This window comes from Coenobita brevimanus, chromosome 92 (assembly GCF_032717465.1).
Source record: "Coenobita brevimanus isolate Jiangsu-jjx chromosome 92, ASM3271746v2, whole genome shotgun sequence".
Lineage (NCBI taxonomy): Eukaryota > Metazoa > Arthropoda > Malacostraca > Decapoda > Coenobitidae > Coenobita > Coenobita brevimanus.
Window position 1 is genome coordinate 23821017 of NC_137045.1, and position 144179 is coordinate 23965195.

The window sequence follows — 144179 nt, forward strand, 5'->3', positions numbered from 1 at the left end:
AGGACAGCCTAATTTTTTTTTTTATTATGGCAGAAACTGTAGACTAAGGCAGCTTAAGGGCTTTTGCAATTTTGTTTGCCCCATGGCCATCCTTATGATGCTCAACCCGCCCCGTCCCGACCACTTTTTGACCACTGGTACTCCCGAATCCCGACCATTTTTCGACCATTTTTTTTTTTGCTAAAACTTTCGCTTTTGGTGAGAAACATCGAAAATTCATAGAGAAATTGCTCACCTGAGGTTTAAAATACTCATTACAGGTAGGAGAGCCTCCTTACCTTACTGGGTTTTCTATCAGGCTGGCACCAAAGAAAACGAGTTCTATGGGAGGATAACTATTTCACACCACTCATAAACGGTATTTATTTATTTACTGTTACGAATTTATATGTAGTACAAGAGTATATTGGTTTTCAAGCAGTAATATAGGCATTATAAGCATTGTTTCACTCACTAATACCTGACCTTTTTTGCCACATTACCTGATCATCATTTCTAACTGTTTCTTCCTCTAATGCTATGTAAAGTTTGTCCTCCACATTGTCATTGATTGGGGAATCACTCTGGCCCTGAATTTCGTACCGTGGCATGACATGGCTATACTGGCCAGGTCACTGATAACAGGTGAATTGCTGAGAAAAGGGCATGCAGGGGGGGGGAGGAGGTCATGCTGGGTAAGGCATTGTCTCTGCCTGGCATCTTGTTGAGGAAGGTGTCCCGTGTATACGTACCAAAAATGACTCGCGAAAATTGAAAATTGTGGAAATTATGAACCTTGCAATTGCAGGACGTTGAAGTACGTCCTTGGGATTAGCTGTGACAAAACGTGAGGATGTGGAAGTACGTCCTCGGGACGGCGCGGGTTAACAGTGTCCAGTTTAGCAGCAGGGAAAGGCCATGCCTTACCTTTTTTGGCATGCCCTTGGCACCCTCAGTAGCACCATTCTTACTGCTGGTGTTAGCACCCTTACTTGACATGTTTTCCAAGTTACTAGTTTCATTATTTCACACAAAGTCATATCCCCCTATTTTACTTTTTGTTTGTTTAAGGGATGCAGCCAAGACTGTGGCCCAGTGCCTTTCTGATGCAGATTGAATAGGGCCTGAAGTTACATGCAGGAGAGCTGCCTAGATTTTCAGATAAAGTCAGATGTGTAACACATGACTGATTGTCGTAACCAAGGGTTCCTATTGCCTCCTTCCCAGAGGATGTGGAGAGACAAGTTGAAAACTTCCAGAGATGCCAGATGATCTCTCAAAAGTGTGTGAAGGGAGTGAAATCTAGGGTACCATAACAGGAAATGTTCTATGATCTTTTCAACCCAAGGACACCATTGGCACCAAGGGTGCTCTGTAATGCCCAAATGGTATGGGTGACTTACGAGGCCTGTGTGGCCCAACTGTAACCTGGTGATGGTTACGCCAGCGTCCCAACAGGAATGGCAAGCCCAAGGGTGTGCAGAGGAGTTGGAGCAAAAACGCACCAGGTGGGAAATAGGGAGATTAGTCGCAAGGTCTGCATTCTAGCACGACATGCAGGCATTGTGTGCAAGGTTAGGGGATGCGGCAGTATCTGGTGCCACATATACCGGGTGCCAGTGTATTGGAGGTCAGCACCCGCTTTGCTGCTGTGTCTGCGATTTCATTGCCTCAGATGCCTCCATGTGAAGGAATCCATTGAAGGCAGAAGTGCCATAGAGGAGTAGGAAGGAGAAAGGGATGCTTCATAATAGCATGGCCAATCCTGACAAGAGTTACAGGATGAACTGAGAGAAGGAGGGTGAGTGAGGACTGCGAGTTGGTATATAAAACCACCAGTTGGGGATGGAGGAAGGTCCACACATACTCAAGGTCTGGAGGATGGCTAGAGCTCCATCATCAGAACATCATACCGTCCACTGAATGATCAAGTTTGGTACGTGGAAAGGTCCTCAAAGTAGGCCGCTGAGGTAAAGGAAGATGGAGGGGAGTGGGACCTACCTGTGTTTATTCTAAAAGAGTCCTTATGAAGAGAGGAGTCCATGTTGAGGAAGATCTGCCATTCCATGACTGCATCTGCCGACATAAGGAAAGGCACTAGAAGATAGGGATCTATCTATCTATCTGTCTATTGCCAGACGCCTCAATCCCATTTGGGGTGGCCACAAACAAATCGCCTCCACGTCGTCCTGTCCCCCGCCATTTCACTTCCCTGCTCCCGACTCACACCCCCCTCTCTCATATACCTCTCCACCGCATCCCTCCATCTCATCCTTGGCCTCCCCCTCCCTCTTCCTCCCTCCACCTCACTCACATACACTCTCTTCATCAATCTTTCACCCTCCATCCTCTCCACATGACCAAACCACCTCAGTGTGTTCCTCATAACACTTCCTATCACATCCACATCCACACCACAATGCTCCTTTATATCCTCATTCGTCAGCCTGTCTCTCCATGTGACTCCACAGGCTCCTCTTAAATAACTCATTTCCACTCTCTTGACTTGTGTCCTTCCAACAACATCCAAGCTTCACTTCCATATGTTAGAGTTTGTATCACAAAACTGTCATGTAGTAACTTTTTCACTTCCATGCTCACTTCCCTGTTTCTTAACACTGCTTTCAAAGAACCAGCAATCTTTCTTCCCTGCTGTACCATTTCAAGCACTTCACCCTCCAAACCTCCATCCTTACTCATCATACTACCCAAGTACTTAAACATACTCACATTTTCCAATTCTTCACCATCCAACCTTGCTGTACATTCACTGACTTCACCTCTCTCAAAGACCATCACTTTACTCTTCCCTACATTCACCTTTAAATTCCGTTTCTTACACACTCTCCCAAACTCATCCACCGAGCCTTGCAGCTCCCCTTCGTCTTCCCTCAACAACACAGTATCATCTGCAAACAACAGTACAGGGAGTTTCCAAACACTATCCTCTCTCACCAGGGCCACTCCAACATCCACTACCCTACCTTGCACCTCTTTTATTACCCCATCCATGAACAGATTGAACAACCACGGAGACATGACACATCCCTGTTTCAACCCAACTTTCAAAGAGAAAAATTCACTTAGTTCACTATCCACATGCACTGCAGCCTTAGCACCATCATACATACTCTTCACAGCATTCAACAACTTTCCATCTACTCCATATATTCTTAATACTTTCCACAATCCTTGTCTATCCACCCTGTCATATGCTTTCTCCAAATCCATGAAAGCCGCATACAACTTCTTTCCCTTCTCTAGAAACTTTTCCACTAAAGATCTAAGAATGAATATCTGATCCACACAACCTCTTCCCTTCCTAAAGCCTCCCTATTCTTCTCCAACTATTTCCTCTGTCCTTTCTCTGACTCTGTCAATAAGTATCCTACCATACACTTTTCCTATTATACTAAGAAAACAAATGCCCCTATGATACCACACACTTCTTTTTCCCCTTTTCCTTTGTACAAGGGAATAATTATACCTGACTTCCAATCCTCCGGGACTCTACCTTCCTCCCAGGCCAATCTGCACATCTTCCACATCCATTCTACTACTATCTCTCCCCCATGCTTCAGCATTTCACCACACACTCCATCAATTCCTGGGGCTTTCCCCAATTTAAGTTTCTTCATTGCTTCCACAACTTCTATCCTACTGATTTCTTCCTGTCTTCTCACCTCCCTCCTTCTCCCAGCCATTCCCCAGCCACTTATACTCACATTACTTCCATCCTGTATGTTCAACAATTCCTTAAAGTGTTCTCTCCATCTGCTCACTGTTTCTCCCTTCTCCACTAGTAATCTACCGTTTTTATCTTTCACTCCCCTGCTAACTTCACTTCCACCCTGTCTTACTCTTTTCACCACTTTTCCGAACATTTTCTTACAGTCCCTCCACTTTACACTCAAATTCCTTCCAAATTCCTCATCCACTCTCTCCTTACTGTCTCTTACTAATCTTTTCACCTCTCTCTTTCTTTCTACATATAACTCTCTCTTCCGCCTTTCAACTTCTTCCACGAACCTATTTCTCATCCATTCATTGTATGCATTCTTCTTTTGTGCCACAGCCTGTCTCACCTCATCAGTCCACCACGCTGTTCCTTGCACCACCCTCCATCTTCTCTTCCTCCTACACACCACATCACATGCTGCACATATTTCTTCTGTAAGTATCCTGCACACACCTTCCACGTCCCCCATCTGCTCCAATTCATATTTCCCCAATCGTTCCTCCACTTCTCTCTTATACTCTGCCTTTTTCTCATCCTCTTGCAATCATTCCACTCTCCTTGCAACTACTCCTTCCTCTCGTCTTTCCCTTCTTCTATTCCTCCATCTTACTTGTATCCTAATTCTGGCCACCACCAAGTAGTGGTCAGAAAGTCCACTCCCCCAACCTCTATAAGCTCTTGCATCCATTACACATCTTCGCATCCTTTCATCCATACACACATAATCAATCATTGCCTTCCTTTCATTCAGTTCACCACCCACCCTTCTCATCACTCGCCATGTATACCTGTGGATCATTTTATGCCTGAAGAAGGTATTGGCTATCACCAACCCCCTCCCAGCCCCTGTAATATTACACAATGCACTGTTTGTTGCACACTCTTATTGTTATTTTGTGATAGTAGTGGTGTTTTGATGGCTTTGGACATGCAAGAATATTATGTAACTTGGGGACACAAGGAACAAGATCATAGCAGCAAGACACGTGAGCAAATGGGCAGGTGACATGGGGACATCAAAGGGATGGTGGGAAGAAGGATGCTTGTGCAGAGGCCTTAGAAAAGGGATTTGTGTATATACACACGGGTTGGCCATCTTGGCTGATATGTATGGCTGTAGGCTTGCGCAGGTGGCAGCACATTCATGTGGGATCATTTTATGCAGACATAACAAAAATCATGTAAGCAATTTTCTTGTTCATTAACTTGAAACTGGGTACTACAAATTTTCATTAATCTCTATAGGGATTGATCGCTTACCAGATGATTGTATACTGGGTCGTTATTGTATGATGCTGTATGGTAGTTAAACATGGCCAGTTAAAGGAGCAGATATTCTTAGAAATAGGTTTGATGATAAGGTGGGCATGTAGTGCCACACAGAGGACCAGACCAGGATGCATGAGAATTGAAAGTGTAAGTGAAATGATGCACACAGATCTGCCGCTTCAGTCTTCGGCACTTTTACCAGGATGCCTCCAAAGGAAGAGTGTGGAATGTGAAAATTATAGCTACTATATTTATGTAACCAAGGATCATGCTTCTTTCATTGTAAGGGCATTTGGGAGACACCCAGCTTATCAAGCCTTATCTTCCTGCCAGTGTCATACTGAGTAAGGCACACAAAGCAATAGTGACACCACACATTTCCATGGAAGATTCTTGTATCATTAACCCTGGAATGCTAACATCAGCTTTGAAAAGTTACTGCTAACCATGGGAGAATTTTACCCAATATTAGTAAATTAATTAAAAATACTTATACTCAATCTTTTTTCTGAATCCGAAAACATGGTATGAAAACACAACTCTCACACTTCCTTTACATGCAAAAAAGAACAAACAGTATCAAAAAATAAAGTTACATGTGATTTTACCAAAATAATTTAAAAAAAAGGTCCACTGTTTTACCTTCAAATCTGTATTGCCCAAAGGACATTAGCTTTGGTCAAGATTATTATTGGACCCTGGAGATTGAAGCTGGGTATGTCGCTTACAAATCACCCTGGCTTGAAAATGTCATGGAAAAAATATATATATGTATACATATATATATATATATATATATATATATATATATATATCCTGCATTGCTAACATTGTGTAAACTTACCCTTCAATCCTCAAATATGAGGGGAAATATGGGCGAGAGAAAAGGTGCACTACCTATCATGGCAAGAGGCTAGGATGACCTGAGCACTTGTGGAAGGACAGCTGCATACCCTTCCTTATCATGCGGTAAACACGGAAAAGATAAGACACTGGGGGAAATTAACCCGATGTTAGCGTTCCAGGGTTAAGGCCCAGATGGTCCTGTAGTCTGAGAAACAAGTAACGTAGTATAAGGCACATTTTAAAGAGTGGACAAGACATAGATGACACTTGGAAAAAACCACATGCTTAGAGAGAGAGAAAGAGTGATTGAGAGAGAGACTGTTCCCTGAGGTCCAGCAGTCCTCTTTTGTACCACACCCCTTCATATGTCTCAATTTCAGCACCAAATACCCACCACCCATACTGAATGGTTTACAGTACTGTTGATGGGTGGTATTCTAGTACAATTAGGAAGCCTACTGACACCTCTTCCTTACTGATTTATTTATGATTTTGTCCCATTACTGTATTTTTGTGTATTTTTCATCCAATCTATGTCATTGTTGAAAAGGCATTAGAAGAAAACCAGGGGATAATAATGAATACTGTAGTCTGGAAAACAAATAAGTAAGGAGGAAATGTTAGACATCCTCCTTACCCAACAAAACTATGGGCCTGTGGCATGTTAGTGGATCTTATGGAAGATCAATAATGTTTGTTTTAATGAAATTTGAATTTCTAAGATGGTGATCCATAATCAACTCTTAATTTACCGAGTGTGTATGGGGATAGTGTTTCAAAAGTTATTTGTTGAAATATTACAGAAATTATAAGACTGTATGTATTACAGATACTTGATTATGTTGAATGTTTCACTGGACCAAACATCATGGCCATGCATACCATGCTCATCAACAAACCTCCAGATCCAGGCACTCGCACGTCTCGCCACCCTCTCCACCAGGATCTTCACTACTTCCCCTTTAGGTTAGTCTCTTCACCTGTTGATCAGTGTTGTCCTCTTCAGGATGTCTGGGTAATGATCAGGTGCTGCATACAGGTAAGAATACCAAAGTGGTGGATGAAGGTTTTTGATCATATGATCAGCCACGGGTGTACACCAGTCGCCTATTTTGAAATGTTCTGTATATATTAGGCTAGCCTTGGGTTATTATACTTTAAAAGTGGTGATGTAGTATGAGAATGTATACCTTGTACAGCATTGGCATATCATTATAATCTTTGTGTGTCTCTGGAAATGCGGCTTTTGTTCCGACATTGTAGCCCACCATTCTCCTTTTGGGAAATGAGGAGAGTCCAGAGATCTCTGCATACCCAGACAGTTTCTCCATCTGGGGTGGGCTGGTTCTTTTTTTGGAGTCCCTATCCGGCCATATTGGTTCAACCACAGGAAGGGGATCCTCTCCAGCCAACTTCCTCTCAGGTGGACAGGCTCAGGAACTCAACCAAAACCAAAGTTTCTGATTCACAGTACTATCCGGTGATGTTCCACAGGGTTCAGTCTGTTCACCTTTAAACCTTTTCCTCCATGACCTGGCAACCTGTCCTCATTCAGTAACAGTTTTAAGTCACTGACCCAGCAATATATTAATAACTCTGAGACTCAGTAAGCCAGAAGGCTAGCTCCAGAAGTATGTACACTAATGAAAACAGTGGCTTAGGCTAAATAGAATGTCTGCTTCACCAACCAGATCAGCCATCATCACCTTCTTTACCCCAGACACACATGAATATTGCACATTGACAAATCTCCCTTATTAATTTAACTAACCATTCCTGCTGGATAGACACCCTCGAATTTTAGAGCTTGCTTTGGACACATCCATGGCCTTATCTCAGCATACAAGCAACATCATTGCAAAGTCTCCTTGAAAATAATCTACAGACTATTTAGTAAAATCACAGTGAATTACACTAGCTAAAGCTAAACCCCCATCCTAACCACCAAAGATTTGGAAAAGCTTAAAAAACACAAAACAAAAACCTGAATGCAGTTGTTGTTGAGTAACCCCAGTCTGTCTGGCCAAGCAGACCCATCAAACCTAGGCAAACAACAGGCCCTGCAGCACTGTCTTGTGCAGTGAACCCATGTTCCTTTGCGGCAGTCAGCACCTCACAGCAATGAGGCACGGGGAAGAATGCGGAGGTTTGGTTCCTGGATAAATGCTGCATATGCATCTCCATCAAGTTAACAGGTGCACCACAGTAGGCCCCACATCACCTCATTATTTGTAAATGGTTTCCAGAGTTACAGGAAACCATTAGGCTTGTCACTCAGTAAAGAATTGCCTGAAGCGGAAAGAAGAGTAATAATAATTGTAGGGTGGTAGGTGGTGGCGACCATCATCCACTCACTTGATGTAGTGCTGCCTACTTCTTCCTTAGCCTTTATCATTCTTTTTCTGTGCCTCCCCTTCTCTCTTCCTATTTCTCGCATCTTTCCTGTCACTTCTTATTGCTTTTCTTTCCTTTACAGGTGGCTTTACATTGAGTGACAAGCCAAATGGTTTCCTGTAAGCCAAGAAACCATTTACAACGCTGGGTGGTAACCATATAACCAAACCATACGTGCTCCCTACGTGTGAACAAGTGGGTTGGTGGAGGGTTAGTGCCCATCCCCTTAAAACAAATAACTCAAAGTCAAATGGCCACCCCTTAAGGGATTATGGTGTCTGGGAATAGATAGATAGGTAGATAGGAAGAATGGGAGAAAAATAGGAAGAAAGGAGTGCCGTCGTCATATTGTATTGTTAATAAAGGCTCCAACATGCTTGCATGGGTTGGCCATGGTCACCTAATCATGGCTTTCCATGCTGCTTAGTCTCTGGCAGCCTCCCTGTTCAGTCCATTATCCCTGAGGTCACTCTCTGTGATCTCATCCCAGGTCTGCCTTTTGCAACGCTACACCCAATGTTTACACTTTATCACCTTCCACACCCACTTGTCATCCTTCATCATCTCAGCATGTTCAGACCACCTCAGTCTACCTCTCCTTACCACAATGCCAGTATACTCAAGTCCCATCCATCCTCTCAACTCTTCATTTGTAATCCAAGACACCCCCTCCAGGCCTCAAGACACCCCCTCCAGGACACACTACACATCCATCTAATAAACTGTCATTTCTGTACATTTGATTCATGGAATATCCTCTTCCTTTACTGCCTAGGTCTCACTACCATACAGCATGACACTTCTAACACATGCCACATACAAAGATACCGTAACACAAAAGGAGAGCTCTCTCAGTGTTAGGAGAGGAAACCCAGATAGAGGAAATGTAAGGTTGACACAGTGTTCAAGTTGCATGTTTTGTGTTCAAGTTGCATGTTTCAGTATTTCACACAGAAAGGTACCACTTAATATCACACACTGCTCTGTTTTTTAAGCACTTGCTCTGTTACTTGGCAATAACAGTGGTCTTTCATGGACAAAATAGAATGAAAGGCAGATGATCACAGCAAATATAAACACTGGGCGGCCATCTTGGCTCTGGCAGCTGACTGTCGGCTTGCTTGCGTCACTACATCCACACGAGATTCTCAAAAGCGGCTGTCAAAACTATCATTCCAGTGAAATCGCAACTAATTTTTAAATGTTATTGTGAAAGAGGGTATGATTTTTTAATTATCGTTCTAGCAATTTATCACATAGCAAACAGTCTTACAGCGAGACCAAACTGTAGCCAAATAATGTGGTGACATGGAGCTTGCTTTAATGCTCCTGTTAACTGGGTGAAGAGATGCAAAATAATACAGTATCTACCCAGGAACCAAACCACCACACTGACCCGACCCCCCCCCAACCTCACTGTGGCAAGGCACTGTCAGCCACATGGGAACACTGGTTCACTGTACAGCATGACATTGAAAGAACAGTTGCTTGCCTCTGTCGATGGGTCTGCTCGATCAGACAGACAAAAATAACAAGCTGTGTGGTTAGTTTAGTCTTTTAAGAAACAAGTTTTCCTTCCCTGAAAACTCTGATCATGTTGATGGTAGTGTATAGGAGAATTGTTTGGTTTACTAGATGTCATTGTTTTGATGCAGTACTGAATGCAAATTCATAATCGTGTTATTTTTCCTAGGTTTGTAGCACTAGCAGATTCTGTAGAAGAGCTGATGCTTTTGAGAAGCAAACCCTTAGCCATTATTATTATTATAAAACCATATAACCAAACCATATGTGTTCCCTATGTGTCAACAAGTGGGTTATTGGAGGGTTGGTGTCCCTCCCCATCAAATAACTACGGTAACTCAAAGTCAAACGACCACCCCTCATGGGTTTATGGCGTCTGGCTATAGATAGATTGATACAGTAGATAGATAGATAGATAGATAAATTATTATTATTATTATTATTATTATTATAATTAATAGTAGTAGTAGTAGTATTACTGTATTATTACAGTACAAATTCTGAAATCCGAAAATTACATTTGTAATGTCTACTTTCCCTTGTATGTATCCTCATGGGGGTGTTCCCATCACCTGTCCTCACAGTGATATCATCATCTACTCAGTGAGGTGCTGCCTCTTTCTTCCATCACATTATCATTCTTTGCCTATATCTGCTCTCCTCTTCTATTTCTCCCATACTTCCTATTACGTTTTATTACTCCTCATTCCAATACAAGCTGCTCTACACTAAGTGACAGGTCTAATGGCATACTGTAACCCAGGAAACCATTTACAACAGTGAATGATAACCGTATAACCAAATAATGGGATGATGTGGAGCCTACAGTACTGTGGTGCCCCTGTTAACTGGGTGGAGGTGCAAATGTGGAACCAAACGTTTGCACTTGGCTGCAGCAATGGAACATTGGTTTAGAGCATGGGATGGCCCTGCTGGGGAGGATGTTTGTCTGCAGTTGATGGATCTTCTTGGCCAGACAGACCAAGATTACTCAACAACAGGAACAAGAACATATTTTTTTTTTTTTAATAGATATAAATTTGGTAATACAAAGTACTGTATCGTATTGACTGCTGATGGTAATGTGGGCTATTTAAATAATGATTTTCTTATTAGTTATCATTATGATTCAGTATTCCAAAGTTTTCAGTTATCTGTAGAGCCATAGTACCCAAGTAATTCAGATTTTGGGAGTTTGTACTATATTATTATTTTCTCATCCATCCATCCATCCATCATCCAATCCTACGTTGTCCTATGAGGAACGTAGGAGTCCGGGGCTAGGCAAGTTGGTCCTGACATTAAGATGAGAGACCAGCCTCACTCATCCCTGAGTGGCATTACTATCTATCTATTGCCAGACGCCTTAATCCCATACAGGGTGGCCACAAACAAATCGCCTCCACGTCACCCTGTCCCCCGCCATTTCACTGCCCTGCTCCCAATTCACACACCCTTCTCTCATATACCTCTCCACCCCATCCCTCCATCTCATCCTTGGCCTTACGTGAGCAATAAACCCCAACCATCCCTCCGATTGGAGCACTGTACAGTAATAACCCACTAAACCACCAGGGGCCCAAATTTGGTTATATGGTTATCATCCGGCATAGTAAATGGCTTCCTGGTGTACAGGAAACCATTTGCCTTGTCACTTAGTGTGGGGTCACCCACAGGCAGAAGGAAGAGGAAAGACTGAAGGAAAGAAAGACAGAAGGGGGAGTGTAAGGTCACCCGTGGGCAGTAGGACGAGGAAGGAATGAAGGAAAGAAAGACAGAAGTGGATGGAAGGAAAAAAGGATGGAGGAGAGGAAAGGGCAGACACCCGAGAGCAGCACTACAACGAGTGAGTGGATGATGAGCTCCTCCACCTACAACATTTTAACCCTCTCAGGGTCACTCACGCGATTCGCGTTTCATGTGGATTGTTCTAAAGATGTTCAGTCACTCGAATCGCGTTCCTAAGCAGAAAAAACGTTGTCAAAAGAAAAGTTTTCGGCCGATATGCGTCAAATTTTGGTACGTTCCAGTGTGTGCATCTCTTTTCCAAGGTAAGCATTTGGCAACACTGTCACTGCTCTGATGAGACAATGTGTAGCAGAAATATCTCAGTATGTCATGACCAGCCGGGCAGGAGAGTAGCGCAGCTGTCAGCGTCCCTTTAAACCCGCCATTTTCCCCCTCCCACCCGAGGCAGAAGCCAATATTGAAATATTGTGATTGTACAGTGTTTTTTACTATAATGTGAAGTGATTGTGTCTGGAACATAGATATATTGTCTGTAAATCATTGGGGCCTGTTATCAGCCGTTAAGCCTACAGGCAGGAGTGTGGTTTGTTATAACGGGGTTTCCATTCTGCTTCACCCTGCCCATAAATGATGTGAGTATTTTGCCTTTAAATAGTGAAGCCAATACTTATATTTGTGAAACATATAGTGCCTGGATTGGTGAAATAACTGACCTACCATAGCAGGCATTATGCACGCTATAGAGATATGCAACAGTTGCTAAGGAAACAGGTGCTCACGTACGCAATAGAGTCGGAAATATTAGACGAGGTTGGGATGGAATCATGTGGTAGTGTTTTTATTGCATATGGTTTGGTGTGAAATATACATATAAAATAGTGCAGCGAGTGTTCACAGAGAAATATTTCATTCATTGACTATCTATGTATCTATCTATCTATTGCCAGATGCCTCAATCCCGTTTGGGGTGGCCACAAACAAATCGCCTCCAAGTCGCCCTGTCCCCCGCCATTTCACTGCCCTGCTCCCAACTCACACTCCCTCTCTCATATACCTCTCCACCCCATCACTCCATCTCATCCTCGGCCTCCCCCTCCCTCTTCCCCCCTCCACCTCACTCACATACACTCTCTTCGTCAGTCTTTCACCCTCCATCCTCTCCACATGGTCAAGCCACCTCAGTGTGTTCCTCATAACGCTTCCTATCACATCCACATCCACACCACAACGCTCCTTTATATCCTCATTCGTCAGCCTGTCTCTCCATGTGACTCCACAGGCTCCTCTTAAATAACTCATTTCCACTGCTCTCACTCTTGACTTGTGTCCTTCCAACAACGTCCAAGCTTCACTTTCATATGTTAGAGTTGGTATCACAATACTGTCATGTAGTAACTTTTTCACTTCCATGCTCACTTCCCTGTTTCTTATCACTGCTTTCAAAGAACCAGCAACCTTTCTTCCCTGTTGTACCCTTTCAAGCACTTCACCCTCCAAACCACCATCCTTCCTCATCACACTACCCAAGTACTTAAACGTACTCACATTTTCCAATTCCTCACCATCCAACCTTGCTGTACATTCGCTGACTTCACCTCTCTCAAAGACCATCACTTTACTCTTCCCTACATTTACCTTTAGATTCCGTTTCTTACACACTCTCCCAAACTCATCCACCTAGCCTTGCAGCTCCCCTTCATTGACTGACTTAGCTAAAACATAGCGCAAGTGTAAGAGACAAGAAATATGCCACAGTCACATATACATACGTATGTCATGCAGCGAATGTTCGTGGAGAAATCTATTGTGTGCATGCATGTGTTTTAGGCAAATGTATCGCAAGGAGAGAAGAAAATACGCCACAGTGACAGACACACCCACACGCACACACACTCACCCACATGCACCCACACTCACCCACACCCACACACACACACTCACTCACACCCACACACACACACTCACCCACATACACTCACACACTACATAACTCCTCATCTTCAAGCTACTGCCAGCATCTCAACACCTCTGGAGGAAGTGAGTTATCTGCATTTTGTTGATTTGTATATAATGATTTTTACATACACACATATGAGATGGAAGAAAGTTCAGCTTCAGTATCAGAACCTAGCAGAAAGACTAGTGGTCATGTTGAGTTTTTGACAGCACTATCAAAAACCTTATGATATTTTACGTGTATACTTTAAGTAAAAAAAAAGAAAATAATAAAACGTAATGAGCAAAAATATGTAGCCGTGGGTGAGGCAGGGAAAGAATGTTTTTTATCTTGCGTGCGGGTGAGGAGGAGTATTCTGCATTTGTTGTCTAATTACTGCAAAACTGTTGGACGTATTGATTTCCCGTAAAAATCATGATAAAGAGCATTAAATTCTATGTATGTTCATTTGCAGAGTATAAGCCTTTGGGAGCATTTTCTGTTGGAAAATTTGGAGGAACAGACTGTTTTGGTGAAGTCGAAAGCGCTTGGAGGAGTAATCTCACTTTGTCGGCCAATTACTTGAAAACTATTGGACGTATCGATTGCCTGTAAGAACCATGATAAAGAGCAGTAAATTCTACGTATGTACAAGACATAACAATGCAATATCTATGATAAGAAGTCGTTGTTACGGAGGCGGGAATATTGCGTATGCTGTTCACACATCACGAAAGTGACATACGGACGTGAGTTCCCAGTCGTTTTTGGCGATTTACTTGAGAACTATGAGGCATATCGAAATCATTTTTAGGTCATTAGAAAGCTCGTGAAATTCTGCATAATATTATGCAATAAAAACATACCGTAACGTGTGCGGGAAAAGTTCAGTATTAGAGTTCCTCGATTTTTTTCAAAAATGGCTTTCAGTTTTTGGCTATTTTCTCAAAAACTACAAATCTTATCACAACCGGATTAGTCTCTTTAGAAAGCTGATGAAATGCTCTATCAAAACTTCTTATAACATTTTCCTGTATGACGGAAAACATTCAAGTGGTGATGTTGTGAAGTGAATGTGACGTAGCGAAATGTTTATTCACGGCCGCGTAATGTTGTTTTATTCGTGTTTTCCTGTTTTTTTTGTGGTGCTTACCAGCTAGAACAAACATTGACGAATAAGATGACATAGGTTTCATGGCAGTATATTGATGTTTGGGTGGTGAAAATAAGGAGAGAATACGTGTTATTTGCTGCGCGCGGGCAGCCTTGCCGGGCGGCCTCGCAGAAAAAATCGTTCTCCAGAAAACTTACTGAAACTTATCGTGCGCGAGAGGGTTAATTATTATTATTAGAAGTAGCAGTAGTAGTAGTAGTAGTAGTAGTAGCAGTAGTAATAGTAGTAGCAGTTGTTGTGGTAAGTGATGGCAACCATCATCCAGTCACTTGATGTAGTGCTGCCTACTTTTTCCTTCACCTTTATCATTCTTTTTCTGTGTCTGTCCTCCTCTCTTCACATTTCCCTCATCTTTCTTGTCACTTTTTATTAGTATTCTTTCCTTTTCAGGTGGCTTTACATTGAGTGAAGAGCCTATTGGTTTCCTGTAAGCCATGAAACCATTTACAGTGCTGGGTGGTAACCATATAACCAACCCACATGTGTTCCCTGTGTCAGTAAGTGGCTTGGCGGAGGGTTAGTGCCCGTCCCCACAAAACCACAAACTCAAAGACAAACGGTCACCTCTTATGGTAGTATGGTGTCTGGCTATAAGCATCATCATCATCATACATCAGCATCAGCATCTCTTTCCATGACTTGAAATAGTATCAGAATTGTCCCCTCACCAATTGCTTGTGATGGTTAGGATGTGTTGTTACTGCTTTTGTCAGAGCATTTCTGTGACTGTCCACCTATCTGATGCCGTGTTACCTAGTGATACCTTTAGTTTGGCTGAATCTGCATGTGAGTGATAAGCCAGATGGTGTACCCTTAGGTAGGATAATTCTGTGCATTAATGATAAGTCAAATGGTTTCCTGTAATCAAGAATAAATATTCCCTGTTGGGTGGTAATCATACCACCAGATGATGCCTGGTGGTTTAATGGGTTAAGATGGTGGAACCAGTTGGTGACTGTAAGGGTTTACATCCTAAGGGTGGTTTGGGTTTACTGCTCACATAATGCTTCTCTAGGGCAAGCAAGGCTAGTCATCCTCACCTTAAACGTCAGGACTGTATAGCTTAGCAATGGGGCACAATACTCGTGATGGTATAAAAAAAAAAAAAAAAAAAAAAAAAAAAAAAAGATGGATCACAAAAACCTATTTTGTCATATAATTTGCTGTAATAAGCATACTGACTGATGGTCCCCCTATCCTATTTCCAACGTCTCCTTGCTTGTATTTCTTACAGTTCTTGCATTTAACTGATATGTAAACATTGCTGTTTTCAGGCCTGCAAACCGTATTGTGTGTGCATGGACAGCCATGGAGAAGGTTGACACAAACAATGGTTGCCTGTTTGTCCTTCCTGGGTCTCACAAAGGGGTTCTAGAACAGCATGATTACCCTGAGTGGGAGGTGAGTCTAAGATGTTTCATAATGATTGGAGGACATTGTAGTATCTCTTATCATTTTGTTTTCTTTAAAAAAAGCTCCCACATGCTTGCATGCATTGGCCTTGGTCACCTATTGGCGGTTCTCTATGCAGCTTGATCTATGGCAGCCTCCCTGTTCAGTCCCTTACCCCAGAGGACACACACTTTGACCTCATCCCAAGTCTTTCTCGGTATGCATCTCACAACCCTACCCCCAACATTCACACTTCTCACTTTCTGCACCCACTTGTCATCCCCCATCCTCTCCACATGCTCAAACCATCTCAGTCTGCTTCTCGTCATCACAACACCAATACACTCCAGTCCCATCCTTCCTCTTAATTCTTCCATTGTAAACTTAGCCCCCCCAGGCCTTGCATTCAAGGACCCACTGCACATCCATCTAATCATTATCATTTCTGTACGTTTAAGCCTGCGAATGTCTTCTTTCTTTACTGCCCAGGTCTCACTACCATACAATATTACACTTCTAACATGCTGCACACAAAGATCCTTTAGCATGGAGGGAGAACCCTCTCAGTGTCAGGAGAGGTAACAGCTCCCTGAACTTCTTCCAGCCAATCCTCACTCTAACCACAGAGCTAGAGCCAGCTCCACCTTCAGCACATAACATGTGTCACACAAAACAGAACTCTTCCACACACTTAAGGGACTTACCAGCAAGAGTAATGCCATCTTGCCTGACAATTTCCACATGCACTTCCCAACACACCACATGCATGAAATCAGCATTATCCCACAGTCTACCTCTAATACCCTACATCTCTTATGCACCCACCTATCACAAACACTGCACAAAATGGAATTACTTCGCATGTCTTTGAGGCAAACTCCATATGGCCACTCTCCCTCTTCTTTCACAGTAGTGCCACAAACCCAAGATATCTTTACCTTTGCTTTATCTGGATTTACTCTCAAACCCTTGTGCCCTATACCATCTCTCCACTTCATAATTCTTTCTTCCGCCTCCCATTCATTCTCTGCAGTCAGCACCAGCTCATCGGCATACATCTCCCATGGGAGTCCATTTCTGAAGTCATGTGAGTGTGCTTCAAGCATCTTGATAAACAATATTGGGCTCAAGACTGACCGCTGATGCACACCAACATTCATGGAAAACTCGTTCTCAAATCTCCATTCACTCTCACCTGGGTGCAAGCACCTACATGCCAAGGCATAACCACTCTGACCAGCCACTCCATGATCCCAAGCGTTCTCATTGACCACTTCACCTGCCTGGAAACTGTTAAAGGCCTTCTCCAGATCAATGAAAATAACGTACAGATCCCTTTTCTTTCCCATATGTATTTTTCCTGAAGCTGTCAAACAGTGAATTTGGCATCAGTGGTCCCTTTGCCTGCTATAAAACCAAACTGCATCTTATCAGTATTCTCTCTTTCTGTAAGCATACCTTCTAGAACTCTCTCCATTACCTCCATTATTTGGTCTAAAAGTTTTATGCCTCTATAATTTCCTCTTTCCAGGGCATCACCCTTCCCTTTTTACTCATTTACGTCGCACTTTTCAGCCATTCATTTGGGACAACACACACATATATAATCGTATTTATTGAATCAGTAACTAACCCCATTCCGATATCGCCTATACATCTTTTATCTTTTGATCGGTTGGCTTCCTTGCTCCACATCGATTGTTTTGTTTCCTCCAACCTCCACTTCCTGCATACATTTCTTAATACTGTAATACCATTTCTGTGTCTCTTACTTTAGACTTTTTTCATACCCATATGTTAATGTGGGAAATAAAGCACCTCTGGGCAGTTTTCCCATAGCCTCTGTACTGAAATCTTTTATGTTGTATCAGGGCACCAGCCACTTTTCATACATAAGTCACTCGGATTTCCTCTTCTGCATATTTATCTCTTTTCTGTCACTATATTCAGGTACATGAATTTCTCTGCCAGTGTCTCTCTCTTTCCACTGACCAACACATCAAGGTCGGAATCAGCCTGTCACGACAACCATCACTTAAACTCTTACTTACATTTACTTTCAGACTTCATCACATACAGATATCCATAAAACTTAACTTGTCTCCAAAGTCCCATTCATAGTTTGAAATGAGCACAGTATCATCTGTATACATCAGATTCAAGATATTCTGTCCCTTACTATTCATCATTGTCTTCACTTCTCTTTCCACTAGTTGTGTTTTGATCTCTTCTAATCCCATCTATCTATCTATCTATCTATCTATCTATATATATATGTTTATATCCATCCATCCATCCATCCATCTTCCAATTCTACATTGCCCCATGAGGAGCGTAGGAGCCCGGGGCTAGGCAGTTGGTCCCGATATTTAAGATGAGAGTGAAATTATATATATATATGTACACACACACACTGAACAGCCATGAGGACTTCACAGACACCTGTTTCTCACTTCAGACATTAATCTACCCTTACTTTTTCTTCCCCCAAATAGTGGTCAGGACTGTGTAGACTGGTTTATAGTGGATGTGAAGAGGAGGTTGGTGAGAGGGTAAAGAATGGTCAGAAGAAGTGGTATAAGGTATCAAGAATGGTGTGCCACAGCACAGAGGTTAAAAAATGTGTTAAATGGTTATGAGACCAGTGTTGAGGTATTGGATGGATACCTGGGCACTGAGGGAGGGAGGGGAGGAGAAGCATGAGAAGAATGAAATAAGAATGCTTTGGTGAGGGGTGGGTGTTTTGATCAGAGAATGGTTTAGAAACGAGGACTTTAGGTGGTGAGCAGGTGTGATGTGTAGCAGTGAGATCTTAATAACAGGATTTAGATGGTATGGTCATCAGAAGAGAAGAGAGGAGCCAATCAAAGAGAGAATGAATGTCAGTGGAAGGAAGGTCAAGAGGAAAGCAGTGGATTAGGTTAAGAGATGTGGCTCAAAGAGATTTGAGAGACACTGGGCTCATGGAGGGCAGTGCCATGGATAGACAGCAATGGTGAAGGCTCATTAGAGAAGCCATCCCCAAACAGACGGTGGGTGTTAGCGCCGAAGTGGTGACATGTAGAGGTGTATGGTATGTAGGAGGACTGCTGGGCCTTGATAGCAGGCTGTGAAGCCTATGCCCAGAGTCGGACACATAAAAAAAAAAAAAAAAAAAAAAAAAGTTGGGAATAGCTATCAAAGATTAAGAAGATGTAGGGTACATGAAGGGTGTGCCTCCCCCCCCCCCTTTTTTTTTTCTTTTTAAATTTGATAGTGGATTGACTCTGCCAGGTGCATGTGAAGCACATCAGCACAAGAAAATCCCAGTACTTCAGAAATGTTTAGATGGATAGACCTGAGGTCAGACCAGGGCCAGGGATATGAATGATATGGGAATGATAGTCTGGTCCATTTTACAGGGCATGCTGTTGACATTTCTCCCACTTTTGTACTTGCTGTGTTTCTAAATCTTACCTCACTGTATCCTTAAGTGGGGAAAAGGTCAGGGTGGTGGTGGTGGTGGTGGTGGTGGTGGTGGTGGTGATGGCGGCGGCAGCAGCAGTTGAAAAATACTGCTAATATATCCCCTCATATAGATGATAAAGTTATACCTCTCTCATGACTACAACCTTCCACTCTTTTCCAGATCCCATATACTGTAATTCCTCAATCCTCAATCATCATCCTGTGTAATTTAGATTATATTTCACATGAAGTAACTGGTATAATGACAGTGACATAGACTGAATTAGATAATGCAACCACCATTATTTTAACAAGTGTTGATGGAAATGCCAGATGGTGAATTAAAGTAGTGGATGCTAAATAACTCCAGTTTAAACACGAAGCTGTCTCCGAAATATGCCATGGGAACAATTGAATCTGAAAGTGCAGTTTTACCAAAAGAGCTCACTTTATTCAAATGGTCAGTGGTGCCAGCCATTTTTTGATAAAGGGATTTTTACCATAATTTCATGACCCAGGACAACCTATGACATTATGATTGTGAGACTGGTATAATAGAAGTACTGGTATTAGAAGTTAAGAGTGAGGACAGCAAAAATGGAACTCTTAAGGAACAGAAGTGTTACAAGTGGACATGGTAAGGAATTTTGGAGAGTTATGAAAAATGTGATGTTGGAAAGTCTGCTGATCAGAGTAAAGGAAAGTGTGCTTTGATGGTATGGGATTGTACTGTCACATAGAATGAATTAGTATAGTGGTGAAAAACATACAGAATATAAGAAGTGTAAGGGTAGATGGAGGGATTGAAGGCCAAGAAATGGATAGATGTGAATACAATAGACCCTTGCAATACTGAACCCCAATATAACAGATTTAAGATTTATCATGTGCCTCAAAGCCACCAAACTTCTGTTGGCAATACTTAGTTGTTAGGATGCATCACACAGCCCATCCAAATGCCTCTGAGCCCATTTAACTGTTTTACAGTTACTGAACAATGGTCAATAAGTGAGGCACAATATATGGCCCTTCTGAACTACTCCTCATGAGCTGGGTGACACAACACAGTTGCCAAGGTTGTGGTGGTTTCTCCCACCCACTTGGGCTGGGTTGGATATCTGTTGCCAGGAAAAGTTGGGCTATTTTGAGGCTACTTCTGGTAGGCTTGGATGAGTCCAGAGTCTGTGGACACACTATCACATGCGATCACCTTAGTCTTGCGGTGTCTTTTGTTTTGCTGAGACAACCATGTTTGCATCTCATGTCTCTCGACTTTACCAAGAATTTTTCTGCTGTGATTGTGAAGAATGGCTTCTAGTATGGAATCTCCCAGTACGACTTCTTCTGAGAAAGCGAAGAGGAAGAATCTTTTCATTTTGGAGAAGATGGAGGTGATTGAGGCCCACAAGAAAGGCATGAGCAGGGCCTATCTCATGGGTAGTTATGGCCTCAAGAAGACAACCCTTCATGATACTCTGAAGACTGAAGATAAAACAAAGGAAGCAGTAAAGAAAATGGAAAGCAGGAAGAAAGGGAAGAGTATGTTCAAGACCAGGAAGCTGCCAAATGAGAAGTTGGGCAAAGATGTGCTTAAAGTGGTATGCACAGGAGTGAGTTGAGATTGTCTGTTCGTGGCCTGGACATCCAACATTCAGCACAGAGGCATGCTGCACACCTTGGAATTAAAGATTTCAAGTGTAGAGATAGGTGGCTGGCTGTGGAGGTTCACGAGGCACAATGGCATTGTTAACAAGGCAATTGGAGAGCTGCACAGTTCCAGTGTTGATGCTGTAGAGCCATTTGTACAGCATCTGTGGAAGCTAATGGAGGAGGAGGGCCAGCATGAGTTCCAAATCTACAATGCAGACACAATTGGGCTCTTCTGGCATGCTCCTCCTCAAAACACCAAAGCTTCCAAAGAAATTGACTGCACTCCAGGGCATGAAACAATGAAGAAGCAGCTCTCCATCCTGGTCTGTGCCAACACTGATGGTTCTCATTGCCTACAGCCAGTCATAATAGGTAAGCGCAAGCAGCCCAGGTCACTCAAGGACATCATGGCCAAACTTCCAGTGAAGTATGGGAACAAGTGTGCCAGTCATAGTAAGAGCAAGCAGCCCAAGTCAGTCAAGAACATCATGGCCAAGCTTCCTGTGAGGTAATATGGGAACAAGTCTGCCAGTCATAGTACGTAAGAGTAAGCAGCCCAGGCAGTCAAGAATGTCATGGCCAAGCATCCTGTGGAGTAACATGGGAATAAGTCTGCCAGTTGTAGCAAGTAAGGCCAAGTAGCCCATCTCTCTCAGGAACATCATGGCCAGGCTTCCTGTGTAGTAACATGGGAACAAGTAAGCCTGGTTTAACCAGGATATCATCAATGACTGGTTCCACCACAGCTTTGATACTTCTGTGCAGCAGCACCTAAAAAGGTATGGCATCAGTCTTGATGAAATGAAGGCAGTGCTGCTATTGTAACAAGACCATAGCCCATCTTTCCACCACCAAACCGTGCAGCACGGATGGACGAATTAGGACCTTGTTCCTGCCACCCAGCACCACAGCAATGATCCAGGACATGGACCAGGGAGTCATACAGAGTGGCAAAAGGCACTACAGAAGTCTTTACCTGCAGCAGTGCCTCATTGTGACTGAGGATGGGATGGACAAGGCTGACTGTGAGGACACCAGAAGCAAGAAAACCCAGGAGAATTTCAAGCACTACACCATAAAGGACACCATTTTCAACTAGGCATAGGTATGGCAGAAAGTGCCATTTGCCACGCACAGGAGTGGGTGGTACAAACTCTTCGGAACCCCCAAGACTTCAGCTTCACAGCATGATTTGTGGTTTGGTCATCTAGGATGGTAGAATTATTGGCAGCTGTAGGGCTGGGGAACCTTGTTGAGGAGGAGCTGCAACAGTGGCTGGATGAGGATGCTGGTGTGGCTGGCTGCCATCAACAGACGGAGGAGGAAATTGTAGCGGAACTGCAGGAAGATGTGACACCAACAAAGAGGAAAGACAAAGAGGAGGAGGAGGCGGCACCTAAACTATCTAGCTGTAGGTATTTATGCTGCAGTGCTCATGCATCTCCTGGTCATCCTTTCGGGACTTTGGCAGAAGCTTTGCCATTGCACTTGACATCTCAAAGGCTTTCGATCAAGCCTGGCATAAATCTTTAATTTCCAAACTTCCCTCTGATGGTTTCTATCCTTCTATCTGTGCCTTCATCTACAGCTTCCTTTCTGATCGTTCTATAGCCGTTGTTGTAGACGGCCATCATTCTTCTCCTAGATCTGTCAACAGTGGTGTTCCTATCACCAACTTTCTTCCTTTTATTCATCAGTGATCTAAGCTGTACATCTAACCCTATCCACTCGTACGCTGATGATTCCACCTTTCCATTCGGTTCCCGCAACATCCATCCCAGCAGTTACTTCAGCTAACAAGGGATGAGGCTATGGCACTCCTAATGTCTGACTTGGCTCATATCTCTGACTGGGGTAAAAATAATCTTGTTATATTTAATGCATCAAAGACTCAGTTTTTACACCTATCAACCTGATAAAATCTTCGACAGGAGTACCCACTAATGTTTAATAATATTCAGCTTGATCCTGCATCATTCTTGAACATGCTTGGGGTTTCATTCACATGGGATTTATCTTTGGAAGATCATATTACATCTCATGTAAAATCTGCTTCCAAGAGATTAGGTGTGTTAAGCCAACTCCGTACCTTTTTTACCCCTCCACAGTTGTTGACTTCATACACGGGTTTTATTCGCCCCTGTGTTGCTGCTGTATTAGCTCCAGTCTGATGAGCCATATGACATCATAATGATGAGAAAGGTGTCCTCCAACACTGCTTTTTTTTCCTTTTTTTTTTAATGTGAGGAAGAAGGAACCATTTGCTAGGTGCCCGGAAAACAGTTCCTTCCAAGAGAAAAACAAAAATAATACAAAAGAGAGCCCATTTCAACATCCATTCATTTTGAGATGCCTGGACACACTGCATTTGAAAGACTGGAGATCATAGGAAGTAGGAAATACAGACAGAGGAAGACAGTTCCGGAGTTGACCTGTTGCAGAAATGAAGGACTGCGAGTAACAGTTAACTTTTGCATTAGAGAGTTTGACAGAAAAGGTTTGAGAGTTTGTTTCTAGTCGGATGCTTCGCGCCTGTCGTAGAGGTGGAGGAACACAAGCAGACATTTCAGAGGAACAGTGACCATGGAAGTAGCGATAGAAATGAGATAAAGAGGCAACAGTGCCGCTAAGAGACAGAGGTTGAAGGGAGCCAGTAAGAGGATGATCCAGCCAAAGTCTTTCAAGGCTGTGCCCTCTGCTGCCAAGAGGCCCTGCACAGAGTCAGAGACCTCCATTGTGTCTGTAGCATCAGCCTCCCCATCCAGTTTCCACATAGCCTTATGAGCCAGCACTACAGCCTCCAGGACCCCAACCCCCAGTGCAATAATCTGCCATTTTAGAAGTTAGAAAGTAGCCAAATTTCTGTATATCTATGATATGTACGACTCTATACCAGACGTGACACCTGAGTCACCAGATGTAATCATTACCGACAGTGACAGAAGTAATCATTACCGACAGTGACAATGAGTGACAGTTCTGTCAGTATACAACCTACAAGATACGTGGCAATGTTAGCAGTGTACAGCCATACGTACAGGTACAGTGTACGAAACGTGTTTCCTACCCCTTTTACTCCAACCTAAACTAAATTATTTAAGTCCCTTTATTATCCGGATGCCCACTAACCGGACATTTTGGGCCTAGGCCTTTAGAACCCCCAAATGGCCAAAAAATGAAAAAAATCCCCCCAAAACCTGAATTTTTTCCCACCCGTAATTTGAACTTGGTGTGCAGCGCTGAACAGCTGTGTTTACGCACAGCCCCCAGCCCCCTGCTGTCCCTCCCCTCCCCAGTTACCATCTAACTACCATCGTGAGTAGATGCTCATCACAATGGATGCTGCACGTTCTTGTTTTTGTGAATAAACTGCAATACCTCGCCACTAGACCACATGGGAATTTACAGTGTTGTGCAGTGTTAAGAAATTAGAATTTAGAGTGCAAAGATTAAGTGTGGAGTGCAAACTGGCGGTTGAAACTGGCATGGCACAACTAAGAACAGAATGTGCAGTGTTAAACAATTATAACTCAGAGTGCAAAGAATTAAGTGCAGCACAACACTGGATTACTGTACGTGCTTCAAGAGCATTTTCACCACTGCCATAGCCTTAGAAGAGGCAGCCATGGATGTGCTGTAAGTACGCTGTACTATCTATCTATCTATCTATTGCCAGACGCCTCAATCCCGTTCGGGGTGGCCACAAACAAATTGCCTCCACGTTGCCCTGTCCCCCGCCATTTCACTGCCCCGCTTCCAACTCACACCCCCCTCTCTCATATACCTCTCCACCCCATCCCTCCATCTCATCCTCGGCCTCCCCCTCCCTCTTCCCCCCTCCACCTCACTCACATACACTCTCTTCGTCAGTCTTTCACCCTCCATCCTCTCCACATGGCCAAACCACCTCAGTGTATTCCTCCAAATGCTTCCTATCACATCCACATCCTCACCACAACACTCCTTTATATCCTCATTTGTCAGCCTGTCTCTCCATGTGACTCCACAGGCACCTCTTAAATAACTCATTTCCACTGCTCTCACTCTTGACTTGTGTCCTTCCATCAACGTCCAAGCTTCACTTCCATACGTTAGAGTTGGTATCACATTACTGTCATGTAGTAACTTTTTCACTTCCATGCTCACTTCCCTGTTTCTTATCACTGCTTTCAAAGAACCAGCAACCTTTCTTCCCTGCTGTACCCTTTCAAGCACATCACCCTCCAAACCTCCATCCTTACTCATCATACTACCCAATTACTTAAACATACTCACATTTTCCAATTCCTCACCATCCAACCTCACTGTACATTCACTGATTTCACCTTTCTCAAAGACCATCACTTTACTCTTCCCTACATTCACCTTTAGATTCCGTTTCTTACACACTCTCCCAAACTCATCCACCAACCCATGCAGCTCTCCTTCGTCTTCACTCAACAACACAGTATCATCTGCAAACAACAGTACACGGAGTTTCCATACATTACCCTCTCTCCCAGGGCCACTCCAACATCCACTACCCTACCTTGTACCTCTTTTATTACCCCATCCATGTGCAGATTGAACAACCATGGAGACATGACATATCCCTGTTTCAATCCAGCCTTCAAAGAGAAAAATTCACTCAGTTCACCATCTACACGCACTGCAGCCTTAGCGCCATCATACATACTCTTCACAGCATTCAACAACTTCCCATCTACTCCATATATTCTTAATACTTTCCACAATCCTTGTCTATCCACCCTGTCATGTGCTTTCTCCAAATCCAGGAAAGCCGCATACAACTTCTTTCCCTTGTCTAGAAACGTTTGCACTAAAGATCTAAGAATGAATATCTGATCTACACAACCTCTTCCCTTCCTAAAGCCTCCCTGTTCTTCTCCAACTAATTCCTCTGTTCTTTCTCTAACTCTGTCAGTAAGTATCCTACCATACACTTTTCCTATTATACTAAGAAGACAGATGCCCCTATGTTTACCACACACTTCTTTTTCCCCTTTTCCTTTGTACAAGGGAATAATTATACCTGACTTCCAATCCTCTGGGACTCTACCTTCCTCCCAGGCCAATCTGCACATTTTCCACATCCATTCTGCTGCTATCTCTCCCCCATGCTTCAGCATTTCACCACACACTCCATCAATTCCTGGGACTTTCCCCAATTTAACTTTCTTCATTGCTTCCACAACTTCTATCCTACTGATTTCTTCCTGTCTTCTCACCTCCCTCCTTCTCCCAGCCATTCCCCAGCCACTTATACTCGCATTACTTCCATCCTCTATGTTCAACAATTCCTTAAAGTGTTCTCTCCATCTTCTCACTTTTTCTCCCTTCTCCACTAGTAAGCTACCATTTTTATCTTTCACTCCCCTGCTAACTTCACTTCCACCCTGTCTTACTCTTTTCACCTCTTTCAAGAACATTTTCTTACAGTCCCTCCACTTTACACTCAAGTTCCTTCCAAATTCCTCATCCGCTCTCTTCTTACTCTCTCTTACTAATCTTTTCACCTCTTTCTTTCTTTCTACATATAACTCTTTCTTCCGCCTTTCAACTTCTTCCACGCCCCTATTTCTCATCCATTCATTGTATGCTTTCTTCTTTTATGCCACAGCCTGTCTCACCTCCTCATTCCACCACGCTATTCCTTGCACACCCCTCCATCTTCTCTTCATCCCACACACCACATCACATGCTGCACATATTTCTTCTTTAAATATCCTGCACACACCTTCCACGTCCCCCATCTGCTCCAATTCACATTTGCCCAATTTTTCCTCCACTTCTCTCTTATACTCTGCCTTTTTCTCATCCTCTTGTAACCTTTCCACTCTCCTTACAAATACTCCTTCTTCCCATCCTTCCCTTCTTCTATTTCTCCATCCTAATTGGACCTTGATTCTGGCCACCACCAAGTAGTGGTCAGAAAGTCCACTCCCCCAACCTCTATAAGCTCTTGCATCCATTACACCTTTTCGCATCCTTTCATCCACACACACATAATCAGTCATTGCCTTCCTTTCATTCAGTTCACCACCCACCTTTCTCATCACTCGCCATGTATACCTGTAGATCATTTTGTGCCTGAAGAGGGTTTTGGCTATCACCAACCCCCTCCCAGCACAAATGTCCACTAACGCACTTCCATTTCCATCTATCTCAGCAGGTACACCCGACTCACCAACTATTCCATCCACCTTCACATTCCCTACTTTATCATTCATATCACTGATCAAATACACTCTCATTCCTTCCAAACTTTTCCATGCTTACTTCCACATTTGTCCAGAACTCTTCTCTCACTCTGCTTGCACGATCTTGCGTTGGCGCATACAAACAATCGCCCACATTTGTATTCCAAGTTTCAATCTTACCCACACAATCCTTGACCCAACTGATCCATACTCTCTTATGCTCTTCTTCCATCTTTTACTCACAACTATACATACTCCTTCTTTTGCCCTCTCATTCTCACCTACTCCTGCACATATACCCCATCCATACTCCCATTCCCTCACACTCTCACCTCCCCATTTCGTTTCAGTTATTCCGCATATATCAACTTTCGCACCCTCAAGCACCTGGACAATCTCTCTCTCTTTCACCTCATCATTTGCTCCCCTTACATTCCACGTTCCGATTACCATGTCCTTTGTCCGGTCCTTGGTTGTCATCTTTTGGTTTGTCCTTGTCCGAGGCTTATTGTTTGTCTTTTTAGTTAATTGTTTTCTGGGGAGAGGCATTAACCCTCCGCCAACCCTTTTAGTCGCCTTTTACGACAAGCAGGGATACTGGGGGAGTATTCATGAAAACTCCCCCTACCCTAGGTGGGGTACACTGCTAAATATTTTCCATACTTTCTTCTAATTCCTCATTCTCTGGTTCCTTTTCATTTATTTCATGTTTTATGTCCCTTATTTGTGTGAATAGGGTCTTAAATAGGTGCTATGCATGTTCGGTAGGGAGTTATTTAGGTGGCTTTCAAAGTTAGGCTGGGTTAGGGTCCAAAAGTACCCGTTTAGGAGGCAGGGGCCCAGTATCCGGACAAAACCACTTCCCGGACATGCCTTTGGCTGTATTACGTCTGATATGGGGAAGATTACTGTATTACCATATATATCTGTGTAGTCTATCACTCCCCCAGTGCTCCTTCAGAAGCCAGTGTAGTTGACTCCATATCCACACAGTTGAGTAACCTTAACCTTACCCTTAGCACTGAAATTACCGTTTTGGGTGATTTTAACATACATAATGTAAAATGGTTATTGCACTCTGCCAAGACTGACGATACTGGTCTAGAGTGCAAGCTGGTTGCAGAATTGTTTAATCTCATGCCATTGGTTAAGCATCCAACCAGAATACCAGATAATCCTGACCATAATGCCTATCTCATGGACCTATTCCTGACAAATAATCCAGATCAATACAGGATAGAAGCACCGTCACCACTTGTATCCTCCGACCACAATCTCATTAAAGCCTCATTAGTCGGCTCCCCCTAACCCCCTGTTCTGGACCTGTCAGGGTGACCCGATGACACTTTGATAGGGCAAACTGGAATGGATTTAGAAATTATCTTGCTGACATTCCATGGCAGTCTTTCTTCTCTAGTGATATTAGTTCTACCCAGTCCCACATTAATAACTTTATACCAGCTGGTATGGATTTATTCTTACCAAATCAGGATTACATTAAAAGATCAAACTCCCCAACATGGTTTGATAGGAATTGTGCCAGAGCAACGGCCCAAAAGTCATAGCATATAACGTTTACTTAACCTGTGGATTGTGAGCCACAGCTCAGGCTGGGTAGCATCACGTTGCGAGCCACAGCTCAGGCGGTGTTGGCCGTGCATCACCAATAACTATTCCACCCCTGTGCAAACTTATGCATGGCGATATGCAGACGGAGAGAAAGAGATTTTTTCTTTTCACCAGATGATGCCCTGGATGTTTATCTTAAGTTTATAATAAACAAAAAACTTTTTTTTTTTTTTTTTTCACTACTCTCCTACATAAACTTACTCATGGCCCTATGCAAAGACGGAGAGAGAGAGAGAGAGATGATTATTTTTTTTTTACCAGATGATGTCCTGGGTGTTTATCTTCAAGTTTATAATAAACAAAAACTAAAAAAAAAACTTTTTTCCTTCATATTTTGCACACCACGGGGTGGGATAAAAAAAAAGGTAATTGTGCAATCCACAAATTAAAATAAAAAACATCTGAATCAGTCTGTCAGTTTAAAATTGTTAGAGACTACGCAAAAGCAGTAATAAATCCTGCTAAATCAATCTTTCTTCAAAACCAAGCATCAAAACTACTTAACAATCCTAATGACAATAGAATATTCTGGTCAACTCTCATTTCTTTCGATAATAACTTTAACCAGTCATCATCTATTCCCCCACTTAAATTTTCAGATGGTAATGTTACAAATGATCTGCATGGTAAAGTGAATATCCTTGTCAGTACATTTGCCAGAAATTCTACCGTAGAGGATGTCAGCCAGAATGTCCCTGTACTAGAACTTTACTTTCCCAAAATTGTTCCACTTAAAGTCCAGGCTAGATACTTAAAATCCATCGTAGACAATTTACCGACCAACAAAGCTTCAGGACTAGATGGAATTCCTCCAATTGTTTTGAAAAAGTGCTTCCCAGTAGTTGCCTCTGTTCTAGCTAAATTATTCAGACTATGGATACATACTTCTTCATTCCCTATTTCATGGAAAGAAGCCAGTAGCCACCAATTCCAAAGAAAGGAAGTTCCTCTGACCCCACTAATTACAGACCAATAGCTATCATGTCTTCTGTTGGTAAAGTATTTGAAATTGTAATTAACAAGCACATGTTACACATCACGAATCCAACAGCTTATTAGTAATAGACAATATGTTTTTTGTCACGAAAGAACCACCATTGATATGCTCAATCTCCTGACTCATACTATCCATCAATCAATTGACCAACATGAAGAAACTCATGCAATAGCCCTTGATATTTCTAAAACTTTTGACAGAGTGTGGCACTGTTCCCTGCTATCCAAACTCCCTTTCTGTGGACTAACGTCTTTTATGTCTCTGCTATCCTCATCTCAGCAACAGAAAAATAAGAGTAAAAGTAGATGGTAGATGATGTATATTCCAGTTTCCACTCAGTTAATGCCAGTGTGCCACAAGGATCAGTTCTGGCACCAACCCTATTCCCAATCCATATTAATGATCTCTTATCTGTCACCCACAATCCCATCTATTCACATACAGGTGACTCAACACTTCATGCTACATTCACACTCAAACACCCATTCACAAAGTTTGCTATCTCTAACTCTCAACTCAGTGCAGCCATCTCCACAAATCAAGACTAATCTGAGATCACTCAGTGGGGACAAAATAACCTTGTCTCATTTAATGCTTGTAAAACCAAATATATACAAAGAGACAGATATCGCCAGATTTGTATATTACCGTCAGTACTAGTAATATTCCCATCTCCAAAAGAATTGAAATTCTCGTTGTCTTACTTAACAGTGCCCTCAGCTGGACCTCTCATTTCAGATCACTTGCTAAAACTGCCTCAGAGAAACTTGGATTATTGTACAGAATCCATAACTTCTTCACTGAGGAGCATTTTTTTTTTTTTTATGCGAGGAGAAGGAACCAAAGGCTGCGAGCCCGCAATTGTTGTTCCTTCCAAGAGAAAAACAAAATACAAGAGAGAGCCAAATTCAAGATCCGATCATTTCGAGATGCCTGGCCACACTGCGTTTGAAAGACTGGAGATCATAGGAAGCAAGAAATACAGACAGAGGGAGTTAGCTATGATTTATGTGTGCTTTCAGCTAGAATATTGCTCACCCTTGTGGAATGGATGTGGAGAGGTTGCACTAAAACAACTAGACAAAATTCAGAACAAAGCTGTTGGAATTATTAATAACCCTGCTATCACAAATAAACAACCTCCCCTACAAGTAAGAAGGAATGTTGCCTCCCTTGCATTATGTTACAGATACTTGTATGGCAAATGCTCAGATGAAGTTGCAACCATGGCGCCACCTCTCCTTGCCTTCCCTTGTCCTACACGGGCATCTGGTAGCACTCGTGATTGGAATGTCACTCAGCTATATTGCAGAACTTCTGCCCATCAGAATTCTTTTATTCCTCGAACTGCATCTCTCTGGAACTCACTTCCCCAGAGCTATTTCCCCCCAAACTTCAACCTACAGCTGTTCAAGTCCAACTGTTACAGATTGTTTATGAATGTAGGATGTCAGTAATATGGTGTATGGATTATTTTTTTATTCATTTGTTTTTCCTTCCTCTGTTTTGTTATTACCGGTAAAGGGGAAAAAAAAAAAAAACTAGCCTGAAATTGCCCCTCCCCATTGTGACTGCTGGTTTGTACTGAGATTTCAGTATAGTAATACTATACTAGTCATGAAGTCCTATGACAGGGATGTGAAATAAGCTGCAATAGGGCTTGAAAGGGTACAACAAGGAAGAAAGATTGCTGGTTCCTTGAAAGCAGTGATAAGAAACAGAGAAGTGAGCATGGAAGTGAAAAAGTTACTACATGACAGTATTGTGATGCCAACTTTAACGTATGGAAGTGAAGTTTGGACCTTGTTGGAGGGACTGAAGTCAAGAGTGAGAGCTATGGAAATGAGTTATTTGAGAGGAGCATGTGGAGTCACAGGGAGAGACAGACTGACAAATGAGGAAGTGAAGGAGCGTTTTGGTGTGGATGTGGATGTGATAGGAGGCGTTAGGAGAAACACACTGAGGTGGTTTGGCCATGTGGAAAGGATGGAAAGTGAGAGACTGATGAGGAGAATGTTTGTGAGTGAGGTGGAGGGGGGGAGAGGGAGGGGGAGGCCAAGGATGAGATGGAGGGATGCAGAGCTATGTGAGAGAGGGGTGTGTGAGCTGGGAGCAGGGCAGTGAAATGGTGTTGGACAGGGTGACATGGAGGCGATTTGTTTGTGGCCACCCTTTACGGGATTAAGGTGTCTGACAATAAACAAGATGGATAGATAGTGTCTAGCATTCACCCAACTGTAGCAAGCTAACATGAATACTGGTGAACTGCCCGCTAACATTCTGAAAGGCAATCATGATCACTTTGCTTGTCATCCACTCATTAACTAGCAAGGCAATCATATTGGAGAGATGCTAGCTAGCGAGACTGCCGAGTCATTATAAGACATGTGTCGCATATGGAAATTCAATCACCCTTGTTAAGCTGGCTTCTCTTACTGATATTATGTTTAATTCGAGACAAGAGTATCATAGATGGCAAAAGTCTTATATTGCTGGTAGTGAAAAACAGGAAAATCAGTTGTAATGTAAAGCAATACTGTCCGAAATTACAACTACCCTGTATTTTTCAGCCATTACTAGAGTACTTCAGTAATGTCAAAGCCACTCAGGGCTCAGCCAGTTACACTACTGTTATGAAAATGGATAAAATTTACCGAGTTGCATCATTAATACTATCTATCTGCCTGTCTATAGCCAGATGCCTTAATCCCGTAAAGGGTGGCCACAAACAAACTGCCTCCATGTCGCCCTGTCCAGCGCCGTTTCACTGCCCTGCTCCCAGCTTACATCCTCCTCACTCATATCTCTCCACTTCATCCCTCTATCTCATCCTTGACCTCCCCCTCCCTCTCCTCCCCTCCACCTCGCTCACATACGCTCTTCTTATCAGTCTCTCACTCTCCTCTGTTACATGACCAACCCACTTCTATGTGTTTCTTCTAACGCTTCCTATCACATCCACATCCACACCACAACACTCCTCTACTTCCTCATTTGTCAGTCTGTCTCTCCATGTGACTCCACATGCTCCTCAAATAACTCATTTCCACAGCTCTCACTCTTGACTTGTGTCCTTCCAACAAGGTCCAAGCTTCACTTCCATACATTAGAGTTGGTATCACAATACTGTCATGCGGGGACTTTTCTTTACTTCCATGATCACTTCCCTGTTTATCATTGCTTTCAAAGAACCAGCAACCTATCCTCTTTTTTGTACCCTTTCAAGCACTTAACCCTCCAAACTTCCATCCTTACTCATCACACTACCCAAGTACTTAAATGCACTCACATTTTCCATATCCTAATCATCCAACCTCACTGTACATCCAGTGACATACTACTCTTGAAGATCATAACATTACTCTTCCTTACAATTTCCTTTCGATTTTGTTTTTTACACACACTTCCAAACTCATTCACCAAGCCTCACAGTTCCCCTTCATCTTCACTTAACAGTTCAGAATCATCTGCAAACAACAGTACAGGGAGTTTCCAAATGCTGTCCTCTCTCATTAGGGCTGCTCCAACATCCACTGGCCTAGCTTGTATCTCTTTTATAACCCCATCCATATACAGATTGAACAACCATAGAGACATGACACATCCCTGTTTCAGTCCAATATTCAAATGGAAAAATTCACTCAGGCAGTGCAGCCTTAGCACCTTCATACATACTTTACATGGCATTGAACAACTTTCCATTTATTCTATCTATTCTTAATACAGTGCACCCTCACACAATGCGAGTTCATGAGTGGCAGAAACCCTCTCATTCGATGATTTCGCATTGTGTGAACCAAAGAACTTTTGGGAAATACGGTAAATGGTGGACAGCCCTCCCAGGGCTTGGTCTTCGGGTCCCCTTTCAGCCTAGTCTACCCGGCTAATACTTTGTCTAACAGTACTTCTAGTTGGACCAACAAATACAGCAATGAACAGAACACCATGTACTTGTATTTAAATGACTTCTGGGCTTGTTAAGAAGGGAGGGGGGTGGGTATCTGAGGCTCAGGCGTCTACTCTTGCCCCGTGGGGCGGGTTGCCCCGTTGTCACTCTCACTGTCACTGCTGAGGTCTCCTGGAGGTGCCATAAAGCCTTCAGAATCGACAGGTGAGACCATGATGAACAGGTGGGTACTTATGATGCTAAAACGGACCACAGGATGCGAGGTACAACATACGTTCTCACGGCAATATGGAGGAGAACTGTCTGTTTACCCAGGAAAGTCGGTAGATGGCGTGCAGATAGCTGGTCAACCACCCGTCAGTTTGAATCTGGCTCGTTGCCAGCCACCTGCCTTCGTGTGACTGACTTGCATTGTCCAGCCTGACACTTGTGATAATGGCGGGAAGTCCATTTTTGCCCTGGAATCATACAGCCGAATTGCATGTTGGGAAGTTTAATTCACAGATTTCGCATTCGATAAAAGATAAGCATTTTCTGGGTTGACCTCGCATTGTAGGTGATTCACACAGTGTGAGTTCACATTGTGTGGGGGTGCGCTGTACAGTAGATGCTTTATTTAACAATCACTGATTTTATGGAGGCCTGAGAGAATGGAATTATTTTTTCCCTGTATTCTTGCCCTATTTAACTGAAAAAATCTGTTAAATCAAGCATAATTCCATTAAGGAAATTCCATACACAATAATGCATTTCTTGAGGTACAATATTAATTATGGGTGTAGACTACTGTGTGTAGCACTGATAGTTAGCATAGTTTGCTAGGTTTGGATTGCCTTCAGGGATTTAGTGGAAGATATCTCAAAATACCGAAAAATTTGGCTTTATATTGAGCCTTGGTTATGGAACTTGATTTAGCGGAAAATTTGAGATAACGGAATGGGGGTTGGCTGAATTAGTTCATTAGAATAAGCATCTATTGTATTTTTCACATTCCTTGTTTATCCACCGTGTCATATGCTTTCTCCAAATCCATTAAGGCGGCATACAATTTCTTTCCCTTCTTTAGAAACTAAAGACCTAAGAGTTAATATCAGATCTATGCAACCTCTTTCCATCCTACAGCCTCCCATTTCTTCACCAACTAATTCCTGTGTTCTTTCCCAAACTCTGTCAATAAGTATCCTACCACATACTTTTCCTGTTACACCAAGATGACAAATTCCCCATATGATTACCACACATTTCTGTTCCCCCTTTTCCATTGTATCCTATCTTCTGGGACTCTACCTTCCTCCTATGCCAATCTGCACATCTTCCATATCCATTTTGCTACTATCTCTCCCCAGTGCTTCAACATTTCTCCACACACCATCAGTTCCTGGGCCTTTCCCCATTTTGACTTTCTTCATTCCTTCCACTACTTCCAGCCCACTGATTCCTTACTGTCTTCTCACCTCCCCCCTTCTCCCAGCCACTCATACTCACATTAATTTCACTCTGTGTTTAACAGTTCCTTTAAAGTGTTCTCTCCATCTGCTCACATTATCCCCCTTTTCTACTAGCAATCTCCCATTTGTATCTTTCACTCCCCAACTAACTTCTTTAACACCCTGTCTATCTCTCTCTACCACGTTCCAGAACATTTTCATACATTCCCACCACTGTACACTCAGATTCCTTCCAAATTCCTTATCCACTCTCTTACACTATGTTGCTAATCTTTTCACCTTTTCCTTTCCACATATAATTCTCTCTTCCATCTCTCACCTTCCTCTACACCCCTGCTTCCCATCCACTCATCATATGCTTTCTTCTCTTGTGCCATATCTTGTCTCACCTCTTCATTCCATCATTCTGTTCCTTGCACCCCCTTTCATCATCTCTTCACCCCACACACCACCTCACATGCTGCACAGATTTGTTTTGTGATTATCTTGCACACACCTTCCACCTCCTCCATCCGCTCTAAATCATAAGGCCTATTTTGGTGGGATCAGTGGGGTTGGATTAGGATAGAGGCGGATTATTGACCCAGAAGGGCCACGCCAACGGCCATACCACGTTGAGTACACCGCTTCCCGTCCGATCAGCGAAGTTAAGTAACGTTGGGTCTGGTCAGTACTTGGATGGGTGACTGCCTGGGAACACCAGATGCTGTTGGCATCCCTACGTGTCAAGTGGGGTTGGTGGAGGATTAGTGCCCCTCCCTGTAAAACAATTAACTCTAAGCCATTGGCCACCCCGTCTGGGATACATGGCGTCTGGCAATGAATGAATGAAGAATGAAGGGCCACGCCAAAACAGTCCAGCAGTTTCAGATTGGCTTGTCCTGCTGCCATGGCGAAGCCCCAGTGCCCCATCTGATTGTAAACAAAACGATGGCGGTTGAAAGTTCAGACAGATGATTCGGTCAGCAGTAATTCTGCTCTCATTTTCAGCAATACGGTCCCATTGCTGATGAAACCAGACACAGTTGAGCCCCTCATATCCAGCTTAGTAACTGACAGTGGCATTTTCAGTATATTAAAAAAAAAAAAAAAAAAAAATAGGGCACTTGCAGTGTAGGAGCTGATGCTACATTTGTTTTGCCGTGATGTCACAATCCAGGATCGTCCAGCTCAGTCTACCTCGGGGAGGTGTACTGCCTCAGATCGATCTGGGATCATCTTTCATTCCAATCCAGGACCAGGACTGAGGCTTGCCAAAATAGGATCAGCAGTTGGGATCGACTTTACCTCGATCCGGTATCGATCTGGGATTAAACTTTCTCTCGCCAAAGCATGCCAACATTTACCCAATCACTCTCCACTCCTCTCTTATATTCTGCCTTTTTTTTCATCCTCTTGTAACATTTCTACCCTCCTTGTTTGGACTACTTTCTCCTGTCCTTCCCTCCTCCTATTCTTCCTTTGCATTTGAACCATGACTTTCACCACCACCACATGGTGGTCAGAAAGTTCTCTCCCCCAAACTCTGGATGCTCTTGCATCCATTATACACCTTCTCATTCTGTCATCCACACACACATAATCATTCCCTTCCATTCATTCATTTCACCACCCACGTTTCTCATCACTCACCACGTATACCTGTGGATTGTTTTGTGCCTAAAGAGAGTAGTGGCTATCACTAACCTCTCCCCTCACAAATGTCCACTAGAGCACTGCCATTCTCATCCACTTCTGCAGGCACACCTCACTCACCAACTACTTCATCCACCATCACATTCCCTACATTTCCTTTCACATCTCCAATCAAAAACACTCTCTCATTCCTTTCAAACTTTTCCATGCATGCATCCTCATTTGGCCAGAACTCTTCTTTCACTTTACTTGCATGGTCTTGCATTGGCACATATACACACACAATCGACCACATGTGTAGTCCTACTTGTCCTGCTTTCAATTTTACCCACAAAGTCCTTGAACCAGCTGATCTATACATCCATATATTCTCCTTCCATCTCTTGCATACAACAATACATACTCCTTCTTTTGCCCTCTCATTCTCACCTACTCTTGCACATGTACTCCATCCATACTCTCACTCTCTCACCTCCCCATTTAGTCCCAGTTATTCCACATATGTCCACTTTTGCACCCTCAAGCAACTGAAAAATCTCTCCCTCTTTTACTTCATCATTCGCACCCCTTACATTCCATGTTGCAATCTATACCATGTCCTTTGTTCGATCCTTGGTTGTCATCTGTTGGTCAATCTTGGTCAGTGGCTTCTTGTTTATATTTTTAGTTGTTGTTTTCTGGGGAGGGGCATTAACCCTCCACCAACCCACTTGTTGTTACATAAGGAACACTTGTTGGTTGGTTATAAGGTTACCTCCCGGCATATTAAATGATTTTGTGGTTTACTGGAAACAATTTGGCTTGCCACTTAATGTAGAGCCACCCTAAATTAGAGTACCACTACACTATGTGTACGGATGATGGGCGCCTACACCTACCACAGTTAATTAATACAATATTTAAAATTAGCAGTGCGTGATGGGCATTCATAGCAATGTCTGCCATTTCACAACAGAGAAAGTGAACAGAGTGAGCGATCCCGTTCACTGCCTGCATCACTGCTGCCCTAGCAAAGCTGTTATGACCAGCAATGGTGAATGCAGCCCATTGCATGTGTGCGCAGGTATGAGTGTGGTGTGGGTGTATTTAACCCCTTAACCGCGGGGCGTCACTTTTGTGACGCTCGGGTGCAATGGATCATACCACGGGGCGTCACTTTTGCGATTCTGTGTTATTTTGAATTTGCCTGGGCTTTCAAGTGGTTGCTTGTATCATCTGTCAGTACTGCCAGTGTCTAACAATAGTCAGTGCTGCTATTGTCATCTGTACTCCCATCCATTGTTGACAATTTAGCCATTTCTCCCCCTTCTTGACTCCCCTTCCTACCTCCCCTCCATTACCCTCTCCTCCCACCTGCCCCAGCTGTGCTGCACTAGGCAAATCTTTCCTAGATTTTTCCACTCATTTCATCCATTGGAATGAGCCTTATGCCCTATTCTTATACAGAATCTATCTATTTATCTTTTGCCAGATGCCATAATCCCGTACGGGGTGGCCATTTGACTTTGAGTTATTTGTTTTACGGGGAGGGGCACTAACACTCCACCAACCCACTTGTTGACATGTAGGGAGCACGTATAGTTTGGTTATATGGTTACCACCCAGTGTTGTACATGTATATATAAAAAAGTAAAAAGGTAATTGGCTAATTATCACCTGGCAACACCTCACATGCACTCGTTCGCTAATTTTCCCTGTTTATTTCCCCTTGAAATATGCTGTATGACCTGTTCTCATAATAAAAATATATATAAGAAAGGAAGGGAGAGGCCTAAGTGATATTTACATTCACCTGGAACTACCTAATTTATTACATATTGTCTAGATTTCCTGCCAATCATTTCACAGCATATAAACTACCAGCTGTCACCACGCTGAAGTTGTCAGCCCTTGGCGGCCCCATATCTGCCTCGTCATTCAGTTCAGTCTTGTCTCTTTAGATGAAACCACGTTGCACTCGCGCCTCTCCATTTCTACCGCTTCTAGAGGGCCCTGTGACCTCTATCCCTATTAAACCTCGTGTGGGAAGGGGTAAAGGACTAAGTGACTCTGCTGTGGAACGTGAACTGGCTAATTTATCCATGATAATGATGGACAGTGACTACAATCTTTCTGGTGAATCGTGTGATGAGCCAGTGGAGGAAATGGTGATAAACTCCCAGTACGAGTGCTTCAGTGTCCCAAGTTCATCCTGGCTCCAAGGGAAAGGAGCCCTTAGTTACTGGAAGTGACAGTGTATAACATAGTGTAAATAAAATAGAAATGTAAATAATTACTAATATAAGAATATGAGTACAAATACTTGGACTAGTGACAGTGATAGTGAAAGCTTTGCTCTCTGCTCTAGTTTACTGAACGAGAAAGTGAATGCCTGGAGTGAAAATAAACTACTGTTACTGAAGGAAACTTATGGATAAATACTTTATGTATATATATAAGTGTAATAAAGTACTAGGAATATAAAGTGTGAGTGTGTTTATGAATAATAAATGACAGAATACCAGCGGGGAACAAGCACGAGTGGGAAGCTGGTACGTGCTTGTAATTTACATTGCTTTCACAGTGTTTTTTTTTTGGAGTATGGATTCCAAACTACTTGAAAATCATAGAATAGTGTTTCTAGTGATATTATCAGGCTGTGGTAATCATATTACGGAGTGTCGGGAAGTGTAAAATGGAGACTTCGTTACCCAACTTCAGAAGTCTCCACAAGTCCTACGGTAGTTGACGAAGGCTCAACAAACATCCCAGGAGAAAGCTGAAGGTATGTGTCATATGCATATGTAATTATAATATTCTAGGACTAATATCTGATTTTTGGCAAATAATTTAAAAAAGTCAGTTGTAGCGCGAATATCCCCATGTGAGATGCACAGTCCGCCTCTGACATGCCCGCGGTTAAGGGGTTAAGGAGGGAAGAGTAGGAGAAATTCAAGTAAGGGCACAATGATAAACCACTTAACTTAATCCCTTCAAACCAGTACAGTAGAGTCAATCCCCGCTATTTGCGGGTTCACATATTCATGGATTTTTCTGGGAAATTATTTCAAGATATCCTGCTTTTCCCACAGCATCAACTGTTCCTAGTGGTTCAAAAGTGATTTTCTTGCATGCTTTCTGTGAGAAATACCATCCTATACAGTTAAACAGTACAATTACCGAGTACAGGTATGTGCTGTTCAGCACACGGCAAACTCTCACCGTCATCACTGCATGGTGAGTACGGTAAACTGTACCCAGAAGGGCTTGTGTATCATCCTGTACTGTCTTTTTAGGAAGTCCCGTATTAATGTGCTATAAAATTAATTTACAGGTAATATAATGGGTTTGTATGTAATAGGAATAGCAAAAACATTGAAATCAGTGACTTCTCTGGTAGGTTTGGACTATTCGCGGTATTCAACATTCAAGGGGTGTCCTGGTACAGTGAGTCCTCGGCATACAAAAAATCGACGTATGAATTTTCGATGGTACGAAATTGATGAATGTAGGACAAATTCCACAATACGAAAAGCCTCTGTCTCGATGGTACGAAAAGCAAAATGAGAGGAAATACAAAAAATTCAGAATGGGCGCGCTGCACAGTGCCGTGCTCGCTTGCGGCGAGAAAACGAACTAATCCCTCTCTGGTAAACACATTTTTGCACGCTTCTCAGTCGAGTCACGTCCGTCCTCTCCTCTCAGCTTCGCTGTGCGTTACGCTGTTTTTTGCTGTTCTTCACCTCTTCGTATTTTTACCATGCCTCCCAAGTGCCCTGCAGCATCCCGGGAACCAGCTGTAAGGAAGAAACAACATCGTACTCTCACTCTTGAGAGGAAATTGGAAATAATAAGACGCCATGAGGAGGAGCAGGGAGTCTTGGAAATTGGGCGAGCTTTAGGCCTTGCACTGTCTAATACTACAGTACTAATACTACAGTAATTAGTTGTATGTTTTATTTTTTAATGTCTGTACAATAGGATAGTACTATATTTGTGTATTGCATACTTCAAAATAGGAGGGGTAAATTTTAAGTGGGGGGTCCAATGGGGTCCTGGGATGCATCCCCCCCTTTCTTTGTATATTTCAGTAGGGAAAATCGTTCCGATATATGAAATTTCGCATTACAAAAGTTTTTTTTGGTCCCTATCCCTTTCGTATATCGAGGACTCACTTTACATAACCCCTGCTAAGTGGGATCTGACTGTACTGTAATGTACTGTATTTTGTAGGGTAGTGTGTTCTTGCCTGGCAGATAATGTTATTCAGTTCAGGAAACATCATGTACTGAAGGGGTTGATACATGCTGGATCAAATGCCTGTAGTTTAAAGAGTTTCACATGGGCCCAATAAAAATGCTTGCTTTAGCAATAATAAGAGGATTTCTGCAGTTGGTTGGTTAGCCCATGCTTGGGAGCTTTTAGAATAAAACAGGATAAGAAAGAGGAAGGGTTTCCCTTGCTCACCTAACGTTTCGACTGGAACTGGTAGAAAATGTTTGAGGGAGTAGTGTATGATTTCAATGTGTGTGTGTAAGGGAGTCGGGTGGTGGAATGAATGTCAGTTGGTTTTAGTAGTACCTGTCCATTTATAATTTTATTTATCTAGCTCTCTAACTGGTATTTGCCTTGACATTTCCAGTGGAAAATTATGTTCTGATGGGGCTGCATTTTTCTTGTGCTTTTCTTAGAGCTGTCACGTATTGTTCAGTGGTAGCTCATTATAATAAGTTAAGCGAGTGTTGCGTGTGTGTGTGTATTTACCTATTTGTATTTACCTATTTGTAGTATACAGGAATTGAGTAATGCTCGTGTTGTCCTGTCTCCATATCCACATTTATCAAGTTTACCTTTACACACATGAATGTTTTTCTCATGCACCACACCACCTCTTTGTCTAAGTCGTTCCAAATATTTAAGTATTTACCTAATATACCTAATTGAAGCAACGTTGGGTCTGGGTAGTACTTGGATGGGTGACCGCCTGGGAACACCAGATGCTGTTGGCATCCCTACGTGTCAAGTGGGGTTGGTGGAGGATTGGTGCCCCTCCCTGTAAAGCAGTTAACTCTGAGCTCTTGACCACCCCATTTGGGATACATGGCGTCTGGCAAATGGTGATATACACGGAATGTACTATGCTCGTGGGTTTCCGTCTGTGTTTCTCAATAAGTCAAATTTAGCTTTAAACTCGTTTAAGTTTTTAGACTGGACGATCTCTTTGTCCAGGTTATTCCATAAGTCTATACTTCTTTAAGGAAAGCTATATTTCTTGATATCCTTCAAGCAGCTTGACTTTTTCAATTTCATTCCGTGTCCTCTTGTTGCTCTTTTATCCCATACAAACAGATTTTCTTTGTCAATTTTATCTACTCCCACCATGGTCCTGAACACTGCAATCATGTCTCTCCTCTTTCTCCTTTCTTCTAAGGAAGGCAAATCCAACTTTTCCAACCTCTCTCTGTATGACAGGTCTGCCAGACTGGGGGCCATCTTGGTTGCTGTTCTTTGTATTCTCTCAATCTTGTTTATATCTTTCTTTTTGTGTGGGGGGCACACTACCGCTGTATATTCTAACCTGGGGCGGATCATGGCCACTATCAATTTTTTCATCATCTCCTCATCCATATAATGAAATGCTACTCTTATGTTAGTCAAGAGTTTATAAGTCTCTCCAACTATCTTGTTAATGTGCTTTTCTGGTGACAAACTATCTTGGACCAGCACTCCCAAATCTTTCTCTTCTCTCCTTTTTGTGATTAATTCATTACCCAACAAATAATTCTGTGATGGCCTCCTGGTACTTTTACCCATTTCCAATATTTTACATTTCTTTACATTAAATTTCATTTCCCACGTCTGGCTCCAATCGTGTATCCTGTCCAAATCCTCCTGCAGTATTTTACAATCCTCCTCAACCTCTACCTTCCTCAGGATCTTTACATCATCAGCAAACAGACTTGCATAACTGTTCACTTCCTCTACCATATCATATACGTAAATCAGGAATATTACTGGCGCCAACACCGAGCCCTGAGGGACTCCACTTGTTACTTCCCTCCATCCAGACATCCTATCCTTTATTACTGTCCTCATTTGTCTGTCTCTCAAAAAGTCTCTCATCCATTCCAAAAGTTTCCCCTTCAGTCCTCCTATATACAGTATTCTAGTTTCCACATTAGTCTCTTATGAGGTACCTTGTCAAAGGCCTTCTCTAAGTCTAAGTACACACAATCCACCCAACCATCTCTCTCCTGTACCACGTCAATCGCTCTTGAGTAAAAGCTCAACAAGTTAGAAACACATGACCTTCCACTTCTGAATCCAAACTGACATTCAGCCAAAATATTCATCTCTTCCAGATATTTTATCCATCTGTCTTTCAGGATTCTCTCACACAATTTTGCGACCATGCTGGTTAGAGACACTGGTCTATAATTCAGGGGTTCTTCCCTGTTTCCTCCCTTGTAAATTGGTACCACATTTGCCCTCTTCCATTCTTGTGGCACTTTCCTCTCTTCCAGTGAGCACACAATTAAACTGTGAATTTTATCCGCCAGTTGTTCTCTGCATTCCTTCAGTACCCAATTAGAAATTCCATCAGGTCCTGGGGCTTTCTTTACATTTTGAGTTTCCAGTAATTTTATACACTTCCTGTACCTCCACTTTTATATCTTTTATCACCAGAATATTTCTAATCACTCCCTCCCCTTCCACAAGCTCCTTTTCTTTAGTGAAAACTGACTGGAAACGTTTGTTCATTATTTCTGCTTGCATTGCTGCATCCTTATAGACCTCTCCTTCTACTTTCTGTTTGGTGATTCCTTCCTTTTGTTTCAGTTTGCTATTAACAAATCTATAAAACAGTTTGGGTTCATCCTTGCATTTGTCTATTATACCTTTTTCAAAATTCCTTTCTTCTTCTCTGCGTATTCTTGTGTATTCATTTCTTGTTCTTTTATATTCTTCCTTTGTTCTGTTGTTACCTCTCTTTCTCCAATTGTTCCACGCCTTATCTCTCTCTTTTTTTGCTATCATACACCTTCTATTAAATCACTCCTTTTTCCTGTTTTCTTTCCCTCTTACTCTTGGTACAAATTTTTCCACTCCCAAATTATACAGGTCTAGAAAGATATCCCACTTCCTCTGTATCTCTCTTGTTTCTCTGAATTTTCTCCAATCCGCATTTTCAAAAAAGTTTCTCAGTCCTGTAAAATTTGCTTTCCCAAAGTTGTATCTTCCCTGTCTATGAAGCTCGTCTCTTGGCTCGACGTTCCCCATTAACATCTGGAACTCAATGACCACATGATCACTTTTTCCTAAAGGACAGAGATATTTCAGTGATTCTGTTACATCGGGTTCTTTGGTAAGCAGTAAATCTAACCTTGCTGGTGTGTCCCCACCTCGAAACCATGTCTCTTCTTTGACCTATTGCATCATCACATTATTCATTATTATATTTAATAACATAGTGCCCCACGAATCCTTGCCGCCTCCCGAATACCATTCCTCCCAGTTCACCTCTTTACAGTTAAAGTCACCCACCAAAATTATATTATTGCTTTTCTCAATTATTTTTTGTAAACAGCTAACCATATCTGACAGCATCTCATGGTATTTGTCATCCTTCCATGCTCTCGTCTTTGGGGGAACATACACTGCCGCCACATCTCTCTTAACATTCTCTCCAGTTTCTAATTTCATATGTATCACTTCAACCCTACCTTCTCCCATTTCCACAGTATCTACATTTATGTTGTTCTTCACTGCTATCATCACTCCTCCTCCCGTTTTTTCTTTTCTGTCTTTTCTCCACAGTTTGTATTTACCATCTCCCAAATGAACATCAATAGCTTCTCTTAATTTGGTCTCTACAAAGCACATGACATCAGGTTCATGTTCTCTCAAGAAATCGTTAATTTCGATCCTTGTCGATATGAAACCATCAGCATTAGTATATATCACCTTCAAATTATTGTTGACGTTTTTAATACCCTCTTCTCTCCTACTCTCTGTCCGTACCACTTCCTCAACTTCTGATCTTTCACAGCCATCCCCCTTAGTTTCCTTCACTTCTATTTCCTTAAATACCACTTCCTTACTTTCATATCCATTACTCTCCAAAAAAAAGTATTACATTCTTCCTCTGTCCTTTTATCATTTTTTTCCTTTACTTCTTCCTTCAGTGATTTTAAAACTTCTCTTTCTTCTTCATTCAAATCTTTTCTTATCATAATATTTTCCATCCCCGCCTCTTTGCTTAATTTCCAGGTCACTTAAGTATCTCATTTATTACACTTTCTGATGTAAACTTGACTCTCATTGGTCTTGTTTCCCCTTTCTTATAAGGCCCTATCCTCCTTACTTCCTCAATTTCTTTTACCCACTTGTCTCCTTCGGGGTCAATCTTGCCTAATATTCCTCTCACCAGGTTCGTGTCTCTCTTGAGTCTTACGAACCTAACCTTTTCTTCCTCTTCCCTGTTTCCAAATATTACCACATATCTGTTCCTTTCTACAGTTTCTCTCACTATTTTCTCTTTTTTCTTCAGTATTTTCACTACATTTTCTTCCATTTTTTTCTTGTTCATTTCCCTTTCTTCCTGGATGATTTCTCTTAAGCTGACCACTTCTTTCTGTTCTTCTTCTACGTGTGCCCACCTTGCCTTATGCTCTTCTAATACACTACTCACCTTCTCCGTTTTATTAGTACTCTCTTCTAGTTTCCTCCTCAATTCAACATTTTCATACTTCAAATTTCTAATCTCTTCATTCGCTGTCTCATTGGACTGGATCAAACTCTGTATAGTAGTCTCAGTATTTTCAGACACATCCTTTATCACTAGATTCTCTACTTTATTTTCAAGTTCACTATTCCTCATAATCAATGTTTTAACCAGATCCATGACTTTTTCTGCTATTTGTATATCTGGTAGTATGTGTGTACATTCGTGTTCCACATAGTCCCTCTCAAAATTTTTTTCTTCTGTAAAAACTAATTGGAAATTCTTATTTAGTGCTTCAAAAATATCTTTCTCTTGTGTATAAGTGATTCCCTCGTCCGTAATGGATTGTATTATATCTTTTACTTTGGTTTTGCTTCTGATATAGCTGTAAAACAGCTTTGGTTGATCACTACTTTTATTTATTATATCCTCCTCAAACTGTTTTTAGGCTTCCCTCCCTATTCTTGTATAGTCGTTTCTTGCCTGTTTGTAATTATTATACACCCTTTCACTATTGTGTCTTCTGTATCTATTCCACAACAAATCTCTTCTTTCTTTTGATTTTTCACATTCTGTATTGAACCATTTCTGTATTTTCTTATCTGCCTCTTTGTGCTGTGGGATGTACTTCTGGACTCCTATTTCATAAAATTCACAGAATTTTTTATATACAGCATTTAAATCTTGTCCTCTAAGCTCATTTTCCCAATCAACTTCTAAGAAATACTTCTTTAGGTCTTGATAATTTCCCTTTTTATAGTTTAGGCTCTTTTTGTAACTGTCATTGCTGTTTACTATGTCATATGCTATCCTGAAGTTATAATTTAGTACTGGTGGGTGACAGAGTGACTTGGAGGCGTTTTGTCTGCGGCCACCCTTTGCGGGATTAGGGCGTCGGGCTATAGATAGATAGATAGATGATCGCTTTTGCCGAGTGTCTATCTATCTATCTATCTATAGCCCGACGCCCCAATCCCGCAAAGGGTGGCCGCAGACAAAACGCCTCCAAGTCACTCTGTCACCCACCATTTGACTCCCCTTCCCCCAACTCACCCCCCCCTCCCTCATATACCTCTCAACTCCATCCCTCCACCTCATCCTCGGTCTACCCCTCCCTCTTCCTCCCTCCACCTCACCTACATACACCCTCTTAGTCAGTCTTTCATTCTCCATCCTCTCCACATGTCCAAACCACCTCAGTGTATTTCTCCTAATCTTTTCAACCACATCCACATCTACCCCACAACGTTCCTTCACTTCTTCATTCGTCAACCTGTCCCTCCATGTCACTCCACATGCTCCTCTCAAGTAACTCATTTCCACTGCTCTCACTCTTGACTTGTTCCCCTCTTGCAAGGTCCACGCCTCGCTTCCATACGTCAGGGTAGGGATCACAATACCATCATGCAGTGACTTCTTAACTTCCATACTCACCTCCCTATTTCTCATCACTGCTTTCAGTGTGCCAACAACCTTCCTTCCCTGCTGTACCCTTTCACGTACTTCATCCCCCAAAGTTCCATCCTTACTCATCACACTACCCAAGTACTTGAATGCACTCACGTTCTCCATATCCTCACCATCCAACCTCACTGCACACTCTGTGACTTCATTCCTCTCAAACACCATAACTTTACTTTTGTTTACATTAACTTTCAGCTTCCTCCTCCTACACACTGTCCCAAATTCATTCACCAAACCTTGCAACTCCCATTCATCTTCACTCAACAATACTGTATCATCAGCAAACAGCAACACCGAGTGGAGGGTGATATATTAAACTGTCAATATCATTTTCTTGCCTAGTAAATATTAGATCTAGCACTGATGGTACATCAAGTCCTCTTTTTCTGGTGGTTTCCCTCACATGTTGCGTTAGGAAAAACTCTTGCACAAGATCCAGGAGCTTTTGGTCCCAACAGCTTTCTTGGCTAATTATATCTATAGTATTCTAATTTATATTTGTATTGAAATCCCCAGTTAGTATAATTCTTTCCGATTTCTCTTCCATTTTATGTAGTAATGATCTTATACTCTGAATTGTACTCTCTGCCAGGTCCTCATATTCATCTCTTTCCCATGTGTTTGATCTGGGTGGCATGTACAAATTGGCTACAATTACTTTACCTTCAGATGTGTTGATCTCTACTGCAATCAGTTCTACTTGTGATGGTATATCTAGTTTTATTTCATTGACTTTTAGATTTTTCTTAGTTAATATTATAATTCCTCCTCCTTTTTTAAAATTTCTGTCTCTTCTCCATATATTGTATTCCTCTAAGTTTAGTATGTCATTGGATATCCTTGGTGTTAATTTTGTTTCAGTTAGGCATATTATTTGTGGTTCATTTTCTCTGACATAATCATTCAACTCTAGTAATTTAGATACCATTCCATCCACATTTGAGTACATCAACTTTATCATCTTGTTTATATACTTGTCATGACATGGTTCTACTAACTTCCTCCTTTTTCTTCCATCCTGTTTGTGTACCACATTCGTACCTGCAATCCTATTACTTTGTAAAAAAATTTCTTCTTCTCCTCTTCTGATCTTCCCTCATTTTTTGTTTTTGTGTGTGTGTGTGTGTGTGTGTGCCATAACAGCTGGGAGGCAGCAGTGTTACTTAGGCATAACAGTGGATGTTTTCACTGTACTCAATATGTTTTGAGGTGAATGACTGTTGTTAGTAAATTCTGAGTATTCTTTGTTAAATGTTGGTGTTGTGAGGCAAACATAGCTGACAGTGAGAGAGTGATATTGAGGGAAGAGGGTAGAGACAACTATATACCCTGTTCCCAAACAGCCTCAGTATATTGAACTTAGGTTGTAAAACATTTTATTTTGCTTTTTGTTAAGTGTGTATATTCAAGTGCTACATTTTTATATTCTTGAGGTAATTAGAGGTTAGTGTAGTGAGAGTGCATAATTAGTGATGGTGACAAAGGAGTGTTCAAGAGCATGTTTGTAATTTACTAATCAGCTTAGCAGAAAAGACTCATGTTGTATTTCATTTGGTTTGTTTGTTAAAGCATATTTTTTCAGTTATGGATGTGAATACAGTATGTTGTCTGTAGGTAATGAGACATCAGTTGCAGGTTACAGTGGTCTCATATTGCACTGAGTCGAGACTAAATGTGGGAAAATACCGTAACATCAGAGGTGTTGAGTACGAATCTGACAAGTATGGGGCACTTTTTGGGTAAATAAAATGTTGTAAACATTCAATGTACTTGATTTTAAAAAAAATTCTGTTTGTGCTGTCTGTGATTTTAATATACATACAAGCAGCTGATTTGGAGAGAAAGTGTATTTTTATTTTTAATAGCCTTTTCATTTTCTTAAATGAATGAAAGAGCAGATTTGATTGATTTGTTTTAAATTCATTTCAAGAATACAATAATCCCTTTAAGACCCGGATACCCAAGACCCAGACACCCCAAGTCCCGGATATTTTGGGCTTGGGACTCACTCTCATCTTAAATGTCAGGACCAACTTGCCTAGCCCTGGGCTTCTATGCTTCTCATGGGGCAACGTAGGATTGGATGATGGATGGATGGATGGGATATGGGACACCAAAAATGGCCACAAAATGTCAAAATGTAAAAAAAAAAAAAAAGCCGATATGTGCTCACCCCCTCTCTATATTTGCCGCATGGTGATGAACAGCTGTGTTTTGCACGCAGTTCCGGCAACTTCTGCTAGAGCGCCCCTGCATCCTCCCCATTTCCCGCCAACCTACCGTTGTGACTGAACACTCATCACCATGGCTGCCCACGTGCTCACTTTTGTGAATAAACAGCGAATAAATTGCAGTACCTCACCACTAGACCACATGGGAATTTACAGTGCTGTGCAGTGTTAAGAAATTAGAATTGACAGTGCAAAGGATTAAGTGCTAAGTGCAACACTGGCGTGTTGCAAGTAAGAATAGAATGCGCAGCGTTATACAGTTATAATTCACAGTGCAAAGGATTAAGTGCAGCGCAACGCTGGATTACTGTACGTGCTTCAAGTGCACCTTCACCACTGTCAGAGCCATAGAGGAGGCGGGTTAATCTTCGTGACGGCCACTGACTTGTCGTAAGTACCCTGTACACTGCGAAATGTTTTCCTTAATCACTTCCAATTTCTCATTCTCTGGTTCCTTTTCATTTATTTTATGGTTTCTGCCCCTTATTTGTGTGACTAGGGTCTTAAATAGGTGCTGTGCATGTCCGGTAGGGAGTCATTCAAAGTTTGGTTGGGTTGGGGTCTATAAGTACAGTACCTGTCCAGGGGAATTTTTCCCAAGTCCCAGAAAAGACCAAGTCCTGGACGTTGCTCGGGCTCTATCTTCGAGAGATTACTGTAATAACATTTATCTTTCCGTCTGTCTATCTATCTATCTATCTATAGCCCGATGCCCTAATTCCACACAGGGTGGCCACAAACAAAATGCCTCCAAGTTGCTCTGTCACCCACCATTTGACTACCCTCCCCGCAACTCACTCCCCCCACCCTCATATACCCCTCAACTCCATTCCTCCACCTCATCCTCGGTCTTCCCCTCCCTCTCCCTCCCTCCACCTCAACTACATACACCCTCTTAGTCAGTCTTTCATTCTCAATTCTCTCCACATGTCCAAACCACCTCAGTGTATTTCTCCTAATCATCTCAACCACATCCACATCCACCCCACAATGTTCCTTCACTTCTTCATTTGTCAACCTGTCCCTCCACGTCACTCCACATGCTTCTCTCAAGTAACTCATTTCCACTGCTCTCACTCTTGACTCGTTCCCCTCTTGCAAGGTCCACGCCTCGCTTCCATATGTCAGGGTAGGGATCACAATACTATCATACAATGACTTCTTAACTTCCATTCTCACCTTCCTATTTCTCATCACTGCTTTCAGTGAACCAACAACCTTCCTTCCCTGCTGTACCCTTTCAAGCATTTCATCCCCCAAAGTTCCATCCTTACTCGTCACATTACCCAAGTACTTGAATGCACTCACATTCTCTATATCCTCACCATCCAACCTCACTGTGCATTCTGTGACTTCATTCCTCTCAAACACCATAACTTTACTCTTCATTAACTTTCAGATTCCTCTTCCTATACACTGTCCCAAATTCATTCACTAAACCTTGCAACTCCCATTCATTTCACTCAGCAATACTGTATCATCTGCAAACAGCAACACCGGAATCTTCCACATCTCACCCTCATTCATTAGAGCCGCCCCCACATCCACTGCCCTACCTTGCACCTCCTTTACAACCCCATACATATTAACTGAGGCACTGAGTTGCCAAGGAGGCCAAGCTCCGAAAATAAAAAGACAGAGAAAACTGCGCTCAAAGTTTCATGACTTTCAGAATGCCATATCTTGGGATACACACTGTAATCCTTCAATTATCTGACATAATTGAGCCAAAGGCATGTCCGGGTAATTTCAGTGTCCAGATAATGGACAATATCTCCCTTACTATGCCCAGACCCTACCTATACCCAACCTCCAACCTATACCTAACCTATTTGTACAGTACCTCTGCTTACTTTGGAAGTGTTTTCCAGGCATTCAGGCACATTTAGACATCAAAACACACCTAGGAATATCCAAAGTAATGCTAAACACCAAGAAAACCTTGCCAAAAAAAGAAAAAAAAAAGAAAAAGAAAAACAACACCCTACCCATACACTACTGTATGGACAGTACCCCTCCAATTTTTTTGGCACTGTGTTGAGGTCAGTTTGGCATATTAGACATCAAAACACACAAAAGAATATCCAAAGTACTGTAATGCTAAATGTCAAGAAAACCATTAAAAAAAAAAAATGAAAACCAAAAAACACCCTACTTGTACCTATTTACTACTGCATGTACAGTACCCCTCCTAATTTTGGCACTGTTTTCAGGTCAGTTTGCCATATTTAGACATCAAAACACACACAGGAATATCCAGAGTAATGATGAACACCAAGAAAATCTTGATAGAGAAAAAAAACAAACACTGAAAAGCAAAAAATACACTGTACCTACATGCTACTGTATACAGTACCCCTCCTAATTCTGGCACTGTTTTCAGGTCAATCTTCCATATTTAGACATCAAAACACACACAGGTGAATACTAAACACCAGGGAAACAATGCATAAAAAAATAAAATCCACAAAAAACCTCAGGACAGTTGAAAAATCAGTTTTCTAACACCAATGATATCTGTTCCCAGGCCACAAAAAATCCACTATCAAATATACCACCAGAAATTGGTATTAGCTAATGGTATACCATCATCATTGGTGTTTATACTATAAGATAAGCTAATAAGAACACAGGAGACTGATGAGTATACGTACAGAAATGCAGTGAGAATAAATAGTATTCAGGAGTAAAACTTACCTTCATATAACTTCCCACTATCCTAGTGCAAAATTTTGCTGGCACCTTCCAAGAGTTAAGAACATGTCTAGATGCAGAATTTTGTGAGCTTTCTCATGGTCACTTTGGAATTTTGATATGACCAGTGGTGTTCTAATAATTTGCAAAAAATTTTAAAAACTCACGAGTCAGTGCAATCTGTGCGAAGGAGAGGAGGGGCTGAGGGGGGAGCCGAAAGGGTATGGGGGAGGGACGGGAGGGAAGGAGAAGCAAGGCTGTGGGCAGGATTTTCACTCTTTTGTCACAAGGCAGACGGGGGCTTTTGCTGTACTTTTACTCGCTGCTTGCGGTCTGTTAGACGCCCGGTGGCCATGCAGAAACATAACTCCCAGTGACCGCACGACTTTGGACATTTGGTAGAGAGGCAGACGACTGCTGTCACCGAACATGTACTCGTAGCTTGCGGTCTGTGTTACAGTGTCAGTGGCTGTTCGGAAAGACTTAGCCCGGTGGCTGCATGACTTGGGACATTCGGTGGGGATGTGTACGAACATTTTGACTTGTTGGTTACAGTCGTATTACTCAGGTGCTGGAGGTTCGTTGGGAGTGATCGGACAAGCGCTGGCTTTGACCATTCAGTACAGGGGTGGACAGACATTTTAACTCTGGTTGTGGGTTACAGCCTACTTCGTGCTCACGGCTCGAGCCCAGCGGCCACGTTACCAAATGTTTGAACATGTCGGCTGGCCGACCAAAATTCTGGGGGACTTTTACATCTGGATGATGGATAATGACTGGTCCAGATACTGCACATTCAAATAAATTAGGGATCACTGTACGAGGTATGCAATTGAATTTGGTATTAAAGTGTAGATTAAAGTCTTATTTAACCCGCGCCGTCCCGAGGACGTACTTCCACGTCCTCACGTTTTGTCACAGCTAATCCCGAGGACGTACTTCAACGTCCTGCAATTGCAAGGTTCATAATTTCCACAATTTTCAATTTTCGCGAGTCATTTTTGGTACGTATACACGGGACACCTTCCTCAACAAGATGCCAGGCAGAGACAATGCCTTACCCAGCATGACCTCCTCCCCCCCCCTGCATGCCCTTTTCTCAGCAATTCACCTGTTATCAGTGACCTGGCCAGTATAGCCATGTCATGCCACGGTACGAAATTCAGGGCCAGAGTGATTCCCCAATCAATGACAATGTGGAGGACAAACTTTACATAGCATTAGAGGAAGAAACAGTTAGAAATGATGATCAGGTAATGTGGCAAAAAAAGGTCAGGTATTAGTGAGTGAACCAATGCTTATAATGCCTATATTACTGCTTGAAAACCAATATACTCTTGTACTACATATAAATTCGTAACAGTAAATAAATAAATACCGTTTATGAGTGGTGTGAAATAGTTATCCTCCCATAGAACTCGTTTTCTTTGGTGCCAGCCTGATAGAAAACCCAGTAAGGTAAGGAGGCTCTCCTACCTGTAATGAGTATTTTAAACCTCAGGTGAGCGATTTGTCTATGAATTTTCAATGTTTCTCACCAAAAGCGAAAGTTTTAGCAAAAAAAAAAAAGGTCGAAAATTGCCCGGGATTGGGGGGTACCAGTGGTCGAAAAGTGGCCGGGACGGGGCGGGTTAATTATATAAAGTAAAAAATTTAGTGCATGGCATTTTGAATGACGGAACAATGAATACGATTTTCTCGTGCCGCAGGGGTTCAGAAAGCTTCAGTACATATTGAAAAACAGAAAGGGGATTTACAATGATAATAATATAATACAGTTAATAACTAATAATTAGAAGACTGTGATGGTAGAAAGGGCCAAGAAAAACAAAATTAGTAAGCTAGAAAGAGTGTTATGGAGACCAACAAATACATTGAAGAAAAAGAAAATAGTGAAATCTGAAAACAGTAATAAGACTAAGAGTATTCTGTCATGAAAGGATAGCAGTAATATATATAAATACTACAAGCACTGTATAAAAAGGTAATGAAATTATTATAAAGTACCCTGGGGGTAGGGGGGGTTTTCAAGAATACTCCCCCAGTATCCCTGCTTGTCGTAAAAGGCGACTAAAAGGGTTGGCGGAGGGTTAGTGCCCCTCCCCGGAAAACAAGTAACTAAAAAAAAAAAAAAAGAAGCCTCGGACAAGGACTGACCAAACGATGACGACCCAGGACCGGACAAAGGACTTGTTAATGAGTACATGGAATGTAAGAGGAGCGAATGATGAGGTGAAAGAGAGAGAGATTGTCCAGGTGCTTGAGGGTGCGAAAGTGGATGTATGTGGAATAACTGAAACAAAATGGAGAGGAGAAAGTGTGAGAGAATGGGAGTATGGATGGGGTATATGTGCAGGAGTAGGTGAGAATGAGAGGGCAAAGGAAGGAGTATGTATAGTTGTGAGTAAGAGATGGAAGAGGAGCATAAGACAGTATGGATCAGTTGGGTCAAGGATTGTGTGGGTAAAGTTGAAAGTTGGAATACAAATGTGGGCGATTGTGTGTTCTTACCTTACCTAATTGTTCTTACCTAATTGTATCTTTACAGGAATGAGTCAAGCTCGTATTGTCCCGTGTCTTAGACCATATTTATCGTACATATCCTTAAATTTGTGAATTGTTTTGGCACACACTATTTCATTCGGTAGTGCATTCCATTGATCAATTGCTCTGTTTGGGAAACTGAATTTCCTTACGTCTTTATCACCTCTCTTCTTACGCAGTTTTTTGCAGTGTCCTCTTGCTGATGCTTCTCCATATGTTAAGTAATCATTTATGTCTATTTTCTCCTTTCCTGATATGCACTTATATAGCATTATCTTGTCACCTCTTTTCCTTCTCTCCTGTAGTGTTGGTAGATTCAGTTTATTTAGTCTTTCTTCGTAGCTTAGGTCCCTTAAGCTTGGTATCCATCTTGTAGCAGCCCTTTGAACTTTTTCAATCTTGTCTATATGCTTTTTGAGATGACTCCAGACTATTGATGCATATTCCAGGGTTGGTCTAATGAATGATGTTATTATCCTTCTTAGCATGTCTTCATTTATGTATGTGAATGCTATTCTTATATTTGCAAGCAGTGTATACATGTTCCGTACCTTCTTGCTGATGTGGTCAGCCGGAGATAGTCTGTTATTGATAATCACACCTAGGTCTTTCTCTATTTCTGATGTGTATAGGGTTTTATTTCCTAACTTATAATCCCAATCAGGTCTTTTTCCACTTTTACCAAACTTGATTACATGACACTTGTCCACATTGAATTCCATTTGCCATGTACTACTCCATTTATGAAGTTTATTTAATTCTTCTTGTAGCTCCCTACAAGAGTCTGTGCTAGTAATTCTCCTTTGTATTTTTGCATCATCTGCAAACATATTCAGATAGCTCTCATTTCCAGTGTTACTGTTTATATCATTTATGTACACTAGAAACATGATTGGTGCCAGCACCGATCCCTGTGGTACTCCACTAGTCACTTCTTTCCATGATGAGTAGTTTCCTCTTAGTACTGTCCTCATTTCTCTTTTTATGAGAAAGTCTTGCATCCAACAAAACAGTTTGCCTCGAATTCCTCCTTGATGGTACAGCTTCCATAAAAGTCTTTGGTGTGGTACTGTGTCAAAGCTTTCTTGAAATCTAAATAGATACTGTCCACCCATCCTTCCCTTTCCTGTATTGTGTTTGTTACTCTGTCATAGTAGCTCAACAGATTAGTAACACATGATTTTCCTTTTCTGAAACCAAACTGTCTTTCTGTTATCATACTGTGTTCTTCTAGATGATTTACCCAAGCTTTTCTTATAAGTTTTTCTAATACCTTGCTTACAACACTGGTCAGTGATACTGGTCGGTAGTTGAGAGGATTTTGTCTATTTCCTTTCTTGAATAAGGGGACTATATTTGCTTTTTTCCAAATATCAGGTAGTTTCCCTCGACTCAAGGATTTCTTGAAAATTAAAAATAATGGTTTACTTAACTCCTTTGCACATTCTCGTAACACCCAACATGAAATTTCATCAGGACCACTTGCTTTTTCTCTGTCTAATCTACTTAACTCCTCTTGTATTACTTTTTCTGCTATTAGTATATCTGGTAGTATGTGTGGACATGCGTGTTCCACATATTCCCTCTCAAAATTTTTTTCTTCTGTAAAAACTAATTGGAAATTCTTATTTAGTGCTTCACAAATATCTTTCTCTTGCGTATAAGTGATTCCCTCGTCCGTGATGGATTGTATTATATCTTTTACTTTGGTTTTGCTTCTGATATAGCTGTAAAACAGCTTTGGTTGATCACTACTTTTATTTATTATATCCTCCTCAAACTGTTTTTGGGCTTCCCTCCTTATTCTTGTATAGTCGTTTCTTGCCTGTTTGTAATTATTATACGCCCTTTCACTATTGTGTCTTCTGTATCTATTCCACAACAAATCTCTTCTTTCTTTTGATTTTTTACATTCTGTATTGAACCATTTCTGTATTTTCTTATCTGCTTCTTTGTGCTGTGGGATGTACTTCTGGACTCCTATTTCATAAAATTCACAAAATTTTTTATATACAGCATTTAAATCTTGTCCTCTAAGCTCATTTTCCCAATCAACTTCTAAGAAATACTTCTTTAGGTCTTGATAATTTCCCTTTTTAAAGTTTAGTCTCTTTTTGTAACTGTCAGTGCTGTTTACTATGTCATATGCTATCCTGAAGTTATAATTTAGTACTGCATGATCGCTTTTGCCGAGTGGAGGGTGATATATTAAACTGTCAATGTCATTTTCTTGCCTAGTAAATATTAGATCTAGCACTGAAGGTACATCAAGTCCTCTTTTTCTAGTGGTTTCCCTCACATGTTGCGTTAAGAAAAACTCTTGTACGAGATCCAGGAGCTTTTGGTCCCAACAGCTTTCTTGGCTATTTATATCTAGAATATTCCAATTTATATTTGTATTGAAATCCCCAGTTAGTATAATTCTTTCCGATTTCTCTGAAATCTCCATTCTTGGAGATTTCAATGTTCACCACCACCTTTGGCTCTCCTCTCCTTTCACGGATCCACCTGGTGAACAAGCCTACATCTTTTCTATCCTTAATGACCTAGAGCAGCTTGTACAGCACCCTACCCGTATCCCTGACCGCCTTGGAGAGAGCTCCAACATACTTGACCTCTTCCTCACAACTAATCCTTCTGCTTACTCTGTTAATCTTTTCTCTCCGTTGGGCTCCTCCGATCACAACCTTATTACCTTAACCTGTCCTATCACTCCGGTACGGCCTGTGGACCCTCCAGGGAAACGTCGTCTATGGCATTTTGGAGCCGCAGACTGGGAGGCCCTCAGGCAGTACTTCTTTGATTTTCCCTGGAATGATTATTGCTTCCATGGCCATGAGCCATCTGAGTGTGCCTTGCGCATTACGGAGGTTATTCTCTCGGGCATGGAAGCATACATTCCTTTCTCATATCCTTTGACTAACGCAAGAAAGCCTTGGTTTAATCACGCTTGTTCTAATGCTGTCCGCAACAAGGAGAGGGCCTACAAAAGGTACCGGAGCCAACCCACCCCTGAATCACATCATCTTTATGTTTCTGCCCGGAATCGTGCTAAGTCTGTTCTTCGCACTACTAAAAATAATTTCATCCATACTAAATGCTCTCAACTCTCCAACTCGAATTCTTCCCGCTTCTTCTGGCATCTTGCCAAAAATCTTTCTAACAACTTTACCTCATCATCCTTCCCTCCTCTTTTCTACTCTGATGGTTCTGTAGCTATTTCTTCTACTGATAAAGGAGATCTCTTCACACAGACTTTCTCCTCCAATTCTACCTTAGACGATTCCAGTGCTGTTCCTCCATCACTTCCCCCCTCTGACTTCCTCATGGCTGACATTAAAATTTCTTCAGTTGATGTATTTTCTGACATCACTGGCCTCAGTACTAACAAGGCATATGGGCCTGATGGGGTCCCTCCTGTTGTTCTCAAGAACTGTGCTTCTGTGCTTACACCCTGCCTAGGCAAACTCTTTCGTCTTTGTCTGTCAACTTGTACCTTTCCTTCTTGCTGGAAGTTTGCTCTCATTCAGCCAGTCCCAAAGAAGGGTGACCACTCCCAACCCTCCAGCTATCGTCCAATTGCTTTAACGTCCTGTATTTCAAAAGTTTTCGAGTCAATTCTTAATAGAAAAATTTTAAGGCATCTTTCCTATCACAACCTTCTTTCCGATCGTCAGTATGGGTTCCGTCAGGGACGCTCCACTGGCGATCTTCTCACCTACCTTTCAGACTCCTGGTCATCCTCCTTTCGGGACTTTGACGAAAGCTTTGCCATTGCACTTGACATCTCAAAGGCTTTCGATCGAGTCTGGCATAAATCTTTAATTTCCAAACTGCCCTCCTACGGTTTCTATCCTTCTATCTGTGCCTTCATCGCTAGCTTCCTTTCTGGTCATTCTATAGCCGCTGTTGTAGACGGCCATCGTTCTTCTCCTAGATCTATCAACAGTGGTGTTCCTCAGGGCTCTGTCCTATCACCAACTCTCTTCCTTTTATTCATCAATGATCTTCTAAGCTGTACATCTAACCCTATCCACTCATACGCTGATGACTCCACTCTTCACCTTTCCATTCGGTTCCCGCAACGCCCATCTCAACAGTTATTTCAACAAACAAGGGATGAGGCTATGGCACACCTAATGTCTGACTTGGCTCGTATCTCTGACTGGGGTAAAAATAATATGGTTGTCTTTAATGCATCTAAGACTCAGTTCTTACACCTTTCAACCCGACAAAATCTTCCACAGGTATACCCACTAATGTTTAATAATATTCAGCTTAATCCTGCATCATCCTTGAACATGCTTGGGGTTTCATTTACTCGGGACTTATCTTGGAAAGATCATATTACATCTCTTGTAAAATCTGCTTCCAAGAGATTGGGTGTGCTAAGCCTACTCCACTCTTTCTTTACCCCTGCACAATTGTTGACTCTATACAGGGGTTTTATCCGCCCCTGTGTGGAGTGCAACTCTCATGTGTGGGGAGGCTCCCCTCATACAGCTCTTCTCAATAGGGTGGAGTCAAAGGCTTTTCGTCTCATTAACTCTCCTCCTCTTACTGACTCCCTTCAACCTCTGTCTCTTCGCCGCACTGTTGCATCTTTATCTCTTTTCTATCGCTACTTTAATGGTCACTGTTCCTCTGAACTGTCTGCTTGCATTCCTCCACCTCTACGACGGGCGCGTAGCACCCGTCTGGCAGCAAACTCTCATCCTTTTTCTGTCCAACTCTCTAATGCAAGAGTTAACCGTTACTCCCACTCTTTCATTTATGCAACAGGTCAGCTCTGGAACTGTCTCCCTCTGTCTGTATTTCCTGCTGCCTATGATCTCCAGTCTTTCAAACACAGTGTGTCCGGGCATCTCAAAATGATCGAATCTTGAATTTGGCTCTATATTGTATTTTGTTTTTCTCTTGGAGGGAACTGTTACTACGGGCTCATGGCCTTTGGTTCCTTCTTCCTCGCATTTAAAAAAAAAAAAAAGCAAGGATCTTATACTCTGAATTGTACTCTCTGCCAGGTCCTCATATTCGTCTCTTTCCCATGTGTTTGATCTGGGTGGCATATACAAATTGGCTACAATTACTTTACCTTCAGATGTGTCGATCTCTACTGCAATCAGTTCTACTTGTGATGGTATATCTAGGTTTATTTCCTTGACTTTTAGATTTTTCTTAGTTAATATTATAATTCCTCCTCCTTTTTTAAAATTTCTGTCTCTTCTCCATATATTGTATTCCTCTAAGTTTAGTATGTCATTGGATATCCTTGGTGTTAATTTTGTCTCAGTTAGGCATATTATTTGTGGTTCATTTTCTCTGACATAATCATTCATCTCTAGTAATTTAGATACCATTCCATCCACATTTGAGTACATCAACTTTATCATCTTGTTTATATACTTGTCATGACATGGTTCTACTAACTTCCTCCTTTTTCTTCCATCCTGTTTGTGTACCACTTTCGTACCTGCAATCCTATTACTTTGTAAAAAAATTTCTTCTTCTCCTCTTCTGATCTTCCCTCATTTTTTGTTTTTGCTTCCTCCCTTTTCTCTTTCAGTAATTCCAGTTCCTCTTGTGTTAGACATCTTTTTATCCATACATTTTTGAACTCCTCTTTTTCCATAAGATTCTTTGCATTTTTTAGTATCTCTTCCACAGTGTTTACACTCTGGAAAGTCACCTTTAGAGGTCTTGTCTTGCTTTTCTTGTATTTCCCTAACCTTTTGTGTTCCTCTATGTCTTTACTACAGATTTCCTCTGATACTTCTTTCAGTAAACTCATTACATTTGCCATCTCCTTTTTGTCTCTAGTGATTTTGTTTTTAATTTCTTCCTCTTCTATACCAGTGATTACTATTGATTTATTTATTTCTATTGAATCTCTGACTAACTTTGGATTGTTTTGGATTATTCTTTTCACTTCCTTTTTAATGTTTTTTTCCTCCACCCTTGTTTCTAAGTCTTTCTTTACTTTCACCATTTCAGCATACGTGGTTTCTACATCATTTTTGTAGCTTTGCACAGCTTCATTCACCTGTGTTATCTTCTCCTCAATATCACTGCTCTGGTCCATAAGACTACTTGCTTGTCTAATTGTCTCTGTGTCATTTTTTAACTCTTCCATAACACTCTCGTGATTAACTACTGTACTTCCCATTTCACTCACTTTCTTCCTAAGGGTATTCAATTCCAATGTTAGTTCACTGATGGTTGTGTCTTTCTTATTGGCCTCCCTTCCCAGTTTTTCTATCTCTTCCTTTTGCAAGTGCATTTGCTTCTTTATTTCATCAATTTCATTTTTGAAAGCCATTTCTAGTTTGTGTACACGTTCAACCAGTCTATTGTGAGTCTCCACTTCAACCAGTTCTTGGTAGAAATCATCATTTTGCTTTTTACTTTTATCCCTTTTCTTTTCCAAATTTGTTTTACTGAAGTATGTATCCATTTTGTAATACTAAATGAACAGAGTGTGTACTTACAAAGCATGCACGCTTTCCCCGTCTTGCTGTAGTATAAACAAACCCAGCTGACTCAACACATCGTGGTTGTTTGTTGTTTGAACCTGTCTTATTTAAACTTATTATTTCTTTTCCTTTTAATAATGAAAAATCATTTAGTCTAACCTGGTACAGAGCTTGACTCATTCAAAGATACTTATTTAGGTAATGCCTCTGGCCGTGTTTTGCTGGTATGGAGCGCCGGTACAGACGTCTACCTCCGACGATGCCGTGTGTGTATGCGCCAACGCAAGATCGTGCTAGAAGAGTGAGAGAAGAGTTCTGGACAAATGTGGAAGTGTGCATGGAAAAGTTTGGAAGGAATGAGAGAGTGTTTTTGATTGGTGATATGAATGGTAAAGTTGGGAATGTGAAGGTGGATGGAATAGTTGGTGAGTGGGGTGTGCCTGCTGAGATCGATGAGAATGGGAGTGCGTTAGTGGACATTTGTGCTGGGAGGGGGTTGGTGATAGCCAATACCCTCTTCAGGCATAAAATGATCCACAGGTATACATGGCGAGTGATGAGAAGGGTGGGTGGTGAACTGAATGAAAGGAAGGGAATGATTGATTACGTGTGTGTGGATGAAAGGATAGCATGTGATGTGGTGTGTGGAAGGAAGAGAAGACGGAGGGGGGTGCAAGGAACAGCGTGGTGGAATGAAGAGGTGAAACAGGCTGTGGCACAAAAGAAGAAAGCATACAATGAATGGATGAGAAATAGGGGCGTGGAAGAAGTTGAGAGGCGGAAGGGAGAGTTATATGTAGAAAGAAAGAGAGAGGTGAAAAGATTAGTAAGAGAGAGTAAGAAGATTGTGGATGAGGAAATTGGAAGGAATTTGAGTGTAAAGTGGAGGGACTGTAAGAAAATGTTCTGGAGAGAAGTGAAAAGAGTAAGACAGGGTGGAAGTGAAGTTAGCAGGGGAGTGAAAGATAAAAATGGTAGATTACTAGTGGAGAAGGGAGAAAAAGTGAGAAGATGGAGAGAACACTTTAAGGAATTGTTGAACGTAGAGGATGGAAGTAATGCGAGTATAAGTGGCTGGGGAATGGCTGGGAGAAGGAGGGAGTTGAGAAGACAGGAAGAAATCAGTAGGATAGAAGTTGTGAAAGCAATGAAGAAAGTTAAATCAGGGAAAGCCCCAGGAATTGATGGAGTGTGTGGTGAAATGCTGAAGCATGGGGGAGAGATGGTAGTAGAATGGATGTGGAAGATGTGCAGATTGGCCTGGGAGGAAGGTAGAGTCCCGGAGGATTGGAAGTCAGGTATAATTATTCCCTTGTACAGAGGAAAAGGGGAAAAAGAAGTGTGTGGTAATCATAGGGGCATTTGTCTTCTTAGTATAATAGGAAAAGTGTATGGTAGGATACTTATAGACAGAGTTAGAGAAAGAACAGAGAAATTAGTTGGAGAAGAACAGGGAGGCTTTAGGAAGGGAAGGGGTTGTGTAGATCAGATATTCATTTGTAGATCTTTAGTGGAAAAGTTTCTAGAGAAGGGAAAGAAGTTGTATGCGGCTTTCATGGATTTGGAGAAAGCATATGACAGGGTGGATAGACAAGGATTGTGGAAAGTATTAAGAATATATGGGGTAGATGGGAAGTTGTTGAATGCTGTGAAGAGTATGTACGATGGTGCGAAGGCTGCAGTGCGTGTGGATGGTGAACTAAGTGAATTTTTCTCTTTGAAAGTTGGTTTGAAACAGGGATGTGTCATGTCTCCATGGTTGTTCAATCTGTACATGGATGGTGTAATAAAAGAGGTACAAGGTAGGGTAGTGGATGTTGGAGTGGCCCTGGTGAGAAAGGATAGTGTTTGGAAACTCCCTGTACTGTTGTTTGCAGATGATACTGTGTTGTTGAGTGAAGATGAAGGGGAGCTGCAAGGCTTGGTGGATGAGTTTGGGAGAGTGTGTAAGAAACGGAATCTAAAGGTGAATGTACGGAAGAGTAAAGTGATGGTCTTTGAGAGAGGTGAAGTTAGTGAATGTACAGCGATGTTGGATGGTGAGGAATTGGAAAATGTGAGTACGTTTAAGTACTTGGGTAGTGTGATGAGTAAGGATGGAGGTTTGGAGGGTGAAGCGCTTGAAAGGGTACAGCAGGGAAGAAAAGTTGCTGGTTCTTTGAAAGCAGTGATAAGAAACATGGAAGTGAGCATGGAAGTGAAAAAGTTACTACATGACAGTATTGTGATACCAACTCTAACGTACGGAAGTGAAGCTTGGACATTGTTGGAAGGACACAAGTCAAGAGTGAGAGCAGTGGAAATGAGTTATTTAAGAGGAGCCTGTGGAGTCACGTGGAGAGACAGGCTGACGAATGAGGATATAAAGGAGCGTTGTGGTGTGGATGTGGATGTGATAGGAAGCGTTATGAGGAACACACTGAGATGGTTTGGCCATGTGGAGAGGATGGAGAGTGAAAGACTGACGAAGAGAGTGTATGTGAGTGAGGTGGAGGGGGGAAGAGGGAGGGGGAGGCCGAGGATGAGATGGAGGGATGGGGTGGAGAGGTATATGAGAGAGGGGTGTGTGAGTTGGGAGCAGGGCAGTGAAATGGCGGGGGACAGGGCGACTTGGAGGCGATTTGTTTGTGGTCACCCCAAACGGGATTGAGGCATCTGGCAATAGATAGATAGATAGATAGATAGAATAATTGGCTTCTTTAAGGAAATAAGATAGTAACATTGTGAGTGCAGTAACAAATAATTACGGTAGAAAAAGGTTGCAGTATTATTGAGTGCTGATTATGATTATTCATTATCACTCTGATTATTGATTATAATTATTTGACATATTGCACTAACTGAGTGTAAACAGGAAAAAAAAGGCACTAAAAACACAGAGTGATGCAGGATAATACAATGGGAGGCGACATAGACAAAACTGAACCTGGTAGGGTGGTGGCGTGATATGGGCACGGTGTGTGTGTGGTGATTGGCCAAGAATGGCCTAGATGGTGCACAACGCTGTGTGTGGTTGGGTGGGCACCATGCGGTCATGTGTATGGGGTGTGGATGGCATTTGGTTCTCTCTGTGGCTCAGCTTGGCAGGCTAGCCATCCAGCCAATGCACAGGAAAATAGTGTATGTTGCATTATATGATTTTCGACCATCTGAATGTTTGTATATGCCTAATTGTATTTACCTGATTGTGATATACAGGAAATGAGCTACACTCGTGGGGTCCTGTCTCTGTTTCTCGATGAGGAAAATTTTGTTTTAAACTCGTTTAAATTTTTAGACTGGACGATCTCTTTGTCCAGGCTATTCCACAGGTCTGTGCATCTATTAGGAAAACTATATTTCTTGATATCCTTCAAGCAGCTTGGCTTCTTCAGTTTCATTCCGTGTCCACTTGTTACTCTCTTATCCCATACAAAAAGATCTTCTCTGTCAACTTTATCTACTCCCATCATGGTCCTGAACACTGCAGTCATGTCGTCCCTCTCTCTCCTTTCCTCTAAGGAAGGCAAATCCATCTTTTCCAGCCTCTGTCTGTACGACATCTGCTAGACTGGGGACCACCTTGGTTGCTGTTCTTTGTATTCTCTCAATCTTGTTTATATCTTTCTTTTTGTGTGGGGACCACACTACAGCTGCATATTCTATCCTGGGGTGGATCATGGCCACTATCAATTTTTTCATCATCTCCTCATCCATCTAATTAAGTGCTACTCTTATGTTAGTGAAGAGTTTATACGTCTCTCTAACTATCTTGTTAATATGTTTTTCAGGTGACAAACTATCCTGAATCAGCACTCCCAAATCTTTCTCTTCTCTTGCTTTTGTGATTGGTTCATTAACCCATCAGATAATTCAGTGATGGCCTCTTGGTACTTTTACCCACTTCCAATATTTTACATTTCTTTGCGTTGAATTTCATTTCCCACATCCGGCTCCAATCATGTATCCTATCTAGATCCTTCTGCAGCATTTTACAGTTCTCCTCAACCTCCATCTTCCTCTAGATCTTCGCATCATCAATAAACAAACTTGCATAACTGTTCAATCAGTAGAGAGGTGGCCTGCAGTCCTAACGGACCCAGGTTCAAATCCCACTGGGGCAGGGAACAGTTTAAGGATCTGAATTTCATAAAAATCAGACTTTACTGATCTACCAGAAGACCTGCCGACATGTCATAAAAATACCCACTCTAATACCAGTACACCGGTCCTGTATGAGACAGCCCTAGCATGTATTCAATATGGACAGTGGGTGTTAGTGCCGAAGTGGTGACATGTAGAGGTTTGCGGTACATAGGAGGACTACTGGGCCTTGAAAGCAGGCTGTGAAGCCTATGTCCAGAGTTGGGGGGGGGGGGGATGGGAACTACCATATCATTTACGTAAATCAGGAACATTACTGGCGCCAACACTGAACCCTATGGGACTCCACTTGTTACTTCCCTCCATCCAGACATCCTATCGTTTATTTCTGTCCTCATTTGTCTCTCTCTCAAAAAGTCTCTCATCCATTCCAGGAGGTTTCCCTTCAATCCTCCTATATGCTGTAGTTTCCACATTAGTCTCTTGTGGGGTACCTTGTCGAAGGCCTTCTCCAATTTTAAATACACACAATCCACCAAACTGTCTCTCCTATAGCACGTCAGTCGCCCTTGAGTAAAAGCTCAACAAGTTGGAAACACATGACCTTCCATTTCTGAATCGAACCTGACTTTCAGCCAAAATATTCATCTCTTCCAGATATTTCATCCATCTTTCAGGATTCTCTCGCACAATTTTGCGACCATGCTGGTTAGGGACACTGATCTCTACTTCAGGGGTTCTTCCCTTTTTCCTCCCTTTTAAATTGGTACTCCATTTGCCCTCTTCCATTCTTGAGGCACTTTCTCCTCTTCCAGAGAACTCACAATTAAACTGTGAATCTTATCCGCCAGTTGTTCTCTGCATTCCTTCAGTACCCAGTTAGAGATTCCATCTGGTCCTGGGGCTTTCCCTACATCTTTAGTTTCCAGTAATATATACACTTCCTGTACTTACACTTTTATACCTTTTGTCACTACATTTCTAGTCATTTCCTCCCCTTCCACAAACTCCTTTTCATTAGTGAAAACCAATTGGAAACATTTGTTCATTATTTCAGCTTGCATTGCTGCATCTTTATAAACCTTTCCTTCTACTTTTAGTTTTTTTATTCCTTCCCTTTGTTTCAGTTTGCCATTGACAAATCTATAAAACAGTTTGGGCTCATCCTTACATTTGTCTATTATACCTTTTTCAAAGTTCTTTTCTTCCTCTCGACTTATTCTTGTATATGCATTTCTAGTTCTTTTATATTCTTCCTTTGTTCGGTTATTACCTCTTTTTCTCCAGTTGTTCCATGCCATGTCTCTCTCTTTTTTTGCTATCATACACCCTCTGTTAACTCACTCCTTTTTCCTGTTTTCTTTCCCCCTTACTCTTGGCACATATTTTTCCACCCCCGAATTATAGAGGTCTAGAAAGATATCCTACTTCCTCTGTATCTCTTATGTTTCTCTGAATTTTCTCCAGTCCGCATTTTCGGAAAATTTTCTCAATCCTGTAAGGTTTGCTTTCCCAAAGTTGTATCTTCCCTGCCTATAAAGCTCGTCTCTTGGCACCACATTCCCTATTATCATCTGGAACCCAGTGACCACATGATCACTTTTTCCTATTGGATACAGATATTTCAAAGGTTCTATTACATCGGGTTCTTTGGTAAACAGTAAATCTAGTCTTGCTGGTGTGTCCTCACTTCGGAATCATGTGTCTTCTTTGACCCACTCTGTCATCACATTATTCATTGTTATATTTAATAGTATTGTATAGTGCCCCACGAATCTTCGTTGCCTCATTAGTCCCATTCCTCCCAGTTCACCTCTTTACAATTATAGTCACCCATTAAAATTATATTGTTGCTCTTCTCAGTCATTCTCTGTAAATAACAAGCCATGTCTGACAACATCTCCTGGTATTCATCTTCATTCCATGCTGTTGTCTAGGGGGAACTACCACTATATCTCTCATGCCATGCTCTCCAGTTTCTAATTTTGTATTTATCATATTTATCATTTCAGCCCTGTCCTTTCCCATTTCCACAGTATCTACATTTGTGTTGTACTTCACTGCTATCCTCCTCCTCCAGTTTTTTCTTTGCTGTCTCTCCACAGTTTATATTTACCATCTCCCATATGGGTATCAATATCTTCTCATGCCATTCTCTCCAGTTTCTAATTTCATATTTATTACTTCAACCCTGTCCTTTCCCATTTCCACAGTATCTACATTTGTGTTGTTCTTCACTGCTATCCTCCTCCTCCAGTTTTTTCTTTTCTGTCTCTCCACAGTTTATATTTACCATCTCCCATATGGGTATCAATATCTTCTCTTAACATGATCTCTACAAAGCACATAACATCAGGTTCAAGTACCCCCAAGAAATTGTTGATTTCTAGCCTTGCCAGTATTAAACCATCTGCATTACTATATGCCACCTTCAAATTATTTTTGTTGTTTTTTATACTCTCTTCTCTCCGTCGGTAACACTTCCTCAATTTCTGATCCATGACTGTCCAGTAAAACACTGTCTTCTCTTCCTCCGTTCGCTGTTCGTTTTTTGCCTTTGCCTCCTTTACAAACTCCTTTATTTTAGCTCTTTCTTCCTCATTTGCATCTCTCCTTATCCAAACATTTTTGAACCCTTCTCTGTCTGATAATTTCCATGTTCTATTGATGCTTTCATTTACTATTACCTGAGACTTAAACTTTACCTTCAACTGCCTCGCCCCTCCTTTCCTCATACTTTCCCAACCTAAACACTTCTTCAGTCTCTTCTTGAGCTTCGTTGTTACCCTCCATAACCACTGATATTATTTCTTTAACCTTACTCAGTTCTTCTCTTTCTCTTTCTGATCTTACTGTCATATTTTTTTCTTTTACTCCCGAAATTATCACTCATTTTTTCTTATCTGCTACATCCCTGACTAAAGATTCTCTACTTCTCATTACCCTAACCACTTCCTTCTCCACCTTTTCCTTGCTTTATTGTTCTATGAACTCTTTCAAATTTACATTTCCTTCCTCCTGAATTTTCTTCCACCCCTTATGTTGCTCCTTGATTTCCTTAATGTGCTCATCTTGCATCCTTGATTTGGATCCATACTCATCTAGTTTACTTTTCATCCTGTCCCTTTCTCCTTCCAACCTCTTATTCTCTCTCTTGACTGTTTTATTTCATTTGAGGCAGCTTCATTACACACTTTTAAATCTGTGACTTCTCTTTCTCATTCATCACTACATGTGCAAACGTTTTCCAGTTTATTCTGTAGAATTTTAATCTCTTTCTTGTGCTGTAAGGTCCATTCCCGCAGCTGTCTAATTACTGCCCCTACCTTTTTTAACTCCTGGACATTCCTCTCTGCTGTTTTCTGTAATCCTGCTACTCTTGTTTGGTTCAGCTTAGTACATCCATTTCCCAGATCATCTTCGGAGAAGCCTGCAAAATCCCCCTTACCATTTGTAAACAAAGCACCGTCCCTCTCCGCCATGATGTAACCGTATGGAAACTTTCTATTTCCACTATCTTGTACTCTTTATGACCAGAACCTCGTTTTTTTTTTTTTTAACTACTGTCTGACGGGACCACGACTCACGCTGTCACATAATCACAATAGGCTGGTCTCCTTTTTGCCGCTGATTCAGCAGTTATTTCCTCATGATCCAGGAAAAGCTCCGTCTCTGTCGGCGACCTGTGTGTGTGTAGAAGTCTCTCTTTCATCTCTCCGGAAAGAGGAAGGTTTGGGGAGTACAGTGTTATGCATAACTCAAACATGGCCGTGTTTGCGTCTGGACTCCTCTGCAGTTCAGTGCCTCAGTTATATTTAGGTGGAGATGAACAGTAATTCTCTAGTATTAAAGAAATCGGACAGTTCATAAACATGAATATTGTCAACATGGCATTGTGGAGTAAGGTAATTTTTTGTTAAGGAAGTGGTTGTTTGTTTGTTTTCATATGCTTTTCTTTTACATAAAAGTAAAGAAACCAATGACTGATCAGCAGTAGTGAATAGATACTCTGAATGTTGAGTATTTGAGTTAAAACTACTCATATTAAGCAGTGCAGTGTTTTCTATGCTGCGCAATATGGTAATCAGCATTAAGAACTGACCGTAATAGTGAGTTAAGTCAGTCTTGTATTATCTGCTCTTTCCCTTCCAGCATTAGATTGCATCTTATAAAACAGATTGTCTTTTATACCACAACATCTAGTAATGATTAGCATGTGCTGAGTTGTTTCTCTATATACATTTCCATCTAAGTTTATAGTTTTGATCAGAGAAGAAATTCATTGCCCCTCTGTATATCTGACATTGCAGAATGGAGTGAACAAGATGTACCATGGGGTACGAGGCTATGATGATGTGCCAAAGACAATGTTATGCATGGAGAAGGGAGACACAGTATTTTGCCATCCCATTCTCCTTCATGGATCGGGGGACAATCGAACACAGGTAAATCAGTTTACAGGTGATATATAACATCTATGATGCTGTTATTTTTAATTTATTGTCAGTGATTAACATATGTAATATGGCAGATTTGATTACTGGAAACATCTGTTTGGTGGCCTTCAGGAGCCCATACCTGGGGAGCAGTATTTCTTGACTACAATACTGTATCTTCAAGAGAGAGAGAGAGACTTGAAAGTTTTTCAAAAAATGAGCTGGAACTGGACCAGTTAACCTGACTGAAATCTGCTGGATTTAAGTTTCTGGATCAAAACCAGACTAGAACTAGAGAAGGAGATTCCCCCCCCCCCTCTTCCTTCCTGTCCTTTATCTAGAAGTAGAATATGACCAGAGTACTGATGGCATAAGCCAGTCAAACTGGATTACTGGAACAACTTTCTTTAGAATTAGCCTGCAGGACCTGGCCATGGCTACCAGAACTGTATCAGGCCTTACTTTTGCAAAAATGATTAACTGGACCACTGAAACAGAACCAGATCAAATTTCCACCACCAGTTCCCAGTTGTCACTCAGACACAAGTAAATAGAGTCAAAAGTCTGGTAGGTGATGTGTTTCTTGTGTCTGCACTACACTCCAGCCACAGTGAAGCTTGATAGTATGTTGGCACTCCTCAGGAACAGCCCTGGTTAGCCTGTTGACCCCCGTAGGTTAGGATACTAGATTAAGAACCTGTGTATTTTCAGGGACTGACTGCAGTTAATAAAAGGGCCAATAATAATAATAGCCATTATTATTATTATGATTGCTGTCTTATTCACCATTCATTCATTCATCATCCAATCCTGTGTTGCCCTGTGAGGAGCGTAGGAGCCTGGGGCTAGGCAAGTTGGTCCAGACATTTAAGATGAGAGTGACCAGCTGCAATCATCCCTGAGTGGCATTACATCAGCAAGAAACCCCAACCATTCCTTGGATATAAACCTTCACCGGCTTAATCTGATTGGAGCACTGTAATTACCCACTAAACCACCAGGTGGCAAAATTTGGTTATATGGTTACTACTCAGCATAGTACAGTAAATGGTTTCCTGGTGTACAGGAAACCATTTGGCTTCTCACTCATTGTAGAGTCACCCACAGGCAGAAGGAAAAGGAAAGAAAGACAGAAGAGGGAGTGTAAAGTCACCTGTAGGCAGATGGACGAAGAAAGAGTGACAGAAGAGGATGTAAGGAAAGAAGGATGGGCAGGAAAGGGCAGACACCCGAGAGCAGCACTATATTGAGCAAGTGGATGGTGAGCACCCCCATCTACCTCATCATTATTATTATTATTAAGCTTCAACTTATAAATGGCGAAGCTTATTGTTTTCGTTAGTATTACTGTATTATTTTTCTTTGCACTTTTTTCTTAGATCTTGATGATATTAGTGTATATAGGGAGGTACCCTAGGGTAATCCAAGTACAAATATAAATGACCTTGTCCCATTTTTGAAGGTCATATATTCATTTTTGTTGTAAAAATTGCATATTTGAAATAGAAATATCTCAGAAACTAATTGAAATACACTTATTTGGTTGAAAATCTTTGGATAAAAAGTTTGCTAAGAATTGTGGCTGAATATTTTGCCATTTAGCCTAGTGGAATGTAACGAATTCAAATTGGCTCAGTGTCTTCTTTGTCGCACATTATAGAGAAAATCACAAAAGCTGTAAAGCTGTAACATTACAGAAATATGACTGTGGTCCTTCTTATTATCTGAAAGGAATACAGTTACAGTTAAGCATATAGTTAGCCAGTTATTGAGACAAATGTAAAATGTACCCATACATTCTTCCTGACATTTGTATTCAGATCTTGTAGATTTTACACAAGAAGCTACCTTGGGTTAATCTAAGTACAGAGGGCTCGCACAGTGCGCGAGTGGATGGGCAGTTCATGACCTTGCGCACTGTGGTTTTGCGAACTGCGAATACATAATCTTATGGGAAAAATAACATATGGGCAGGACTCCCTCAAACCTTGATATTTTTTTAACCTTAGAGATATAATAATGCAAAACTTTTTAAGACGTATACTGCAAATATAGCTAAAATAATAAAACTGTGGTCAGTCACCTTAAAAACAGTAGACAACAGGCAAGATGGACTTAAATAGCAGGGGTTCCGAGGCGCAACAACACACTTAGAGTGTCCCCGCCGCCCCAGCCACACCATGCTTGTGTAATGGTTGCCAGTGTTGTATTATTCCAGGTTTTTACGAAGATATTTACGGCCTGTCGAATGTTACATTTCTGAGAATGCAGCAACAGCCATTATGGTGGAGGGTTGCAGGTATGCTGGGTGAGGCAGATGAGTCAGGTAGGGCTGTGGAGGTGGAGGGGGAGGCGGCTGGTGAGTCAGGTGGGGAAGTGGAGGTGGAGGGGACGGCAGCCGGCGAGTCAGGGGAGGATCCTCCATCTCCTTGCTACTGCTCACATTTTTGGCAATTTCATTCATCTCTTCTTGTTTGTCTATTTCATTCTTCATCTTGTTCTGGACGTATTTGCAGTATAAGAACTTGGGATTCGCGAAATAACCGTTATTCAAGTGAATCCAAACGTTATTATAGAAACTGGGTATCTGTTCGAACTTACCATCATTGTCGAAGTCGTTATTGACGAGATCATACTGTGGACTCCTCTTGAGCACCTTCCCCATGAGCCTCTAAGTCATGATGGGTGCATCGTGCAGGGAGGGGGGTCGCATAGTCTGGTAAAATAATGGTTTGGGGCCACTCCTTGCCTCAGCCTCACATATTGTGAGCTAAACTTGTGCATTCAGAGTTTTATGGTTGTGATTTTTGGTCACTTGTGTACTATGTGATTCGTGCACTGGGATCACGCATACTGTACGAGCCCACTGTACATGCTGCAAATATGAATAATCTTAAACTTCTTTTAAAGGTCACAGTCTTGTTTATGGAGCCAAAATTTCAAATCTTACATACCATAAATAGCTATGGCAAAGCTTCCTTATTGTGGCTACTCAGTAACTAAACAGGTATTATTATTATTATTATTGGATCTTATTTTAGGTGGTAGGTGGTGGTGAGCATCATCCATTCACTTGTTGTAGTGCTGCATACTTCTTCCTTTACCCTTATCATTCTTCTTCTGTGTTTGCCATCCTCTCGTCCTATTTCTCCCATTCTTACTGTCATTATATTACTCTTCCATTGAAGGTGGCCCACAACTGGCTCTACACTGAGTGACAAATGTAATGGTTTCCTGGATGCAGGTGGTAAGCATACAGTATAATCAGATAATAGGTTGATGTGGAGCTTACTGTTGTGCCCCTGTTAACTGGGTGGAGAGCCATAAATGTGGTGTCCATCTGGGAACCAAACTTCCAAACTAGTCCTTTCCCATCACTTTGGCGAGGCAGTGTCTACCACACGGGACTATCAGTTCACTGCATGGCATAGCCCTGAAGGGGCAGTGGCTTGCCGGCAGTTGATGGGTCTGTTCAGCCAGAAAGATGAGGGTTACTCAACAACAAGAGCATACTGCATAGCTCATATTTCTGTTTTCCCCAACAGTTTTCACCATCTCTTGAGAAGTAATAGCTGGTTATGGCACTTAGTATGGCATCTAGTCCATAGAAAACATAATTTCATCCTAGTTGTGGGGTCTCCAACTGAATTAAACCAGTTCTCATACTGGTTCAAACTGCAGGATGTCTCAGATTGCCTGCAGAGTGATGTGACCACCATGGTGCTTCCATAATCCTCTGCATGTCTTTCTACCCTGACCTGGGAACCAGACAGGGAGCAAAAATTGCAGCCACACTTGACCAGCACTGGGATGGATGCACTATCCCTGCTATGCATGTTTACACTGTAGTGGCATGTTTGAAACCCAGTGTTGACTTTTGTGGTCATTTGTTGAGCCATCCACTAGCCAGAAGCATAGACCACTTTTGTGGTCATTTGTGGAGCCATCCACTGGCCAGAAGCACAGACCCCTGTCCAAAGCTTCTAAGATGGAGAAGCTGTGTTGCTTGGATAACACAGCAAGAGTCATTTGACGTGATAGACTTAACTGCAAAAATATTGCGGAAAAAAGTGAACGTACTGTATGGAGTTTGTTTTACGGTTGGGTACCTCGGAAGTTAGTGAAATCCAAAAGCTGCTGACCAGCCTTGTGTTAACGAATACAGAAACGATTTTGATGAGGTGCAGTCCATTCGCATAATGCACAAGAATTTGAGTGGTAGAAGACCTCGCTGTCGTGAAATTTCGTGCTTTACAAGTAATGTACCTTATGCGAATTGGTGGGGTAGCTATCTCAAAAGCTACCCCTTTGGCCCTTAGTCTGTCATTTTGCCTGTGTATTATGGGACATTAAACACATGTACCCAATAAGTATAACCCACACAATAGCCCTTTACCTTAAAATCTATGGAGGAAAGGCTTATTTGACTTCAAGAGATGGGGTTCCGAGGTAGGGTGAGGAGGTTACGGTGCCCTGGTCCCAGCACCCTCCACACCGTCCTACTCTACCACCACCAACATGCTTCACATCATTTGTGAACCCCTGATAGTCCAAGGCAGACACAACAGATGCACCATCGTCGTCATCCTCTGCTGATGTTGAGGGCACTGGATCTTCTTCTTGTGGTGGAGTGAAGAAGATGGTAGTCAGTTTGATGCCTTCAGTTCACTTCCTCAGTATTCCTATCTCGGTACGGTAGTAATGGAGGCTGTTTTCTGGGACATCCAGAACTCTTGAGCTCTCACTTTAGTTTTTGTTCATTGTCATTTGATCTTTAAACTCGTCAAAGACTGCCAGGATTTTGCTTATGTTTTGGATCAGTAGCTCTTCACTATCCATGGCCATGGCCTGTGACGTCATGACCTACATCATTTCTTTGCGTGCTCTAAGATGTAACATTGGATTCAGCTCACTTTGCCACCCCGATTTGGCATTTTCAAAATCAACTTGTGCACCACCGATTTAGTTTTTTCAACCTTTCCCCCCCCCGGTTGCACTCTAGGCAGTTTGCGTGATAGAAATTCCTTGCATATTAAGCAAATGGACTGCACATGTATGCTCTGAGACAGTGTAATCCACCTGTTGACAGCAGGCCTAGGAGATCACGGGTACAGTAGCATCTGTTCTGAAGGATGAAGATCCACCTGTACTATCACGCCATGCTATACAGTGGAGTTAGGTCAAGTTACGACCCATTGAACAGTGATTGATTGTATAGTGAGGTAATTATAATATGGGTTGAATGAGGATGTGTTTTTGGTCAAGGACCACTCACCCAAAAAAAAAGTCTAAAAAATTTCCAACTCGCCCTAACCCCTAAAAGACAGGCATCAGAATGTTTTGACATATGCTGAGGACAGGCATAATCGGCAGGTGTGATACGGTGGGGGGTTTGTTGGGGGTGGTGGGGGGGTTGGGGAGGGGGATAGGAAGGTGAGGGGGTGGTGCAGAGGGGAGGGCTGGGTGGTTGGGGGAGGTGGGGGTGGGTGTGGGTGTGGAGGTGGGGGGATGATGTGTGGGGTGGGAAATGGGGGGTGGGGAGGGGGTGGGGGGTTTGGGGGTTGGATTGGTGGGGTTGTTTGGGAGGTGTGGGGGGTTTTCAGGGTGGGGGTGTGGGGGGTGTGGAGGATAGGGATCAGTGGGTTTGGGGTGGTGGGGGTAGGGGTGGGTATTAGGGGGTGGGGTTGTTGGGGGGGAATGGTGGGGGAGTTGGAAGTGGTAGGGGGGTGGTTGAGGGGATGGGGGGAGTGGGAGGATGGGGATGGTTGGAGTTAGTGGTGGTAGGGGGGGTTGGGGGTGGGGGGTGGCAGATGGTGGAGGGGTCAGGATGGGGGTGTGGGGGGGTGGGGGGTGGCAGATGGTGGAGGGGTCAGGATGGGGGTGTGGGGGGGTGGGGGAGGTGTGGGGGTGTGGTGGAAGGGAGGGTGGGGCAGTTTTGGGGGGAGGGCGTGACTGCATATGCAGACACCTGTCTTTTTGGCCCTTGTACCCTCGAACAGCATGTGCAGACACCCGTCTTTTAGGGGTTAAGTGGGACATTGGTTGGTCTGAGTCATCATCATGGGTCCCCCAGAAGCTGGAGGGACAGCTGGTATATTTGGCCATTCACTTGAGTCATCAGGAGCAGATGATGAACACTGGGGAAAGCAGTGCAGTGAGGTAGCAGAAGTGCGTGGGTGGCGGTGGCGATTACTGTGATGGTGGTGGTGGTGGTGGTGGTGGTGGTGGTGGTGGTGGTGGTGAGGTGTCACAAGGCAATTGTGTTGATGCTCCACTGGTGGAGGGTGTCAGGTCCTCGTGTATGCTGGTAGATGTCTTGGATGGGAAGAATGATATTATTTGACTCACAGCTCGTTTGTGTTCCAGTAACTCACAGCACATATGCAGCTTTTTCTCAGCTGCATAGCATGTTGCATACTCCAGGGCAAGGTTTGGATCCTTCTCCAGAATTAATGCAAGGGCCAGGTTTATCATTCCTAAAAACTCCTTAAGAGTCTTCAGATCTAACACTAGTACTGGGTCTTCCTCCACTTCCACCTTTTCTCACCTTCCCCTCCTTGTGCCATCTGCATCTCCATTTCCATTAGCTCCTCATTGAAAATATTTTTGATGTGGTTGCTGAGCACCTCCTGAATGTCTTCCTCATCCACCTCTTTGAGCCTCGCCTTATGGGAGGATCAGTGATGTCTCTGTGGATCTGCCCAACAGGAGGAAAGCTGGCAAACTTACGTCGCACCTTGTGCTACAATGTGTTCAGGGTGCTATCAGTGACTTCTTTCTGCACAGCATTAATACTGTTCATGGCATTCTTGATGTTTTACTTCTTCCAGAAGGCTATGACAGTCACTCACCTCTGAGTTGCTTGCTCTCACCATCTGCTCCACCATATGTCACATTTAGTGTGCCTTGAATGTGACTATCACCCCATGGTCTATAGGTTGGAGCAAAGATGTGGTGTTAAGAGGCATATAGACCACCTCATCACTGAGATCCACCCAGTCTTCCATGCCCTCGGGGTGGCTTGCAGCATTATTAACTAGGAGGAAAAGCCTGTTGGTCACGTCCTTCCTGCTAGCATAATCATGGAGTATGGGGGAGAGATACCTGGCCTTGTGGGAGTCGCAGAGGGAGGTGGTAAGCCACGCTTTGGGGTTCAACTTCCAGATACAGTGGGGTAGATGGGGGCGCCCATCATCCACCCACTTAACGTAGCAGTACTCTGTTTTAGGGTAGTTCTACATTCAGTGGCATGCCAAATGATTTCCTGTAAACCGAGAAATCATTTACAACAATGGATGGTAAGCTTATAACCAGCCAACACTTGTTCCCTTTGTGATAACAAGTGGATTGGCAGAGGGTTAGTGCCACTCCCCGGAAAGCAACTAACTAAAAATACATACAAGAAGCCTGAGACCAGGACTGACCAACAGGTGATAATTAAGGACTGAACAAAAGACATGGCATGGACTGCAACATGGAAGGTAAGGGGTGCGAATGATGGGGTGAAAGAGTGAGAGATTGTCCAGGTGCTTGAAGATGTACAAGTGGATGTATGTGGAATAACTGAGGCAAAATGGAAAGGTGAGACTGTGAGAAAATGGGAGTATGGATGGGGTATATTTGCTGGAGTAGGTGAGCATGAGAGGGCAAAAGAAGGAGTTCGTATTGTTGTGTGCAAGAGATAGGAGAATATAAGAGAGTATGGGTCCATCAGCTCAAGGATTGTGTGGGTAATATTGAAAGTTGGACTACAAGTCTGGGCAACTTTGTGTGTGTATGCGTCAACACAAGGTCATGCAAACAGAGTGAAAGGACAATTCTGGACAAATCTGAAAGTGTGCAAGGAAAAGTTTGAGAGGAATTAGAGAGAGTTTTTGACTGGAGATATGAATGGAAACGTAGGGAATGTGAAGGTGGATGGAGTAGTTGGAAAGTGGGGTGTGCCTGCAGAAGTGGATGAGAATGGCAATTCTCTAGTGGACATTTGTGAGGGGAGGGGATTTGTGATAGCCAATACCCTCTTTAGTCACAAAGTGATCCACAGGTATACGTGGTGAGTGATGAGAAGGGTGGGTGATGAACTGAATGAAAAGAAGACAATGATTGATTATGTGTCTGTGGATGATAGAATGAGAAGGTGTGTAATGGATGCAAGAGCATACAGAGGTTGGGGGAGTGGACTTTCTGACCACCACTTTGTGGTGGTGAAAGTCAAAGTTCAAATGAAATGTAGGAGTAGGAGAAGGGAAGGACAGGAGGAAATAGTCCATACAAGGAGGTAGAAAGGTTGCAAGAGGATGGAAAAAAGACAGAATATAAGAGAAGTTTAGGAATGATTGGGTAAATACGATTTGGTGCAGATGTCGGACGTGGAAGGTGTATGCAGGCTATACACAGAAGAAATTTGTGCAGCATGTGAGGTGGTGTGTGGGGTGAAGAGAAGACGAAATAGGGTGCGAGGAACAGCATGGTGGAATGAAGAGGTGAGACAGGCTGTGGCGCAAAAGAAGAAAGCATATAGTGAGTGAATGAGAAACGGGCATGGAAGAAGTTGAGACACAGAAGGGAGAGTTATATGTAGAGAGGAAGAGAGAGGTGAAAAGATTAGTAAGAGAGAGTAAGAACCTGGATGAGGAATTTGGAAAGAATTTGAGTGTCAAGTAGAGGGAATGCAAGGTGTTCTGGAAAGAGGTAAAGAGAGTTAGACAGGGTGATAAAGAAGTAAGTTGGGGAGTGAAAGATAAAAATGGTAGACTGGTAGTAGAGAAGGGAGAAAAATTGAGCAGATGGAGAGAACACTTTAAGGAGTTACTGAACTTAGGGAATGAAAGTAATGCAAGTATAAGTGGCTGGGGAATGCCTGGGAGAGGGAGAGAGGTGAGAAGAGAGGAGGAAATCAGTAAGACTGAAGCAGTGGAAGCACTGAAGAGAGTCAAAATGTGGAAAGCCCCAGGAACTAATGAAGTGTGTGGTGAAATGCTGAAGCATGGGGGAGAGAGAGTAGTAGGATGGATATGGAAGATGTGCAGGGTGGCCTGGGAGGAAGGTAGAGTCCTAGTGAATTGGAAGTCAGGTATAATTTTTCCCCTGTACAAAGGAAGAGGGGAAAAAGAATCGTGTGGCAGTCATAAGGGCGTTTGTCTTCTTAGTGTAATAGAAAAAGTATGTGGTAGGATACTTCTTGACAGAGTTAGGGAATAACAGGAATTAGTTGGTGAAGAACAGGGAGGTTTTAGAAAGGGAAGAGGCTGTGTAGATCAGATATTCATTCTTAGGTCTTTAGTGGAAAAGTTTCTAGAGAAGGGAAAGAAGTTGTATGTGACTTTCATGGATTTGGAGAAAGCATATGACAGGCTGGGTGGACAAGGAATGTGGAAAGTATAACACTTTGGCCAGCCAATGTTATTTACGTCTTCCGAAAAACTTCCCTAAGCTGGGTGTCATTCACATCATCAAAGTAAAATACAGTAACCTCTCAACTAACGCGAACTTAAAAAAATGCGTTTTTGTTTTAACACGAGCAAATATTTAAGGAGTTATGTTTAACTAACAAGGGTTTCTCGATTTAACCCGCCTTTACACGTACGTGATGGTTTCGAATTAACCGCGCACGCCTTGGACAGTCCCGAGCTGATAGACCGTGTGTGGCAGTTTGTGCATAAATACAGTTTTTTATTTGTCTGTTGCTTAAACTGGTTTTATTCGAACTATAATATTTGAAAATGAAGTTTGGCCCCATTCTGAGCAATTTGGCTCATTTTCAGACAAAATTTGGCCAGGAAAGTGATGGCAGATCTAAATTGTTACAACTTGATGCTGCAGAACAGAAAGAAGAAAACCACTCAGACCAAGATAGAGCAGTTCTTTATGAAGAAGACAGAAAACTTAAGAGAGTTATCTTCATCAGCAGTAGCATTGGAGGAAGAGGAAGGACAGCAGAGTGAGGAGGGACAGCAGAGTGAGGAGGGACAGCAGAGTGAGGAGGGACAGCAGAGCGAGGAGGAACAACAAATTGAGGGTGGGGAGCGGTGGGAGGTGGGGGAGAGGGGTCAGGAGGGACAGGAGCAGACGACGAGTGATACGTGGCTCAATCGGTAGAGAGGTGACCTGCGGTCCTACTGGACCCGGGTTCAAATCCCCGCTGGGTCAGGGAACAGTTTAAGGATTTGAACTACATGTAAAGCAGACTTTACCGATATACCAGAAGGCCCGCCGACATGTCGTAAAAGTACCCCCGCTAATACCAATACGCCAGTCCTGCATGAGACAGCCCTAGCATGTATTCAATATGGACGGTGGGTGTTAGCGCTGAAGTGGTGACACGTAGTGGTGTATGATATGTAGGAGGACTACTGGGCCTTGAGAGCAGGCTGTGAGGCCTATGCCTAGAGTCGAGCATAAAAAAAAAGAAAAAAGAAAAAAAAGAAAAATAGATGAAGTGAGGCTCTGTGTTGTTATTGTTTGCGACCTACTTACTGTAATGAAAATGTTGCTTTTACTGTACTGTTTCTATGACCTACTACTGCATTAATAATGTTGAGGAACTTTCACAATGCTGTGAATGAAGCAGAATTGAAAGAAAATCCACGTAAAAAACAAAAACAGTATGTAACTGGGGAGAAGTAAACAATGCTTCAGCCCAACTAGGGCTCAAATGTTGTTTATTTCTCCCAAAATATACTATCTATCTATCTATCTATTGCCAGACGCCCCAGTCCCATTTGGGGTGGCCACAAACAAATCGCCTCCACGTCGTCCTGTCCCCCGCCATTTCACTGCCCTGCTCCCAACTCACCCCCGTCTCTCATATACCTCTCCACCCCATCCCTCCATCTCATCCTCGACCTCCCCCTCCCTCTTCCTCCCTCCACCTCACTCACATACACTCTCTTCGTCAGTCTTTCACCCTCCATCCTCTCCACATGGCCAAACCACCTCAGTGTGTTCCTCATAACACTTCCTATCACATCCACATCCACACCACAACGCTCCTTTATATCCTCATTCGTCAGCCTGTCTCTCCATGTGACTCCACAGGCTCCTCTTAAATAACTCATTTCCACTGCTCTCACTCTTGACTTGTGTCCTTCCAACAACGTCCAAGCTTCACTTCCATACGTTAGAGTTGGTATCACACTACTGTCATGTAGTAACTTTTTCACTTCCATGCTCACTTCCCTGTTTCTTATCACTGCTTTCAAAGAACCAGCAACCTTTCTTCCCTGCTGTGCCCTTTCAAGCACTTCACTCTCCAAACCTCCATCCTTACTCATCACACTACCCAAGTACTTAAATGTACTGTGCTCACATTTTCCAATTCCTCACCATCCAACCTCGCTATACATTCACTGACTTCATCTCTCTCAAAGACTGTTTTTGTTTTTTACTTGGATTTTCCTTCAGATTAATATTGTTGCTTTTAAGTTTAGAGCAGCATAACTCCCCAAATGGGTAGACTTTCCCAAAGTCCATGAATGTAACCTCCAATATTACCATTGTTTCTTATGGGAAAATTATGTTTAAAAAAGACATTTTTAACTAACACGAGTTCTCCAGGAACCTAACCCTCATGTTATTTGAGATGTTACTGTTTTCACCAAAAATCAATTTATTGTTCAGTGTTTATGGGATTAGTTTTAAAATGCATGCCAGTGTCTTCCCATTCTTCCTGTGCTCTACAAACATCACTGGATGGTAAGTATAGATACTGGGTATATTTACTGTGTATAGCTTCTTTATTTTTGTAATGCACGTATAACGTTTTCGTTTTTGAAGGCTCCACCGTGCATGCATGCATCTGCCTTGGTCACCTAATGGCGGCTGTCCATGCCGCTCAATCTGACAGCTTCCCTATTTAGTCCCTTAACCCTGAGGTCACACTCAGTGTCCTCCTCCCAGGTCTTTTTCGGTCTGCCATGCACTACCCTACCCCCATCATTAACAGTTCTCTTTTTCTGCACCCATTTATCATCCCCCATCCTTTCCACATGCCCAAACCATCTCAAGCTACCTCTCTCCTCATCACAACACCAATACACACCAGTCCCATCTTACATCTCAACCCTTCCATTGTAAACCTAGCCTCCCCAGGCCTTGCACTTAAGGATGCAATGCACATCCATCTAATCATTGCAATTTCTGTACAATTGAGCCTGTGAATATCATCTTCCTTTACTGCCCAGGTCTCACTACCATACGGCATTACACTTCTAACACATGCTGCATCCAAGATCTCTTTGCATGGAGGGGGAACCCTCTCAATGTCAGGAGAGGCAACAGCTCCCTGAACTTCTTCCAACCATTCCTCACTCTAGCCACACAGCTAGCTCCTGCTCAACCTCCAGCATATAACATGTCTCTCAATTAACAAAACTCTTCCACATACTCAAGAGACTCACCAGCAAGTTGAATCCTTTCACACCTGGCAATATCCACATGCTCACCGCGACACACCGCACACACGAAATGAGCATTATTTCACCGTCTACCTCTAATACCAGTACATATCTTATGCACCCACTTATCACAAACACTGCACAAGACGGAATTACTTCCCATGCTCTTGTGGCAAATTGCACATGGCCACTCTCCTTTTTCTTTGACAGTACCACCCCCAGCCCTAGATACCATTACTTGTTTTATCTGCATTTACTCTTAAGCCCTTACACCCCATACCATCTCTCCACGTCCTAAATCTTTCTTCCGCCTCACTTTCATTCTCTGCAATCAGCACCAAATCATCAGCATACAGCATCTCCCACGGGAGTCCATTTCTGAAGTCATGTGAGAGGGCTTCAAGTACCATGATAAACAACATGGGGCTCAAGACTGATCCATGATGCACACAAACATTCACGGAAAACTCATCTCTCAAATCTCCATTCACCTGTACCCGGGTGTGAGCACCCACATATATGGCCATAATAACCCTAACCAACCACTCCTCAATTCCAAGCTTTCTCATTGCCCACCTCACCACCTCTCTAGGGACTCTGCCAAAAGCCTTCTCCAAATCAACAGAAACAAAGTACAAAGTACAGTTCCCTTTTGTTTCATATGTATTTTTCTTGAAGCTGTCGCACAACGAATTTAGCATTAGTGGTCCTTTTGCCTGGCGTAAACCCCAACTGCATCTCATCAATATTCACTCTTTCTCTAATCATACCTTCTAGAACACTCGAACTCTCTCCATTACCTTCGTTATCTGGTCTAAAAGCTTTATGCCTCAATAATTTCCTCCTTCCAGGGCATCACCCTTCCTCATGTACACATTTACAGTTAAACTCTTCAGCCAATCATCTGGGATAACATGCTCATATATAATCGCATTTATGAGGTCAGTGACAAACCTCACTCCTATATCTCCTAAAGCATTCAGCATTTTGGCAGTCAACCCAGATACACCTGCTGCCTTCTGCACCTTCATCTTGCATATTGTCCTGCTCACAGTAGCAGCATCAATCAAAGGCCATGAGCCAAACACTGGATTTGCAGGCTCCTAACATTCCCTGTCCCAGTCAAACTCCTCATTCAACAACCGGCTGTAATGCTTTCTCCATGTGTCTTTAATATCCCCACTATTCACCACAACTCTTCCTTCATCATTCGTCACACACTGGTTTCCGATAATATCCCAATTCTTCCTCTTCCTCTGGTTTGCCACCTTAAAATTCATATTCTGCCTTTCCACATGATTTAGGTTATCAAGTAAAAGTCTCTGTGACTCAGACTTTGCCCTGTAAACCTCTTTTCTATCCCTCTGCATGGTAGCCAAGTATTCCTCTCTGTTATCACCCTTTTTCCATTCCTGGAAAAGCCTTCTTTTCTCCTTAACTGCAGCTTCTACACCTTCATCCCACCTCCAAGTCACTTTATGTCTTGGTAGACCTCTTGTCCATCCACATACTGAATCATTAACTCAAGATTTTGATCTTGAGGGCTTTATACTGTTCATTAACACTTCTGTCAATGTTTCCCTGGTCAGCCACCACTCTCCCTATCTCACAATAGAAGGTACCCCTTACTGCTTGGTGTTCAGCTTCCATATTTTCCTCCGAGGTGCATAGGTCCTCTTTTACATCAACCACTCCCTAACCCCTGTGCTCCGGTTGACGTGTATAGTCGTCACAATTTTGGGCACGGAGCAACGCCAGTTAACATGTATAGCCACAAGTGTCTTCCTGCCACCCTTTGAACTTTAACTTATTCTTACTCACCTGGAGACATGGGGATACTTTCATATGAAAGAGGAAGAGTTGTTGAGTCTTATGTATCTTTAATTTTTTCTCTAGCTGTTACTGTTTGGCAGATATTAGGGTTTGAAGTATGCGTATTTTTTTCCGTCATGGATATCCCCCGTAGGGAGGAGTGTGTGAACACTGGAAAACCCCTGGCTTGCAGGGGTTAAGCACTATGTCACAGATCAATAATTTGTGTTGCTGCACACACTTCTCGCTTCCTTTAACTTTAACATCCCTCACTAACCTCCTATCATTCTTCCTGTCCAGGAAGTAGTCTATCTTGCTGCTTTTTCCCTCTGACTCATACGTAATCAACCTACTCTCTCTATTCCTAAAATGTGTGTTGCACACAATCATGTTCATTGCCTCTCCAAACTTGAGTATCCTTTCCCCTTCCTCATTTCTTGTACGGTACCATTTGCACATCCCCCAGGACCTCCTTCATATCCTTGAGCTGCATACTTACATGACCATTTAAATCCTACAAATACTACAATCTCATCATCCCCCATACCACTTACTACGCATATTAAGTCATCTCAAAATCTATTTTTCTCTGCCTCATCCAAGCCTGCTTGTGGAGCACATGCCTATATAATTGCAAACACCATCCTACCGAACAAAATTTTTAGTATTATCCTATCATTCACTCTCACAACATTCATGACATATTCCAACCATTCCTTCCTAACCAACACACCCACACCCCCATATCCAGCCAAAACAACTAATAGAAACAATCCCTCCCAGCTATCTTTCTGGCTGATCCACCACTATACTGGACTTCTTGCACACATCTCACATTCACCCACCTCCTGCTCATTACCTCAACAACTTCCCCCGCTCTACCCTTCAAACTTACCACATTTCATGAAGCCACTCTGATCCCCCTGGATGATTTAATGTCCTCCTTTAGCTTGGCCTAATCAATAAAATGAGTAGTGGAGAGACAGGCCACAGGCCCCACCCACTGCACAGTCCCAGGCCCAGGCAATGGATCTGGGACCCCTAGCCCACCAGCCTTGGCCAGTGGCTGTGGTAGTGGCCTCAGGGAACCCTGCCAGGACAGCTACAGGGACACCCTCCAAGTGCACCTTGACACTGTAATTGCCCTGCCATTATACACTCATTGATGCAGCAGCCTCCTGGGGCACTACTTCTGGGTTTGGGGCACTCTTTATTGGGAGGAAGTGGCGGCCTGGGGACTGCAGTGCCCTGTACCGTCTAGCACAGGTTCAGGCCCTATCTTCCCACTGTCCCACCATCTATGCTGGTGGAGCTGTCGTCACTCCTCCCCTCTAAATGTCTGCCACTGGGTAGCGGGGGCAAAGTTCTGTGGCTGCATGCCCTTGCTGACATCAACCCCTGTGACATAGTGGGGTACATTGTGTGGCATGTAAAGCACATGTGGTGTAGTGTATGAGATAGTTAGAGGAAGTGTTTGGGAGAGTATGCTGGTCTACTCTCCAAGTTAGTGTCACATTGAAAAGGTCAGTGAAGGGGGATGGTTAGGTAGCTATAGTCGCGGCGCACGACTCTGAGGTTGTTATTATCGTGCCCTGGCAACTACCATTCAAAAGTACATCAGATTTCGTGTATTATATGAGCCATATGTGATTTGTGTATAATGTGTTCGTGTATAATAATATTCGTGCGTAATATGTTTGTGCTTAATGTTTTGATTTGTGCATAATATGATACAAAATCGGTTGCACTTTTGAATGGTAAGTTGCCAGGGTACGATAATGACAACCTCAGAGTCATGTACCGCAACTATAGTGAAACAGGAGCTCCAGCTCTCCCTGTCACCAGCATTCCCATTCCCCTTGGGAGTACCACCCTGATTGACTGGTGCTACAGCCTCCTTTGTTGTATGTACTGTGTTAGTAATAGTGAGTTCGTGTTCTGTTCATTCTTGAATGCAAATGTTACTGTAGAACAAACTTGTATGAACAGTTAGAAACTAAAATGAATGAAATAGCATTCAAAATATCATCAGAAATAAAATAAAATATGAGTATAAATGTTTACAAGATGGCGCACTGATGGAGCGCGGCTGGCCTTCCTTACGCCATCAGTAATAGTGATGTTGGATGTTTGCTTGTTATTTTATATATATATTATTGGAGAACAAACGCTTGCGAACAAAGAGAGACTAAAATGAATTGAAAAAAAATAATAATAATAATAATGTCAAAAATAAAGTTTAAACAATTACTGTACACAAACTGCCTACATTTTTCACGTCATTTTTATGGTGTTAATATTAGTGATACTGGTTGTTTGTTCATTATTTTATACAAATACTTTTGTAGAACAATCACTTACAAATAAAGAGAGGTTAGAAGGAATGAAGTAGCATAAAAAATGAACAAAGATTATAAACAATTACTGTACACAAACTGCCTATATTTTTTCACGTCAATTTTACGGTGTTAGTAATAGTGATATTAGTTGTTTGCATATTATTTTATACATATTCTATTGTAGTACAATGACTTCCAAACAAACAGAGGCTACAATGATTTAAATAGCACAAAAACTAGTGTCAAAAATGAAGAGTACAATATAAACAATTACACATACTGCCCACATTTTTCATGTCGATTTTACAGTGTTAGTAATAGTGATGCTGGTTGTTTGCTCATTATTTTATACATATACTATTGTAGAACAGTCACTTGCAAAAAAGAGAGACAAAAATTAATAAAATAGCACAAACACTAACGCTGAAAATAAAGAAAGAGTACAAACATTTATCCAAACTGCCTATGTTTTTTCACGTCATTGCATATTCTGTTATAGTACGGGTAATGCTGGTATTCTATTCAACTTCATGTGCATATATCCTTAGAGAAAAATCAATTACAAATGATTTGACATTAAAATGAATAATGTAGCACAAAAAATTAAGTCAGAAATAAGAAAAGAATAAAAACATTTGCAAGGAACTACTCATTGCATGGCAACCCCCGGCCAACCTTGGGGTGTGGTGTAGCGAGGTCTGCGTGCGGGGCCGGCCAAAGTGTTAAAGTGGAGTAAATAGGAAGTTGTTGAATGCTGTGAAGAGTATGTATAGGGTGCCAAGACTGCAGTGCATGTGGATAATGAACTGAGTGAATTTTTTCTATGTGAATGTTGGATTGAAAGAGGGATGTCATATCCTCATAGTAGTTCAGTCTGTATATGGATGGGGTTATAAAAGAGGTACAAGGTAGAGAAGTCGATGTTGGAGTGACCCTAATGAGAGAGGGCAGTGTTTGGAAACTCCTTGTACTGTTGTTTGCAAATGATGCTGTGTTGTTAAGTGAAGACAGAGGGGAACTTTAAGACTTAGTGAATGAGTTTGGGAGAGTGTGTAAGAGCAGAATCTAAAGGTGAATGTAGGGAAGAGTAAAGTTATGGTCTTTGAGAGAAATGAAGCCACTGAATGTACAGTGAGGCTGGATGAGGAGGAAATGGAAAATATAGAAGTGAGTGCATTTAATGACGGGTAGTGTGATGCGTAAGGATGGAAGTTTAGAGAGTGAAGTGCTTGAAAGGGTACAACAGGGAAGAAAGGTTGCCGGCTCTTTGAAAGTAATGATAAGGAACAGGGAAGTGAGCATGGAAGTAAAAAAGTCACTGCATGACAGCATTGTGTTGCCATCCCTAACGTATGGAAGTGAATCTTGGACCTTGTTGGCTGGACACAAGTCAAGAGTGAAAGCAGTGGAAATGAGTTATTTGAGAGGAGCATGTGGAGTTATGTGAAGAGACAGACTGGGAAATGAGGAAGTGAAGGAGCATCGTGGTGTGGATGTGGATGTAATAGAAAGCATTAAGAGAAATAGATTGTGGTGGTTTGGCCATGTGTAGAGGATGGAGAGCGAGAGACTAATGAGGAGAGTGTATGTGAGCAAGGTGGCCTGGGGGGGAGAGGGAGGGGGAGGCTGAGGATGAGATGGAGGGATGAAGTGGAGAGGTATATGAGAGAGCGGGGTGTGAGCTGGGAACAAGGAAGTAAAATGGCGTTGGATAGGGCGACATGGAAGCAGTTTGTTTGTGGACACCCCTTACAGGGCTGAGGCATCTGACAATAAATAGATAGATGGTAAACTCTCAGTTATCATGTGTATAGTGGCCAAGGGGGTGCCAAAAGGTGACATGCTGGCGAATATTGCTGCAGTACCCGCAGAAGTACCCCAGGGGGGTCTAACCCCCCTATAAAACCCTATACCTGTATTGCATAACTGTTCAGACATAGAACACTACCCTTGAAGATAGTAATAAGCATGGTAAAATGTCATTGTGTACAGGGTGGTCCTGATGTTATGAGTACAGTAGTTGTGTGCATGGAAATGTGCTTGTCAAGTGAATGCTTGTATGACAGAGCATAATATAATGTATAGTGAAAAGGTGGTTTGGTGTTTGGCCACCACCAGCTTATAATGCTATGTATAACAGTTTTTAAAATGAACAAAGGTTAGTTACGTCTAAAATACACATTCAGTAGGCCCTCCATGCTTATCTGGTATGTGTTCATCCAGTAACCAGGGCTACCATGCAAACCGGTTCTTTGTACAGTAAACTCGCCCCGAACATGTTCTCGCCGAACGCGCTCTCAATTATACGCGGTTAGTGCTGGGATACGTATAAGACAACGTAAGATTAAAGAACCATTACGAAAACTATAAATTTACGCAAGGAAGGCGGCCTTTGAAAGGCCAAATCCTCAAACATGCTCCACACACAGTTTGTTTTGATCATGTGATGGTGTTCTGCTTTTCCACAGTACTGAGTTTGTAAGTTAAATATTTACATTACTGTTCTGGTAAGTTTATGTACGTTAAAGTACTATTAAATAACGTTAAAGCATGAAATAAAGTCTTATAACCAGTTTATCTGATAGGCATCGGAATATTGCCTTTTTTATTTGTTCGTTAAAGATTTGCTGCACTGATTTTCCGCGATACTGTATTTGTAAGTTAAATATTTACTGTTCCGGTATGTAAGTTAAAGCACTTAAGTAAAGTTAAAGCGTTAAATAAAGCCATGTAACCAGTTAATCTGATTTATATGATTACCCATGATCAGCGGGTTCCGAGACAATTCTCCATCAAGTCAATTCGCCGTCAGACAATTCCCCGTCAAAACATGGATGATTCCTTGTCAGGACAATTCTCACCCTGAATGATTCCCCGTCATTCTATAAATATACTTATTTCGCCTTTGAATTATACTATAGCATCACCCACAGAAGTCTTCATTAATGACGGCGAACTGTCTTGTCATTGTTGTGATGGCGAACTGACTTGACGATGAATTGTCCCGAAACCAATCGGCATCGGAATGTTGCCTTGTGTTTACTTATTTGTGTGTTGAAGTTTTGCTGTGCAGTACTGTATTTGTAAGTTATAACTTTACATAACCCTTCTAACTCCTGAAAGTGCTTCATATTGATTACCAGTGGCAGATAACAGCAAAACATCACATTCAGGGGGTCTAGGGAGCAAAATAAGGAGCAGTTAAAACATACGCAATTTCACGCCGAACGCGTCACGGTTGGAACAAAACCCTCACGTTAGGGGCAAGTTTGCTGTATATAGGGATATATCTTTTCATTATAAAAGCTCACAGTGACAGACCACGACATTCTCTTTCCTCCCTTCTCAATTTTTCCCCCGCATTTCCCATTTTCTCTTTTTCTCTCCTGTTACATCAATTCCTCTCTCATATTCATTTTTGGGTCATCCAAAGTTTATTAAAAAAAAAAGTAATAGAGAGAAAATTAAAGAAACAGGGAAAACAATACAAGTTATGCCCACCACCCCAGCCAGCCACTTATCAGCAATCAAGACAGTGTTTACATATGGCCATGCAGACATATATGAGCCTTGTGCACATGACAGAAGAAATAAGAATTACAGTAGTGCTGCTGTCTCTCTCTCTCTCTCTTTCTCTCTAGTAGCATTCCTACAAATCCGAGCCTTTCTACACCCACTTAACTTTAGAGATAGGAATAAGATCTCATGCCCTTTTCTATTTATTAAAAAAAAAAAAAAAAAGACATCTATCCATCATCCAGTCCTACGTTGCCCCATGAGGAGCATAGGAGCCCGGGGCTAGGCAGTTGGTCCTGATATTTAAGATGAGAGTGACCAACCTCACTCATCCCTGAGTGGCATTACTTGAGCAATAAACCCCAACCTCAATCCGATTGGAGCACAGTAATTACCCACTAAACCACCAGGCGCCAAAATTTGGTTATATGGTTACCACCCAGCATAGTAAATGGTTTCCTGGTGTACAGGAAACCATTTGGCTTGTCACTCAGTGTAGAGTCACCCACAGGCAGAAGGAAGAGGAAAGAATGAAGGAATGGAAGACAGAAGAGGGAGTGTAAAGTCACCCGTAGGCAGAAGGACGAGGAAAGAATGAAGGAAAGAAAGATAGAAGAAGATGGAAAAAAGACAAAATGTATTATTAAGGACCCTTCCATAACCACATATGTGGGAAGAGACATTTTGGACCCCTCTGTAAATAATGCCATTTTACACTTAAATGTTGTGAAAGACTGGGATTGGAGGAGTTTCATGCATATCGGAACCAGTAAATGGAGTGTGGCTGTTGTGTCCTGTGTAGCTCACTCCAGGCTTGTAATGCCCAACCAGCCCCTTACTGTTGTTTGGCACATTCTGGCAGGACTGCTCTTAAGTGACAGAGCTTTACTGCCATGTTAGAGGCCAGGCCAACTAAAATATTCCTGGACCACTTGATTCCAAGAGTCTGGCCATTGATGGTGGTTTGAAAACTTAGGAGGGACTCTGCTCTTGCCATCAGTCTTGGTGGGAAATCAATATATAACCTGTGGTGTCCACTTGGGAACTGTGGCACATTTAGGATCATCCAGTCCTGGGGAGATCTTTGGTCAGTGTGACAAGCCATCAAGGACAGGGTACTCAACTGAATGCAGACCATAAGCACACAGCTGCAGATGGCGTGGGAAACATTCACCACACCTTTCATGTCATTGGATGCATTAGTTATTGATTTTTTTTTTTTTTTTTAATAGCAAACCTGAAAGGTTCAAACTACCTAATAAAGAAATAGCAAAATGACTGGTGTCCAGAAACTAAAGGCTACTTCCTGTACATCATATCATTTATAAAAGCTCCAACATTCTTACATGCTTCAGCCTTGATAGCCTAATGGGAGCTCTCCACCATGCTCTGTCTCTGGCAGTCTCCCAGTTCGGTCCCTTATCCTTGAGGTCACACTCTATGCCCTCATCCCAGGTCTTTTTTGGTCTGCTTCTCCCAACCCTACCCCTGACATTCACACATCTCACCCTCCACACTTAATTGTCATCTTCTATTGCTTGCCTTGGCCAAACCATCTAAATCTACCCCTCCTCATCACACCATCAATACGTTGAAGTCTTATCCTTCCTCTCAACTTTTCATTTGTAATCCTAGCCCTTCCAGGCCTCCTTGCATTCAAGGATGCACTACACATCCATCTAATCATTTTTCATTTCTGCATATTTGAGCCTAGGAATATCCACTTGCCCAGGCCTCACTACCATATAGCACTACACTCCTAACACATGCAGCGTACAAAGATCTCTTAGCACAGAGGGAGAGCCCTTTCAACATTAGGAGAGGCAGCAGCCCCTGAATTTCATCCAGCCACTCCTTATCCTAGCCCCACCTCCAACATAGAACATGTCCCCCAAGTAACAGTATTCTTCCACACACTCGAGACTCTCCAGCAAGATCAATCCTTTCACACCTGACAGTCTCTACATGCTCTCCCCTCACGCAGCACACACGAAATTAGCATTATTTTGCAGCCAACCTCTAATACTGCTACATTTCTTATGAATCCACGTATCACAAACACCGCACAAGATGGAGTTACTTGGCACACCCTCGTGGCAAACTGCACATGGCCACACTCCATATGCTTTTACAGTATTGCCACCAGCCCAAGGTATCATCACTTTTGTTTTATCAGAATACACTGTCAAACCTTTGTGCCCAACTCTCTCTCCCCTGTTCCAAAATCTTTCCTCTGCCACCTTTTCATTCTCCGCAATCAGCAGCAGGTCATCAGCATACATCTATCATGGGGGTCTCATTTTTAAAGTCACATTAGAGCTTCATGCATCATGACAAACAATAAGGGGCTCTAGACTGACTCTTGATGCATGCAGACATTCACAGAAACCTCATCACTCAGATTTGCTCTCACCTGGGTGCAAGCACCCACATACAGAGCCATACTCACTCAAACCAGCCACTCCTCCATCTCAAGCATTCTCATTGCCCACTTCAACACCTCCCTTGGGACTGTCCCTTTAGGACTGTCAAAGGCTTTCATCAAATCAGCAAAAACAAAGTACAGGTCCATTTTTCATTCCTATCTGTTTTTCCTGAAGCTGTCAATGAATGTGGTGTCAATCGTCCCATTGCATGGGATAAACCCAAACTGCATTTCATCAGTATTCACTCTTTTGTGTATCATACCTTCTAAGGCTCTCTCCATTACCTGCATTGTATGGTCCAAAAGTTTTATGTCTTTATAATTTCCTCTTTCCAGGGCATTACCCTTCCCCCTTGACACATTCACAATCAAACTCTTCAGCCAGTCATTTGGGACAACATACTCATTTGTAATCAAATGCATCAAATCAGTAACTAAACCCACTCTTGTATCTCCCAAGGCCTTCAGCATTTCTAAAGTCAATCCAGATGCACCTGCCACCTTCCCCAACTGCATTCTGCCTATTTCTTTGCTCACATTAGCAGCATCAAAGGCAAAAGGCCTAATACTGTACTGGATTTGCTGACGCCAAACCTTCTCTCTTCCAGTCAAACTCCTCATTCAGCAGCCAGTTACAGTGCTCTGTCCAGGCATCTGATATCCTCACTGTCCACCACTACCTTTCCTTCATCTCCACACACAGCTCACCTATGATATCCATGTGTTTCAAAATCATCTGATTTGCCACCTTAAATACCACATTCATTATTTCAGCACTGTTTGGGTCATCCAGTAAAAATCTCCAAGACTCAGGTTTTGCCCTGTATATCTCCTTTCTGGCCCTATGCTTGGCAGCCAAGTATATGTCTCTTTTACAACCCCTTTTCCATTCATGGAAAACCCTTCTTTTCTCCTTAACTTGAACTTCACATCCCAATCCCACTGCCATGTTACCTTATGTTGTGGAGGGCCCCTTGTCCATCCATACACTGAATCAGTAACTCAAGAGATTGTTCTTGAGAGCTCTGTATTGCTTAGCAACTTTTCTGTCACTAGCTCCCTCTTCATCCACCACTCTTAATACTTGGTTTATCAACTCCCATACAGTATTTTCCTCCTGGGTGCATAGGTCCTCTTCTTCGTCACATGCTCCTTCAGCACCATGTCACATATCAGCAGTTTGTGTTGCTGCACACACTATTTGCTCCATACAACTTTTAACATCCTTCACCAACCTCTTACCAACCCTACTGACCAGGAAATAGTCAATCTGGCTACTGTTACCCCCAGACTAGTATGTAATCAGCCTCCTCTCTTTTCCTAATGTGCTTGTTGCACACAATCTTGTCCATTGTCTCCCCATGTTTGAGTTTCATTTCCTTTCTGCATTCCCCATACCATGTGCACATCCCTCATGCACCCCTTCATATTCTTGAGTTGCTTCACTCACACGACTATTTAAATCTCCACCCGAAACTACACTCTCATCATCCCCCACACACCATCGACCACATGTGTCAAGTCATCCTATAATCTGTCTTTTTCTTTACCATCCAAGCCAACCTATGAACCATACACTGATATAACTGAAACCATGAGTTTACCAAACAGTATTTTCACTGCTATAATCCTTTCATTTACTCTCATTGCAAAATTTGCCTGCATGAGGAAAAGCTTAGAAAATAGGCAAGAAATATAAATGAGTTGCTAAAAAAACTTGGATAAAGAAATTAAGAGCCTAAGAAAGGAAGCTGCTGAAGATCAGAAAGAGATTGGCAGTTTAAGGGATGAGATCAGGAATCTGAAGACTGAAAACCAGACCCTGAGAAAGGTCAGATTGGCAACCTACCATTCAGAAGTGCATCCGATTTCATATCATATTATACACCAATCATATTATTATGCACAAATATATTATAGGGCTTATAGAGGTTGGGGGAGTGGACTTTCTGACCACTACTTGGTGGTGGCCAGAATCAAGATCCAAAGAAGATGGAGAAATAGAAGAAGGGAAGGATGGGAAGAAGGAGTATTTGCAAGGAGAGTGGAAATGTTACAAGAGGATGAGAAAAAGGCAGAATATAAGAGAGATGTGGAGGAACGATTGGGCATATATGAATTGGAGGAGATGGGGGATATGGAAGATGTGTGCAGGATATTCACAGAAGAAATATGTGCAGCATGTGATGTGATGTGGTGTGTGGGATGAAGAGAAGATGGAGGGGGGTGCAAGGAACAGCGTGGTGGAATGAATAGTTGAGACAGGCTGTGGCACAAAAGAAGAAAGCATACAATGAATGGATGAGAAATAGGGGCGTGGAAGAAGTTGAGAGGTGGAAGAGAGAGTTATATGTAGAAAGAAAGAGAGAGGTGAAAAGATTAGTAAGAGAGAGTAAGAAGAGAGTGGATGAGGAATTTGGAAGAAATTTGAGTGTAAAGTGGAGGGACTGTAAGAAAATGTTCTGAAAAGAGGTGAAGAGAGTAAGACAGGGTGGAAATGAAGTTAGCAGGGGAGTGAGAGATAAAAATGGTAGATTACTAGTGGAGAAGGGAGAAAAAGTGAGCAGATGGAGAGAATACTTTAAGGAATTGTAGAACATAGAGGATGGAAGTGATGCGAGTATAAGTGGCTGGGGAATGGCTGGGAGAAGGAGGGAGGTGAGAAGACAGGAAGAAATCAGTAGGATAGAAGTTGTGGAAGCAATGAAGAAAGTTAAATCGGGGAAAGCCCCAGGAATTGATGGAGTGTGTGGTGAAATGTTGAAGCATGGAGGAGAGATAGTAGTAGAATGGATGTGGAAGTTGTGCAGATTGTCCTGGGAGGAAGGTAGAGTTCCAGAGGATTGGAAGTCAGGTATAATTACTCCCTTGTACAAAGGAAAAGGGGAAAAAGAAGTGTGTGGTAATCATAGGGGCATTTATCTTCTTAGTATAATAGGAACAGTGTATGGTAGGATACTTATTGACAGAGTTAGGGAAATAACAGAGGAATTAGTTGGAGAAGAACAGGGAGGCTTTAGGAAGGGAAGAGGTTGTGTAGATCAGATATTCATTCGTAGATCTTTAGTGGAGAAGTTTCTAGAGAAGGGAAAGAAGTTGTATGCGGCTTTCATGGATTTGGAGAAAGCATATGACAGGGTGGATAGACAAGGATTGTGGAAAGTATTAAGAATATATGGAGTAGATGGGAAGTTGTTGAATGCTGTGAAGTGTATGTATGATGGTGCTAAGGCTGCAGTGCGTGTGGATGGTGAACTGAGTGAATTTTTCTCTTTGAAGGTTGGGTTGAAACAGGGATGTGTCATGTCTCCATGGTTGTTCAATCTGTACGTGGATGGGGTAATAAAAGAGGTACAAGGTAGGCTAGTGGATGTTGGAGTGGCCCTGGTGAGAAAGGATAGTGTTTGGAAACTCCCTGTACTGTTGTTTGCAGATGATACTGTGTTGTTGAGTGAAGACGAAGGGGAGCTGCAAGGCTTGGTGGATGAGTTTGGGAGAGTATGTAAGAAACGGAATCTAAAGGTGATTGTAGGGAAGAGTAAAGTGATGGTCTTTGAGAGAGGTGAAGTCAGTAAATGTACAGCGAGGTTGGATGGTGAGGAATTGGAAAATGTGAGTATGTTTAAGTACTTGGGTAGTGTGATGAGTAAGGATGGAGGTTTGGAGGGTGAAGTGCTTGAAAGGGTACAGCAGGGAAGAAAGGTTGCTGGTTCCCTGAAAGCAGTAATAAGAAACAGGGAAGTGAGCATGGAAGTGAAAAAGTTACTACATGACAGTATTGTGATACCAACTCTAACGTATGGAAGTGAAGCTTGGACGTTGTTGGAAGGGCACAAGTCAAGAGTGAGAGCAGTGGAAATGAGTTATTTAAGAGGAGCCTGTGGAGTCGCATGGAGAGACAGGCTGACAAATGAGGATATAAAGGAGCATTGTGGTGTGGATGTGGATGTGATAGGAAGCTTTAGGAGGAATACACTGAGATGGTTTGGCCATGTGGAGAGGATGGAGAGTGAAAGACTGACGAAGAGAGTGTATGTGAGTGAGATGGAGGGGGGGGAGAGGGAGGGGGAGGCTGAGGATGAGATGGAGGGATGGGGTGGAGAGGTATGTGAGAGAGGGGGGTGTGAGTTGGGAGCAGGACATTGAAATGGTGGGGGACAGGGCGACGTGGAGGCGATTTGTTTGTGGCCACCCAGAACGGGATTGAGGCGTCTGGCAATAGATAGATAGATAGATAGAATATTATAATACTCAAACTTATTATACACAAATCACACGCATCTCATATTATACATGAAATCAGACTCACTTTTGAATGATACGTTGCCAGAGCACAATAATAACAACCTCAGAGTCGTGCGCCGCGACAATAGAACCTGCGAAAGAAATATACAGGTTCCAGTTGAAGACAATTCTGGCTGGGAAACAGTAGGCAGATGAAGTGAAAACACCCACCTCAAGAAACCTAAATATGGATTGAGCATCACAAACAGTGTCAGTGCCCTTGCATCATAAGTGAATAAATCAACCCCAACCCAGACACCATTAGAGACAGAAGAGCATCTGAATGATAGAGTACAAAATGAAAAAAGCAGAAAGCCTCATAATTAACAGGCAGTGAAGGCTAAGAAAGGTAACAAGTTAAACATGAGCAGATTCTGTCTGGTGGATGCCAAGGAAACCCAAACATTCCTGATTGGTGATTCTCTGGTCCAAAGACATGAGTTTCAATTTGGAAAGAAACACAGGGATAACAGGAAGGTCAGAACCTTTCTTGATGATGGAATAGTGGAAATTGTTAAAGAAGCAGGGAAAATCTGGGTAGAGGAATAGGGAACCCCAATACTTGTACAGGTCAGTGGCAACAGTCTCTTCCTCAAGAACAGCAAGGATGGTGCCAAGCAAGAGATTATAGAAGATGTTATGACTAGCTGATGACATAAAGCTCAAGATGGATTGGGGCATAACTGGTATATTGCCAATGGCATCTGCTGGTAATTATGCCATTAGTAAAGCAACAGACATAAATTCCAGATTAGCTGACATGCATCCAGTGAGGGGTGAAATTTGTTGACCCATTTAACTAGTTCTGTGGGCAGAAAAAAAATTAACCTTTGTACAGTATAGATTGTGATAATTTGTGCTTTTTATTGTGCAGTAAAATGAAAAGAAAAATGTAAAAAATTTCTTTATGGTTCTCAGGCACATTCTCTTCACAATAATTTTTGTTGTTGGTCAGTGTAAATACACTTTTTTTCATAGAATGCTAGTTGTGGTGGTATTTTGAAGCTGAACAGTTGTACTTTATCATAGTATATATAAAAAGGGAAAACAAAGGTAATATAAAGTCAGCATGATGAGTTGAAATTAGGGAAAAACCAATAATTTTATACTTTGCCATAAATAAATATTGGGGAAAAAAAAAAAAAGTGCTAGTGCAGAGTTTTGCTGATGTCTGTGAGCATCATGCCTTGAGAGTAAATGTAGAAAAGAGTAAAGCAATGGTTACTGGGAGAGAAGGTGACTCCCAGTGTGATGTTACAGTGAATGGAGAGAGACTGAAATTGGGGAGAGAGTTCAAATACCTGGGTACAGTGATAGAAAAGAGAGGAAAATGTGCAAAAGAAGTGGAAAGTAGTGTGACACAAGGAAGAAAAGTAGTTGATGCAATGAAAGCCTTGATAAGAAACAGAGGCTTGAGTGTTACAGCTGCGTGAGGCTTACATAATGGAGTGTCAGTGTCAGCTTTAACATGTGGATGTGAGACTATGGTGTGGCATGAAAATGAAAAGTCAAGAGTAAGAGCAGTGGAGATGGGACTACTGAGGAATGTATGTGGAGTACGGAGGGTGAATAGGATACGAAATAATGTGATTCGTGAAAGATGTGGCGTGAGAAAGTTGGTGGACACCAGAATCGAAGAGAGTGTACTGAGATGGTATGGTCTTGTGGAGAGAATGGATAACAACAGAGTGGTGAAAAAGGTATATCTGAGCAAATTTGAAGGAAGGAGGAGGTGAGGTAGGCCATAGAGAAGGTGGAGAGATATGGTGGATGAGTGTTTGAGGAAGAGAAGTTTGGAAGTCGGTGAGGCTAGGGGACGGACAAGAGATCGAGCTGGCTGGGTGAATATTGTGAGGAGAAGTGCATGATCAGGGATTTGGCACCCTTTTTAACATGGCAATGTCTGGATTGACTCAAGCGGATACGTTTATGTGAAGCTACAGAACGTGGTGAATGTTTTTGGCGTATCCGATAGAGCCAGGATTCCGGAGGCTTGAATGATGAGTGAATGGAAGCGTGGTGTATTGGATTGGGCAAATTTGGGCTGTCTGGACATTGCTACTCCTCATCCTGCCCTAGGGTGGGAAAGGAGGTCCGGATGATGATGATGGAAAAAAAAGAAGTTATAAAGATATATATATCTGGTGTAAACCATGCAAAACTACAATAAATTACATTAACAATGATATAATGATTATGGTTATTTTTGCATTTTATTGCATGGTAAAACCAAAGGAATAAGATGCACAGTTTTTTATGATTCTTGGCAGCATATGCACTTCATGTTCTTTTTCTTTGATCGGTCAGTGTAAATACATTTTTAATGATAGAATGCTGGTTTTGGTGTCATATAAAAGCTGAATAGTTGTACTTTACCATAGTATGTTCAAAGAAGGAAAACAAAGAAAATAAAATTTTGAAATGACAAGCTGAATTTGGGCAAAAACCAAAAATTTTATACTGTACCTTGCTGTAGAAAAATACTTGCCTAGAATAAAGTAATAAAGTAACAAAGCCATGAGTCATACCAGCTGCGCATTACCTGCCACTGTTCTGGTGCCGAATATCGTTTCCACGATGAGTTGTAGTCTCACACTATTTTTACACATTACAAACAAAGGTGTTTAAACATAATTAATGCGTGTGTAATATAGTGTGATGATAATCAGCCAAACACCATCTTACTATAAGTGTGGCATGGGGATGGATGGGTGATCAGACTTGCAAAGCCCAGCATATTCAATCATAAACAACGAGAGTAAAGGGAAGGCGATAGAGAAATATGAATTGTATATATGTTTAAAGTCTTGGGGGAAATATTTACCCTGTTGGTATACTTTCATGTAATCAGTACGACATTATTGAGGTGTATAATGTGCGTGGTAAAGTTATTATGCTTCTGTTCATGTATAAATCCCAGTTGTCTGTGGGGTTTGGCACCTCTGATTTAGCTGACCTCAGTGCCACTCCCAGAGGGGAGGCCAGCCAGCTAGAGAGAATGCACTTATCATTCAAATGAGAGGGACTTACAGTATATACTTTGGGCTCTCTCTGTGTTGCAGTTGTATATTTCTGTGGCCAATAAAGAGAGATAAATCTGCTTAGTTTTCAGTTCACCTACACACGCTACCTCTACCATTCCTTCAACTGGATCTACACCGATTTCCTACCATCTCCAGTGTATGAAAAAAACATTTGGTGGAGAGTGTCAGCTGGAAGTGACTCTGACCAAGCGGAATATTATATCTTGATAACTTTGCTTGGAACAGTGCAGTCACGTCTAAGCAGATATATAAATTGGTGATCAGCTGTGGGGTTCCAATAAGCTGATATATTAGCGACTAGTTGAGGAATTACTACAAGCCGACACACACGCACAGAGCAATCATTCAGTGATGTCATGCCTGAGTCTCAGTTATGATGCATAAACGTGATTTATGATGAATATTTTACAAAAATATCTTAAAATGATGAATAAATTTGTCATCAGAATCTCTGATGTTGGATTTGAAATGACGCCCAAAAGCGTCAGAGGAATTTCAAAGGGGTAAGATTAGCATAACCAGCCTCAACCATCCCTGAGTGGCATTACGTGAGCAGTAAACCCCAACAATCTCTCGGATATAAACCTGAACAGGCTCAGTCTGATTGGAGCGCCATAATTACTACAGTAATCCCTCTAAGACCCGGACACGCAAGTCCTGGACACCGCAAGTCCCAGACATTTTGGCCCAGGCCTTTGGGGGGGGGGGGATTTCAACCATACAGTATTTTGAACTTGTCACGCGGCGCCAAACAGCTGTGTTTTGCTTCAAGATTCTGCCGACGTCCAGCAGGGCGACACTGCCTCCTCCCCATATCCCACCTACCCATCGTCGTGAGTGTATGCTTTTCATCATGGCTGCCCACATGCTCACTTTTGTGGTGGTGTTCTACCTGCTGCAGGCCCTGGTGTTCCTCTGCTGCCTCTTACTTGTGTGTGTGAGACAATGGCCCTGTCGCTCTAGAAGACAAAACGAGTGGTTCTGATTCTGGAGAAGAAGAAGGAGATGTTGGACAAGGTGGACGAGGGATGGTTGACATCCCGCATCCTCCAAGAATTCATCCTGGCCCGCACTACCTTGTTTGATATCAAGAAATCCCAGGACAGACTCACCCAGTACATGCTGACTTTGCATCAAAGACCAAATCCAACATGTAAGATTATGTACCCTCCCAGGTTTGCAGAAATTGACCACTCCACACTGATTTGGTACCGTCAACAATGAGCTGCTGGTGTGCTGGTGCGTGTACAGAGTTGAAGGCAGGTGCTGAGAAGTTCACAAGGTTACACGACACCCCAGACTTCAAGGCATCCGAGGGTTGGCTCTTTGCTCTCAAGTTATGCCATGGACTTACCAACCATAAGGCCCATGGCGAAGCTTTGGACACCAACGAGGATGGAGTAGGAGAGTTTCAGCAGGTGGTGAAGGGCTTGATAGACAGGGAGGGCCTCACTCTTGTTCAAGTCTAAACGCTGACAGAACTGGTCTATTCTACCGCTTTGCTGCCAACGTAACACCCTAGCAGAGGAGACGGAGAAGCGTGTACCTGGCCACAAGCTCTCCAAGCAATGGATATCTGCTTTGTGTTGCGCCAGTGCTAACAGCATGCACCGGCTCAAGCCCGTTATTGTTGGCTGTGCAAAGCAGTCTTGGTGCCTTTGTGGGGTGATGGATATCCTTCCTGTTGTGTGGTACCATTCTGTGAAGGCTTGGTTCACAGCCAAGATCTTCAAAGACTGATGGTCACCAGCACTTCGTCAAGGAGGTCATCCATTATCAGACAAAGACACTGGAAATCCCACGCAACCAGGTAAAGGCTCTCCTTCTCTTGGACAATGCACCTGTGCATTCGTTCAACAGGGAGTTAGTGGCTGAGAATGGCCGCATTAGGTGCTTGTTTTTGCCAACTAATGTGACTGCGCTCCTCCAACCAGTGGACCAAGGAGTAAATTGTGGCAACAAAGAGGCTGTACCGTTGGAAGTTCCTGGACGAGGTGATGGTTGTTCTCAAGGACGAGGACGAGCTCAGGGAGGGACGGGACATGCAAGGCCAGTGGACTGTTGAAAACCTTCGCCGCTACAACCTCAAGTCAGCCATCTACAACTGGGCCAGTGCATGGAGGGAAGTCTCTGTCAAGACTCTGGAAAGTGGTCAGTTGTGTCAGCTTCTCAGAGCTCATGTGGTGCATGACTTTTTAGGTCTTGACGTGGATGACTTCCATGCACGTCTTCGTGGGGCTGGCGATGAGGTGGATGTGGACGAAGTGTGTGAGTGGTTGGATGACGATGAGGGCGATCCTGGGTATCAGATCATGTCTGATATATAGACTGCATCTTCAGTTGCAGGTACAGGTACCCAGCTTGAAGATTCCGACGAGGACAGCAAGGACGATGAGGACTCCTCTTAGCGTGCCACGACTCCAGCCATCCCCAAGCTGAATGCACTCCGGGAACATGTCGAGTTCAGTCTGGACTACCTTGGACACCCAGACTGCGACCAGGAGATAGTGCCCCTGGGACTTGTGGAGGAAGTGCTTGCTTTTAGGCAGCGCATCATCGCTCGCCAGAATCGCTGTTCCTTTTTAGGCAGCGCATCTTCGCTCGCCAGAATCACTGTTCCTTACGTCAATCAACCATTGACAGTTTCTTCAGGTCTGTGACCCCTGCTGTGCCCAGCCCTGGCTCCACACCACTGCCTCCCCAAGACTGGCCTTCCACCTCCAAGCCACAGCCCATCACATCATCCACGGTGGAGTCGCCACTGGATGTAAGTGTGTGGCTTTCCTCGGAGTTGTCTGCAGTGGGTAGTCCATCACCACGTCCCAGCGACACTCCCCTCAGCCACCTGCAACACCTATTCTTGGACTCTGACAGTGAATGAACAGCAAAAGCTTGCCACTAGACCACACAGGAATTTACAGTGTTGTCTATCTATCTATCTATCTATTGCCAGACGCCTCAATCCCGTTTGGGGTGGCCACAAACAAATCGCCTCCAAGTCGCCCTGTCCCCCGCCATTTCACTGCCCTGCTCCCAACTCACACCCCCCTCTCTCATATACCTCTCCACCCCATCCCTCCGTCTCATCCTCGGCCTCCCCCTCCCTCTTCCCCCCTCCACCTCACTCACATACACTCTCTTCGTCAGTCTTTCACCCTCCATCCTCTCCACATGGCCAGTGTTGTGCATTGTTAAAAACAGAATGTAGTCTTAAGAAATTAGAATTCAGAGTGCAGAGGATTAAGCGCAGAGTGTTATTGTACACTGGTGAGTTTCAAGTGCAGAACAAGTAAGAAAAGAAAGTGCAGTGTTAAGAAATTAGAATTCAGAGTGCAAAGACTTAAGTGGAGAGTGCAACACTGGTGAGTTTCAAGTGCAGCGCAAGTAAGAAAAGAATGCGCAGTGTTAAGAAATTAGAATTCAGAGTGCAAAGGATTAAGTGCGATGCAATACTGGATTACTGTACGTGTTTCAGGTGTACCTTCGTACTGTCAGAGTCTGAGAGGAGTTGGGTTATTCTTTGTGATGGCCATGGATGTGTTGTAAGTACCGTGGATACTGCTAAATATTGTCCATAGTAAGCTCTGAATCCTCATTCTCTGGTTCCCTGTCATTTATTTCATGCTTTCTGTCCCTTATTTGTGTGCTTAGGGTCTTGAATAGGTGCTATGCATGTCCAGCAGGGAGTTATGTAGGTGGTTTTCAGAGTTAGGCTGAGTTAGGGTCCGTAAGTACCTTTCCAGGAGGCATTTTCCCAAGTAAGTACCGGACATGTCTTTGACTTTATTACGTTGGGTCTTGGAGGGATTACTGTACAGTACATTAACCCGCTGTGTCCCAGCAGATTTTTCACCAATGACTCCCCCACCCCATCCCAGCTTTTTTTTTTTTTTTTTTTTTTTTTTTTTTTTTCTAAAACCTCTGCTTTTTATGAGAAACATCGAAAATTCAGAGAGAGGGTGCTCATCTGAGCTTAGAAATGCCTGGTACAGGTGACCTTCCCCTCACCTGGTACCATCTTCTATTGAGCCCAGCTCCAGAGAAGACATTTTCTGTGTGAGGGGTAACTATTCCAAACCACTCAGAATAGGTAGACATTTATTTGGTACGAATTTATATGTAGTACAAGAGTATATTGGTTTTCACACAGTAATATAAGCGATATGTGTTGTTTCACTCACCAAACACATCAACATACTGCACCTTCCTTGGCGACGTTACCTCCTCATCACTTCTGACCGTTTCTTCCTCTGGCGCCACGTAAACTTTGTCCTCCACATCGTCATCGATTGGGGAATCACTCTCGCCTTGAATTTCGTACCCTGGCGCAACTTGTCTTTGCTGTCCAGGTCACTGGTAACAGGTGAGTTCCTGAAACAATGGCGTATGAGGGGGGGGCAGTCATGTGGGGTAAGGCACTGTCCCTGCCTGGCTTCGGGTAGAGGAAGGTGTCCTGCTTATATGGACCAGAAATCACACGCAAAATTTGAAAATGTGCAAATGACAGACCTTGCAATTGCAGGGCATTTATAAACATCAACAGGTGTCACAGGGACAAAATGTTCGGGCACATATGTACGTCATCGGGACGGGGCAGGTTAAAGTCTGAGTTAGGTAGCAATTGAATATAAATACTAGATATATCTCTTATCAACTTTCAGTGATCAGCGCCAAAGGCCTCTTAGCCCCTCTTCATGAGAAAGGTTGTGGGTGCAGATACTGTGTTCAGGAACTGTACTCCACTTAGACTGAAGGGGTGACGAAGAGTGAGGTGGACAGGGGTATGGTACATCCTTAGGTGTTGTTGTGGCCCCAGTCTCATTAAGATGTGCTTCCCTGTGGCTTGAAACACTTTCATGTTGTAGATTTAAGGTAGTGTAGCTTCTAGTTACTGCGGATACTGTACTAGTGGTAGGTGGTGGCAACCATCATCACTACGATGTAGTGCTGCCTTCTTCTTAACCTTTATAATTCATTTTCTTTATCTGTCCTCCTTTCTTCCTATTCTTCCCATTCTTCCTCATCCTCCCCCCCCTTCTCTCTCTCTCTCTCTCTCTCTCTCTCTCTCTCTCCTTTTCACTCCAGGTGGCTCTGCACTAAGTGACAGGCCTAATGGTTTCCTGTATCCCAGGAAACCATTTACAATGCTGGGTGGTAACCATATAACCAGATAATGGGATGATGTGAAGCTTACTGTGGTGCCCCTGTTATGGGGTAGAGAGATGCAAATGCAGTGTCCATCCAGGAACCAAACAGTCACGCTTTTCCCTGCACCACACTGTGGTGAGGTGCTATCCACTACAAGGGAACATCTGTTCACTGCACAGGAAGACCATGCAGGGGTGGTTGCTTGTTGCTTGCCTGTGGTTGATGGACCTGCACTGCCAGACAGACTGGAGTTGCTCAACAACAACTTCTGTACTATTGTAATCAGGATAGATACTGCTGATTCCCTGACTTGGCTGTCACATAAAACATATGACAGTACAGAATACTGCAGATGTAGCCACATAATATACATCATCTTTGTTTAATACACAACCAACAGTGGCAACATAAGCAAAATGTAGTACTCTTATTCAATGTGAAATTTCAGAAATATCTTTAATTTTCATTCTTTTGTTTCATGATGCTTAATTTAAGTAGTCAAATCAAATAATAAACTTTTCCTTCTCTTTAGCACTTCCGTAAGGCCATTTCCTGCCATTATGCTGCATCAGACTGTGAGTACATTGATGTGAAAGGCACCACGCAAGAGAACATTGCACTTGAAGTCGAGGAGCTGGTTATGAAGAGGGGTGTAGCTGTGGATTACCGGGTAAGCGCAGGTTATAAAAGCAAAGAAGATGCATTGGAATTAAGTACTGAAAAAAAAAAAAAGTAATACATCAATAAATAGCTAAATTACTTTGTTTCAAGATTTATATATAACCAATTTCCTTTGACCCTTGCATCCTGAAGAACATCCTTAGATGTAGACCAATGCACCTCAGGCAGTGTCCTCAGTTGTACACACTTTTCTTCTTCTCCCCCCATTTTTTCAACTTTGTTATACGCCATGGCTCCTCTATCATCCCACTAAGTGTTTGTTGGGCTACTGAGCAAAGGAAAGCCTGCACTGTCTCTGTTTAATGTTTTAGACCCTCTGGTCTCCGATATCATTATATTTTGCAGCAAAAATGGCTCAAGGTCACTATACCACAACCTGTTGCCACTCATTACACCAAGATGATAAAGGTTATAGAAGTGTTCTTGGTGGCTGTTGGCAAATGAAAGAATTAATTTTTTAAAATTATGTTCTTAGTTACAGCATTCCCTCCAATAAACAAAGAAAACTAGTTGAAGATGAGCAGAATTTCTCAGATTAGCCCATATCTGGGGGATGACTGTAAATCTTGTATCTGGGGTACAAAGGTTAAAATTAGTGGCTGTGTGGTTTACAAAAAAACAAAAAGTAAATTAAAAAAAAACATTAATACTGTATTGCATTCTCTTTCAGGATCTCTGGAAGATTAGGAGCCGCTTGGTGCGTGGAAGGGAAATCACTCTTTAAATTAGAATAACCAGTTTCCTTACATATTAGTAATACTGTATGAAGTATTCATATATTTTGTGTAATACCATTCATATTTCAAGGGTGAAGGAAAATATTGTATTATACTGAATATAGTTATTTAGATGTCAGAGAAAACTAGCTACTTAACCTTGAAGTGCCTTGTTATTGCAAGTAAATAGTTTGGTCGATAAATGAATACCTGTAGCAATAGTTTTGATTTGGAATTTACACGTGGTGAATAGGAAAAGATATACTATCTCTTGGATATAGGTTTTACCTCTTAATAGTGACTTTATGTACCAAAATTTAATGCACCAGCTGTTGTTCAGTGTCATATTAGCCTGTGTTTTTAGTTCTTAGTCAGCTTTTGTCAGAAGTTGAAAAATATGTTTAAGTCTGGTGTAGGTTGTGAAGGAAGTGTTAACTGATGAACTTGTCACATTTATGAGTTCATTTTCTTCAACACTTTCAGCCAGATTATATTTTTCATGTTATTCATGCTACTGCTAGATAATTTTATTCAGTTTTGGAGGTTGTTTTTAAACTGGAGGGGTTAGAAATAGGTGTGCATATGCCCTCACTTCAACAGGTGTTCCACAAACTGAATAAACTCACCTCAAGGTGGCAAAAAGAAACAAGTGAAGTAAGTCACCAAATTGATGCAGTTAAGAAGGCAGATATTTTAGATCCTGTAATCTTAATTTCATGATCCTTTTAGTGTCCATTGAGATGGAAAGTTTTTATTGGTGGTAGATGGGGGTGCACACAATCCACTCACTCGATGTAGTCCTGCTCTCAGGTGTCTGCCCTTTCCTCTCTTCCTTCCATACTCGTCTGTCTTTCTTTCTTTCATTCTTTCCTCTTCCTTCTGCCTATGGGTGACTCTACATTGAGTGGCAAGCCAAATGGTTTCCTGTACACCAGAAAACTATTTACTACACTGGGTGGTAACCATATAACCAAATATGGCACCTGATGATTCAGTGGGTAATTAAGGGGCTTCAGTCAGATTGAGCCTGTGTAGGATTATATTCAAGGGGTAGTTGGAGCTTATTGCTCATGTAATGCCACTCAGGGATGAGTGAGGCTGGTCACTCTCATCTTAAATGTCAGGACCAACTTGCCTAGCCCTGGGCTTCTTTGCTTCTCTTGGGGCAACAGGATTGGATGGATGGGTGGTGTCCTAATGCACTTTGCTGATTTAAAAAAAAAATCACATTTACCGTACTACTTCATGTTATACAGGCGCATGCTATTGGTCTGCAATCAGAGGAGTCAGAGAAACTTCCTTTCTCTGGGATTGGGTGGATATTTACTTCATTCCAAGAATTAGAGAATGAAAAAGTACATATGCATAGTCTAAATAATTTAACTAGAACAAGAGCAAGTTCAGGGGAACACTTTTTCAAAACAATTGGAGGAATTCCATCTGGACCTGGAGCTCCGTTGGTTGATCAGTTGTTTAAGATGGATTTTACGTACCTTTCGTGTAGCAATTTCGGGAGAATCAAAGTGATGCACAAGGACATTCTTACCTACTTCCTCTAAGGTAAAATTTGTGGCAAACATACTAGCATGGATGATTGCTTTTCCACGTGGGTCATTTATCATGTTTCCATCTGTTTTAGTGGGGGAATGGGTGATGACTTGTTAAAGTTGTTACCGAATGAATTGAGAGTTGACCAGAATATTCTAATGTCAGTGGGATTATTAAATAGTCTGGATGCTTGGTTGTGAAGAGAGTTTGACATAGTGAGATTTAGTACAGTTTTTGCATGGTTTCTAGCAATTTTAAATTGCCTGAGGGATTCAGATGTTTTTTAAGTTAACTTTATACGCTAGGGACTTTTGGGTCATTGCTCTGGCACAAATGCTGTCAAACTATTTTGAGGAGTCCAATCTTTAGTAAATTTTTGACTGGATATGAGCAATTCTACACCAACTTGTATTAAGTCATTGATGTGGGACTGAGTAGAACTGATGTCAGTGGAGGAGAAAGACTGCCGTGGAATATCCACACCAGTCAGTCCTATCAAAGTGCCACCTGGTCACCCTGACTGGTTCAGAAAGGGGAGGGTTGAGGCAACTGACTAATGAGGCTTTGATAAGACCATGGTCGGAGGATCCAAGTGGTGACATTACCTCTGTCCTGTACTGATCTAGGATATTTGTCAGGAATACGTCCAAGAGATAGGCCCTATGGTCAAGATTATCTGGGATTCTGTTGTTTTACCAGCTGCACAAAATTAAACAATTCTGCAAATAGCTCGCATTAAACCAGTATCGTTAGTCCTGGCAGAATGCAATAACCATTCAACATATAGATGTTAAGCTCACCCAGCAAAGTAATTTCAGTGGTAAAGGTGAGGTTAAGGTTGGTCAACTGTGTGGATATGGAGTCAAATATGCTGGGTTCTGATGAAGCATTGGGGAAGCAATAAACTATACAGATGTATTTGGTAATACAGTAAATCCTTGATATAACGGATTTCAATTGACCGGAATTCGCTTTTATCGGAATCGAGGAGCTACGAGACCAAATTCTTATATAATATATCGGAAAAATTCTGATAAAACCAGAAGCAGCCCAGACTGCCTGACCACTTCAGCTGTGTTCACCACAATAAGGTAAATAAAAGACATGTTTATCAGTGTACAGTACAGTATTATTATATAAATTATACCGTTTGCTTATTGTAGTGAATGTATACTACAGTACAGTACTGCAGTGGTAGTGAAAACTGTTTAAAAACCATTGGTGCAATCCAGACTGATGTCTGATGTATTGGAAAAATTCCGGAATGGCAGGGGGAAGTTTGCATGTTGCTTTTATTGGAATTTCGTTTTTTTCGGAATGACTTGGGCCCCAGTTAGTCTGTTATAGTGAAATTTTAATGTATTTAGGTAATTTGTATAATGAATAATCAAAGTTAGCTGACGTGAAGTTCAAAATAGTGTCAATATAGATGATGAAGAATATCCTTATTCTAATGCAGTTTTCCATATCTATATGGGGTAACAAGATTTTTTAAAAATTGATTTCTCTTGGGGACATGAAGCACAGAAATGAGGAAAACTAAATATGGAGGACTTCCAGGCCCACACTCCTGATCCTTTTCAGTACATTTTACTGTAAACATTTAATGTGTGCAGCAAACAATCTTTCCCGTAATCTCCATGGATAAAAATACTGTAAATGAATTAGTAGGGATAAATATACCAACATAAATTATTCAGAGTTTCAGCTGAGGGGAAGTATGAGAACCTTCTTAGTTTGTTGTAGTGTGACATTTGACAGAACTATTATCCCATTGGTCCACCAACTACCCCCATCATTATATAATACCATATAGGAGAAGGATGAGGTGAGAGAGAGAGAGAGAGAGAATATTCACTGTACCGATGTTTCCCACGGTGATTTCAAACACATGGAAATGTCAGTACTGAAAACTGTAAATTGCAATGGTCACTGTTGCTCTTCTGTAGTTCTGGGTATACTGTAGTAAAGTATTTCAGGATTCTGCCAAGTTAATACGTAATAATTAGGTCTCAACACCATGATGGAAGCCTACAGTAATTCCTGTTTCTTTATTTCTCCCTTCCTTCCAAACACATACCATATTGATGCCATTTCTTTATATTCAGCCAGTTCATTTCAGACTTGCCAACATTGTTCAATGGGCAAACATCCCTAGATACTTCTTTGATTTGGGGGATTTAGGCCTTAAGTTAAAGGGTCATTGGTCTAATTGTAAAAAAAAATATACAATATATACTGTATTTAGGAGGCTGTGTTCTTGTATGTTTAATTACAATTATCATTATGGAAATTTGCACAGAAGTACACTATGTTAAGAGACAGTAAACTCTCAGTTATCCGGCAGGGGCTGCCTCACTCGGTTTAAGTTCATTAACTCACAGCATTAGGAGATGCCTCATCTTCATAGTGGAATCTCTAGCCTTTTGTTAGATGCGTAGCATGCAGGGTGGGCATGTTTTGCCCTGCAGCCTCTGGTTTTTAAATATGGTAGAAACTGTGGATAGGGCAGCTTAAGGCCTTTTGCACTCTTATTCACCCCATGCCTGTCCTTATGATGCTTAACAGTCTTCAGTATAACAGCAGGGGAAGGCTATGCCTTATCCTTTTTGGCTTGCCCTTGGCACCCTCAGTGGCACCATGCTTTCCACTGGAGTTAAACCCTTACCTGACATGTTTTCCAAGTCACAAATTTCAGTATTTCACACAAAGTCATCTCCCCCTGTAATATCACACACTGCACTGTTTGCTGCGCACTTGTGTCGTATTTTGTGATAGGAATGGTGTTTCGATGGTAGGGTACATGCAAGATGGTTATGTAACATCGGGAACATAAGGGAGAAGGCACACAGCAGCAAGACACCTAAGTGAATGGACAGACAACACGGGGACTTCAACAAGGTGGCAGGAAGAAGGATGCATGCACAAAAATGGGAGAAATGGAGTTCCCCCGAGCTAAGCCCTGTATTGGACTATATAGCCCCGCTAGGGTTACAGGAGGGAGCTACCCCTCCCGGCACGGCAGCCCGGGCGAGGCTCGAACTTGCAATCCCCCGATCACAAGTCCAGCGCGCTAAGGCCGTAAAAGGGGGGTCAGTGCATGTAAACACAGGATGGCCATCTTGCCTCAAACATGTGATTGTCAGCTTGTGCAGGTGGCAGCACATCTGCATGGGAACATTGTACGCGGACTTCACAAAAATCAAATAAGTGATTTTCGCATTCGTCAGCTTGAAACTGGGTACTACTGTACAAGTTCTTGTCAGTATTTATAGAGATTGCGTTTGGCCGGATATTGCGACAAGATATTTGAGAGTTTACTGTACTTTAATTAGCTCTGTAGAAACATTCTGCATTTCCCTGGGAATGGGAATGTTCGCAATCTTTAATAGTACTGTATTTATTATGTCATTTCTGTTGATGTCTGCCTATCTATCTATCTGTTGCCAGACACCATAATCCCGTAAGGGGTGGCCATTTGACTTTGCGTTATTTGTTTTATGGGGAGAGGCACTAACTCTCCACCAACCCACTTGTTGACACATAGGGAGCACATATGGTTTGGTTATATGGTTACCACCCAGCGTTGTGTGGTTTCTTGGCTTACAGGAAACCATTTTGCTTGTCAGTCAATGTAAATCCTCCTGTAAGGGAAAGAAAAGCAATAAGAAGTTACAGTAAAGATGAGGGAAATAGGAAGAGAGGAGGGCAGGCACTGAAAATGAATGATAAAGGCTAAGAAAGAAGTAGGCCACACTACATCAAGTGAGTGGATGATGGTCGCCACCACCTACCACTGTGTATGTCTATGTATAAATAATTCATTATGGAGTACTGGCAACAGGAAGGATTTTATGGCACGTCTGCTGGCATGGAAGTACTGTACAGTACTGACACTGTTAAGAGCACAGATCAAATCCTAGTTATACTGTACTTCTTGTTGATCTGCTGCACTAATAAAGATTTACATAATACCATAATGTTTTGTAATAAAATTAAAGAAAACTGGTTACATATACCTAATTGTTCATAGGGGATGGTGATGTTACAGTTTTTTTTATCACACTTTGCAAGCTTCACATGTTACAGGTACAGTATATTACTTATATTGTAGTCATACCCGGTACACATATTTAGTCAGTAGGCAAATAAGGACTTGAAACCATATAACTTTTCAATAAACACAAATATATTATTGGTATGTGAGTATATATTACACACATTAAAACTGAGTTATGATCGTGGTAAACTGTCCTGTGTTTAGTTTATTGTTGAGTAATACAATACTATATTATATTGTATATATAGCCACCTTATGCATATATATATAAACTAACACACTGTGGTTTTGCCTAATATCCCTTTGATGCCTGGGCATTTAAAAATTTTACAAAATAACAAGTTCACAATTTTTTTTTTTTCCCATTAATCAGTAATTGATACTGAATACAATACTATACTGATGCACCCTCAAGCACAAGAAACCTATCGACATCCCTACGTCTGATGGGTTTCACAGACAACAATCACAAACACTGAACTAATGTTCATTTGGCAGGCTGGTGATATGAATTCTTGGTCTGTGTCATACTGTATAACACTTCTTGCACACTTACAAGTGATGTCCTTTTTAGCTTGTTGCTATCTGACAATTTTATTTGACTAAGAAATGTCTGTCACACTGATGGGCTTTATTAAAGCAGAATCATATTATCCACATTGAAAAGGGAATGAGAAGTAACTCCATCCTGTGCACTGTTTGTGGTAAGTGGGTGCATAGAGATGTAGCGGTATTAGGCAGACTGCAAGATAATGCTGATTCTGTGTGTGCAGTGTGTCTGAGAGAGACTCAGGCATGAAAGGCCTGATGATGCTGGTGAGTTTCTTGAGTGTGTAGAGGAGCTTTGTTATTTGAGGCATGCATTGCAAGCCGGAAGTGGGGCTGGAGCTAGCTCTGCAATTAGAGTAAGGAGTGGTTGGAGGATGTTCAGGGAACTGTTGCCTCTCCTGACATTGACAGAGCTCTTCCTTCGTGTTAAAGGTTCCTTGTATGTGGCATATATAATGCTGTGTGGCAGTGAGACCTGGGCAGCAAAGGAAGAGGATATTCGCAGGCTCAAATGTACAGAAATGACAATGATTAACCGGATGTTTAAGGGATCCTTGAATGCGCGGCTAGGGAGTGGGGGGTGGGGCAAGGATTATGATTGAAGAGTTGTGAGGAAGAATGAAACGAGTGTACTGATGCTGTGATGAGGAAGGGTAAATTGAGATGGTTTGGACATGCTAAAAGGATGGAGAATGACAATTGGGTGCAGAAATAGACAAGTGCTAATGTCAGGGGTCAGGCTGCGAGAGGCAAATTGAAATTGACCTTGAATGAGGTCATAAAGTGTGACCTCAGGGATAAGGGACTGAACAGGGCAGCTGCCAGAGATCGAGCAGCATGAAGAGCTGCCATTAGGTGACCAAGACCGATGCAAGCAACCATGCTGGAGCCTTTATAAACAATACAACGAGTGATATGACAAAAGTGACGAAAATCATTTGTGGATGGGGGAAAAGAAATGAAAAGACATCCCTGAGCTCAATGATCTAATGAGGTTCTTTAACCCATGTATCTGCATACAAAATGTTACGTGGAAGGAGACACCATGGAACTCTAAATCACTGATAAGTGAAGCTATGTAATAGCTAATGGGAAAAATATAACTCTGTGAGCAGTTTCCCAGTTCTTTTCCCTTTAGCCCACTTCCACTCCTCTGACATTCATTTTCCTTTAACCCTGTGGTTGGTGGGGGCCTCCATCATCCACTCACATCATGAAGTGGTATTCTACTGCAGGGTAGTTCTATATTCAGTGGCAAGCCAAATGCTTTTCCGTAAACCAGGAAATCATTTAATATGCTGGGTGGTAACCTTATAAGTATAACCAACCAACACGCGTTCCCTACGTGTCAACAAGTGGGTTGGCGGAGGTTTGTGCCTGTTCTTGGAAAACAACTAAAAAATGCAAACAAGAAGCCTCAGACCAGGGCTTACCAATAGGTGACGACCAAGGACCAAACAAAGGACATGGTACGTGTAATGCTAGGTGTTTTTAGGCTCGGCTTCCCGTTCCTTAAATACCTAACGTGTAGAGGGGCTCTCTTTCGAGACTGGGGCTTTGACATATAAGAGAGAGGCAGGGCACAAAAACTCCAGGCAATAACCTTACACGTGTATTACTCAGTCAGACAGGTGAATCAGCAGATGTTACAGACACAATATTCTGAGTGATCATAAACTCTTAATACTAAATAGGGTTAATAGTATCTCGCAGTATACTGTCTGGGAATAGCGTCGAAACAGCACTCGAGGCAGAATATTCTAAATTAGTGTAGTCTGGGGTCTCTATGCGAGTGGAGCGGCTAGAACTATTTCTCACAAAGAATGAGGGGGGGGGGTGTAAGACACTGGGGTCTAGTTATGATTATTGTAATGCTAGGTGAAAAAGGCCCGACTGCTCGGTCCTAGAACACCTAACGTGTAGCGGGGTCCTCTTTCGAGACCGGGGAAGAGAGGTAGGACACAAAAACTCCAGGCAATAACCTTTACACGTATATTACCACAGTCAGACACAGGACAAGATCAGCAGATATTACAACACACTATGCGGCAGAAAAATAAAACCTTAGCTAGGATATTAGTATCTCGCAGGATACTGGCTGTTCTGCTGGGTGTTTTTAGTCCGACCTCTCGTCCTAAAAACGCCAGCGACTGAGCGGGGTCCTCTTTCCGGACCGTAAGTAAAGCATCCACAAAGGAGGCAGTACACCTTAACACATCTATTGTCTTAATTCATACACCGTTACAGTATAAAACAGAGAGACACTGGATATGCTTTGGACAGGGACACAGAGTTATCCTTCAATATAAATGTTCACAGTTACACTCAGGACATATAGCTTCTTCACTTACACATGGATAATGAATTATAATATTGCGATACCCGTATTCTGTTTATAGGCAGAATTGATATTTTATATATTAAGTATGATGCATTAGGGGTGGTCAGGGAAGTGAATGGTGCTATAAGTGTGCAGGGTGCGGGCTGCGACACTCGAGAAAGTGACTTAGTCGCGGTAACACTTATTCACAGGTCTTTGATTTTCCCGCGCACCACTGGTCTTGACCCACTATTTCTATAAGTTCCTCTGTCTGTGGTTATTTGTATTTTCTATTCTGCCGGGTATCAGGCCTTGGTGTGTCACTGGTAACTTAGTCACTTATATTATTCTGGCCCTCACTTTGTTACTGTCACTGTACACTCCCGTCTCGACAGTTCGCGACACAAGAGGCGTTGATGTCACTGCATACCCGTGTTTCCTGGGTATAACCTGATGCGGTGCCCGGTCGTGAGAGGAGGCCCTATGGGGAGCCTTCCTGTAGGGGGCAATGCACTGCCCGCAGGGGCATCACTGCCCGGATCTTTGTCGTCGGAGGTGTACAGGGAGGCCCTCCTGTCTGGGGGCATCGACCTGAGAGGAGGCCCTCGTACTGGAGCCTCGTCGGTGGGGTGCAGGGAAGCCCTCCGGTCTCGGGGCCTCGACCTGAGTGGTGGGCCTCGGGACTAGGGCCGAACAGCTGCAGGAGGCGAGCCTGTCTCCTCTGACTCCGGGGGTAGAGAGAGCCTGAGTTACCCTGGTCTGGGGGCTGCTGGTCAGGCCTGGGGGTCCGGGGGCTGCAGCTGCCTGCAGGGTGGAGCGCCGTCAGGGGTGAACTGCGGCGCCTTCTCCGTCGGGCATCTGGCAGGGGCAGGGACCTCCCAGGGGTAGGTGGTAGGACCAGAATCGGGCCACGCCACCACTCTGGCAGCATCTCCTGGGAACCACTCCTGTAAGGAGACAAAGGCATTCCACGCAGCGGAGAGGAAAAGTGTCGGCCGCGCAAGGGACCTCCTGGTTCGGGAGGACCTTCGGAACCACGAATGAAGGGCATACAGTGGCCGCTCCTTCCCCGTCACGTACAGTGGCCGTGAGCGCGGTTTTGTGACTCCTAGGGCCTGCATCTGAAGGGCGTACAGTGGCTGCTCCTTCCCCCGCACGTATAGACACCTCCTGGCTCTCAACGCTCACACCCAGTCATACCAGCTTGGAGCAATGACATATTCCACCCTCCACGATCTGCTCTGGGTTGCTGACCAGGTGATATGCTCACAATCCCTCGCTGGCGGGAGAGCAGGGCCCATCCTTCTAGATCCGCGGCACCTTGATCTACGCCACGGAAAAGGCTGAGGCTGGATGCCCCCCCCTCAACTGGAGGATAGCAACGGAGCCGATTCCCGAACCTGGACTGATCCTGACTAGCCACCAGACCATTGCGGAGATTCACGAAGCTCCAGAGCAGACTTCAGACGATTAGGAGGGGCGGGACTCTTCTGCTTCCATCTCCATGGCCAAGGAAGCATCGACCGGCTCCTCAGTCAAGGAGGAAGTCGGTGAGTCCCCCCCTCCTCAGACAGAGGAGGGCGCCCCATCTCGCCCTACCATTATCGACCTTAAGGATCGGTTAGATGTAACCTCCTATAGACACCTCCTGGCTCTCAACGTTCACATCCGGTCGTACCAGCTTGGAGCAACGACATATTGCACCTTCTACGATCTGCTCCGGGCTGCCGACTGGGGTGAGGACATAAGACCACTGTCGATTGTCAGGGGGAAGGAGGTGCGTCTAGCCAACCTTTGAGCTTTTTATCGTGCTACCACCTCGACTGGCCCCCTAGATCGATGGTATTGTGTGGTGCGGGTGTGGCTTGGGTTTTTTCCAGCAATATTGGCTGGCCTAATACCACGCATTGAGAGTGATGGCCATTAAGCCCCCTTCCCATAAAAAGGACTACTTACTAAGGCTTTCCTTGTTGCTTTGGCTTTACCAGTGTCGGTAAACACTGACATTGATATATTTTGGGTGTTTGGGTAGGATTTTATTTTCTTTCTAACATTTTATGAGACATATTGTGATTATATCCACTCATGTGTCCAGACATCAAATTTATTTATCTTTTATGGACAGTTATCTTTAATAGCCTTTTCATAAAGAGATACCATAAAATAGTTGACATGATGGTGACTGTATGGAGAAGTGTATACCGAGAGGAGGATCTTACTGTGGACACAGCTATGTCAAAGGTTGCATGTGATATTTAGTTTCAAAATTAATTGCCGGTACATATAAGGGTAGAAGACGTGTCTCAATTAAACATTACGGAAATCAAAGCCATCCAGCTTTCATTCTGCGTCCGAAGTCAACATATACAGATAAACACAGATATGTGGCTCCGCACTAATATTTGATCTGACACGTCAGTATATTTCTCTCATGAGCCAGCCCTTGATATCACGACCAATATAAAGCTTGTCATCTGACGCCGGTATACAAGATGTAATGCAGCATTATCTACCGAATATTAACTCCTTTATATCATGCCCTGAATGAAAGAAAACAGACAAATAATGTGACTACCACTTCACATTCATTCTCCCTCCCCTACTTTCCCTCCCTCCCATCCCTCACTTCACCCCTACACCATCACTCGTCCCCCTATCCACCTTCCCTTCTCTCTCTGGCCCCTCCCTCTCAGCCCCTCTCGCTCCACTGTGACTTGCCGCGCATAAAGGAGGCAGCCAGAGGCACGGGCTACAAGATGATAGGTGATTATTTATGACCATGACTGTACAGTACAGTACGTAGCATTTCTCGTCGTAGCTACGTTTTGTACAATAATCTTACCATTTCTCCAACAACGAAATAAAAAGAGAGAGAACGACTGAAGGTCAAGATCCGTTCATTTCAAGATGCCTGAACGCATTCCATTTAAATGACTGGAGGTCATTGGCAGAGTGAAAAACGCAGAGGAAGACAGTATCACAGTTGCCCTGTTGCATACATGACTATCAGATAACTCTTGCACTAGAGAGCTGGACAGAAAAGGGATGAGACTTTGCTGCCAGACGTGTGCTATGTGCCTACTGTAATGGAGGGGGGATACAAGCAGAACTCAAAAGAGCAGTGACCACTGAAGTAGCAGCAGGGTAGTGATAATTGCAACAGTGCGGCGAAAAGACCGAGGTTGAAGGGAAGTAGTAAGAGGAGGACAGTTAACGAGACAAAAAGGCTTTGACTCCACTCTGATGAGATCAGCTGTATGTGAGGAGCCCCTCCCCCCCCACGTAAGGGCTGTACTTTACACAGGGGTGAATAAAAGCCACCAGCTGTGCAGGAGTAAAGATGGCATGGAGTCAGTTTAACACACCTAATATGTTGGAAGCAGATTTTTAAACTTTCCATGGTAAATCCCAAGGGAATGAAACCCCATGTATGTTCAATGATACTGTGTGATTGAAGATGTTGTTAAATATTAAACGATATTCCTATGGAAGATTGTGGCCGGTCAAAATATATTGGAATTGAGATTTAGATGTATTAAAAACAACAAAGAATAGCACTGAAACTGTCTTGTGACTCAGTGAGGGCAGGGTGGCTCAGTGCTAGAGTGTCGAACTCGGGACCGGGGGGTCGTTAGTTCGAGCCACGCATCGCAGCTGCCATGCCGGGAGGCATATTTCCGTTCTGTATAGGTATTCGTCTCAATACCACGGCCAGCCACCTCAGATTTTACGCGATATTTTGTCTAACGTATTTAACTGATATTATGTTCACAGTGCAATCCTTCATCGCCTTTATTTTCCACTGTTTACTGTACTCCTACGTCCTAATATTCCTCACTCTTCACACTCTGCTCGGCACCACCAACCATTTATCCGCCCTGCTTGCTTCAACTCATTAGACTAGGGTATTGTATATTAACTTTTCCCTCCTTTTATTTTTTTCTTTCCTACATCTAATATACTATAGAACTAGCCGTGTGTGTGTGTGTGTGTGTGTGTGTGTGTGTGTGTGTGTGTGTTTTGGGCAGCCGAAACTACACATTCAAATTGAACCAAAATTGGCACAAAAATCGTAAAATATTCGCTGATGTGAAAAACTTGGTTCCATCACGAGTGAAAAACTTTTACTATATTTAATGAGCGATCACATTTTGACCAAAAAAAACACCGCTCCCGGCGCCCGACATAGGATGTCCAAAGAATTTTTTGCCCAAAACTATAACTAAAATACAGCAGTGCGAGAGCCCTCCACAGGAGCAAGTGCGAGGGGCCCGAAGGGCCCACGAGCACTTGTTTATACTATTTATCAAGCTGTTGGGAGAGGCGTTCTTAGGTGAGTGGTGGGGGTAACCTTGTCATATACCGCTGCATGATAGTGTATTATTTAAATCAGGCTAATACCTTTGGACGTGTATTGCATTCCTCTGCGCGCGCTTGTGTGTGTGTGTGTGTGTGTGTGTGTGTGTGTGTGTGTGGACACATTTCCAAGCCACCCATGAGATAAAGTGTGTGTGTGTGTGTGTGTGTGTGTGTGTGTGTGTGGACACATTTCCAAGCCACCCAGGAGGTAGTGTCAGGGCTCGTTTTTTTTCAAGTGGTGTCCCCGCCATGAGCTGGTCAGGCAGGCCTAATCCACCAGTACACAGAGGCAATGTGTTAGTGTGGGGGGGTGAGGCGGGTGATACTGAATTAGTGTCATTTAAATACAATTTTAGTGAAGTGCACGGGTAAGATAGTGAACTCATATATCTGGCTCGGAAAGGACCAAACCATCACTGGTTACAGAAAGTTTATTAAACATAATAATAAGATACACACCAAAGACATTATATGAATTTGGATTTTCATCTATAAAAAAAACCATATGATCAATCTCTGTTGAGCCAACCATTATGGGTACATGCGGACAATAGCGAGTCATTTTCCACACACCAGCCAACCCTACCGCCTTAGCTGGAGAGTCCAATTCCACAATCTCCACACCACACCGTCGCGCCTCCTCTTCAGTAAAGTAATTGTATTCTGAACCAGTATCCAGGAGGCCGGTCACTTGTACTCCATTAACGGTATATGTGACCATTTGAGCTTCTACTGGTTCCGGCAGGTCATCAGTCATTACAAAGTCCAGGGTTGGTAAGGGGTTGGAATCTTGTGGTTTTAAAGGGGAAAAGTTTCGTAGACAACACTGGTAATACACTAACACATCCCTGCCCAGCAGCGGTACAGGGGGATCATCTTTGCCCACCAAAACATACGGGTAAATAGTGATCATTTCTCCACTGACTGTCTTACACTGGAACTCAGTGGTACCCAAGCTTCCGACTATCTGCTCTGGACAGTGTGGGTCAGGCGGAAGCATCCTGTCCAGCAGACCACACTGCTTGACCAGCGACAAAGGTAACACTGTGGTGTCCACGCCAGAGTCAATCAGCATCCGGAATGTGTGGTCGCCAACTTGCATCTCCACAAACGGCATTATTGGCTGCGGGTCCCACTCCGGCCCATAAACGACTTGAACAGAGAACATTGTAAACTGCTAATGTATTATACTATATAAAGCTGTATATGTATCAACTATACAAACTTTAGCCTTCGAATAACGTCAATAGGAATTAACACGAAGTTATCACCCAAGTGTGCACTCACTGCAACTCACTCGAATAATGACCTTGTGATGATCAGTCGCGACCTTTTATAACCTGTCAGCTGGTGAGAATAACTACATAGTTATGTACACCGACCTGTGTGAATAAGTATGTCATTTTCACCAGTATCTAATTTTGTTCTATTATTTTAATAAGAAACAATAAATGTATTTACAGAATGAAAATAACCACATTAAAATAAAAAGCAAAGAAAAAATAATTAAAACTAAACCTATCAGTTAACTGCAAGCGCCCGGGGATTAAAAACTACATTCAAATTTAGCTCATCTTTTTGGCTTCATTATGATTCTGGAATTTTAAAATAAAGAGCATTTACGAAATCCATTGTAAGTATGCTGGCTCATCTTAGGTCTGGATTAATGTAGGCCTATATAATACTTTTTTCTCTTTGCCTGCACTCATCCACTTAATACCACAAAAACATGGAATAAAGCAAATTATTTTACTTTGTAAGGTCAAACATCAACCCAGAAACCAAGTCAGCCAACGACTGTAATAATATTGGTAAATATCGTTTCAGATCCATAAGTCACATATTTATTTCTTATTTTCACGCCGTATTCGAGGGATGTTCTCTATTAATTTTCCGGCGCAAATGCTTGGTGTAGCATTTAATTGTAATTATATATGCGATGGAGGTATCGGAGGTGTAGAATCCGCAGGAATGGAGCCATAAATATTTTTGAGGTATTGCCCCTATCACTTTCTAGTGCAATAAGTGTTGTTCCGTTATTTGAAATGTAGCTTATGACGCGCATCTGGCTGCTCTTATGTTTGTTTAGCTTACCAGACAGGCGGACTCGGTGGCAAGGAGAATGAAACTTTACACTTCTTTGTTTTTGTAGCCCACACCGATGTGTCTGCCAGCATAACTGTGGCTGTGGCAAGAACCACACGATATGGTGGCAACGGTGGCGGAAGTGGAGCAGTAAAAACGCCACTGGAGGTCTGAGGTACTGGCTGGAGAGAGGTAAAGGCGCCTGTTCCCTGATCTTAAGTGAAATGGTGGCTTCATTTAAACCAAAGGAAAGACAAGTTCACAAAAGAAACACTGTGGTGTTTGTGGAAGAAGTGCAGCATTATCCTGGTCAGCGCCTATGTAAACTGCAGCATTAAATACTGCACAGAAATATGAAATGTGCAACAGTGAATGTGGAGTAGGCCTATGCCACAAGAAGGTGAAAGAAAGCGATTATCCACTGTGACCTGTGTTAGAAATGGTTGCAGGCACAGTGTGACAAAGTGCCGGCTGAATTATACAGTGTTTTACCAATTTCTCAAGAGCTGATGTGGTTCAGTAGAAGTTGTAAAGCACAAGTGACCGATTATTTGTCTATCTATGGCCAGACGCCATCATCCCGTAAGGCATGGCTATTTAGTGGTTTGACGGGGCCGATTATATCAGAGGTTTATGAAAGCTGAGGCTAGAATTGAGGAGCTGGAAAGTGCAGCACAAAATAACATGATTTAATGGAACCATGAAAAAGAAGATAAAGAAAGAAGGAAGAATACTGTAGTGATGTTTAATCTTAGTGAATTTGAAGAAGACACTGCCACAAAGGTACCGTAAAGGCAAGGTACTGAGAAATGTATGATGTAATTCAGAACAGCTTAGGGCTGGCGGACTCTGAGTTGGAGAAAGTGATAAGACTGGGAAAGAAATCTGGCAACAAGACTATACCTGTGCTTGTGAAAATGAGATATTTAAAAATAGGTAGTAAGAGGGCATGCAAAAAAGAAACAGAAACTGATCTACTGAAAAAGAAAATAGATATATCACTATATATAACAGAAGGAAAGGGAGGAAAATGATCTTATGGAAAAAGAACTGGATGATAAAAAATATGGTGAAACAGAATGGAAAATTTGGAGAAGTAAATTGGCTGAAAGAATGGAAGAAACTACAGAATGGTAATTGCAGGAAGTACTGATGGAACCACAGAAAATTACCGTAAAAATCAACATCTTGGTAGTGTAAGTAATGTAAATTGTGAAGAAAAATGTGTAAAATTGAAATTATTAAATGCACAAGGGTTAACAGTTGCAAATATACATGAGTTATAAACAATAATTAGTGAGCGATATATTTTGCATCACTAAAACAATTGTAAACAGGCAAAGATCAGTGAAACTATGTGTAAGATAGACTATTAAAAGTTTTAAAGGTGATAAAGGAGAAGTCTTATGTTACTGTGTAGAAACAATGGTCCTTTTAGTTTGGGGGAAATGAGTTCAGTAAACAGAGATCTGTTGCTTGTCAAAGGAAAACTGAGGAAGCACCTGCAGAAATAATTTTGGTTTCCTTATCACTTGCGGATGCAATTCAAAAGTTGTCTGAGAAAATAGAAAATGGTAAAATTGTTGGGGGAAAAAAAAAGTGGATGATATGTACCGTATTATTAAGTGATATGAATGGATATGTTGGCTTTATTGATGAACAGTGATTGAATGAAAATGAAACAAAAATAATGGATGAAAAATATAAGTTGAGTAGGTATATTAACTGACAACCCAAATTTTGAAGGACATATACATGGGGAAGAGGAGTGCAGAAGAATATAACTGACACTGTACTAGTGAATGATGAAATGTATGACATATTAATGAAGAACAGATACACAAGCTATACCAGATCATAACCTTACTCAGGTAGCAATGAAAATAAAGAGCAAAAGAACATTTTGAGATGAAAAAATAACCAAAACAGTTATACAATACAAAGGCACTGGATGATTATGTTCACTATTTGGAAGGTGCGATCAAGGCAGAAAACAGTGGTGAAAGTCTGGAACTGAGGAATAATCTGATTAAAGGTAAAGACAGACAAAGCCCTCGTAAGAGTGTATAATAGAAAAATAAATGTATGTAATGGAATAAAAGAACCACCATGGAGAAATGATGACAAGGAAATTAGTTTAAGAATAAGCTACCGGTATAACAAGAGAAGAAGGAGGGCAGACGCAGTTGAAAAAGAAATATTGTCGTCAGTAGCTATGTGGACCAAAGGCGAAAAGTGTATGTACAAAAGATGATAAAAGACGAAATTTGGAAAAATGATTTGAAAATGACAAATGAGATCAATGAAGGCAAAGCAAAAGGAAAAAAATATCAGAAAACATATTCGTTAAGGACAAGTGTTAAAAGTATGAATGAAACTTCCGTTTTATTATGACAGTCAGTTGATAAGTGTGGACGCAGAAAGGTTGAGGAATACTGGACACAAATGTACCAAAAACATGACAATAGAATATGTGAAAGTTGGAACACAGGAAAGACATGTATCAAACTTAACATGAAATTCCCATAGACTGTTATAAACCAAAACCGAAGTGACTCCCTGAAGAAATGTTGATAATCACTATCGCTGAAGGCGATAGTTACACCCAACTAAATGTGTGTTAAAAATGCTTTGAAAAAGTTAAAAAATGGAAAATCAGCAGGACCGGATGAGGTAAAACCAGAATTTTATGAAGCCCTGCTAAATAGTGATGATTTACAGAAAAGTAATGAATTGTTATAACAGAATCTTAAGTCCAAATTCAGGTTTCTCTTTTAAATCCTGGATTACTGCAAAATCCCAGATCAGATACTCAGAACGAGGTTTTGAGCCGTTGAGGTCGGTTTAGTCCAGTCAGCTTACACTGCCTTGCGGGGGTGGATTGGCGGGAGATGGAGGCTGGCAGGTGGCAACATGAATACGTGATTATTCCATCCAAAGATTTGTACAGATTGAAGAGTTTGTGGAGAGGAGACTGGTTGAAATACGCGATAGTTCCATAATAATGATCAAAATTCCTTGTGCTCTCCAGGTTGAGAACTGTACAGTACATACCAAACAGCAACCATTTTTTACCGTACCTTGCTTCTCTGTCATAGAACTTCGCCAGTTGTGTATGCATTCGGACCTTAGGCTTTATCCTTTAAATAGCGCGTTTTGTCATCCATTACAGCTCGAAATTTTGAACTGTTCACCTACAGTTCACTGAGTTTTGAAACTGAATGTGGCGCTTTTCCATTTGTCTGGCAACATCGTGATTAATTTAGCCTGCGACCGCTCAGCGGCCAGTGTTGCCATGTGTACGATAATTATCGTACTGTACAGTCGGATTCACTTGTAAATACTACACCGACTTGTGGCGGTTTGATAGATGTGGCAGAACTGTGTTTGTTTACATCGTCGTATTAAGACTCGAATGGGTTGGAGGAACCCCGGCATAGTGATCAGGTACTGACAACTACATTGCGGTGATCTGCGTAGTGCTTATATTATATAAAAAGATGTAATGTAATTGAACATGTGCCTGTAATTCGAGCTCAATTTAATGTGATGGTCCTGGGACCAATCAGGGAGTTGGATGCTTCGTTTTGGATGTTCAGGGGTGCTGTTGGTCCGAAGCAGGCATTGCTCTAATGAATGAGACACGGGCCAAAATATGACTTGCCTAGTGCAACGTATACAGTAATGGAGGATGAACATATTCATCCTATCTATCTATCAGTCCATATATATCATCATATATCTATCTAATCTATAAATCTATCTATCTGTATATTGCCTCTCTCCTCTCTCTCTCTCTCTCTCTCTCTCTCTCTCTCTCTCTCTCTATATATATATATATATATATATATATATATATATATATATATATTGTTAAGCTTAGAAGGGAAGGAGAAGAAAAGGAGGAATTCAGATTAGAATGCAGAAATAGGTTTTTGGTGTTGGAAACGTTGGAAGAGGGGGAGAGAAGTGTAGATGAGATGTGGGAGGATGTGAACAAAGTTTTGCATGAGACTGCTGAATGTACGATTGGAAGGAGACATAGATTCAGTAGAAAGAAATGGATATCAGAGGAAACGTGGGATATGATAAAAAAGAGAGGTGAGGCTAAATTGAGGAGTGAAATGCAATGCGTTGATGAACGAGAGATTGAATTAGCAAGAGCTGCGTAATGGAGTTTGAATTCAGAAGTAAGAAGGTTAGCTAGGAGAGATAAAAGAAGATGTGTGGATGAAAAGGTTGCAGAGACTGAAATCTTAATAAACAAAAATGATGGACAGAGTCAAAGAATAGCATTTGAATCGATTAGAGAACTGAGTGGTAATGCAGGTAAACGCAAGGAAATACCAGTTAGAGACAGGGAAGGAAATTTATTGACCAAAGATGGAGATATTAAAAATCGATGGAAAGAGCATTTTGAGACAGTTCTTAATAGACCAATACCACCAGAAGAGGATATACCGTCTGCTCAGGAAGATTTAAATATAAAAACAGGAGAGTTGAGGCTTGCAGAAGTGGAGAAAGCAGTAAAACAGTTAAAGAATAATAAGGCACCAGGGGAGGATGGTTTATTTCAGGAAATGTTTAAAGTGGAGGGGGATAGAGTAATAATGATCTTGACCAAGCTATTCAATAAGATATGGGTGACGGGGTTACTAGCATCAGTTTGGAAGAATGGTGTAATTGTTAAAGTTCCGAAGAAGGGAGACCTGAGTGAATGTGGTAATTGGAGGGAAATCTCTTTGTCACCGATAGCTTTGAAAGTTTTCAGTAGAGTGTTGTTAAATAGGTTGGAGCCGGTGGTTGAGGGTATTCTGAGGGATGAACAGGCTAGTTTTAGAAAGGGACGTGGTTGCAATGATCAGATCTTTATAGTTAGGCATTTGATGCAGCAAGTTAATGAAATGAGAGTACCGTTAAGTCTTTGTTTTGTTGATTTTGAAAAGGCTTTTGATAGTGTTTCGAAAGAGACTATGGGGAAGATCATGAGACATTACGGAATACCAGAGGAGTTTGTGAGGGTCATTATGAACATGCATGAGGACACATTTTGTAAAGTGATGGTTGATGGTTTTATGAGTGATTCGTTTGAAGTCAAGTCCGGAGTAATTCAAGGTGGTGTTCTATCGCCTTTACTATTTATATTGGTCATTGATTACATTATGAAACGCGTTGGAACAGAAACCGGTGCAGGTATACTTTGGGGAGAGAACAGGAAACTTTTGGATGTAGATTATGCAGATGATATAGTTTTGATTTGTGATGGGCCAGAAGAGATGCAGCGAGTGTTGGACTGTTTGGTGAGTGAAGGTCTCAAGGTGGGTTTGGTTATTAATTGTGGAAAAACTGAAATAATTAATATGAATATGGAAAATGCTCAGGAATGTGTAATTGGAGGTATGGTTGTAAAGCAAGTTGATAGGTTTAAATATTTAGGTACTTATTTAGCCAAGGATGGTTCTTTGAACTTTGAATTCGAGGAAAGGTTAAAGAAGGCTAATCAGGCAATGGGAATGCTTAAAAATATTTGGAATAATAACAATTTTTCTGTGCATACAAAAATCAAACTTTATAAGGTAATGGTTAGGAGTATCTTAATTTATGGACACGAGTCTTGGTACAGCACAGTGACTATGGAAAATAAATTCTTGGTGTTTGAAAACAAAGCACTTAGAAGAATATTAGGAGTTACGTGGTGGGAAAGGATACCAAATAGTAGAATTAGAGAAATAACGGGAGTGCAGCCGGTCGATGAATATGTTAGGTTCTCACAATGGCAGTGGCTAGGACATGTGTATAGGAGACAGGGAATAGTACGAGGTACACCAGGGTGGGTGGCACTTGGTAGGAGAGGTAGAGGAAGGCCAAAAGAGACGTGGGTGAGGACAATGAGACGGGAAGCTGGAGATGAGTGTTGGGGAGATCTTGGGGAGTTAGTACAAGATAGGATGTGGTGGTGTGAGTTCATCGAGGCCCTATGCATCCCCGAGGGTGCCACAGGAAATGATAGATTGATTGATTGATATATATATATATATATATATATATATATATATATATATATATATATATATATATATATATATATATATGAGCCTCTGTGGTACACTGGTGCAGTGTGCGTTTCGTACACGGGTGAACTAGGGTGCGCGCCCCGCCAGGGTAATAAACTTTGGGAGTGTTCACACGGCCACGTACTGCATTGGCGGACACAAGGGGTGCTATGGTTGAACCAGTGTCGCTTACTGTAAAGTATGCTTGCATCCAGTCGGCTTGCGCGGGCCGATTACACTTGGTTCACAGACTACACATACATCCAAAGCCACTCCAACACTACAAGCACTTCTCACCCTACATACAATCTATACCAGACAGCCTACTCCACTTGGTACAGGTACATTGGCTGTATCGTCCCGACTTCGTCGGGATAGGCCGGTCCTGTAGTGGATACTCAAACGGCTGATGATTATATATATATATATATATATATATATATATATAATATATATATATATATATATATATATATATATATATATATATATATATGAGGCCCTGCACACTGCAAAGGAGAAAGCGCCATACCATCTGAAACTTTTTTTTTTTTTTTTTTTTTTTTTACCAGCTGCTCCCTGAAACAGTACCCTATGACTGCACAAAGTCACTTTGCTCACTTTAGACTTTCACCCTGACTGCACTAATTAGAATTGAGCAAAACGACTTTGTGCAGTCATAGGATAGTGTTTGAGGAAGCAGCTGGTGGAAATAAACAGGTTTCAGATGGTATGGCGCTTTACCCCTTGTGGCGTGCAGGGCCTCATATATATATATATATATATATATATATATATATATATATATATATATATATATATATATTATGATGCAGGAACAATGCCTGGAATGCAGTTTAGGTAAGACAAGGAAGTGAAGTCGCTAATGAAACTGATCCATATTGGGAAAAAGTATAACGGTGTTCTTAAGAGAGAAGAAAGATGATTGTGACAATGTGGGATAACACTTACCTGGTCGTGGTGTAGTGGACTGCTGCCTGGATCTCACTTGAGAGTCCCGGGTTCGATTCCCGGCACAGTGGTAATATATTTGGGGAACTTAAGAAAGCATTGCCGTATCGGCCTAGTCCTTCTGAGCTAGTGTCGTCAGATTCATAATACTGTATCTGAAAAACTTCCGCCACACAAAGCCTGTCTCCCAGTATTCTTCCATGTCTTTGCTCTCCTCTCTTTTGCGCCCTCCACCTGTGATTCTTACATCCATTTCACCAGTCCTGCTGTTCATGAATTCCACATGATCAGACCACTTCAGCAGTCCTTGATCAGCTCTTACAGTATCTGCTAGACAACGCTTCCCTCCACATATCTCACTTTCATCTCTAAGCCGGTACACCACCATACTGCGTTATTATGCTCAGACAATTCGGTTCCAGCAAGCCCCTTATACTACGTATGCTGTATCATGAATCTAGTAAAAATCAAGCTATAAAACTATAATCAGGTACAGAGTATTTGTACACAGTCAAATTCATTACAGTGTTCAATTAACAGACTTGGTTAGAGTGTTACATTATAGCACCAGGCAACTGAAACCAATGGCATTGTCGTGTGTAGTGGTAAGCAACATCAGAAATGCCTGGCAGATCGATAACCGTGAGATTATCACTAACATTAATAAAATGGTCACTTATTTAACCAGAATAGCCATATGGTAGATTTTGCCGCCCGCTAGAGGAGAAAAGTTTATCATTAGAATTTTAATCCCACTCCAATAAGATACCCACAGTATTCATGTTTCACGGGCAAGGTATACGGAATAGGCCTACTTGTCTTTATATATATATATATATATATATATATATATATATATATATATATATATATATATATATATAATCGCGTAGGCATCGAAGGCCATGTAGCACCGCATGGGCCCCAACTCCCTACCTTATGGACGGCGAGTCAGCGCTCTACTGACTGAGCTACTACGCTCACCTTAACAGCATTACCTGAATCTCTCAACATACAGTACTAGGAGCATTTGTTAATCCGCAACAATATAATATGAAAAAGGAAAATTGAGATGTGTTTAGTAATGGGTCCATCCTCTCTCCTGCACAATAATTATCATCACGGAGTCTATCAGGCATGCTGGAGACGACGTTTCTCACAATGTGCGGCTTTCCCCGCAGAGGTTCCCATTCTCGACGTATATGTTCCATTAACTGCTTGGCTGTCCCTTCTCTTTCTGGCTCCCATGTGTTAACCATATTCGCCCAGATACTTTCAGTTGGGTTGCAGTCGCAACCCTTGGTAGGCCAGTCCAAGAGCTGAAGATTTTCCTTTGTAGCAGGGGCGCACCCAGGAATTTTCTAAGTCGGGGGGGGGGACCCGTAGTGAGGTGAGATCAGGTAATCCGATAATTACTGGAAGGTCATATGCAGGTTTAGAGTCAGAGAGCTGCTGGCTCATGTGTTACTCTTTGTTTGTGCGTGCCAGTTTTTCATGTTTTGCTGTTATCGAAAAAAATATATATAAATATAAGGACCCAGAGAGCTAAGCGGGGGCCCGGGCCCGAGCCTCCCCCCCCTCCTGGGTGCGCCCCTGCTTTGTAGCAAACCACTCCTGGACTGCATGTACCATGTGAACTGGGCACCGATCATGGACGAATATGATGGGACCTGGTGGGATGGGATGTCGCTCCTGCAGGGAAGGTAGGACAAATTCCTTAAGAATTTCCAAATATTCTCGTAATATTTCCCACTCCATGGATAGATATCCATCCCCATACATTGCACACTGATGTCCACTTCTGGTCTCGTAGGTGTTTGCTCGACTAGAGCTAAAAAAGAATATTACGTTATGGGAGTTAGTTTTGGTTCTGGCTTCCTCCTTTAGTTGAAACTTACCCTACTTTGTTTGGAAAATGCTTTAATGTATAAAAAATAGTTATAGGAGGAACAACCGTTGTCTAGTGAATAGGTGGAAGTAGTGTTTCTTGTATTTTCTTGCATAATTACACCTTACAGACTGGGTGGTATATGCTATACTACATTTTAAAGACTTATTTGTCCTTCCCAAATGTGCTGGGTAATCGATTCATTGGTCAACAAAACTATCGTTTCTATTAAGTAATAGATAAGTGATTTTTAATTTGACACACCATTCGTATTATTGCTGATGTGATTATGAAAGCCTATTTCACAGCAAATCACCGAGTTCGTAAGCCTAATCCTAAGTGATTTATGATATTTTGGTGTAGGTATTACAGTACTACAGCCGTTTTTTTCCAGCTGGCGCAAATTTCGCCGATCGACATACCCACCACCCTTCCTGGGAAAGAAATACAGATTCACTTGATCCTTCCACATACCCATTCCAAACATTGTCACACTCTCGTGAAGATTGTGTATATATATAGGATCAATCTAAAAAAGAAAATTATGAAAGTTAAATGAAAACAGTGTGAAATTATAAGTGTTTAAACCCAGCGGCGAATCTCTCTTCATTCGTGTGAAGGCGCCTGTTTAACCATACCGACTCCTTACTTATCCACTACAAAGTTATCATTTTATTGTAATTTTGATAAAACTGCGTGAAAAATCGACCTTTCTTACGTTCCATAACCTACTTTTAATACCGAAAACGAATAACCATTAAATGTGACTCGAGAGAAGTTGCTTTTGTGAGCAATAATGGGTTCGGGAGTGTGATGTTTTTTACCTCCCCAGTAGAGGATGTCGATTGCCGAGATTTACTCCAGCGCTCTCTCTCTCTCTCTCTCTCTCTCTCTCTCTCTCTCTCTCAAGCTATATGAAACACTGGCAGTGCTTTTAGGTCAAACATCAATATATTAAACATCTTATAAGGTAGTATTTCTCCTCCACACATGAACCTTACCATGATCGGACGATCGGAGAGTTTTCTCGTCAGAAAAAACCCGTGACCAGAAGTCTAGCCTTTGGTTCTTATTGTGGCAGGAACGTGGAATGTAAGGGGAGCAAATGATGAGGTGAAAGAGAGAGAGATTGTCCAGGTGCTTGAGGATGCGAAAGTGGATGTATGTGGAATAACTGAAACAAAATGGAGAGGAGAAAGTGTGAGAGAATGGGAGTATGGATGGGGTATATGTGCAGGAGTAGGTGGGAATGAGAGGGCAAAGGAACGAGTATGTATAGTTGTGAGTAAAAGATGGAAGAGGAGCATAAGACAGTATGGATCAGTTGGATCAAGGATTGTGTGGGTAAAGTTGAAAGTTGGAATACAAATGTGGGCGATTGTGTGTGTGTATGCGCCAACGCAAGATCGTGCTAGAAGAGTGAGAGAAGAGTTCTGGACAAATGTAGAAGTGTGCATGGAAAAGTTTGGAAGGAATGATAGAGTGTTTTTGATTGGTGATATGAATGGTAAAGTTGGGAATGTGAAGGTGGATGGAATAGTTGGTGGGTGGGGTGTGCCTGCTGAGATAGATGAGAATGGGAGTGCGTTAGTGGACATTTGTGCTGGGAGGGGGTTGGTGATAGCCAATACCCTCTTCAGGCATAAAATGATCCACAGGTATACATGGCGAGTGATGAGAAGGGTGGGTGGTGAATTGAGTGAAAGGAAGGCAATGATTGATTATGTGTGTGTGGATGAAAGGATGCGAAGATGTATATTAGATGCAAGAGTTTATAGAGGTTGGGGGAGTGGACTTTCTGACCACTACTTGGTGGTGGCCAGAGTTAAAGTTCAAGTAAGATGGAGGAATAGAAGAAGGGAAAGACGAGAGGAAGGAGTAGTTGCAAGGAGAGTGGAAAGGTTACAAGAGGATGAGAAAAAGGCAGAGTATAAGAGAGAAGTGGAGGAACGATTGGACAAATATGAGTTGGAGCAGATGGGGGACGTGGAAGGTGTGTGTAGAATATTTACAGAAGAAATATGTGCAGCATGTGATGTGGTGTGTGGAAGGAAGAGAAGACGGAGGGGGGTGCAAGGAACAGCGTGGTGGACTGAAGGGTGAAACGGGCTGTGGCACAAAAGAAGAAAGCATACAATGAATGGATGAGAAATAGGGGCGTGGAAGAAGTTGAGAGGTGGAAGAGAGAGTTATATGTAGAAAGAAAGAGAGAGGTGAAAAGATTAGTAAGAGAGAGTAAGAAGAGAGTGGATGAGGAATTTGGAAGGAATTTGAGTGTAAAGTGGAGGGACTGTAAGAAAATGTTCTGGAAAGAGGTGAAAAGAATAAGACAGGGTGGAAGTGAAGTTAGCAGGGGAGTGAAAGATAAAAATGGTAGATTACTAGTGGAGAAGGGAGAAAAAGTGAGCAGATGGAGAGAACACTTTAAGGAATTGTTGAACGTGGAGGATGGAAGTAATGCAAGTATAAGTGGCTGGGGAATGGCTGGAAGAAGGAGGGAGGTGAGAAGACAGGAAGAAATCAGTAGGATAGAAGTTGTGGAAGCAATGAAGAAAGTTAAATTAGGGAAAGCCCCAGGAATTGATGGAGTGTGTGGTGAAATGCTGAAGCATGGGGGAGAGATAGTAGTAGAATGGATGTGGAAGATGTGCAGATTGGCCTGGGAGGAAGGTAGAGTCCCGGAGGATTGGAAGTCAGGTATAATTATTCCCTTGTACAAAGGAAAAGGGGAAAAAGAAGTGTGTGGTAATCATAGGGGCATTTGTCTTCTTAGTATAATAGGAAAAGTGTATGGTAGGACACTTATTGACAGAGTTAGAGAAAGAACAGAGAAATTAGTTGGAGAAGAACAGGGAGGCTTTAGGAAGGGAAGAGGTTGTGTAGATCAGATATTCATTCTCAGATCTTTAGTGGAAAAGTTTCTAGAGAAGGGAAAGAAGTTGTATGCGGCTTTCATGGATTTGGAGAAAGCATATGACAGGGTGGATAGACTAGGATTGTGGAAAGTGTTAAGAATATATGGAATAGATGGGAAGTTGTTGAATGCTGTGAAGAGTATGTACGATGGTGTGAAGGCTGCAGTGCGTGTGGATGGTGAACTAAGTGAATTTTTCTCTTTGAAAGTTGGGTTGAAACAGGGATGTGTCATGTCTCCATGGTTGTTCAATCTGTACATGGATGGGGTAATAAAAGAGGTACAAGGTAGGCTAGTGGATGTTGGAGTGGCCCTGGTGAGAGAGGACAGTGTTTGGAAACTCCCTGTACTGTTGTTTGCAGATGATACCGTGTTGTTGAGTGAAGACGAAGGGGAGCTGCAAGGCTTGGTGGATGAGTTTGAGAGAGTGTGTAAGAAACGGAATCTAAAGGTGAATGTAGGGAAGAGTAAAGTGATGGTCTTTGAGAGAGGTGAAGTCAGTGAATGTACAGCGAGGTTTGATGGTGAGGAATTGGAAAATGTGAGTACGTTTAAGTACTTGGGTAGTGTGATGAGTAAGGATGGAGGTTTGGAGGGTGAAGTGCTTGAAAGGGTACAGCAGGGAAGAAAGGTTGCTGGTTCTTTGAAAGCAGTGATAAGAAACAGGGAAGTGAGCATGGAAGTGAAAAAGTTACTACATGACAGTATTGTGATACCAACTCTAACGTATGGAAGTGAAGCTTGGACGTTGTTGGAAGGACACAAGTCAAGAGTGAGAGCCGTGGAAATGAGTTATTTAAGAGGAGCCTGTGGAGTCACATGGAGAGACAGGCTGACGAATGAGGATATAAAGGAGCATTGTGGTGTGGATGTGGATGTGATAGGAAGCGTTATGAGGAACACACTGAGGTGGTTTGGCCATGTGGAGAGGATGGAGGGTCAAAGACTGACGAAGAGAGTGTATGTGAGTGAGGTGGAGGGGGAAAGAGGGAGGGGGAGGCCGAGGATGAGATGGAGAGATGGGGTGGAGAGGTATATGAGAGGGGTGTGTGAGTTGGGAGCAGGGGAGTGAAATGGCGGGGGACAGGGCGACTTGGAGGCGATTTGTTTGTGGCCACCCCAAACGGGATTGAGGCGTCTGGCAATAGATAGATAGAAATTCCAGCCTGGCAGCACGATGCGCTTCTGTGAGGCTCTCCTTTTTCGCGGGAACCCTATGATGTATTCCCGCCTCATGTAACCGCCGACGGACTGTAGAGAGAGAGACTTCTAGTCCTAGTCTCTCCCGGAGTGCCACTGCAAATTTTGTTAGTGGTGATTCCTGTGTCGCACGTAGTAACGCTGCGTCCTGCTGGCGCGTTGTCACTCGTGAGCGTGGTCGTTTTGCTGTGGAATGAAGTTATTTACGTTGTCAGACGATCGAAAGTATGTCGATCTCTCTGCAAACATTTTCCTACTTCCTTGAATGAGTAGTTAGGGCAGATTAGTATTACACTAAGTGGGGTTATGTGTGGGAATAGGTTTCGGTTTGAGTGATATGAGAGCCTTTGGGGTGTGTAGGTGATTCAGTAATAGCAATGTTGTGACCCTCAAGGAAATGCCACATACTGTATGCAAACCCTCATTAACATTTATGTGCTGTCTTTTCTAGGGCGAGGCGGAGATTTAGAGACAAAGTCGGTGTTCCTCAGTATGTAGGACAGATGAAACCCACGAACTGACAAACTTCTTGGGAAGATTTACAACCCCAGTTCCCATTTATTATATTACGTATTTAGTGTTTCTAAGGAAATAATACATTTATCAGGTATATACGTATGTCAAAAAGGGCTAAAGCTTAAAAATATAATCTAAATAGCACTGGCAAAAAGTTATAAACATTTCTTGGTAGAAAGCCATGCCATGCGCAGAGGTGCCAGTCTCCCCGAGGGGGCTGGGGTCACAGACTCACGTAATGCCATGAGGGTGGACACACTTGTCACCTTTCACTTGAAAATCTGGGCCACGACAGCCTACCCACGGGCCCCTACCCAAACGTGGTGGGCAATATGGGAAATCTACAAATACAATAATAACAAGAAGGGCACTCAATAGAGTGCATACCTCCGCAAAGGCCCAACACGGGCCCCTACCCAAACGTGGTGGGCAATATGGGAAAGCTACAAATACAATAATAACTAGCAGGGCACTCAATAGAGTGCATACCTCCGCAAAGGCCCAACATTCCTTTGCGGTGGTATGCACTCCATTTGAGTGCTCCTTTATCCGGATCCACTCCAGAATTTAACGGGTTATTTCCTGGCCCATGGCCCATCCCTCAACAAAGTTTCACGAACATCCATTCAGTAGTTGACGGATGTATGCGCTCTACCGAGTGCCCCTTTAACCCGATGCACTCCAAAAATTAATGGGTTCTTCCTGCCTCATGCTCCATCCCTCCACCAAGTTTAATGAAAATCTGTTCATCAGTTTTTGTGTAACACACACACACACACACACACACACACACACACACGCACGGAGGCAGGCACATACACACACGCACGCACACGCACACACACACACACACACACACACACACACACACACACACACACACACACACACTCAGACACACACACACACACACACACACACACACACACACACACACACACACTCAGACACACATACACACACACACTCAGACACACACACACACACACACACACACACACACACACACACACACACACACACACACACACACACACACACACACACACAGATGCACACACACACACACTCAGACACACACATGCACACACACACACACACACACACACACACACACACACACACACACACACACACACACACACACACACACAGATGCACACACACACACACTCAGACACACACATGCACACACACACACACACACACACACACACACACACACACACACACACAAACACACAGACACACACAATAGACTGGTTGAACGTGTACACAAACTAGAAATGGCTTTCAAAAATGAAATTGATGAAATAAAGAAGCAAATGCACTTGCAAAAGGAAGAGATAGAAAAACTGGGAAGGGAGGCCAATAAGAAAGACACAACCATCAGTGAACTAACAGTGGAATTGAATACCCTTAGGAAGAAAGTGAGTGAAATGGGAAGTACAGTAGTTAATCACGTGAGTGTTATGGAAGAGTTAAAAAATGACACAGAGACAATTAGACAAGCAAGCAGTCTTATGGACCAGAGCAGTGATATTGAGGAGAAGATAACACAGGTGAATGAAGCTGTGCAAAGCTACAAAAATGATGTAGAAATCACGTATGCTGAAATGGTGAAAGTAAAGAAAGACTTAGAAACAAGGGTGGAGGAAAAAAACATTAAAAAGGAAGTGAAAAGAATAATCCAAAACAATCCAAAGTTAGTCAGAGATTCAGTAGAAATATATAAATCAATAGTAATCACTGGTATAGAAGAGGAAGAAATTAAAAACAAAATCACTAGAGACAAAAAGGAGATGGCAAATGTAATGAGCTTACTGAAAGAAGTATCAGAGGAAATCTGTAGTAAAAACATAGAGGAACACAAAAGGTTAGGGAAATACGAGAAAAGCAAGACAAGACCTCTAAAGGTGACTTTCCAGAGTGTAAACACTGTGGAAGAGATACTAAAAAATGCAAAGAATCTTATGGAAAAAGAGGAGTTCAAAAATGTATGGATAAAAAGATGTCTAACACAAGAGGAACTGGAATTACTGAAAGAGAAAAGGGAGGAAGCAAAAACAAAAAATGAGGGAAGATCAGAAGAGGAGAAGAAGAAATTTTTTTACAAAGTAATAGGATTGCAGGTACGAAAGTGGTACACAAACAGGATGGAAGAAAAAGGAGGAAGTTAGTAGAACCATGTCATGACAAGTATATAAACAAGATGATAAAGTTGATGTACTCAAATGTGGATGGAATGGTATCTAAATTACTAGAGATGAATGATTATGTCAGAGAAAATGAACCACAAATAATATGCCTGAGACAAAATTAACACCAAGGATATCCAATGACATACTAAACTTAGAGGAATACAATATATGGAGAAGAGACAGAAATTTAAAAAAAAGGAGGAGGAATTATAATATTAACTAAGAAAAATCTAAAAGTCAAGGAAATAAACCTAGATATACCATCACAAGTAGAACTGATTGCAGTAGAGATCGACACATCTGAAGGTAAAGTAATTGTAGCCAATTTGTATATGCCACCCAGATCAAACACATGGGAAAGAGACGAATATGAGGACCTGGCAGAGAGTACAATTCAGAGTATAAGATCCTTGCTACATAAAATGGAAGAGAAATCGGAAAGAATTATACTAACTGGGGATTTCAATACAAATATAAATTGGAATACTCTAGATATAAATAGCCAAGAAAGCTGCTGGGACCAAAAGCTCCTGGATCTCGTACAAGAGTTTTTCTTAACGCAACACGTGAGGGAAACCACTAGAAAAAGAGGACTTGATGTACCTTCAGTGCTAGATCTAATATTTACTAGGCAAGAAAATGACATTGACAGTTTAATATATCACCCTCCACTCGGCAAAAGCAATCATGCAGTACTAAATTATAACTTCAGGATAGCATATGACATAGTAAACAGCACTGACAGTTACAAAAAGAGACTAAACTATAAAAAGGGAAATTATCAAGACCTAAAGAAGTATTTCTTAGAAGTTGATTGGGAAAATGAGCTTAGAGGACAAGATTTAAATGCTGTATATAAAAAATTTTGTGAATTTTATGAAATAGGAGTCCAGAAGTACATCCCACAGCACAAAGAAGCAGATAAGAAAATACAGAAATGGTTCAATACAGAATGTAAAAAATCAAAAGAAAGAAGAGATTTGTTGTGGAATAGATACAGAAGACACAATAGTGAAAGGGCGTATAATACTTACAAACAGGCAAGAAACGACTATACAAGAATAAGGAGGGAAGCCCAAAAACAGTTTGAGGAGGATACAATAAATAAAAGTAGTGATCAACCAAAGCTATTTTACAGCTCTATCAGAAGCAAAACCAAAGTAAAAGATATAATACAATCCATCACGGACAAGGGAATCACTTATACACAAGAGAAAGATATTTGTGAAGCACTAAATAAGAATTTCCAATTAGTTTTTACAGAAGAAAAAAATTTTGAGAGGGACTATGTGGAACACGCATGTCCACACATACTACCAGATATACAAATAGCAGAAAAAGTAATACAAGAGGAGTTAAGTAGATTAGACAGAGGAAAAGCAAGTGGTCCTGATGAAATTTCATGTTGGGTGTTACGAGAATGTGCAAAGGAGTTAAGTAAACCATTATTTTTAATTTTCAAGAAATCTTTGAGTCAAGGGAAACTACCTGATATTTGGAAAAAAGCAAATATAGTCCCCTTATTCAAGAAAGGAAATAGACAAAATCCTCTCAACTACCGACCAGTATCACTGACTAGTGTTGTAAGCAAGGTATTAGAAAAACTTATAAGAAAAGCTTGGGTAAATCATCTAGAAAAACACAGTATGATAACAGAAAGACAGTTTGGTTTCAGAAAAGGAAAATCATTGTTACTAATCTGTTGAGCTACTATGACAGAGTAACAAACACAATACAGGAAAGGGAAGGATGGGTGGACAGTATCTATTTAGATTTCAAGAAAGCTTTTGACACAGTACCACACCAAAGACTTTTATGGAAGCTGTACCATCAAGGAGGAATTCGAGGCAAACTGTTTTGTTGGATGCAAGACTTTCTCATAAAAAGAGAAATGAGGACAGTACTAAGAGGAAACTACTCATCATGGAAAGAAGTGACTAGTGGAGTACCACAGGGTTCGGTGCTGGCACCAATCATGTTTCTAGTGTACATAAATGATATAAACAGTAACACTGGAAGTGAGAGCTATCTGAATATGTTTGCAGATGATGCAAAAATACAAAGGAGAATTACTAGCACAGACTCTTGTAGGAAGCTACAAGAAGAATTAAATAAACTTCATGAATGGAGTAGTACATGGCAAATGGAATTCAATGTGGACAAGTGTCATGTAATCAAGTTTGGTAAAAGTGGAAAAAGACCTGATTGGGATTATAAGTTAGGAAATAAAACCCTATACAAATCAGAAAGAGAGAAAGACCTAGGTGTGATTATCAATAACAGACTATCTCCGGCTGACCACATCAGCGAGAAGGTACGGAACATGTATACACTGCTTGCAAATATGAGAAATGAAGACATGCTAAAAAGGATAATAACATCATTCATTAGACCAACCCTGGAATATGCATTAGTAGTCTGGAGTCCTCATCTCAAAAAGCATATAGACAAGATTGAAAAAGTTCAAAGGGCCGCTACAAGATGGATACCAAGCTTAAGGGACCTAAGCTACGAAGAAAGACTAAATAAACTGAATCTACCAACACTACAGGAGAGAAGGAAAAGAGGTGACATGATAATGCTATATAAGTGCATATCAGGAAAGGAGAAAATAGACATAAATGATTACTTAACATATGGAGAAGCATCAGCAAGAGGACACTGCAAAAAACTGCATAAGAAGAGAGGTGATAAAGACGTAAGGAAATTCAGTTTCCCAAACAGAGCAATTGATCAATGGAATGCACTACAGAATGAAATAGTGTGTGCCAAAACAATTCACAAATTTAAGGATATGTACGATAAATATGGTCTAAGACACGGGACAATACGAGCTTGACTCATTCCTGTAAAGATACAATTAGGTAAGAACAATTAGGTAAGAACACACACACACACACACACACACACACACACACACACACACACACACACACACACACACACACACACTCAGACACACACACACAAACACTCAGACATACACACACACACACAAACACACACACACACACACACACACACACACACACAGAAACACACACACACACACACACACACACACACACACACACACACACACACACACACACACACACACACACACACACACACACACACACACACACACACCGCTCGCTGGTGCAGTGGTAACGTTCCCGCTTGCCAACTGGTGGACGGAAGTTCGCGCCTCGCTCAGGTTGCGAAAAGTTTCACTGACGAAGTGGGTGGTTACTGTTCCCCTTGAGCAAGGGGACGGGTGTGTGCGTGTGTGAAGGTCACAGCCTTGCCCTTAGATCGGACTATATGAGCTCTCAGCTCCCTTCCGAGAGGGTAAAAGCTGACGATCACGACCTTCAAGTGATCCTGACCGACCCGGTGAATTACATAGACATACAGACAGACACGCAGAAAATAAACCTCCCGGCGGAGATAACAATATGGCATATTTACTGCCCTTAGAAAACAATAGAGGAACGTGGCTAAATTAGTTCACTAATTAAAAATGGTGCAAGAGGAATGCAGTGTTGTTCACCGTATGACTACATACCTGATTAGTCAGATCTCCAGATTCTTGCCATCTTCGTATCCACTTTGCCACAGTCCTAGTTGATATGCCTGATTCGTCGGCCCGGATACTTAATCCACTCTCGAAGACCGATGATCTGTCCTCGTAGTGCAACCTCGCTGTTTCTTCTGTCCATGAGGAACACCTTCTTTGACTGGCGTTGCATTACTTATGATGCCCAGACAAAAGTTCGGTGTGCCCATGGTTGGCAGCCTACTACACCTGATAATAAATATGATTGGCTACTGCCCCTTTAGTTCTTAAGAACCGCTGGGTTTCGTATACGTCGCTGTTGGCGGTTCAGATTACGAGTATACTATGCCCATGATAACAGCTTTTATTTGTCATGGTGGCCTGCCTGAGCGATTTGGGTGTTTGATATTAGGTATTATTGTGTTACACCACCGCATTTCATCACTGCTTATTTTCCTTTAAATTTTAATGCTTTTTTTTTTTTTTTTCACTGTAGAACAGTTTCATTATTTACTTCACATCCATGTCATACCTAAAGTGCATTCTGGTCATTGTTCTTGCATTATTCTTTCGATGCTATATATATATATATATATATATATATATATATATATATATATATATATATATATATATATATATATATATAAATTCATTCATCATCTATTCCTGTTACCCATGAGGAGCGTAGGAGCCGGGGCCTAGGCAAGTAGGTCCTGACATTTAAGATGAGGGTGACCGGCCTCACTCATCCCTGAGTCTCATTACATGAGTAATAAACTCCAACCTCCCCTTGGATATAAACCTACACAGTCTCAATCCGATTGGAAAACCTTAATTACCCACTAAACCACCAGTCGTCATAATTTGGTTACATGGTTACCACCCATCGTCGTAAATGGTTTCCTGGTGTAGTACAGGAAACCACTGGCTCCTCACTCAGTGTAGAGTCACCCATAGGCGAAAGGAAGAGGAAATAATCAAGGAAGGAAAGGCAGAAGAGGGAGGAAGCAAGGACGGAAGAGAGGAGAAGGCAGTCACCCAAGAACATCTTCCGGGAAATAAGTTAGTGTTGGGCGACTTTAACATCCATCACTATCAATGGGGTAGCTTGAGGATCGATGGTCGTTGGGAGCATGTAGTCCAACATCTGTCTTCTGAACGATGGTAGAGCGACTCGTGTAGATGATCGTACTGGTAAATTTTCGGCCATTGACTTATATCTGGCCTTCCCTGGTATACATCAAGGTTTCTCGTGGGACCCTTATGACGACTCCTTGGGAAGTGATCATTTACCCATCTGTCTTTCTTATACACGCAACTTCGTTTTGGACCCTCCACCTCCAAAATTTAACTATAAGAAAGCATATTGGGGATCCTTCTCAAGGATCGCCTAGTTAGATATATCTGGGGAGACCATAGATGTTAAGGTCGAAAATTTAACCAGATCCATATTACACGCGGCTGAGGCTGCTATTTCCAAGACTCCTACAGTTCATGCGAAGCATATAGCACTTTGGTGGACACCGGATTGCCGACAAGCATCAAGGAAACGCAATAGGAGATACAGGATTTTTGATACTCAGCCCACTGAGGAAAATTTTATTGCATACAAACACTCACGGGCTGAGGCAAGGAGAATAATAAGAAGGGCCAAACGTGACTCCTTGCGGTACTTTCTGACCACGGTGACTCGTACTACACCACTAAGTAAGGCCTGGTCCACTATAAGAATAATAAATATTAGGGGCCCATACTTCCCTGTGACCACCCTGCAGGTGAACAACACCATCTATGACGATCCCGTGGACGTTGCTAGCATCCTCGCCAGGAGTTTTTCTCATGTAAGTAGCTCAGCCAGTTATGACCAACGTTTCCAACATCATAAACGCTTGGTTGAGCTACAGATATTAGAGCTCGAGGAGACTTAGGACGTTCCTCGTGATCTACGGTCGTCTCTTTCTCGGAAAAAAATCAATAAATCTTCTGTGGCAAGGTCAGTGGACCTGACACTGCCAACCGTCCCAGTCGCCTTGAAGAAAAAGTGTTGGCGCGTTTGCGGCTTAATGCCACCATTTTAACTTATATGAAGCCTTATATGGAAAGACGCTTCCCACCGCAATGTGACATCTGTGATGCGGTGTTATCTATCAGTCATATCATCCTGCTCTGTGGGCGATTTATTCGTGAACGTGCTTCCCTTATAACTTACTGCGGCGCAGCAGAGGTCCCCTTCACCCTTTCCACCATCCTGGGTGATGGGGACATTGTTATGACTGATAAATTGATGGCTTTCTTGAGAGAGACTGGATTGATCAGAGTGATGTGACTTTTTTAGTATATGGTTTTGGTTTATATCAATTGTAAACATGTAAATATTATACTGTTAATTAGGGTTGACAGTTGACATATATGAAATAGTTCCTGCTTACGACTAATCTATTTCCAATATAGATGTCCCCTACATTAAACCCGGTTCCTCGCCTGACAGTCACCAGCTGATGAGTGCAAGTGTGTAATATAGAGAGGTATTGGGCACTTGCAGTCGATGGTGGTTTGTTGGGCGAGGTCCTTCACTTATTGTACATATTATGTAAATACATTATACAATCTTGATTAAGTTGTCCTAAATTAGGACCGACAGCTGACGTATATGGAAATGTTCCTAACTCGTCTGGTTCCCTTTCATATATTGATGTCCCTTACATTAGGTTGTGCCTCGACTGACAGTCCCAAGGTGATGAGTGCAGGTATGTAATGTAGAAAGGCATTACATATCTGCAGTCGATGGTGTTCTCTTGGTCGAGGTATTTTTACCAGTAGGTTGGTTTAGGTATTTGTCTCTTTAGGATTTAGTATAGGTTAGCGATTTGTCTGTTAGGTGATCAGTTTTAGAGTCTTTAGATTAGGCATATATATATATATATATATATATATATATATATATATATATATATATATATATATATATATATATATACAAGAAATGTAAGGTCTAAAATATAAAAACAAAAAATAAAAATACAAACAAATAAAAAGTAATTTAAAAATTATTATACATGTACAGTCGTGGTCATAAATAATCACCTATCCTCCAGTACCCCGTGCCTCAGGCTGCCTCCTTTATGCGCGGCAAGTCACAATGTAGCAAGAGGGGCTGAGAGCTACCTCTATGGTTGAGAGGGAGGGGCCAGGGAAAGAAGGGAAGGTGGGGGGGGGGGACGAGTGATGGTGCGGGGGTGGACTGATGGAGGGGAGGGAGGGTAGGTAGGGGAGGGAGAGTGAAATGCGAAGTGGTGGTCACATTATTTACCTGTTTTCTTTCATTCAGGGCATGATATGCAGGAGTTAATATTCGGTAGATAATGCTGCATTACATCTTGTATAGCGGCGTAAGATAATAACCATTAGACAGGTGGTGATATCAAGGGCTGGCTTGTGAGAGAAATATACTGACGTGACAGATCAAACATCAGTGCAGAGCCATCGAGACTGTGGGCCCAGGTTGTCAACGCGTGGGAGCCAGAGAAAGAGAGGACACAGGCCCGCCTCCCCCAGCACACCAAGGACGAGTGGGAGCTGTTCAGACGAAACCAGCAAACCATCGACAACATTGTTCTCGGTTCCGTGAAGATTGCAAGAGGTTATTGAGGCAGGAGGCCAATGGATTACTTACTAAGGCTTTCGTAGTTGCCTTGGCTTTACCAGTGTCGGTAAACATTGACATAGATATATTTTGGGAGTTTGTGTAGGATTTTGTTTCATTTTCCTTCTAACATTTTATGAGAGATATCGTTATTATATCCAGCCATGTGCACAGACATCAAATCTTTACCTTTTATGCACAATTGAACATACTTTTCATATAGAGATACCATAAAATAGTTGACATGATGGTGACTATATAGAGGAAGTGTATACCGAGAGGATGATCATATTTACTGTGGACACAGCCATGTCTCAGGTTGCATATGATATTTAGTTTCAAAATTAATTAATGTACATGTAAAAGTAATGGACGTTTCTTAAACATTACGGAAGTCAAAGCCATCCAGACTCCATTCTGCGT

The 144179-nt window shown here is 42.2% G+C and overlaps 1 protein-coding gene and 1 non-coding gene across 2 annotated transcripts; both read left to right on the forward strand.

The window, feature by feature from the left end:
- Positions 1-6769: 6769 nt before the first annotated feature.
- LOC145412272 (phytanoyl-CoA dioxygenase, peroxisomal-like) lies at positions 6770-106437 on the forward strand. The gene is made up of 5 exons (XM_080282227.1): positions 6770-6799; positions 15885-16011; positions 69419-69553; positions 105040-105177; positions 105859-106437. Exons 2-5 carry the CDS (start codon positions 15919-15921, stop codon positions 105910-105912), a joined length of 420 nt encoding a protein of 139 aa, XP_080138353.1. The 5' UTR covers positions 6770-6799; positions 15885-15918; the 3' UTR covers positions 105913-106437.
- On the forward strand, positions 35877-35995 carry LOC145412302 (5S ribosomal RNA). The gene has a single exon (XR_013899562.1). It is a non-coding gene; the product is annotated as a 5S ribosomal RNA (ribosomal RNA).
- Positions 106438-144179: the final 37742 nt, after the last annotated feature.

Bases quoted from the DNA above. Each gene is read 5' to 3' on its own strand.
- LOC145412272 (XM_080282227.1), top strand. From the start codon at position 15,919: ATGGAGAAGGTTGACACAAACAATGGTTGCCTGTTTGTCCTTCCTGGG. The intron at 69,554-105,039 runs GTAAATCAGTTT...CCTTCTCTTTAG, and splicing joins CGGGGGACAATCGAACACAG to CACTTCCGTAAGGCCATTTC. The intron at 105,178-105,858 runs GTAAGCGCAGGT...ATTCTCTTTCAG, and splicing joins GTGTAGCTGTGGATTACCGG to GATCTCTGGAAGATTAGGAG.